A 144,179-nucleotide genomic window follows, 5' to 3' on the forward strand; every position below is an offset into this window, starting at 1 on the left:
CCAAAAATGGCAAAATAATTGGTCACCCAGCCTTTCCAGTCAACTGGGGAGTTCCAGATCTTATTTAGAAGGAGATGTCACCCAGCTTTCCAAGACTCCTTAGCTGTGCAACAGTGAATTGCTGGTTCCCTGTTCGAGCTGATATGGGTCACCCAGCTTTCCCAGGAGCAGACAGGCCAGTGCTACTATTTCTAAGCTTCCATGTTGGTGGTAGTGGTGATGATATCTGGCTCAATCGTTGATCACAGGACATGATAGGGATATCAGTGGGTTTCCGCTTGCTCTGCTGCAGTGGCTCGTATTACATGCTGGGGTGTATATATAGAGCCATGTCCACACAGGAGACCCCGATGCTTCACCGCGTCTCTGTAAATGATAGATGGTAGAGGATGATGTCAGACTGACAGCGCTAAATCCAGCACGGCGGCGCCAACATCCATCTCTCACTAACACAAAACACCTTACAAAACTCCTCCTGTCACCGTGATTGATGATCCCGATGATTGGCTGGGATTCATTTCTAGAAATAGACCTGATACACTGAAACAAACCCTCAGCTGTGGGAAATATCAATGAGCGTGCTCTGTGAGATAAACACAGCAGCAGCGCAAATCTCTCTCCTGTGTTGACAAATCGTTACAATCTATCAAATGCAGGTAACATATATCTGTCTAGAGTCAGAGGATTGTCTGGAGACTGGATACAATTGTAACAAACCTTCAGTCATGGGTAGGGCTATGTTAGGGTCACACCTGCATTCGGGTTTCTGTTCAGAGGGTTCACTTGAGGAGAACAAAGTGATGTAACATGGCTTTCTAGCCCCCAACACATCGCCCCCACATAGTATATGGCCCCTTTTCTTGCCAGCACACAGTATATCACACCCTCTTTGTCCCCTCACAGAATATGGCCCCTTTTTTATTTGGATCCCACACAGTATATGGCCCCATTTTTTTGCCAACACACAGTATACGACCCCCACATAGTCATATGTTAGGCTGTTACCCATTGGATTATTGCAATAGGTGGGCGCCAACACCTGCCCAGGCTTCCGCTGCCACCTTCCAGGGCGAGCTGTTCTTCAGCGCTGTGATGGAGGCATTGGAGGCCGGCCTGGTCAGCAGCGTGGATGGGTGAGTATATTATTGGCTGCTACCTATTGCAATCCAATTCAAAAAGAATGGCGGCCCAGTTCATGCTCTGAAGCTCCACCTCAGGCTTTCACCTCAGGTCACTTAATTGCAGATGCGGCCTTGAGCTGCGGGCCACAAAACACAAATCTTGTGTCTGACACCTGTGCTATACAGGGTGCAGCGGTAGCAGTCATCAGTGGGCCCTGTAACATAAGGGGGCCCCAGTGGTCCCTTTGCCACATTACATGTGATTGTTCTTAATAGCACAAGGTAGTTAGGGGTCCCATTACAGATTTTGCCCACGAGCTTTTGGTTCTGCTGATAGTGATGACTTCACTAAGGACGTCACTAATACATTGTAACAACCCTTCAGCTGTGAGAAGTTTTGGGTCAGGGCAGGTTTTCAGTCTTTATTCACTAACAGAGAGCAGAACTCCTGAACTGATGAGACTGGTGACCACTCTGACAACTTTCAGCCTTGTTTGCTCTCTGCTGTCAGCTGCAGGCTGTCACCTCGCTCCTCTGTGTCCTCAACTTATGGTAAACAGACATGTTAGATGCCATGGCCTTCGGGACTGTTTGTACGTATACACCCGTTTACACCATGTGACCACCTATTCAGTGACCAGAGACATTTGGTGAACCACGGCCACATATTCTGCTGCCCACTGTCTCATATTATTACTGCTTTTGTGCCATTATCTCCATGTATCACATGTTATACGGTTTCTTTACCACAGTCTGTGAGGAGGGGTTATGGTTCCAATTAAAGGAAACCTATTTTAGGCTGGGGCCCCACGGGCCGGAAACGCTGTGGAAAAAATTGCGGTGTTTTAGAGTAACTGCAAAATGGATGGAATTCTTGCAAATCCCATGCCCACTGTGTGGTAAAGAATGCAGCGCGGACATGCTGCAATTTCCAGTGGCTTCCCCATAGGTATAATTGTAACAGAAAGTCCGCGCAGGAAAACTCTGCAAACTTTCTGTTTAAAGCGCTGCGGGAAGAACTGCGATGTGTTCCTGCCATGGTTTTTCCTGCAGCGTTTTATAGCTCTGGGTCATCCCCTGGAGCCTTAGCCTTAGACTGGGGCCACACGGGGTTTAAATGCCATGGCAAAAAACGTTGCATTTTCCAGTCCCTGCAAAGTGGATAGGATATGTTACAAAAAAATGCCCACAGTGGAAATGTTGCGATTTCCAAAACTGTTGTGTTTTTGGTAATCGCAGCATGTCAATTATACCTATGGAAATGCTGGCGGATTCCCTATAAGTATAATGGAAGCAGAAAGGCTGCAGAGGACATTTCTGTGAAACGTGCTGCGGGAAAAACCACAATGCGTTTTCTTTGTGGCTTTCCCTAAGCCTGAGGTTCCACTTTGCGGAAAGCTGCTTAAAAACGCTGTAAAAACGCATCACTTTTTGTCCGCTGTGCTTTTCATTGCATTTTTGCTGTCTTTTCCTTCCCTTATTAAATCTATAGGGACCATGTGAGCGTTTCCAAAGCTGAAATTGCTATTCTGCGTTTTTAAAAAATAAAAAAATGCAACCTTTCAGCAGCATTTTTTAATCTCACAATGTGTGGACAGGAATCTCACTCACTTTGCTGCCTTAGGAGACTCTGTTGCAGAAACGGCTGAAAATTGGTGGAGAGAAAAGTCCTGCACGGAGAACGTTTCTCTCTGCCAGTGTCAGTTTTGAAATGTTAGACCCCCGACAGACATCCGCCGCTTTTCATTATAGTCCAAGAGGTCCAACAGTGTTCATGTGTAACCGCTGAAACAGTGGTGCGGTTCTCCGAATGACAGAGAGCACAACACTTATGTGAACCTAGCGTTAGAAGGGCTTTCTACATTATTAAGCAGGCTACAGGTTTCAAGCAATGTGGGAAGAAAAAAGCTCTCTGTTGCTAAAAAGCGTCAAATAGTGCCATGCCTGGGACATCTAATCATCGCACTGTGAAGAGATTTGTGGCTGATTCAGAACACAGATGGGTTTGTGCAGATAAAGGCAGAATGAAGAATGTTTCTGTCAAACAAATTCATTGGATTAAGAAAGCAGCTGATTAAATACCATTACAAAACTGCAAACAGGTATTAGAAGCTTTGGTGCCTCTGGAGTCCCACAACCTCAAGGTGGAGGATCCGGCAGAGACTTGCAGTGGTGCATAAACCTACTATTCAGCCACCACTAAGCATTTGCAGTCACCCCAGACATACATGAAGACTCATTGTGAAAAAGTCATTTACTGATGAGTGTCATAGAACCCTGGGCAGTCCAGATAGATACACTGTCCACCAATAAGTATTTGGACACCCATGCAGATGCAAATGAAGATATCTGCGGTCGTGATGTACATCACGTCTTCTGCTGTTAAATATCGTGTAACAGCATTGGCACTAGTCGCATGCAAGATGCCACGAAGTGCAGAGTTGTCCGATTATGAGAAAGGGGTAATTGTGGGGTACCACAGAAATGGTCGATCCTTAAGGGACATAGCAAGTGAACTGAATTACCCAAAACCGACGGTGGCCTATGTGATTATGAAGTGGAAGGTGAACGGTGATTGTCGGCAGATCCCCGAAACTGCAGCCATCCAAAAACGGTGAAAGAACTTACCTGTGTTCTCCAAGCCGAATGGAATAAAATACCACTAGCCGTCATACAAGGACTTGTGGAAAGCATGCCCCCGGAGGGTTGAGGCTGTAATTGCGGCTAGTAGAGGTTCTACCAACTATTGAATATGAATAAATGTTGTTTCTAGTCTACCACAGGTGTCCAAATACTTATTGGTAGACAATGTAGTGGATGCTTTGTGGATGGCCACCATGTTCCAACAAGGCTGCAACGGGTCGGACTGGTGGGAAGAGAGGTAGTAGGCCCCTTTAGTGTCCCTGAAAGAGAGATAATGGCCTCTGCAAAGCACAGTATATAGAGTTTCTGAATGACTATTTTCTTCCATGGTACAAAAAGGAAGAACCGTGACTTCTGTAGCAAAATCATCTTCATATGCAGGACAATGCACCATCTCATGCTGCAAAGAATACCCACAAGTTATTGGCTACTATGGGAATAAAAGGAGAGATACTCACTATGTGGCCACCATCCTCCACTGACCTCAATCCTATTCAGAACCTTCCAGAAATGGGGTAATGAAACGTCACCTTAAAATGTATCTGTGGTGGTCACATGACTGCCCCAGTGATATGAATAAATATACATTTTTGGTAAAGTAAGATAGAAGTGGGGAAGGGTGTTTAGCTTAGTTTAGTAACATGATTTTATCCCGGACAACAAAAGCAAAAGATCTGTGAGGGTGGGAGGCAGCTCACAGCAAAACCGCCACTCTGGGGGCTAATCTGACATCCTGCAAAGACATTCAAGCAGAAACTACCCCAAAACCCATAAGTGTAATGGATGCAAGAATTGTGAAGGTGATATCAAATAAGGCTCCTATGTTATCAGGTGACATCAAAGAAGGCTCCTATGTTATCAGGTGACATCAAAGAAGGCTCCTATGTTATCATATGACATCACAGAAGGATCTTATATTATTAGGTGACATCACAGAAGATTTCTAGATTATTATATGACATCACGGAAAGCTCCTATATTATCATGTGACATCACAGTAGGCTCCTATGTTATCAGGTGACATCACAGAAGGCTCCTATATTATCATATGACATCACAGAAGGCTCCTACAGTATATTATCTTATATCTTATCTATATTATCCTATGTAACTTGGCCTGTTAAGATGTTTTTGACTTAAATAGCTTTAGATTTCAGTAAATGCAGCAAATTCAACAAATGCCATGATCAGCTCTTTACAACCTATAAAATATTTAGAGACTCTGAATCTCTGTTGTGCAGAATAATTTGTATTATGTTATTATTGGGAGATTTGTACAATAACTTGTGATTTATATTTATAATGGTTGATAATTTAGAAATTAGATTGACTGTCATTTGCACAGACCATTTAGGAAAATTAGAGAAAAATATCACTTGCATAATAATGTGGAATATGCTTTATATTTGCCTTCCAGATATGTATTTGGCTTCATACCTTGGGATATGTTTATATTACGTGCATCAGGTTTTTTCATTTACTGCAACATGCCCATTAGATATACATTGAGTATGGCACTCACATATTATCCCTCTCGCACTGTATACCACTTGTATTTTATGCCACGTACACTGTATCCCACTCACACACTATTTCGTCTTCCATCAGACTGTAATCGTGTGACTGTGGCCATGTTTCCGTATATTATCAGCTGGTTCCCTTGTAAGCTTGTGATTAGGAGGACCCCACAGGACACAAGAGGGTACTGCACAAACTTATTACAACTGTGAGACTCTGTATAGTTTATCATTGTATAATATTATTCAGGGAGGGGTGAGACCTGTACACAGTGGCGTAACTACTGGGGTAGCATGGGTAGACGTTGCCACAGGGCCCGGGACACTAGGGGCCCGGCGACAGCTGCTACCGCTATTTTTTTTTTTTCTTAATAGACCGTTACCAGATGGAGTAACTCCCTATTTACTTACCAATTCTGGCAGGTCCAGGGGAGGTAAGGTAACATATAAAACTGTGTTACTTACCTCTCCGGGCAGGCTTTTGTGACTCTCCCTGATGTCACATGATTTTGGCCTGCGTCCCAGGTCATGTGACGTCCCGGACATCATTGAAGATGGCCGGCACCACAGAGGACTGCAGCGGAGCTGGAGATAGGTAAGTAACAGAGGTTTTTTAGGTTTGTATCCCCCCTTTGGTCTCTGATTATTTTACTCGGGGGTTTGAAAAGACCCCAGAGTATAATAATTGTTCATGGGTGTCCACAATGGGGCATAATACTGTGTGCAGGGGCCACTATGGGACATAATACTGTGTGCAGGAGCCACTATGGGTCATAATACTGTGTGCAGGGGCCACTATGGGGGATAATACTGTGTGCAGGGGCCACTATGGGGGATAATACTGTGTGCAGGGGCCACTCTGGGGGATAATACTGTGTGCAGGGGCCACTATGGGGCATAATACTGTGTGCAGGGGCCACTCTGGGGGATAATACTGTGTGCAGGAGCCACTATGGGGCATAATACTGTGTGCAGGGGCCACTCTGGGGGATAATACTGTGTGCAGGAGCCACTATGGGGCATAATACTGTGTGCAGGGGCCACTATGGGGCATAATACTGTGTGCAGGGGCCACTCTGGGGGATAATACTGTGTGCAGGAGCCACTATGGGGCATAATACTGTGTGCAGGGGCCACTATGGGGCATAATACTGTGTGCAGGGGCCACTCTGGGGGATAATACTGTGTGCAGGGGCCACTATGGGGCATAATACTGTGTGCAGGGGCCACTCTGGGGGATAATACTGTGTGCAGGGGCCACTATGGAATATAATACTGTGTGCAGGGGCCACTATGGGACATAATACTGTGTGCAGGAGCCACTATGGGGCATAATACTGTGTGCAGGAGCCACTATGGGTCATAATACTGTGTGCAGGGGCCACTATGGGGGATAATACTGTGTGCAGGAGCCACTATGGGACATAATACTGTGTGCAGGGGCCACTATGGCGCATAATACGACGGGCGTCAGTCGGGTGACCCCATGTTAAAAGTTCGCCACGGGGCCCTGGTAACTAGGAACACCACTGCCTGTTCCCAATGGGGGAATTTATTAACCCCTTTACAACACTTGTTCACAAATCTGTATTGCCCTCTATATACATTATAATGTGCCCCACACTGTATTTCTGAACTCTGTCCTAGGTATTTCATTCCCAATAATCCCTCTGCCCCCATTCTGTCCGCCCTGACACCTGCATGTACATATCTCATCCATAGCCTCTTCTCATCTCACCCTCTGCCTTCTTCCCTTTACCCAGCCTTCCACATGATGTCATACATGATGCATCAAATATCTTCTTTCATTGTCTCTTCTCATCCTCTGCCTTCCACACCATGTTATATATGATCCATCAGACCAGGAATCATCTTTCATTGTCTCATAGTCCAGTTCTGATGATGGTATGTGCAGGGCATGTAGTCTGTGTGTACCTTTCTAACAGCCAGCGCTATATTTCTGTTACTTATATAAATATCATATTCCACAGTGAAATTGTAAATCTAAATTATTCCCTATCAGTGAGTCTATGGAGTGTGGAAACTGACCCAAAACATACAAACTCCCTGACGTGTTGTCCTTGGCAGGAGTCGAACCCAGGACTGTAAGGTATCAGTGCTACCACCCCACAGGGTGATCTGTCCAGTCTGTGACTACAACAGCGACGTCCAACAAGCTGTATATTCTCCGCCAAAGGCCATGCTTCTGTATACTGCGCCGCCCTTTGCTTCTGAGGATACATTTTGGCTTGATCTCATTGCAGGACTCTGATAGCAGTCAGTCTGGCTGATAACAGAGAACAATACTTTCTATCACGTGATTCAAAGAATGGCATTAGACAAAACATTCTGGAGCAGAAAATGTTTATTTGTAGTTTCCTACAGGTGTTAATAAAGTTGAATGAAAGCAAACGTCCTTTCACTCTGCGTGCTGACGTCTTTGAGCTGCCCTCTGCATTCGCCTGTCCCTCATTCATTCTACATTGTCATCGGGGCCCTGACAGAATCGGCTGTCCCGGGCAGTGCCTGCTCCATTCTCCCCGCTAGTGTTTAGCAGCGGCTCGGTTTTTGTTTCTAAGTCACCATGTCTGAGGATACGGAGCGCTCGGATGGCCGCATCGTTAAGATGGAGGTGGACTACAGTGCCACGGTGGATCAGCGGCTGCCGGAATGCGAGAAGCTAGCTGCGGTTAGTGGGGAGCGGGGGGCTGAGTCACGCCAGCCCGGGGATGTGGAGGCCTGAGGTTGCCGGGTCTGGGTGCTTCATGTTTGGGGGTTGGATAGTGTCACTCGCCCGGGAACTTTATGATATAACGGTTATAAACACATATTAGGCTGTGGAGGAGGGGAAGGGGGCCAAAAATGAAGGAGGGGAAATTACTACATAAGTACAAGATGGGGACCAAAACTGGGAGAACAGGGACTACAGACGCTGAACACAGGGACATAAAAATAGACACGGACCACAGATGCAGTAAAAACATGGAGGACGGGACTACAGACAGAAACTGGGGAGACCTAAACATGGAGGACGGGACTACAGACAGAAACTGGGGAGACCTAAACATGGAGGACGGGACTACAGACAGAAACTGGGGAGACCTAAACATGGAGGACGGGACTACAGACAGAAACTGGGGAGACCTAAACATGGAGGACGGGACTACAGACAGAAACCGGGGACCTAAACATGGAGGACGGGACTACAGACAGAAACTGGGGAGACCTAAACGTGGAGGACGGGACCACAGACAGAAACCGGGGACCTAAACGTGGAGGACGGGACTACAGACAGAAACCGGGGACCTAAACATGGAGGACGGGACTACAGACAGAAACAGGGGACCTAAACATGGAGGACGGGACTACAGACAGAAACCGGGGACCTAAAAACAGCAGTTGAATTCACAGACAGAAACTGGGGACCTAAACGCAGAGGACGCAGGGCTTGGGGACCTAAATGTGGAGGACTGGAAAATAAACATGGAAAACTGAAGCCATGAGCACAGGGACATAAACGTGGAGGACGGGGCCATAATTGCAGAGAATGGGAACATATAGACCACTGCACACTGCTGTGAGGAGGGGAGGCCAAGACCCTGATTAGAATTTGGTTCCTTTTGCATCTTGTTTTATTCAATGGTTATCCAAACCTAGATGTTGGGGGACTGTCGTAAAAAATAGTTAAAATGGTTGTATCATTGGGGGGGTCCTGCTGCAGTGTCCCAACACCGTACCCTGTTCAGATATCAGCGATTCTGTAGGGATGTTGGACCCCGACTAATCTAATATTCATAAGGCCTTTGGATACAGTAGCTTATCAGTATCTAATCTAGGTCATCCTGCTAAATGGGGCCAGTGGAGTCTAGATCAGTCACCGTAGCCAACTACAATACCCCTGACAGATATCCCAGTGTAAGGCAAACAAGCCTTTAAACTGCAGCGTATTCCCCGAGCTATGTTGGATGGTTTCCTGCTGTCCGTGTAGATCTTCCTTGTTCCCGTCTTTGTCATGTCGGGTCTGAATTGTTTTTGTTTTTTTTCACTCTCTCCCCACAAAAATAGAATAAAAATGTAATACTCACACCAGAATACAATACCAATAAAAATGACAGCCCCTCCCACAAAAAACAAGCTCCCACTGCTCCTTAAAGGGAAAGAAACAAGCATTTCAGCAGTTATGGGGTTAATATCTCCTTGCAGTTTCATGTGATCCTTGATGTTATTTTATACAGTTTTAGTTATTTGATATTTTCCTAATTTTTGTTTCAGGAAGGAAAACTGCAGGAAGTGATCGAAATACTGCTGTCCCTGGAGAAACAGACCCGGACGGTGCGTGCAGGGGAGGAGTCGGATGCTATACATCTAATATAGAGGAGGGGTCCAGGATATAGTGGTATACATGTAATATAGGGGAGGGGTCCGGGACATAATGGTATACATGTAATATATAGGAGGGGTCCAGGATATAGTGGTATACATGTAATATAGGGGAGGGGTCTGGGACATAATGGTATACATGTAATATATAGGAGGGGTCCAGGATATAGTGGTATACGTGTAATATAGGGGAGGGGTCCGGGACATGATGGTATACATCTAATATAGTAGAGGAGTCCAGGGACATTGTGGTATACATGTAGTATAGGGGAGGAGTCTGGGATATAGTTTTATACCTGTTATATAGGGGAGGGGTCCAGGATATAGTGGTATACATGTAATATAGGGGAGGGGTCCGGGACATGATGGTATACATGTAGTATAGGGGAGGAGTCTGGGATATAGTTTTATACATGTAATATAGGGCAGGAGCCTGGGATATAGTTTTATACCTATAGGGGAGGGGTTCGGGATATAGTGACTTGCATCTATCATGGAGGGAGGGGTCTGGGAGACAGTGGTATACTTAAGCCTTAGGGGGTGGGTGATTTGGTGACCAGTTAACCCTATTTATAACCAGCCTTTGCTATGTCCTGCAGGCGTCTGACATGGTATCTACCTCTCGCATCCTGGTGGCTGTTGTGAAGATGTGCTACGAAGCCAAAGAGTGGGACCTGCTAAATGAGAACATCATGCTGCTGTCAAAGAGGCGGAGCCAGCTCAAACAGGTAGGGCCTTTAAGACAACGTTGTACACCTGGCACCCCCACTTATAAGCAGAATGGAGGTACTGGGGTGTAGTGATGACACAGGTGGAGTCCCTGCTTATTAGAGGGGTTCTATGGTATAAACCTGGGGTCACAGGTGAATTGCTGTGTCATGTGACCAGTATAATACATTTGGTGAGGATTCTGGGTATAACTGATGTCTTGTCTATTTCTTGTTCCAGGCCGTGGCTAAGATGGTGCAGCAATGCTGTAAATATGTGGAGGAGATCACAGACCTTTCCATCAAGTTGCGGCTAATTGACACACTGCGGACCGTGACAGAGGGAAAGGTGAGGACGCTTCCATCATGCTGTACACTGCAGCTCAGCTCCTTCAGAGCATGACTGTTATCACAGATGATCAGCTTGTAAGAGCCTCATGTCTAACACCTAATACATTGTAACAATCCCTGCAGCTGTGTACATGAGCTGTCAGCTTGCAACCCAGGAAAGGAGAGACGTTGAGCTGCTGCACATAGATCAGCCCTGCACTGATACATTGTAACATTTGATACATTTTCAGCTTTTAAATGTAAAAGTTTGTTCTTTCAGATTTATGTGGAGATAGAAAGAGCGCGTCTTACCAAGACACTAGCAGGCATCAAGGAGCAGAGCGGGGATGTGAAGGAGGCGGCATCCATCCTGCAGGAGCTTCAGGTGAGCTGGCCTGCTGTGCAGATCCTCCTCTTCTCTTATTATGGGGATGGTCTAGATCACGTGTATTCCAATTTATTGATCGACACTGTCCCCTTCTCCCCCCCCCCCCCATGAATATAAGGCCTGTTGTAAGGAGCATGCACCTGAGAATTCCTAGCATCCTCCATCCATAGGGAGAATGTATGAATATAATCAGGATGTGTTGGGGTTGCACAGTGGAACACTACAACATCTACTCTGTAACATCCTCTGTACTGTACTAGGTGGAGACCTATGGATCAATGGAGAAAAAAGAAAAGGTGGAGTTCATCCTGGAGCAGATGCGCCTGTGCCTGGCAGTGAAGGATTACATCCGCACCCAGATCATCAGCAAGAAGATCAACACCAAGTTCTTCCAGGATGAGAACTCAGAGGTAAAGATACTGAGACCCAGAGCTGCACTCACTATTCTGCTGGTACAGTCACTGTGTACATAGATTACATTACTTATCCTGTATTATACTCCAGAGCTGCGCTCATTATTCTGCTGGTACAGTCACTGTGTACATACATTACATTACTTATCCTGTACTGATCCTGAATTACATCCTGTATTATACTCCAGAGCTGCGCTCACTATTCTGCTGGTGCAGTCACTGTGTACATAGATTACATTACTTATCCTGTATTATACTCCAGAGCTGCGCTCATTATTCTGCTGGTACAGTCACTGTGTACATAGATTACATTACTTATCCTGTATTATACTCCAGAGCTGCGCTCATTATTCTGCTGGTACAGTCACTGTGTACATACATTACATTACTTATCCTGTACTGATCCTGAATTACATCCTGTATTATACTCCAGAGCTGCGCTCACTATTCTGCTGGTGCAGTCACTGTGTACATAGATTACATTACTTATCCTGTATTATACTCCAGAGCTGCGCTCATTATTCTGCTGGTACAGTCACTGTACATACATTACATTACTTATCCTGTATTATACTCCAGAGCTGCGCTCACTATTCTTCTGGTGCAGTCACTGTGTACATACATTACATTACTTATCCTGTACTGATCCTGAGTTACATCCTGTATTATACTCCAGAGCTGCGCTCACTATTCCGCTGGTGCAGTCACTGTGTACATACATTACATTACTTATCCTGTACTGATCCTGAGTTACATCCTGTATTATACTCCAGAGCTGCGCTCACTATTCTGCTGGTGCAGTCACTGCATACATACTGCTATTTCCAAAAACAACTATTAGTATGATGAGTGCAGCTCTAGAGTATAAGGCTGCTGTATAGGGTAAATGTCACATTTTATATTTCAGTCCATATCTTGTGGCTTTGTTTTTGAGGGTCAGCTGAACTCCTGCAGATAAGATATTGGGGTTCACCAGTACATGACTTGTTACTCTGTTGTTCAGTCCTCATGTTAATCCTGTTTCTTTGCTTTTTTTTTCTGCAGCAGCTGAAGCTGAAATACTACAATCTGATGATCCAGCTGGACCAGCACGAAGGCTCCTACCTCTCCATATGTAAGCACTATCGCGCCATTTATGACACGCCTTGCATCCAGGCTGAGAGTGAGAAGTGGCAGCAGGTGAGTACCGAGCTCTGCCCCCTGCAAGACCCGACCCTTCACTGTGTTCATCTGATAATACTGACCTCTCCCCGCAGGCCCTGAAGAGCGTTGTCTTGTATGTCATTCTGTCCCCGTATGACAACGAGCAGTCCGACCTGGTGCACAGGATAAGTGCTGACAAGAAGCTGGAAGACATCCCCAAGTACAAGTAAGAGATGTGCAGTCCTATGTAACACCACAGATAACACAGTGATAACTCTCCGAGTACAGATAATGTAGTATATGTCACCTGCAGTCCTATGTAACACCACAGATAACACAGTGATAACTCTCTGAGTACAGATAATGTAGTAGATGTCACCTGCAGTCCTATGTAACACCACAGATAACACAGTGATAACTCTCCGAGTACAGATAATGTAGTATATGTCACCTGCAGTCCTATGTAACACCACAGATAACACAGTGATAACTCTCTGAGTACAGATAATGTAGTATATGTCACCTGCAGTCCTATGTAACACCACAGATAACACAGTGATAACTCTCTGAGTACAGATAATGTAGTAGATGTCACCTGCAGTCCTATGTAACACCACAGATAACACAGTGATAACTCTCTGAGTACAGATAATGTAGTAGATGTCACCTGCAGTCCTATGTAACACCACAGATAACACAGTGATAACTCTCCAAGTACAGATAATGCACCAGCAGTCCTATGTAACATTTGGTTGATCCTGCAGGGATCTGCTGAAGCTCTTCACCACAATGGAGCTGATGCGATGGAGTGCATTGGTGGAGCAGTATGGGAAGGAGCTGCGAGAAGGTTCCTTGGACAGTGAGGCCACAGATGTCTTCAGTTACACAGAGCAGGGAGAGAAGCACTGGAAGGACCTGAAGAACAGAGTGGTGGAGCATGTAAGTGTAGAGAGCGCCTCCTACTGTGTATATAAGGCGCACGGCTGGGGGTCTTCATTCCTGCTTGCGGGCGGGGTGGAGATCATTATTTTACTTATATAGCGGCATATTCTGCAGCACTTTCTAGATGTTGTCCTTCTACATTCCCTACCAGTCACTCAGCGCAGCCTCTTACCGCATTTTTCATGTATTCACAGAATATAAGAATTATGGCGAAATATTACACGCGGATCACAATGAAAAGAATGGCGCAGCTGCTGGATCTCTCCATAGACGTAAGTGATCGCCATCAAATAAGTGATTCTCCCCCCTGCAACATTGTCCAGTGCAAGATCCTGATTGGCTGTCTCCGCAGTGTCTCTATACACACCCTGTAAATTCTGAGATTATGGCCCCACAGCCTGGGTGCCGTCTCTCTTGTTTTTGGTGCCGCTTCTCTTTATCTTCTCTTCTTTCTTCCCAGGAATCGGAGGAATTCCTCTCCACTTTAGTTGTTAATAAAACGATCTACGCCAAGGTCGACAGACTGGCCGGGATCATCAACTTCCAGAGGCCCAAAGACCCCAACGACCTCCTGAACGACTGGTCCCAGAAACTGAACTCCTTGATGGCGCTGGTCAACAAGACGACACACCTTATCGCCAAGGAGGAGATGATCCACAACCTGCAGTGAGGGGGCACAGCGGCAATCTACTGTATAATATTGTGTTTTTTTTATGTTCCCGGATTTTCTCTGTTTTCTTTAATCTTAATAATAAAATCCATGTGTACAATAGTGAGCTGTGCTGAACACACGTCTATTCATTGCCGCCGTGTGCGGCACATCACATGATCAGCTTTGGCCTCTTCCCTTCAATGTATAAGTTTATTTCCAAATAACTAGCCTCTGCCCGCAACTTTGTCTGCATATTGTTGGCATTGATGATCCGCCTATATTCAGCAAATTGCTGCCGTCGGTAATTCGCCTGCTGCGGGGTTTCGGCAGCTTTAAAGCTGTCTTGCTGCTGAACTTGTTCCTCACGCCATGCCTGTGATTGTTCCAGCGTCTCAGCAGCTCGCTGGGACGCCATATAATGAGCATGTTGTTGGTGTTGATGATCCGGCTGCTCTAAGAGCCGCTTGACTCCTAGCTTGCTCAATCTTCCTCAGCTCCGCTTGAGGAGAACTCTGTTGACTTCTGGCTACCTTCATAGCTCTCGTTTTTGAGAATTTTGCGACAAATTAGATTTTCTTTTTCCCTGCATGTTTAAAATTGCGAAACTGCTAATTTGAATTAAAAGGGGTTTTCCCATCTCAGTGTTTGAGCACTGGGATCAGATCGGATAATATGCAGATGCTTGTACACAATGGACTCAGTGTTATCTGTGTGTTTACGCAGAGAGATAACAGATAAGGCTTTATCAGAAAACGCCAATTAGCCGATTGTCCTGCAGGCAAGAGCAGTGTAATATAGTATGTGAACATAAATTCATAACAGTCGTGAAGCCATGTCATTTACTGGAATAAAAAGTAGCCGATGTGTTAATCCAGGTTACAAACTATGTGTCAAATTTCATCCAAATCATTCAGCCGTTTTTGCGTGATCGAGTAACAAACACACAAACTTTCACATTTATAATATTAGTAGGATACAATGTATCTTGTGACATCCTGAGTGCTCCTTATGGGGTTATCTGTATCTGGGAAAGGTGGAATCTGCAACTAGATGACATAGCACTTCACCAGTATTCTGAGCTACACCTTATCTTATTCCACACTATGTGTTACCTATTAATAATCTGTCTATTCATGACTTCTAGAAGCTTATGTTCAGTCATTCTTTCTTCCATCATGCTTTACATTGCATCTTTGCTCCCCTAGAACCCACTGATAGTAAATGACTCATGCTTAGCAGCTTCTTCTGTCTCATTATAGTCTCTGCTGCTTTGTCCCTCCACCATGCTTTATATTGCAGTTCAGATCCATTATTGTACAGTTGTGATCACTCCGTTCACTATAAGAAGATGGAAGCAAAGTCCCGGCCCTGGGGACATCTGCATTTGGGTCGATAAAGGCATTGGTGATTTAAATCTTATAGACTTCTTGTCTAAAAGCATGCAGGCATGCATGGGGTTTATAAGTCAACTAAATTCAGAAAATGTATCTACTGATGTTGTACAACAGAAAATATTTGGATGCCGCATTTAGCTCCAAAACATGGACGATACCACCCAGAATGCAAATCACTGGAGCAGACACTGAGCCAGCAGGGAATGCTGGGAGATTTCAGCTCAGAAGATGTAAAATAGTGAGTAAAAGGATCAGTGCTGGAAGGAAGAGAGGAATCTGGGGCAGTGACTGCAGAATAGTACTGGAAGGAACAGAAGCATCTGGAGGAGGACAAGTACATAGAGGAGAACAGTTGAGTCTGAGGGAGGACAAGGGTGTTTGGTGAGGACAGGAGTCTAGGAGAAGGCCAAGATGTCTGGAGGGAGAAATGGGTCTAGAAGGAAAAGTGAAATCTAGAAGGGGACAGAACTGTGTGGACTTGTAAAATCACTTCTGAGTATGGAGGGGACAGAGGATTCTGGGGAGGGAGTTAGATGTCGGGAATAGCCAAAGAAGTCTGGAGGGGGCAGAGAGGTCAAGAAGGTAAAGAGAGACTTACCAGTCTCTATCTACTTCAGTCTCTGTCTCCAGTGTTTGGGAGTATTTAAAATACTTGTCAGGTATTTGTATTTGTAATTAAAATACTTTTAGTAAGTATTTTACGTATTTTAATTACTGTCTAAATTGAAAACAAGTGTAATTTAAATAACCCGCCTCACTGCGAGTCACGTCATAACTCTCGTTTCTTGTATCTCGGGCACAAGTCGGCCTTGTGGTGAAGCGTGATTTAGTTTTTAACCATCCCAATCGCGTAATCCATTCCGTAAAATTACTTCAAAAATGGAGGAAACTCGTAATACCAGTGAAGGGGGCGCAACAGACAATGATTCAGATCTCGAAGGCCCGCATCTTCCTGCAATTGTGGACAGAACTTTTTATAAATCCGAAGCGGCAGGGGCAGGACAAACCGTGTCGCTTACTGCAAGACCCGTCCAAACAAGCTAATCACGGGTCAAATAAACTCCACATCCACTTAAGGGTAAGTTATTTAATTCCATCATGGTTTGGTTTTTATTTTACAATCCCCAACCCCAAAGCAAATTTTTAAAACCGGACGTACGTGTTAGGGGTGCGTGAGATGAAAGTAATAAAAGCCTTTTCCTTTTTATTTTTTGTCACACTATTATATTATCTGGTCCCATGCAGCTAAATCCTCCACCTGTTACGTTCCAGGAGACTCAGTACAAGCTACTTATGCACTGGTACCATACCCCAGCCTTGCTCCACTCCCTTAACCCTAACATCTCTTCCCAGTGTTGGCGTTGCCGGGCAGGAGTGGGTACCCTGTATCATATTTTTTGGGACTGTCCAGGGATCCGTCCTTTCTGGCTGGAGGTCAAGTCCCTTACGGACGCTCTATTTATCCAAGGTGTCCCTTTAGACTCCCTCATCTATCTCCTCAATCTCCCCCCTGCTCATCTGGCTAACCTCTAAATTGTTTCTATATCTCTGTACCGCAGTCAAAGCGCTCATTGCTCTCCGATGGAAGAGTGCCTCTCCTCCCTCTGCTTCTGATCTTCTAGCCCGAGTTAAGGATCGCTGTAGTATGGAGAACATGACGGCCACACTTAACCATACTGTTGAGGCGTTCCAGGCTGTATGGTCATCTTGGGACGCATACTGTATTTTGAATGGTCTCTGACTCCTTCCCTTCCTCCCCCACCCCCTCATTTCCACGCTCAGGTTTTTTGTGATGTGTATACATTCCCAGTCTACTTGACAGTATATGCATTGCTTCACGTTCATGTTTTTTATGTTTGCAACTCTTTTGTTATATTGTATTTTATAAAAATCCTTCAAATAAAAATTAGTTAAAAAAAATTAAAATAAAAAGCCGAGATTTCAAATAAAAAAATAAATATAATTATATAAAATAAAACATACTCAAGTATAAGCCGACCCGAGTATAAGCCGAGGCCCCTAATTTTACCACAAAAAAACTGGGAAAACTCATTGACTCGAGTATAAGCCGAGGGGGGGGGAATGCAGCAGCTACTGGAAAATTTCAAAAATTAAAATGGTCGGAGTTTTTGGGTACAGTAAGTGTTGGGAAAGGGGAGGGGGTGTTTTGGTTGTCTGTCTGCCCCTTCCCTGAGCTTGAGGACTGAGTTTTTTCTTCTCCCCACTTGGAACTCAGTCTGGCTGACTATAGGGGATCTGCAGTGCTCCTATTAACCCCTTCCTGACTGAACAGGAGCACTGCGGATCCCCTATATTCAGTAGACCGGGCACTGTCAGACACAGGGATACCTAATGTGTATGTTTTTCACAGTAATTTTCTACTTTTATATGTATTCTAGGGAAAGGAGGGATTTACAACTTTTATTTACTTTATTTTTGTATTATATTTTTTTAAAGCTTTTTTTTTCTCACTATTTTATAGGAGATTCTATACATTAGTATTGCAGCTGGTAATGTGCTGAAAAATTCGGCTTATATTTGAGTATATACGGTAATTAAAATCCTTTTTTTAAAACGTTAAAATACGTTCAAAGAATTTTCTCACGTGTCCCGAGATTCACAAAAATTGACGAGAATCTCGCCCAGACTGCGTTAACTACGTTTTTTAACATGTTATTTACTAGTTTGTTTGTTTTTTAAATTATCCAATCGGGAATATATTACTGTATGATTTGTCATGAAATTCAGTAAATTAGCTTCTTTTAGCCCATGTTCAATTGTTCCATTTTTTTTAAATTAAATTTTTTATTTAAATTTTTCAAGTATTTTTAAAATACTTTTGTAGTAGTATTTAGTATTTGTATTTAAAATACTTTCCCAAAGTATTTTCCCGAACACTGTCTGTCTCTTCCACCTTCTTTTCGCCTCCTCCTTTAGTTTCTGTCTTGCGCTGTCTCTTCTTCTCCCACAGTCTCTCTCTGTCTGTTCCTCCTGAAGTCTCTGTTTTTATCCCTCAGTCATTTTTCCATGCCAATCAGTCTCTTCCTCCCAAAGTCCCTTCCTCCCTTAGTCTGTCTCTTTCCCTCTCCATCATTCTCTTCCTTCTTCATTATCTGTCTCTTCATTTCTCTGTATCTTCCTTCCGGTGTCTCAGTCTCTTCCTTCTTCAGTTTCTTTCTCTTACTCTATTTCTCCTGTTGTCTCTTCCTCCCTTAGTCCCTGTCATTTCCTCCTTCTTGGTCTCTTCTCTTTCCCAGTCTCTGTTTATTCCTGGCTCATTTTCTGTCTTTCCTTCAGTCTCTGTCTCTTCCTCCATCAGTCTCTGTCTCTCCCTCAGTATCATCCTCCATTTTCTGTTTCTTCCTCTGTATCTCCCTCAATCCATCTCTTCCTCCTTGTTAGTCTCTTCCTTCCTCTGAGACTTCCTCCTGCGGTCTCGGTATCTTCTTCCTTCTCTCTTCTCCCTGTCAGTCTGTTTCTCCTGCTGCTTTTTCCTTTTTCTCTCTTTCAGTCTCTTCCTCTCCCTCAATCTCCAACTCAACCCTCAGTCTCTTGCTCGGTCAGTCCCTCAATCTCTTGTCTTTTTTTTCCCTCTGTCTCTCCCTGAGCCTCAGTTTCTGCCATCCTCAAGGTCTGTCTCTTATTCCCTCAGTCTTGGTTTCTTCCTTTCTCTCAGTCTCTCGGTCTTCCTTCATTGGTCTCTTCCTTAGTCTTTCTCTCTTCCTCCCTCAGTTTCTGTCTTTCTTTCAGTCTCTTCCTCTGTTTTTCCTTGTCTCTGTCTCTTCCTCTATCACTCCCTAAGTCTCTTCTTTCTTTAGTCTCAATCTGTCCTTTGCTCAGTTTTTGTCTTTCCTTCTGTCTCTATCTCTTCCTTAGTATGATGCCCTCTTCTCTGTTTCTTCCTCCCTCAGTCTCTTCTTCAGTTCCTCTCTTGCTTCCTGTTAATCTGTTCCTTCGTCTGGATCTTCCTCCTTGTCTTGATGTCTTCCCCACTGGCAGTCCCTGCCTCCTTTTATCTATCCCTCATTTTCTTCTTCACTCAGTCTCGGTCTCTTCCTCTCTCTATCTTTTCTTCTCTTTCTTGATCACTCCCTCAATGTCATTCTTTTCCTCCCTCAATCCGTGTCTTCCTCTTTCAGTCTCTCTCTTCCCTCCATCTGTTCCTCTTGTTGTCTCTGTCTCTCCCTGTCAGTCTCTTCCTCCTTTTACCTCAATCTCTTCCTCTCTGTTTCTTCCCCCTGTCTGTCCCTACAGTGTTGGCCAAAAGTATTGGCCCCCCTGCAATTCTGTCAGATAATACTCGTGTTCTTCCAGAAAATGATTGCAATCACAAACTCTTTGGTAATATCTTCATTTATTTTGCTTGCAATGAAAAAAAAGTCACATAAAACTCCAAAAATGGGCCGGACAGAAGTATTGGCCCCCTCAGCCTAATACTTGGTAGCACAACCTTTAGACACAATAACTGCGCACAACCGCTTCCGGTAACCAGCAATGAGTTTCTTACAAGGCTCTGCTGGAATTTTAGACCATTCTTCTTTGGCAAACTGCTCCAGGTCCCCCCTGAGATGTGAAGGGGGCCTTCTCCAAACTGCCATCAGGAGATCTCTCCCCCTCCCCCACAGGTGTTCTATGGGATTCAGGGCTGGACTCATTGCTGCCACTTTACAAGTCTCCAGGGCTTTCTCTCACCACCATTTTCTAGTGCTGACCTGAAGTGTGTTTTGGGTCATTGTCCTGCTGGAAGACCCCTGACCTCTGAGGGAGACCCGGCTTTCTCACACTGGGCCCTACATTATGCTGCACAATGTGTTGGTCGTCTTCAGACTTCATAATGCCATGCACACGGTCAAGCAGTCCAGTGCCAGAGGCAGCAAAGCAACCCCAAAACATCAGGGACCCTCCGCCATGTCTGACTGTAGGGGGCGTCTTCTTTTCTTTGAAGGCCTCTTTTTTTTTCCTGTAAACTCTATGTTGAGGCCTTTTCCTACTTTTGTCTCATCTGACCAGAGAACATTCTTCCAAAACGTTTTTGGCTTTCTCAGGTAAGTTGTGGCAAACTCCAGCCTGGCTTATGTCTCTGGGTAAGAAGTGGGGTCTTCCTGGGTCTCCTACCATACAGTCCCTTCTCATTCAGATGCCGATGGATAGTACGGGGTGACACTGTTGTACCCTCAGACTGCAGAGCAGCTTGGACTTGTTTGGATGTTAGTCGAGGGTCTTTATCCACCATCCGCACAATCTTGCATTGAAATCTCTCGTCCATTTTTCTTTTCCGTCCACATCTAGGGAGGTTAGCCACAGTGCCATGGGCTTTACACTTCTTGATGACACTGCGCACGGTAGACACAGGAACATTCAGGTCTTTGGAGATGGACTTGTAGCCTTGAGATTGCTCATGCTTCCTCACAGTTTTGCTTCTCAAGTCCTCAGACAGTTCTTTGAGCATGGAGAAAAGAAAGAAGACCAATGTGGTCACACAAGGACACAGGACAGAGGTTGTGTCAACGTTAATCCATTTCAACTGGCTGCAAGTGTGATTTAGTTGTTGCCACCACCTGTTAGGTGCCTCAGGTAAGTAACAGGTGCTGTTAATTACACAAATTAGAGAAGCATAACATGATTTTTCAAACAGTGCCAATACTTTTGCCCACCCCCTTTTTATGTTTGGTGTGGAATTATATCCAATTTGGCTTTTTGACAATTTTTTTTGTGGTTTTCCATTGAAGACAAATTAAATGAAGATAATGATATTGAAGAATTTGTGATTGCAATCATTTTCTGGAAGAACACGAGTATTATCTGACAGAATTGCAGGGGTGCCAATACTTTTGGCCAACACTGTATGTCTCTGTGGCTTGCTCCCTTAGTCCCTCTTTCCCTCCATGTCCTCCTCTTGCTGTCCCTGTCTCTCCCTGTCAGTCTCTTTCTCTTAGTCCCTTCCTTACTCAGTCTCTGTTTCTGTCTCCCTCGATCTCTGTCTCTCCCTTTTTCTCTTTCTGTCTCAGTCTTTTCCTCCCTCAATCTCTGTCTCTTCTTCCCTCAGTTTTGGTCTCTTCCTCTCTCGGTCTCAGTCTTCCCTCCGTCTCTTCCTCTTGCTATCTGTCTCTTTTCTATCTCTTTCTCTCCCCTGGTCTCTTCCTCCCTCACTCACTCTCGGTCACTTCCTCCCTCCTGCTGTCTCTTCCCCTCTCTCTCTGTCTCTTCCTGCTGTCTCTCTTCCTGCCTCTCTCTCAGGGAGTCTCTGGTACGTTTCCCGTCGTGCTTTGCGGCTCTTGACAAGTCGGATCCAAGATGGCGTAGAAAGTAATGACAGGTAAGTCCTGACCCCCCCGCCGTCCCCGGCACTCAGCCCCCCCGGCCCCGACACATCCCCCGGCCCCGCACCGACTCCCCCCGACAGCCGGAGCCTGCACTGGCCGCCCGGCGCCGCAAGAGGCAGCGGAGAGGCCTGCACTATGCGGCCCAGCCGTCTGTTTACATTCCCGGCCTGCAGGACTAGGAGAGCGCCCGGCGCCGGGGACAGAGCAGGCCTCAGAGCACAGGACGGGACCCCGGTAATACTGGAGAGTAGGAGGGACACCAAGGCACCCCCTGAGGGATGAGTGCAAGGCCTGAGGGTAGTATCACACTATAATATGGTATATGGAGGGGGGTGGCAATAATACTGCAATGTGTTTTGGGGGGAGGGGGTGATCGTAGCTGTATATTATATAAAGGGCGAAGAGGACTGTTATATAATGCAATGTACTGATGAGGATGTGTGATTGTTGTCATATATTGGGGTGCTGATCTGTGATCTGGTATATATACTATGGGCATGGTATAATATGATGATGTGTGATTGTTTGGTGTATTGGGGATGAAGTTGGTGATGTAGTATATTAGGGGTGATGAGTGATTGTTGTGGGATATTGGGGATGTTATACTATGGGCATGGTATAATATGATGATGTGTGACTGTTGTGGTGTATTGGGGGGTGAAGATGATGTGTGATTGGTGTATTGGGGCATGATGATGTGTGATTGTTGTGGCGTATTGGGGATGATGAGTGATTGTTATGCTATATTGGGGATGTTATACTATGGGCATGGTATAATATGATGATGTTTGATTGTTTGGTGTATTGGGGATGAAGTTGGTGATGTAGTATATTAGGGGTGATGATGTGTGATTGGTGTATTGGGGATGAAGTTGGTGATGTGGTATATTAGGGGTGATGATGAGTGATTGTTGTGGTATATTGGGGATGTTATACTATGGGCATGGTATAAAATGATGAGGTGTGATTGTTGTGGCATATTGGGGGATGAAGTTGGTGATGTGTGATTGTTGTGGTATATTAGGAGATGAGGATATGTGGTTATTGCCATCTATTGGAGGATAATGTTGATGTGAGATTGTGGTGCTATATTGGGGATTATGATCGTGTGTGATTGTTTTATTATATTTTGGGATGATGATGAAATGTGATTGTTGTGGTATATTAGGGATGATGATGGTGACGACAATGCGTAATTGTTATAATATATTGCGGGATGAAGTAGGTGATGTGTGATTGTTGTGGTGCATTAGGGATGATGATGTGTAATTACTGTGGTATAATAGGGCATGATGATATGAGGTTGTTGCCATCTATTGTAGAATAATGCTAATGTGTGATTGTTGTGGTATGTTTGGGGACGGTGATGATCTGTGATTGTTGTGGTATTTTAGGGATGATAATGATTATATTCTTCTCTTGGTCGTGTTTTGTTTATTAGCTGTTCTCCTGCCCCATTTACAGTGGATTCATCCTGACCTAATAGATGTCTGAGTTGAGGGGTTGTTAAAAGTTGTATCCAGTCTAGACAATCTTCAGTGAGTAAACACAGCACTAACATGTCTTCTGCCCTGAGGAGGAACCTGCAGATATTTAATGGGGAAATAAAGGAGCAGATATGGTGTGGGAATAATGTGGATGTAGTCTGCCTACATTCTGGTTACAGGGTGGATATATTGTGGGTCCGATCTGGTTACAGGGTGGATATGTTGTGGATACGATCTGGTTACAGGTTGGATATATTGTGAATATAAACCAAAAAAATATGAAAAACTGCTCCACCTAGTAATAATGAAAGGTTGCACGGACACTTACTCCAGACTTCAGTGGAGTTACTAAGGTGCAACAATGTGAAAAATGTATCCAGCAAACCAAAAATTAAATTAGTAACTCATGAGTAAGGGACAACAAAAGGAGTTCCAAAACGCGTAAGCTTTGGACTATGCTCTTGTATCCTGGACACACAATGTAAGAGTGTCTTTTTATTTTTTATAAATGAAGTAAAAGTTATATTTCAATTTTTGGTTTGCTGGATACATTTTTCACATTGTTGCATATTGTGGATACGATCTGGTTACAGGGTGGATATATTGTGGATATGGTCTGGTTACAGGTTGGATATATTTTGGATATGATTTGTCTGCAGTATATCCACCATATAACCAGGCTGCATAAAGACTGTATTCCCAATATACCCAGACTGTAGGCAGACTATATCCTTAATATACCCTCACAGTGTGGTGGCAGTGTGGATACATTGTGAATATAGTCTAAAAAGTAGACTATAGCCAGGATATATTTAAAGTGTGACCACAATATAACTAGACTATATCCATGATTTATCCAAACAGTAGCTACAATGTAAATGGATACATAGTGGATATAGTTTAGGTAACCTTTAGCTCTCCAGCTGTTGTAAAACTACAACTCCCAGCATGCATATTTGCTCTGCTGTTCTTGGAACTCCCATGGAAGTGAATGGAGCATGCTGGGAGTTGTAGTTTCACAGCATCTGGAGAGCCGAAGGTTGCTGATCCCTAATTTAGACTATATCCACTATGTATCCATTTACATTGTAGCTACTGTTTGGATACCTTATGGATATTGTCTAGTTACATTATTATTTATTATTATTATTATTATTATTATTATTATTATTGTTTTTGTAGCACCATTAATTCCATGGTGCTGTACATTATTATATTAATCCCATGGTGCTGTACATTATTATATTAATCCCATGGTGCGTTACATTTTGAGGGTTTATGGTACACAAAATATACAAAACAAATACAGGGTGTCCCACTTGGGAGTACAACTTTAAAAATGTGAATTACTTTGCAAGGTGCGCATGTGTCATCATGCAACAAGGTTCAAAATATTCCTTAATTAGTGAAGAATTGATTGTGTCATAAAGAAGCGGGCACTATAGCTGGCACCACTACGGTGCCCTGAAGTGACGAAAGCAAGCATGTAGTATACAGTACCACAGAGTGTTCATTGTGAAGACCTACTAGGTCACCGGGTCAGCAAAACAGTGTCAGAAGGAATATTTGAAGAAATTTTGAGGGAGAAACCTGCCACCCGCCTACCATATTTGACAAATTTGTGAAATAACTGGATGACTATGAACTTCAAGAAGGTTACTTCCAACAGGACGGGGCAACATCAGTATGGACGAGATCCAATTGTTTTTTGGAAGCAGGGTGATCTCGAAAAGTTTGTGGCCTCCTCGATCGCACAAATTAACTCCCCCAGATTTTTTCTATGGGATATTTAAAGGACAAGGTTTATGCAAGCAAACCCAGGACCATCGAACAACTGAAAGCAAACATCGAGCCCGAAATTACCGCCATTGACAGTGACATGTTGCAGAGGACATTCTCAAATATGGAGCGTCACGTTTCCTTGTGCGTGGACATTGGGGGGGAGGACAGTATCAGCACCTTTTGTAATGTGGACTTGTTTTCCACTAAATACAGATATGTGCAGTTCTTACAGCTCGCCTTTACGTTCACGCATTTGCGAGTAATTCCCATTTTTAAAGTTGTACCCCCAAGTGGCACACCCTGTATAATACTAGCAGTGACTGACTGGCACAGTGGGGTAGAGGGCCCTGCCCACAAGGGCTTACACTCTATGAGGGAAGAGGGATAGAAGGTGAGGGGGAGAAGCTGTACAGATGGTGGTGCGGTGATAGTGTTATTGGGAGTTGTAGGCCTTCCTGAATAGGGGAGTCTTCAGGGCCTTCTTGAAGCCTGTGATTGTGGGGGTCAGTCTTATGTGTGTGGTAAGGAGTTCCAGAGTATGGGGGATGCACGGGAGAAATCTTGGAGACGGTTGTGTGAGGAGCGGATGAGAGCAGAGCGGAGTAGGAGGTCATTGGCGGATCTGAGGTTACGTGTGGGCAGGTAGTGGGAGATTAGGTCAGAGATATATGGAGGGGACAGGTTGTGGATGGCTTTGTATGTCAGCGTTAGTAGCTTGAACTCAAGTCGCTGGGCTATAGGTAGCCAGTGGAGGGACTGGCAGAGGGGAGCAGCCGATGGTGAACTGGGGGAGAGGTGTATTAAGCGAGCAGCGCAGTTTAAGGTGGACTGGAGGGGGGCGAGAGTATGGGAGGCCATTGTGGCTGCAGTTTGGATACATTTTGGGTCTAGTATGGTTATGTTGCAGCTGCACTTTGGATACATTGTTGATATTGTCTAGTTATATTGGAGCTACAGTTTGGATATATTGTGGGTACAGTCTAGTTACATTGTAGTTATAGTGTGGATACATTTTGGTATAGGATGGATATATTCTATTTACATCATGGATACAGTTTGGATACATTATAGATAGTCTAGTTATATTGTGGCTACGGTTTGGATACATTTTGGATAATGTCTAATGATAGTGTATCTACAATGTAATGAGACTATACCAACTGCAACTACAATGTAACCATATTAGATCCACAATGTTTCCAAACTGTAGCCACAATATAACTAGATTATATCCAAACCATAGCCACGATGTAACTAGACTATATCTACAATGTATCCAAACTAGCTACAACGTAACTAGACCATATCCATAATGTACCTAAACTGGATATGTTGTGGATATAGTCTAGTTATATTGTCGCTGCAGTTGCTATCTGCTCCTCTAGAGTCATCCTATGTTGGGCTGGGCACCATGTTCCTTTCTACTGCCTTTATTTTAAAGGGGTTTTCCAGTTTCAGCAAATACATGTTATTGTTTGTATAATGAAAAGTTGTAAAATTTTCCAATATACTTTCTGTATCAATGTCTCTCAGTTTTCTAGATCCCTGCTTGCTGACATTCATTCTGCTTATTCCCAGTGGATAAAGATCAGTCCATGGTCATGTGATATACATACGGTCCATGGTCATGTGATACACATACGGTCCATGGTCATGTGATATACATACGGTCCATGGTCATGTGATATACACTATGTGATCAAAAGTATCTGGACACCTGGCTGAAAATGACTTACAAGTTGGTGGCGCCCTCCATGGGTAATGCTGGATACAATATGGTGTTGGCCCACCCTTAGCCTTGATGACAGCTTCCACTCTCGCAGGCATACGTTCAATCAGGTGCTGGAAGGTTTCTTGGGGAATGGCAGCCCATTCTTCACGGAGTGCTGCACTGAGGAGAGGTATCGATGTAGGTTGGTGAGGCCTGGCACCAAGTCGGCGTTCTAAAACATCCCAAAGGTGTTCTATAGGATTCAAGTCAGGACTCTGTGCAGGCCGGTCCATTACAGAGATGTTATTGTCGTGTAACCACTCCGCCACAGGCCGTGCAGTATGAACAGGTGCTCCATCGTGTTGGAAGATGCAATCGCCATCCCCGAATTGCTCTTCAACAGTGGGAAGCAAGAAGGTGTTTAAAACATCAATGTAGGCCTGTGCTGTGATAGTGCCACGCAAAACAACAAGGGGTGCAAGCCCCCTCCATTACAGATGGAGGGCGCCACGAACTTGTAAGTCATTTTCAACCAGGTGTCTGGATACTTTTGATCACCTAGTGTACATACGGTCCTTGGTCATGTGATATACATACGGTCCTTGGTCATGTGATATACATATTGTCCATGGCCATGTGATATACATATTGTCCATGGCCATGTGATGGACACACAGGTGCATGGCTTGTTACAGTCACAGCACAGTTTTCTTTGCGGTATATTGGAGAATTGTAGAACTTTTCATTATACAAGCAATAACATTTGTTTGCTGAAACTGAACATACCCTTTAAAGGAGTTGTCTGGGATAAAATCATATTTCTAAATTAAGCTAAACACCCTCCCCCTGCTTAACTACTAACTTACTTTACCAAAAATATATATTTACCCATATCGCTGGGGCGGCCATGTGAACGCCCCAGGCACATTTTTGGATACTCTAGTGACATTCTGTTTCCATGTTTCCAGAAAATGAACGTCATCAATAATAAACCCCCCACCCCAACTCCATCATACTTGCCTGTCTTCCTGTCCTCCTTTCCTGGGCATGGAACATCACTTCCTTCTGGGGTTCCTCCTCTTATTGACGTCTGCCGACCTCCCACCCCTGCACAGTAGAGCTGGAGTGCCAGCTACCGGCATTATTGCACGGGCGCCAGCAGACGGCAAAAGGAAGAGGAGCCAGCCCTGCAGAAGGGCGTGATCTCCCCCCCCCCCCCCCCTGCCCAGAAGATCTGGATAGAAAGATAGGTAAGTATGATGGGGTGGGGTTAGTTAGTTAGGACAGGCTAGTAGAGATGAGCCAACACTGTTCGGATCAGCCGATCCGAACAGCACGCTCCCATAGAAATGAATGGAAGCACCTGGCACTCAGACTTTGCCGGCGGCCGCCAGCGGCTTCCATTCATTTCTATGGGAGCGTGCTGTTCGGAACGGCTGTTCCGAACAGTGTTCGCTCATCTCTACAGGCTAGTAGTGGCAGGCTAGCTAGGGAAACAGCTCTGAGTGAAGAGCAATGCATCATGGTAGTTGTAGGATAAAAGAACAGGAAGCTACACCTTGTAAACAAATGCGGAGGATGCCAAGAGCTCCCAGAGACACCCAGAAATCACTCAAAACACTGCAGAAGTTATATGGGTGCACTTATTAACCTATTAATAGCACTAACAGATCTTTTCTTTAAAAAAAAATTTTGCCTGGAAAATCTCTTTAAGGATAGACAGCCCCTTCATCACATAATCATTGTGTCCTGTAATGTCTTATACTCCAATCACACCGAGAGCTGCATCTTTTGCTACTGTCAGACTTAGGGCTCGTCTGCACCCCGATACCCGTTTTGCAGGTTTCCATTTCCTGCCTGAAACTGGACAGGAGACGGAAACCTGCCGGCATTTTTCAAACACATTCATTTGAATCGGTTTGAAAAGTGTCTGGCCGTGAGCACCGGGGAGCGTTTTGTGCTCTCCGCAATGAAACCGTTTTTTTTTTTTTTTTAAAACTGGACACAAAGTCGGACATGCAGGACTTTGTATCCGGTTAAAAACAAACAAACACGGATTTGCCATGGAGAGCACAAAACGCTCACCGGTGCTCACGGCCGGACACGGTCTGACAGGTTTCCGTCTTCTGTCTGCAGAAGACGGAAACCTGAAAACGGAGACTGGGCGCTAGTGTGAACCCAGAGTCAGAGCTTCATTTTGTTTTGTACTTCCAGAGCTGCATCATACCCTGTGCTCCAGTTATATCCAGAGCTGCATCATACCCTGTGCTCCAGTTATACCCGGAGCTGCATCATACCCTGTGCTCCAGTTATATCCAGAGCTGCATCATACCCTGTGCTCCAGTTATACCCGGAGCTGCATCATACCCTGTGCTCCAGTTATATCCAGAGCTGCATCATACCCTGTGCTCCAGTTATACCCGGAGCTGCATCATACCCTGTGCTCCAGTTATACCCGGAGCTGCATCATACCCTGTGCTCCAGTTATACCCGGAGCTGCATCATACCCTGTGCTCCAGTTATATCCAGAGCTGCATCATACCCTGTGCTCCAGTTATACCCGGAGCTGCATCATACCCTGTGCTCCAGTGATATCCAGAGCTGCATCATACCCTGTGCTCCAGTTATACCCAGAGCTGCATCATACCCTGTGCTCCAGTTATATCCAGAGCTGCATCATACCCTGTGCTCCAGTTATATCCAGAGCTGCATCATACCCTGTGCTCCAGTTATATCCAGAGCTGCATCATACCCTGTGCTCCGGTTATACCCAGAGCTGCATCATACCCTGTGCTCCAGTTATACCCAGAGCTGCATCATACCCTGTGCTCCAGTTATATCCAGAGCTGCATCATACCCTGTGCTCCAGTTATATCCAGAGCTGCATCATACCCTGTGCTCCAGTTATATCCAGAGCTGCATCATACCCTGTGCTCCAGTTATATCCAGAGCTGCATCATACCCTGTGCTCCAGTTATATCCAGAGCTGCATCATACCCTGTGCTCCAGTTATACCCGGAGCTGCATCATACCCTGTGCTCCAGTTATATCCAGAGCTGCATCATACCCTGTGCTCCAGTTATATCCAGAGCTGCATCATACCCTGTGCTCCAGTTATATCCAGAGCTGCATCATACCCTGTGCTCCAGTTATATCCAGAGCTGCATCATACCCTGTGCTCCAGTTATATCCAGAGCTGCATCATACCCTGTGCTCCAGTTATACCCGGAGCTGCATCATACCCTGTGCTCCAGTTATATCCAGAGCTGCATCATACCCTGTGCTTCAGTTATATCCAGAGCTGCATCATACCCTGTGCTCTAGTTATACCCAGAGCTGCATTTTGGTTTATACCACTGTTGCATGCAAAGCTTTGTTGTGTCTGGTGTCCCAGTAACATCCACTGATGGATGATGTTGTCACATCCTAAGCTACATCATATGTTCTACTCCAGTAACATCCAGAGCTCCGGCATGCCATGTGCTCTTATCACACCTAAAGCTGCATCTTGTCTCTCTCCAGTCACTCCCCAGCCATCTTGTGACTAGGTTTGGTTGTGTTCATATTCCAGCAGTGACCTGTGAGTGTCCCCACGTATGGGACACTCGTCCTCCTGCCCCTGGTATCTGTATAAGGACATTATATATACTGGTAGCATTTCCTGACACGTCTGTGGAATATACAGCGCCTTAGCATCATGTGAACAGAGCCGGACCCGCTGTGCACATGTAGGAATTTGATGCTGTGTTTTTCTTTTATTAGGCAAATTCCAAATTCTGCAAATGGATTTTGCATTAAATTCTGCACCACAGTTAGATTGCAGGTGGATTTTGCCTAGTGTTTGGCATCAAATTCCAACTTGTGAACACGGCTTTGGGTTCAGTTATAAGTGGAGCCAGTGCAGCCTCAAGGATGGCTCTGATTTCACCTCCGGAGCTGTAATCACAGTTCTCTTGTGTTGTCATATGCTCCGGTTGTATCCAGAGCTGCAATCCTATTTCTGCTATGTTTTGTCTTACATTCCAGTCCCAGCCAGAGCTACAATTATAATGAGAAGGCAGCAGTACTGTGCGTGCAGCTCTGGATGTGACTGTAGTAAGGGCAGTGAGTGGATGGGATGTATTCTCTGCGGAGGAGGCAGCGAGTTGGATAACGGAAGCCGCTGTCTGATGTGCCTGAAAGGTGATGGTCAGCGACCATCAGCTCTGTGGTGTCTGCCTATAGCCCTGGCCTCAGGTGAACCCCACTCACATAACTGGGGTTGTCATAGCCCCGCCCCCTGTTACTGACATCACTGATATAATATAATGACTTGAGATCCGCACACCGTATACTACAGTACAGCTATTCATCTATTACTACTGACAATCAGCCTGTATGTCATGTGTGAGAGGTTGTCACAGCCCCTCCCCCCTGCCCTATTATGTGATGGTTACTACGTGTCTCTCGGCAGGAGTTCTGTCCTGAGTCATGGCAGACAGACGACCGGCTCATCCGTGTGAACAAGCATGTGACTCATTCCGGAGGTTGGACTACGAGGCGGCCGTGAAGCACTGCACAGAATGTCTGCTGTCCCTCGGTCACTACAAGAACACGCCGGCCTACTCTACCCAGATCAACCGCATCAAGATCGAGAGCCTGCTGTACCGCATCGCCTCATTCCTGCAGCTGGTGAGTGCGCACTCCATGGAGAGACGACACCCCTCATCATCTCCTCCAGAGGGAAGGCTTCACCTTAGTTGTTGCTGCCCGTGTCAAATCTCCCAGCACCCCCTGCTTGTTCAGTGTCTGCTCACAGCTTCCTCTTGTGAAATGCATGCTGGGAAATGTAGTCTTCACATCAGACTTTCTTTTAGTCATGTAATGTAGAGAAAACTATCCAGCCCCTGCATTATAGGAGCTCAGTGGGGGATCTGTCTACAGGTTTACTGACTGTTCCCATAGGGAGTGCAGCTCTGGAGTTACATACAGCTGCTATCCGTGTGTTGTCAGTGATTCTCATGTGTCCTCTCTTCTGTCTCTTATAGAAAAACTATGATCTGGCGGATGAAGATTGTAAGCTGGGTGAGTGGCCCTAACCAGGGGCTTGTGGTCAGCTGACTGTATACATGGGGGGGGGGGGGGCTATGTACATTACTGGTCTGTCTCTCCTGGCCTGGACCTGAGGTCATGACTGCTGACTCTGTTCTCCTCTGTTCCTCCAGTCCTGGGGCCGGGCCGCTCGCAGTTGGACGCCTCTGTTCACACTGTACTCTGCTGCTTACATCTGGAGGGGAAACTGCAGATCGTGTCCAGTGTATTATCCAAGACTCTCATCGGAGAACCACTGGTGAGAAGACTCCCCCGTCCTAAGAAATGGATGAGTCTAGCTGTAATGAGCAAAGGGAGGGGGTGCAGGATTTCACGGTGAAAGTGTGTGTGGAGGGGAGGGGGATCAGGCAGACGTTATGATGTAGTGACATTAGGTTGATGTCCATGTCTTACTTTTCCTGCAGCTTCATGCTCTTCTATTCATGGATAGGATGGTTTGTTACAATGTATCAGTGCAGGCAGTTCACAGTGAGGTGACACATCAGTAACATAAATCCTTTTACTGTCCTGATTGTTACAATGTATCAAAACAGACACTGCATAGAGAGATCACATATCCGCAGCACAGATTCCTCTGCTGTCCTGATGGTTTGTCACAGTGTATCAGTACAGTACTCAGTGAGGTAGTAACATCTGCAGCATAAATCCTTCTTTCTTGATAATTTGTTATAGTGGGTTAGCGCATGTAACATTGTGAGAGCAGGACCAGCGCAGGATGGAAACATGAAATGGGTTTAAAAAGCCTAAGACACGTGCCACCTATTGAGTGCGACCCCCACCTATCTCCAGATCATGGGCCTCAATTTCCCCTGTCACAGTCAAACTTGCACCTACTGCACCATTTAGTGTTTATAGCGCAGAGAGTAACAGCTGCATGCAATTATTGGACCCAGGTCACAGACCCCATTCAGTTGGGTCCTTACTGATCGCACACCCTCAGCAGTTGGGTCCTTACTGATTGCACACCCTCAGCAGTTGGATCCTCACTGATCGCACACCCTCAGCAGTTGGATCCTCACTGATCGCACACCCTCAATATTTGGTTCCTCACTTATCGCACACCCTCAGCAGTTGGGTCCTTACTGATCACACACCCTCAGTAGTTGGATCTTCACTGATCACATACCCTCACTATTTGGTTCCTCACTGATCGCACACCCTCAGCAGTTGGGTCTTTACTGATCGCACACCCTCAGCATTTGGGTCCTTACTGATCGCACACCCTCAGCAGTTGGGTCCTTACTGATCGCACACCCTCAGCAGTTGGGTCCTTACTGATCGCACACCCTCAGCAGTTGGGTCTTTACTGATCGCACACCCTCAGCAGTTGGGTCTTTACTGATCACACACCCTCAGCAGTTGGGTCCTTACTGATTGCACACCCTCAATATTTGGTTCCTCACTGATCACACACCCTCAGCAGTTGGGTCCTTACTGATCACACACCCTCAGCAGTTGGATCCTCACTGATCGCACACCCTCAATATTTGGTTCCTCACTGATCGCACACCCTCAGCAGTTGGGTCCTTACTGATCACACACCCTCAGTAGTTGGATCTTCACTGATCACATACCCTCACTATTTGGTTCCTCACTGATCGCACACCCTCAACAGTTGGTCCTTACTGATCGCACACCCTCAGCAGTTGGGTCTTTACTGATCGCACACCCTCAGCATTTGGGTCCTTACTGATCGCACACCCTCAGCATTTGGGTCCTTACTGATCGCACACCCTGAGCATTTGGTTCCTCACTGATCGCACACCCTCAGCAGTTGGGTCCTTACTGATCACACACCCTCAGCAGTTGGGTCCTTACTGATCGCATACCCTCAATATTTGGTTCCTTACTGATCGCAAACCCTCAGCAGTTGGGTCCTTACTGATCACTCACCCTCAGTAGTTGGATCTTCATTTATCACATACCCTCAGTATTTGCTTCCTCACTGATCGCACACCCTCAGCAGTTGGGTCCTTACTGATCACACACCCTCAGCAGTTGGTCCTCACTGATCGCACACCCTCAGCAGTTGGGTCCTTACTGATCACACACCCTCAGCAGTTGGGTCCTTACTGATCGCACACCCTCAATATTTGGTTCCTTACTGATCGCAAACCCTCAGCAGTTGGGTCCTTACTGATCACTCACCCTCAGTAGTTGGATCTTCATTGATCACATACCCTCAGTATTTGGTTCCTCACTGATCGCACACCCTCAGCAGTTGGGTCCTTACTGATCACACACCCTCTGCACTTGGGTCCTTACTGATCACTCACCCTCAGTAGTTGGATCTTCACTGATCACATACCCTCACTATTTGGTTCCTCACTGATCACACACCCTCAGCATTTGGGTCCTTACTGATTGCACACCCTCAATATTTGGTTCCTCACTGATCGCACACCCTCAGCGTTGGTCCTTACTGATTGCACACCCTCAATATTTTGTTCCTCACTGATTGCACACCCTCAATATTTGGTTCCTCACTGATCGCACACCCTCAGCAGTTGGGTCTTTACTGATCGCACACCCTCAGCAGTTGGGTCTTTACTGATCACACACCCTCAGCAGTTGGGTCCTTACTGATCGCACACCCTCAGCAGTTGGGTCTTTACTGATCGCACACCCTCAGCAGTTGGGTCTTTACTGATCGCACACCCTCAGCAGTTGATCCTTACTGATCGCACACCCTCAATATTTGGTTCCTCACTGATCGCAAACCCTCAGCAGTTGGGTCCTTACTGATCACACACCCTCTGCACTTGGGTACTTACTGATCACTCACCCTCAGCAGTTGGATCTTCACTGATCACATACCCTCACTATTTGGTTCCTCACTGATCGCACACCCTCAGCAGTTGGTCCTTACTGATCGCACACCCTCAATATTTTGTTTCTCACTGATTGCACACCCTCAATATTTGGTTCCTCACTGATCGCACACCCTCAGCAGTTGGGTCCTTACTAATCACTCACCCTCAGTAGTTGGATCTTCACTGATCGCACACCCTCAATATTTGGTTCCTCACTGATCGCACACCCTCAGAAGTTGGGTCCTCACTGATCGCACACCCTCAGCAGTTGGGTCCTCACTGATCGCACACCCTCAGCAGTTGGTCCTCACTGATCGCACACCCTCAGCAGTTGGTCCTCACTGATTGCACACCCTCAGAAGTTGGGTCCTCACTGATCGCACACCCTCAGCAGTTGGGTCCTCACTGATCACACACCCTCAGCAGTTGGGTCCCCACTGATCACACACCCTCAGTAGTTGGGTCCTTACTGATCTCACACCCTCAGCAGTTGGTCCTCACTGATCACACACCCTCAGTAGTTGGGTCCCCACTGATCACACACTCTCAGCAGTTGGTCCTCACTGATCGCACACCCTTAGAAGTTTGCTGTACAGTTTGTGGGTCTGGTTTGGTGGAGTACATTTCAGGATCTCATGTTCTGTCTTTTTCCTTTGTAGAATGGGATGGTGACCAAGGACCTTTCACGGTTAAAGACGCTGCTGGCTGAGATCGAGGTAAGGAAGTATGACACCCTATACAGTGGGCAGTTAGGTGATATGCCTATACATTAGTGGCTGACTTCTTGGTCAGTGGTTCCCAATACTCCAAATCTTAACCTAGTATGGGGCAAGGCCAGCCATGGACGTTCTGATGACATCATTGTCTCCTCTTTGCAGAATGTCGCCAATTCTGTTCGTTCTGGTTTTCACGTGGAGGATTTGGAAGATGGTAAGACATCCAGTACTAGATCCTTCTACAAGTTCATTCAACTGGAATGTAACTGGTTTGGAAGAGATGAGGGTGGAGTAGTGAGGATATGAGATAGGAGTGTTATAAACACCTATGTATATGATGCATTGTACAGGTCCACGGCCAGATCGGCCATCTAGAGGTGGAAGTTAGAGGAGCCTCATACCTCTGCTGTAATGAAAGCCCATTTGGCTTACAAAGGAATTCTCCAACTATTATTATCAGCATGTCATGATATAATATAGGTAGGCAGCCCGGTGGCTCAGTGGTTAGCACTGCAACTTTGCAGCGCTGGAGTCCTTTGTTTGAATCCTGCCAAGGACATCTGCAAGGAGTTTGTATGTTCTCCCCATGTTTGCTTGGTTTTCCTCCCACATTCCATAGAAATACTGATAGGGGGAAAAAAATAATAATGATATAACATAGGTGAGGATTCCCCAGCCTGCTTGGCATTAGAGCAGAAGGTAAATAACTTATAATCTTTTGGATGATAGGTGAATCTTGAAATAATAAATAATAAATTAATCTCTCTGTAACTATACCCCTTGTGACATGTATCACTGCCCTCAGGTACACAGGATGGATGGCAGTTCCGGCCCCCGCCCCGGGGTGTTACCAGCAGTGAGGAGTATACACTATGTAAAAGGTAGGTGTGTACAATGTAAACATGACACTGCCCAAAATGCAAAACTTCAGAGCAGGTTTTACTGGGAGATTTCAGCTCTGAAGCTGCAGAATAGTGAGTGCAGCTCTGGAGTATAATACAGGATGTAACTCAAGATCAGTACAGGATAAGTAATGTATGTACACAGTGACTGCACCAGCAGAATAGTGAGCGCAGCTCTGGAGTATAATACGGGATGTAATTCAGGATCAGTACAGGATAAGTAATGTAATGTATGTACACAGTGACTGTACCAGCAGAATAGTGAGCGCAGCTCTGGAGTATAATACAGGATGTAACTCAAGATCAGTACAGGATAAGTAATGTATATACACAGTGACTGCACCAGCAGTCCCAGGGTGGCACTTCTGTAGTGGAGGGCGTAGCTGATACGTCCTCCTTACTAATGCCTATATCTCAGGACTAGATGCGGCTATCTTGATGGTTTAAGATTCATTTTAAAGATGAGAATCTCATCTTTATATGTTACCAATGTCTTCATGATAACATTTATAGTTATGGAGCAATTCACTGTTGAAAACTCTATTTGGCATTGAGATGCAATTGCAGATCTAAATTCCCAACAGCGTTTTCAATAGTGAATCGCTTTGAAACTGTAAGGGTTATCATGAAGACCTTGGTATCATTTTAAAGATGAGATTCTCATCTTTAAAATTAATCTTAACCCATCAAGATAGCTGCATCCAGTCCTGAGATATAGGGCTCTAAAGTATCCTCCCCTCCTGTCTAAAGAAGCATCTTACGAACTGTAGTAGGAAGGGGAGGGAGGAAGAGGAGCCCTGCAGCCTGCACAGTGATGATGAATGATCATCATTATCTGTGCATCACCTGGATGTGACCCCAGGAGGAAGGTAGCAGGGACTTCAGTCCTTGTTACCCCCTCTCCTATCAGAGAACATTCTATACTTTTGCTCTCTGATTGTAACATACAGGTATAATGTAATTTTCCCTGAGCTTTACTAGTGGGGTATTCTTATGTAATACCCTCTGAGAATAACCAGGAAGTTTATTGGCGCTGTGTCCCAGACTTTTACAATTGTCCAGGTCGCAGAGCCAAAAAAAACGTCGCACCAAACACTTACACAACATATACACAAAGTCGCAAATAAAGTTTACATTTCACCCAATCCCTGTCCTGTCTATACCTGAGCTTCCTACAGTAAAATACGTCTGTAGTGATATCCGTTACATGCTAAAATAATAGTAATAACGATTATCACTAGAGATGAACGGATAGATTGCTAAAATTATTATAGGGGGATGGAAAATAATATTTTTATGTAAAGTCCTGTTTAATTTGCATGCACAAAATGGGATGGGGCATTTCTGCGGTTTTGGTGTTTCTTTAACACCATCCCCTGTAAATATATACATGTGTGGTATGTATGAACTCAGTTTGCAGTTTTATGGACAGTACATTATGTTTGCAGAAAGGGATTGCCTGAGCCGCACTTCAGTGGCAAATTTGAATTTTTGTGCAATTTTTGCTTGTAATCTCAGTTTACTGCAAAGTTACATGAAGGTGGTTGTATATATGAAATATTAAATTAAATTGTGTTTTTATATACGGTATGCTGTGTACTCTGAAAAAAGTTAGATTTTGGTGTCACAGTGTTTGGTAGGTGCAGTATAGATTTTTAACATATTAGTGAATAACAGCAAAATCCTGCTTGTCTTCTGTATTCGTGTTTTTGGGAGTCCGAGCTCTTGTTGTAGTTGATGTTTGCGGTACATATAGTGTGTATATATATATATATATATATATATATATATATATATATATATATATATATATATATATAAATTGTATACACCTTAACTTATTATTTTTAATGTATTTTGTATATGAATGAGATTGAACATAAGTTTTAGGTGCAAATATGTATTTTAGTGCATTTTTTTCAAAAAATGATTTGTGTTGGTCACAAAGTTGCATGAAGGTGGATGTGGCTATCGATGACCCATTGAGACATTTGTAATCTTCAGGCTTTCTCATTTCAAAAAATATATAGGGTTTAGGGGTTCACTTACTTTTCATGGTGTGTAATCCCTACATTTTATAGGATGATACTTTTTTAACATTTCCAGCTTCAAAGCAGATTTTAGTTCCTTCCAGTTCTGGTGATTTTCTGAAGACGCATGCGGGTGTAGGCCATAGTGATATGTATGAACTCTGCACATGTTGATCTCTTATTTTTTGAAGGTTTGGTGCATATAATTTATTGTTTGGTTTCTGCTTTTAGCAACTAATATACATTTATTTGCATTTTTTCATAAAACATTCACTTTAAATCAAAATTGCATGAAGGTGCCTGTTCGTATACAGTACCAAGTGGCATTCTGACAATGCTGCAGGTGTCTACTTTAAGAAAGTATATAGGTATGGGGGGGTTGGATGCTTTTATAAGGTTGCAATTTCGGTTTGATTTGTCCATCTCAAAACTGTGAAAATTGCTCTGGCTACTGGAGGTGCAAAATTTCCAGAGACCCTTGGCAGTGAACAGGTTAATACAGGATGTAACCTGCGATTAGTATCTGAATACCTACGGGCCTTGACCACTCTCTGTGTTGTCACCTATTAGTCCATAGACACGTGATGAGTATTCTGGCTATTTCTTTCAGGTTCTTGGAGCAGGGGATCTGCCGGTACGGAGCGCAGTGCACATCAGCGCACTCCCAAGAGGAGCTGGAAGAGTGGCAGAAACGGTATGCCTCGCGCCTCATCCGACTCAAGCAGCAGAAGGAGAACACGCAATGTTCAGGCAGCTACATGGAGTCTCTGATAGAGAAGTGGATGAATTCCCTGTCGCCAGAGAGAGTGGTAAGTGTCAGGGTGAGGCGCGTGCGAATCTCTTCAGAAAGTGATATAGTGGAAGGAGCAGGGTCCCCAGCAGCACAGAGTATTTCAGGAGAGGAGTGTGCTGATCATGTGAAAGGTGACAGACTAATACATGGTTGAAGAAGCAGGGTCCCCAGCAGCACAGAGTATTTCAGGACCTGGTGGAGATGTGTTCTAATACAGTGCATCTTGTGCTTTGCCTGCAGCTCAGTGAGTGTGTGGAGGGCGTACACGTGGAGTATAGTCCTGATCTATCTGTTACTGTTACCACCAAAAAATCTCAGCAGACGTGGACATTTCTCCTGACGTGTAAGGTAAGAATCGCCTGGACAGGTCACATGACTTCAGTGCGGCCACAATTACTGAATAATTCTGTGGATCTATCTACTCCGCCTCATTTATATCCAGCCACTATCTTTCTTTTCTTTCCAGCCTGCGAGGACGCTTCAGCGGGTGGCGCTGCTGTATGACGCTCACAGACCTCATTTTAGTATAGTGGCAATATCTGCTGGCGATGGTAACAGCCAGGTGCCCCAGGAGGTGCCCGAGAGCTGCCAGGAGTGGGTCGGGGAGAAGATGTCACAGAACGGCATTGACCATTGTCTGTACAAAGTCATCATCACGTTTACCACCGAGATATTCGGAACCTTCCGCCAGACCGTGGTCTTTGACTTTGGTGTAGAGCCGGTCCTGATGCAGAGGATTATGGTGGACGCTGCTTCCACTGAAGGTAATGGGGGGACTCTCTGTCTATCTTATGCTTCATTTACATCCAGAGCAGCATTCACAATTCTTCTAACGCCTACAGGACTCCCATACTGATTTTCTAGACCTATAGTACAGTGTCCAGGTTTGGTTTTGTGCAGTAGTACAATAGTTCAATATTTCACATAGAGTAATGCAGAGGAGAGCAATGCATTGTGGGAATCTTATATGACTGTCCTGGAGATAGCTGTCTGAACATCACCTTCACTGCATCTTCCCTAATAAACCCAATTTATTAGGGAAGGAAACTAAACTGCTGCACAGAGCTGATGTGTTTCAAGAAGCCATCAGCAGAATGCTTCTTGCAGCTCTGGTGGTGACTGGAGTATACATCTCCAGGGCACTACAGGAAAGTGTGCTCTGTCAAGTTTTGCCATTGATGGCAAATTGTATGGGCAGCTCTGGATGTACCAGTAGTATTCTGAGTGATATCGATAGAAGAAATGTTATCCAGGAGTGCAGCTCTAGATGTGGTTAGAGTAGCAAAGCTTTAAGTGTACAGATTTTTTCCCCATAGAATATGTGTCATGTCTGTGGTAATATTCCAATGGCCCCTAGTAGTTGTGAAGCAAAAAAAATCACAGCATGCCCCAGCAAGATTCCTGTCTCCGCTGATCTCATTGTCTCCTTCTCTCCTCAGATCTTGAATACTTGATGCACGCACGTCAGCAGCTGCTTACGACCGCCAAGCGCTGGGACTCCATGTCTAAGACCATTGTGGAGTTTGAGCCCAACGAAACTACTGAACTAGAGCGGAGTCTCCTCAGCCGATACCAAATCCCCCTCTCCGCCGACCAGCTGTTTACACAGTCTGTGCTGGACAAGTCGCTGACCAGGGCTAACTACCAATCCCGGCTGCATGACCTGCTGTACATTGAAGAAATTGCACAGTACAAGGAAGTCAGCAAGTAAGTGTCGCCCCCTGGTACTGATCATCTTCTGCGCAGGGTGGGGCGATGGATGGTCCCACCAAACTCTTAGTGAAAGGGTAGAACGTTCACTTACCATTCATTTCTTATATGTGAGACAGTTCATCCACAAGGGGGCACCAGTGCTGCATGATAAATCACCAGCTGCTTGTGAAAGAGTCATGTGATCTGCGCTTACCTCGGTGGCGTATTAATAGCGGTCTGTTTAATGCCGGGCTATAGATCGGTGTGATGTAGGCCATGACTGGCCAGTTATGAAGATTATTAAGTTCCCAGCTGAGTGTCAGGATAGATCTGTGCCTGGGAAAGCTGGGTAATTGCATTTATGGCCTCTACTAGAAGTTTCACTGGATTTGTCACCCAGCTTTCCCAGGACTCCAGCCACATGCACCTACAGGATGGACCATGTCGGAAACACATATTATATTGGAGTCCATATTACCACACAGCGCGCCGCCTGGTGCAGCCTATGGTATCATATGGAGTCAGCCATTAACTCTTCCCTTATTTGCAGGTTTAACATCAAGGTTCAGCTGCAGCTGGTGGCAAGCTTCATGCTCACGGGCGTTTCTGGAGGAGCCAAATACGCCCAGAATGGGCAGCTTTTCGGTCGCTTTAAACTCACTGAGACACTTTCTGAGGACACTCTGGCCGGCAGGCTGGTCATGACCAAAGTCAATGCCGTGTATTTGCTGCCGGTCTCGAAGGAAAAGTCTGCACAGAGCCAAGGAAGCAAAGAAAAGGTATTTGAGGCGGTGATTGAAGAGAAGACCAAGGACTACATCTTCCTGAGGATATGTAAGGATTGTTGTGAGGAGCTGCGGCTGCGGGCTGACCGGGAGATGCAGGTGAGGATCTGGGTGATTTGTCCAGTCAGTAGCTCCCCCTACTTGTACTTCACCTTTCACTTACTGATTTGTACCCTCTTAGGCCGGGTTCACACAGGGGTTTTTGGTCTGGAATTTGATGCGGAATCCGCGTCAAAATCCGGCTCAAAAAACTGCCTCCCATTGAATTCAATGGGTTCCTTTTTCCACAAGCAGTTTGTTGCCACTCGCGATAAAAAGAAGCGACATGCTTTTTCTTGACGTGGATCAGCCGCGGAATCTGCGGCGCGACACTCACTCCTGACTAAGCCCATTCATTTGGGCCTAATCCGGAGTGGAATGCTGCGACTAGATGCCGGTGCACTGTATCCAGTCGTGGCTAGCCGTTTTTTGGACCGGATTCTGAGGCGGCCTCCGTGTCAAAATCCGGTCCGAAAATCCTCGTGTGAACCCGCCTCATACTCCAGTCATATTCAAGGCTGTATCAGTCAGAATCCATAGTACCTCATGTTTGCCTGCCATAGAAGGACATCACACTTCTTGTAGCTTTGAAGTTATAGGGGTTTTTTTTATTAAAGAGGACCTTTCATGTCCTTGGGAGATGGGTGGTATTACATACAGCTAGAAAGCTGACGGCGCGCTCCTGGCTTTCATAGGAAGAGCAACAGAAAAGGTCCTGGTGGTGCGGGTGGGGAGCACATCACATTGCAATGCCTGCCATCAGAGTGGACTCTGATCGCGGGCATTAGCTTCATGCCTCCGCTGTACATTATAGTGGAGACCCAGTAGCTATAGTGGCCGCTCTGTTGCAGATATTATCTTTAAAGACATGGCATCTGCCCTAATAGTAAGGCAGGTGATGGGAAGGGGTTAAGCAACATCAGTAGAAATGTGACATTTCAGCCCCATAACCTTCTTCTGACACTGGTGCAGTGAATAAGTGCGCCACATGGAGTGGCACAACCACAGTGACATAGTATATAGCCGCTCCACACTGCGTCTGACAGAGACAAACACTATAACTTCACAACTGTAAGGTTTGTCTGTGCTTTAGGAACCTACCTTGGCACCCATAATTTTAGTAGTAGCTCTGTCAGCCCGTTCTCTCATGCCTCCATTCTTCACTCCCATTATGTACTGCAGACTGCTGCTTAGCATTATGGGAGATGTTGTATTTTCGACATTGGACCGCCACATGGTGACTACGTTAATCTTTACATCACCCACCATGTATATGGCGCTCTCTAGCAGAAACCTCATATCCCCTTGCTAAATGCAAAGGAGTTGTGAATGCTGCTCTGGTTATAACTCTGAATTGGTATAATCAGCCTAAAACCAAGTGAATTCAGCTCTGGATGTGTCTAGAGTAAAGAGCATTGCACATATGTGGTGCTCTGATGCCGTGTTCTTCCTCATCCCCAGGTTGAGCTCCAGTTCCAGCTAAACCGGCTGCCCCTGTGTGAGATGCACTATGCCTTGGACAGAATAAGGGATAATGGGATTCTCTTTCCGGATCTGAGCGCTACACCCCCAATACCCTGGAGCCCCAACAGGTACGTCCACCTCCAGTCCCACCCCAGGGTCTCTGTTGTCCTAGTATACTGGTGTTATCATTGTGTAAGCTTTGCCACTTTCTTATACACATTGGGGCTGATTTGTTAGGCCTTGCACGCCAGTTTTGTGTTGTACAAGTTACAATTTTTGTGCAAAGTGTGGTTTTGCCACGTTGCTGAAAGATGGACATAGCAAAGGGGTGCAGGGGGTGCTGCCATTGGCCCTGCCTAACTTCTCATTTTTGCCAGCTTGTGTACATTTTCATCCAGGTTCGGGGGAGGGTGCGCCTCATTTATGATCTCCTCACGGATGAGGCGCATACTCCTCCGGTTTTGGGACTATGAAGCATTTGTAAGGTCAGTTTTCATACATGTGCCCCTTTATGTCTTAAAATCTCTGCTTGCTGTCAATGAATGGAGACCTCATATATATATATATATATATATATATATATATATATATATATATATGACCCCATAGGCTTAAACTGCTGAAGATTTGCTACATTTGTATCCTGTCTGCCAATATTCTGTGGTCTCACACTGGTACATTGTAAAAAAATCCTGTTCACTGACACCAAGCAGAGATCCCTTTAATGGTGAGTAGTTGGATCACAGTTACAGTGAGTTTAGCTTTATTTTCAGGAGACTTCACTAGCCCTTTAAATCCTTTCGGACCACCGCGCAGCACCCGTATAATACCACCTTGTTTTATGTTCACACTGGCACTGGTTTGGCACATGCCACTCTAGGCAATTACATAATTGGCTCCAGATTAGCTGAAAGCGGTCGCTGGACTTCCGAGCGGTTATAGAAAATCACTTCAGATCAGAAATAGTCCTGGCTGGGAAATTTTGTTGGCATCGCTGGCTGAGCTGGCACTGAAGATATTGATCAACTCTTTATTTCTGGTGTAAACGTCTTTGGCACAAGAATCCCCTCAAGATAACAATGGTCGCTGATAGAGCGCAGAGCACACAACCCCCATCATCCGCTCCACCACCAGGATAATGGAGCTGCTAACCTGCTATTCTGGCTCTAATTACATAGATGATAAAAATACTCCGAGCCAAGGTTGGCGGAAGGGACGGGAGCCATGGTGGAGACAGAGGGGATGCAGGAGGGAGAATCGCTAACTCGGGAGAGGAATCCATCTAGATGTATGGACTAAGAACAGTGTCACGGGCAGCAATGGCACAAGGCGTTCTAGTGGGGGCATAAATAGCACAGGAAACAGTATCAGGTGCGGGAATGGTCCCCTGTTTCTCCAAAAATAAGCCCTACACTGAAAATAAGCCCTAACTTGATTTTACAGGGTTTTTAAAGTAAGCTTAAAAGATGAGGCCTACTCCAAAAATAAGCCCTAGTTACAGTCAGCGCCCACAGCGTCAGGCTATGTCACATGATGTCATGGAGGCAGAGAATGGGCATACCATAGCGTCCAATTTTCCTGGACAAGTGCCCCGCTACCTTCTGCCACAACAGGTCAAAATCCGTAAACCTGTTACAAAGTCCCGCTCTAGAGTCTCCTGGGTCCTGCCTCCCGGCCGCTACTACGCTGTGGGCTTGGCTACCTACATGACCAGACATCAGGTGCCACCACTGCTCGCTCCCACAGATGCCGCCATTCCACTACAGCGTAAAGGAGAGGAGATAGAGAAGGCACGGGGCCCCTGCCACACAAAGTGTTTAGAGAGAGACCCTCTGACCCTGCACCATCAATTGTGAATGCAGGTTAGGGTTACTAAAGATTCTGACTCGCTCTGGTGCCTGAACAATAAGACCTAACCCAAAAATAATCTCTAGCACTTTTTCTGGAGGAAAAAAATTAATATAAGACCCCGTCTTATTTTCAGAGAAATACGGTACCAGGGGCAGAGATGGCACAAGAGATAGGACTTCTGCCACCTCAAGTCTGCTCAGGGGCTGAGGAGGGGGCTGTATCTGCTGTACCCCTTCACCCTTACTATTATCTGCTGCTACCCATATCTATCCCCGTACTTGGAGACTTATATGGGTGACATCTCCTTAGGACAGATCATCAGATGGGTGAGGGTCTTCGAACTGGCACCCCTATCGATCAGCTGATTGACCGGGCTCTGGCATCATCCTCAATTACATATCAGACACAGCGCCCCACGCTGTATAGTCACTGTCTTGCTAATTATTTTTTTTTCCCTTCTACCCCTCAACCCCTATTCACCTTACTGATAACACCTCGTTGTGGTAACATTCTCCTCTTCTCTTGCAGACAGTGGGATGAGCTCTTAGATCCCCGGCTGAATGCCAAGCAGAAGGAAGCCATCCTGGCAATCACTACCCCCCTCTCTGTTCAGCTGCCCCCAATATTAATCATTGGCCCTTATGGAACTGGCAAGACCTTCACCCTGGCCCAGGCTGTGAAGCACATCCTGAAACAGCAGGACACCAGGTAAATCCTCCATGTATCCTCCCCTCCCCCTGCAAAGTGTGCAGTGTGAAAGTAGTGCTTGCTGGGAGTTGTGGTGCGTGAGAGCTGTGCATGCTGGGAGATGTAATGTCTGAGAACAGTGCATATCGGGATAAGTGTTGTCTTAGAGCTGGGCATACTGGGATGTGTAGTGTCTGAGAGCTGTGCATGCTGGGATGTGGTATGACTGTGGTGTGGAGTGACAATGTGGGTGTCCAGGACAGGAGGTACTGAGTGCACTGGTGTTTGTGAAGGATGTCATGTGATGATGTAACGTTTCCATGTGCAGTACGTAGTATACGCTAGTCACATATTGCTGACGCCATCCTCTTTCTCCCCAGGGTCCTGATTTGCACCCATTCTAACAGCGCTGCCGACCTCTACATCAAGGATTATTTACATCCATATGTCGAAACAGGGAATCCCCAGGCCAGGCCGCTCAGGTATCTGACTGTCCTTGGGTGGCCTGACATTAATAGGGTTTATATTGTGTCTTCATGTGCCTGCAGTGTAAAGCATGAAGGTTTTCATTCTAGTTGTCATAACCAAGTCCAATGGAAAACTCCATTCTTTACACAGGCTGCAGCCAGAAAAATGGTAAATCTTGCAAAGATGAAAGCAGCAGACCCCAGTGACATCTAGTATCAGGGGCCCACATCTGTCTAGACAATCACAAATCTTTTCCTGGTGCTGGGGTTGTGTCACAGTGTGTCAGTGCAGGTACAATGTATCAGTCTGGATACATAGGGGATTGTCTAGACTTAGGTCATTGTATACTGGACATTGCCTTATAGGGGATATGGAGAGAACATTCTCACTATTGTCCTCACTGAATAGAAGGTGCCAGGTCTTACTCTGCTCTTTTACTGCTTGCCAGGGTATACTTCAGAAACCGCTGGGTGAAGACGGTGCACCCAGTCGTCCACCAGTACTGCCTGATCTCCGCTACACATTCCACCTTCCAGATGCCCCAGAAGGAAGACATAGTGCGGCACCGGGTGGTGGTGGTGACGCTTAGCACATCGCAGTATCTCTGCCAGCTGGATCTGGAGCCCGGTGAGTGTAAATCTACATAATAATCCACATGTTATGCATATGACAATCATGTCCTACTCCAGTCACATCCAAAGCTGTGCCAAGTCTTATCCTCTACTTTCAGTCAGAGCTGTGCCATGACTTATTCTCCAGCCACATCCAGAGCTGCTTTGTGACATATGAGTGTGGGAGAGGGGCACTGCCAAGCTCCGCTTCTGTACTGATCCAGCTTTTATCTGATCTTTTGCATTTCAGGCTTTTTTACCCACATCCTATTAGATGAAGCAGCACAAGCCATGGAATGTGAAACCATCATGCCTCTGGCCCTGGCCAATAAGAGCACGCGCATTGTCTTGGCCGGAGACCACATGCAGGTGACGTTGTGTTCTGCACTCTTATTATTCAGTCATGTATCTGTATTTAAGGAAGCTGGATGATTGTCCGGGCGGCTTCTATTACAGTTTTCCAATGGCTTCCATTAGCAAATATGAGTATTAATGCAGCAGGGAGGGGAATATATCACAATACCAAGGCAACTAGTCCTGCTCACGTAGCGCATGGGTTTGTCACTTTGTGGAAGTATAGGTAAGAGCTATCAACTTAGTCTAGAGCAGTGTGAAAGATTTTCCTTCTCTGATACTTGAAAATAGGGAATGTAAAGTAAAAGCCTATTAGAAATCTGCAGCCCTTCATGAGGCTGGGACTAGCCCTTTAAATTCTGACCAATAACCCCCACCGTCATCCATTGTGACAGCTGTCTGTACAGACACTGCAGTAACCCGTCTGTCTCATTGACCCTCTGTTTTCTCCATTACAGCTCAGTCCGTTCGTCTACAGCGAGTTTGCCAGAGAGCGCAACCTCCATGTGTCACTTTTAGACCGCCTGTATGAACATTACCCAGCCGACTTCCCGTGTAGAATCCTGCTGTGTGAGAACTACCGATCCCATGAGGCCATCATCAAGTAAGTGACCCTTTAAGATGAGGAGCCTCACTATAGGTCTAGAGCCTGCAGAGCTGACAATCTACTAAAGCTCCAGGGGAATCCTGTCATTTAGTGCAGTCAGTTTGTGTTTCTTCCATTATGTCTTGTACTCCAGTTACATCCATAGATGCGCTCTCCACCTTCATACAGCCAAAAACCGCAGTCGTGCTACTTATACTTCAGTAAAGTTTTTCACACTTCTTATACTCCAGTCACATCCAGAACTTTTGGAAAAAAAAATAAAAAAAAATGTAGGCATTAGATTTGCATAGGTGGTATTCTTGAGGAACCTGCTGCCTATAGGGGGTGCTGATGTTCTGGTGAATATATACTAGACCCATGACCCTGCTGCCTATAGGGGACGCTGATGTGTGCAGTCCTGCCATTTGTATACTAGACCCATGACCCTGCTGCCTATAGGGGACGCTGATGTGTGCAGTCCTGCCATTTGTATACTAGACCCATGGCCCTGCTGCCTATAGGGGACGCTGATGTGTGCAGTCCTGCCATTTGTACACTAGACCCATGGCCCTGCTGCCTATAGGGGACGCTGATGTGTGCAGTCCTGCCATTTGTACACTAGACCCATGGCCCTGCTGCCTATAGGGGACGCTGGTGTGTGCAGTCCTGCCATTTGTATACTAGATCCATGACCCTGCTGCCTACAGGGGACGCTGTTGTGTGCAGTCCTGCCATTTGTACACTAGACCCATGGCCCTGCTGCCTATAGGGGACGCTGATGTGTGCAGTCCTGCCATTTGTATACTAGACCCATGGCCCTGCTGCCTATAGGGGACGCTGATGTGTGCAGTCCTGCCATTTGTACACTAGACCCATGGCCCTGCTGCCTATAGGGGACGCTGATGTGTGCAGTCCTGCCATTTGTACACTAGACCCATGGCCCTGCTGCCTATAGGGGACGCTGGTGTGTGCAGTCCTGCCATTTGTATACTAGACCCCTGACCCTGCTGCCTACAGGGGACGCTGATGTGTGCAGTCCTGCCATTTGTATACTAGACCCATGGCCCTGCTGCCTATAGGGGACGCTGATGTGTGCAGTCCTGCCATTTGTATACTAGATCTATGACCCTGCTGCCTATAGGGGATGCTGATGTGTGCAGTCCTGCCATTTGTATACTAGATCTATGACCCTGCTGCCTATAGGGGACACTGATTTTGTGTAGTCCTGCCATTTGTACACTAGATCCATGACCCTGCTGCCTATAGGGGACGCTGATGTGTGCAGTCCTGCCATTTGTATACTAGACCCATGAATCTGGTTTGTTCCTTCGTTCATTCCCGTTGTCTCCCCTTCACTTTGATGCCCCCATCCTGATAGGTGCCTGTGCTGCCTCCCAATTACATAACAATGAGCTATCTGTCAGTGAATCTCTTCCTCGGAGCACAGTCTGTGCTCGCAGATACGTACGCGCTAATGTACAAGGTGTCGCTGTATCTGTGAATTATTGGCACGGAGGAATTCACAGTGATATAATTCACAGCTGAGGCCGGCGTATCGGCGTTCATTTACATTATACATCGCCTGGAAATGCTTCACCCCCCCCCCCCCCCCTCCTCGTTGGTGGCGCACTCGATTACGCGCCCCTTCTCTAGCAAATCTAGGTCACAAATCATTGGCAAGATCAGGCAAACGTGACAGCACACCACCAACCCCATCATGTACACTCGGATCTGTCACTTTAATCCTCTCTTTCGGACAAATGTTTTAAAGATCTGAGAGGCGAAAAGCGACATCACGTGGAGTGCAGAAGGGGAGGGTCCACTGTCAGCAGCGATGCACGCCATATACGTAGGGATTTACTGAGGCACAGGATAAAGTTACTGCCTCCAAATATCAGATATTAAAGATAGAGTTGTTTTATTCTTCTGAGCTGCACTCACTATTCTGCTGGTTGTTAGTGGAGACAGTCAGTAAGCTTGAGTGCACACAGCCCCTGAAATCTCAGATGACTGTACAGCCCCTGGTATAAAGACTCTGCTATGTTACGTGTAAATAATCAGAGTGGGTTGTCAGACTCCTGATGGAGGATTTCAGCTCTGAAGCTGCACAGTTGTGAATGTAGCTCTGGATTTCCCCTGTATGGCAGATCTTGGGTATTTGCCAGTGGTTGTATATTCAGTACACAGGACATGTGCGGGGGTGGGAGCGTCTCTGTGCTAGCACTTGTGTGTGTTATATAGACCGCCTTGTCTTCTCTACATAAATCCCGTCACTTAAGGAAACCCTGGGCTTTCTCTAAATCAGCTAAGAGTCAATAATGGTGGTAAAACACTCAAGTGTGAGAGGACGGGCGCAGGGTAGTGTTAACCCTTGTCCAGCAGCAGGATGATGTAGAGATGTGTAACAATCACCATCACTCTTCGCACCAATGCATTATAATCCTCACTATGCCCCCGCCAGTTACAATCTCTGGTCCACTAGCAGGGCTGCCATGGAGGGATGTGGAATGTAATGCATGGTAGACATGGTAGAATAATATGATTGTTTTTGCTTTTGGAGCTGACTTGTTCATCTCTGTTGCATCCAGTTACACATCTGAGCTATTCTACGAGGGGAAGTTAATGGCCAGCGGTAAACAACCGGCACACAAGGATTTCTACCCTCTGACCTTCTTCACCGCACGAGGAGAGGATGTCCAGGAGAAGAACAGCACTGCCTTCTACAACAACGCCGAGGTACGCTGGGCCACAGATGGTGGGAACATGGTTACTGGATATCAAAGGGGACTACATAAGGAAGCAAATATTAGAGATGGAAATAACGTAGTGTACTGATAAAGATAGTGGGCTGTACATTCATCAGTCCTCCGCCCCCTATACACTGCATTCATCAGTCCTCTGCCCCTATACACTGCATTCATCAGTCCTCTGCCCCTATACACTGCATTCATCAGTCCTCCGCCCCCTATACACTGCATTCCTTAGTCCTCTGCCCCTATACACTGCATTCATCAGTCCTCCGCCCCTATACACGGCATTCATCAGTCCTCTGCCCCTATACACTGCATTCATCAGTCCTCCGCCCCTATACACTGCATTCATCAGTCCTCTGCCCCCTATACACTGCATTCATCAGTCCTCCGCCCCTATACACTGCATTCATCAGTCCTCTGCCCCCTATACACTGCATTCATCAGTCCTCCGCCCCTATACACTGCATTCATCAGTCCTCCGCCCCTATACACTGCATTCATCAGTCCTCTGCCCCTATACACTGCATTCATCAGTCCTCCGCCCCTATACACTGCATTCATCAGTCCTCTGCCCCTATACACTGCATTCATCAGTCCTCCGCCCCTATACACTGCATTCATCAGTCCTCTGCCCCCTATACACTGCATTCATCAGTCCTCTGCCCCTGTACACTGCATTCATCAGTCCTCTGCCCCTGTACACTGCATTCATCAGTCCTCTGCCCCTGTACACTGCATTCATCAGTCCTCTGCCCCCTATACACTGCATTCATCAGTTCTCTGCTCTCCGTGTACTACATTCATCAGTCCTCTGCCCCCTATACACTGCATTGATCAGTCCTCTGCCCCTGTACACTGCATTCATCAGTCCTCTGCCCCTATACACTACATTCATCAGTCCTCTGCCCCTGTACACTGCATTCATCAGTCCTCTGCCCCTTCATCAGTCCTCTGCCCCTATACACTGCATTCATCAGTCCTCCGCCCCTATACACTGCATTCTTCAGTCCTCCGCCTCTATACACTGCATTCATCAGTCCTCCGCCCCTATACACTGCATTCATCAGTCCTCCGCCCCCTATACACTGCATTCATCAGTCCTCCGCCCCCTACACACTGCATTCATCAGTCCTCCGCCCCCTATACACTGCATTCATCAGTCCTCCGCCCCCTATACACTGCATTCATCAGTCCTCCGCCCCCTACACACTGCATTCATCAGTCCTCCGCCCCCTATACACTGCATTCATCAGTCCTCCGCCCCCTATACACTACATTCATCAGTCCTCCGCCCCCTACACACTGCATTCATCAGTCCTCCGCCCCCTATACACTGCATTCATCAGTCCTCCGCCCCCTATACACTGCATTCATCAGTCCTCCGCCCCCTATACACTGCATTCATCAGTCCTCTGCCCCTATACACTGCATTCATCAGTCCTCTGCCCCTATACACTGCATTCATCAGTCCTCCGCCCCTATACACGGCATTCATCAGTCCTCCGCCCCTATACACGGCATTCATCAGTCCTCTGCCCCTATACACTGCATTCATCAGTCCTCCGCCCCTATACACTGCATTCATCAGTCCTCTGCCCCCTATACACTGCATTCATCAGTCCTCCGCCCCTATACACTGCATTCATCAGTCCTCTGCCCCCTATACACTGCATTCATCAGTCCTCCGCCCCTATACACTGCATTCATCAGTCCTCCGCCCCTATACACTGCATTCATCAGTCCTCTGCCCCTATACACTGCATTCATCAGTCCTCCGCCCCTATACACTGCATTCATCAGTCCTCTGCCCCTATACACTGCATTCATCAGTCCTCCGCCCCTATACACTGCATTCATCAGTCCTCTGCCCCCTATACACTGCATTCATCAGTCCTCTGCCCCTGTACACTGCATTCATCAGTCCTCTGCCCCTGTACACTGCATTCATCAGTCCTCTGCCCCTGTACACTGCATTCATCAGTCCTCTGCCCCCTATACACTGCATTCATCAGTTCTCTGCTCTCCGTGTACTACATTCATCAGTCCTCTGCCCCCTATACACTGCATTGATCAGTCCTCTGCCCCTGTACACTGCATTCATCAGTCCTCTGCCCCTGTACACTGCATTCATCAGTCCTCTGCCCCCTATACACTGCATTCATCAGTTCTCTGCTCTCCGTGTACTACATTCATCAGTCCTCTGCCCCCTATACACTGCATTGATCAGTCCTCTGCCCCTGTACACTGCATTCATCAGTCCTCTGCCCCTATACACTGCATTCATCAGTCCTCTGCCCCTGTACACTGCATTCATCAGTCCTCTGCCCCTTCATCAGTCCTCTGCCCCTATACACTGCATTCATCAGTCCTCCGCCCCTATACACTGCATTCTTCAGTCCTCTGCCTCTATACACTGCATTCATCAGTCCTCCGCCCCTATACACTGCATTCATCAGTCCTCCGCCCCCTATACACTGCATTCATCAGTCCTCCGCCCCCTACACACTGCATTCATCAGTCCTCCGCCCCCTATACACTGCATTCATCAGTCCTCCGCCCCCTATACACTGCATTCATCAGTCCTCTGCCCCCTATACACTGCATTCATCAGTCCTCCGCCCCTATACACTGCATTCATCAGTCCTCTGCCCCCTATACACTGCATTCATCAGTCCTCCGCCCCTATACACTGCATTCATCAGTCCTCCGCCCCTATACACTGCATTCATCAGTCCTCTGCCCCTATACACTGCATTCATCAGTCCTCCGCCCCTATACACTGCATTCATCAGTCCTCTGCCCCTATACACTGCATTCATCAGTCCTCCGCCCCTATACACTGCATTCATCAGTCCTCTGCCCCCTATACACTGCATTCATCAGTCCTCTGCCCCTGTACACTGCATTCATCAGTCCTCTGCCCCTGTACACTGCATTCATCAGTCCTCTGCCCCTGTACACTGCATTCATCAGTCCTCTGCCCCCTATACACTGCATTCATCAGTTCTCTGCTCTCCGTGTACTACATTCATCAGTCCTCTGCCCCCTATACACTGCATTGATCAGTCCTCTGCCCCTGTACACTGCATTCATCAGTCCTCTGCCCCTGTACACTGCATTCATCAGTCCTCTGCCCCCTATACACTGCATTCATCAGTTCTCTGCTCTCCGTGTACTACATTCATCAGTCCTCTGCCCCCTATACACTGCATTGATCAGTCCTCTGCCCCTGTACACTGCATTCATCAGTCCTCTGCCCCTATACACTGCATTCATCAGTCCTCTGCCCCTGTACACTGCATTCATCAGTCCTCTGCCCCTTCATCAGTCCTCTGCCCCTATACACTGCATTCATCAGTCCTCCGCCCCTATACACTGCATTCTTCAGTCCTCTGCCTCTATACACTGCATTCATCAGTCCTCCGCCCCTATACACTGCATTCATCAGTCCTCCGCCCCCTATACACTGCATTCATCAGTCCTCCGCCCCCTACACACTGCATTCATCAGTCCTCCGCCCCCTATACACTGCATTCATCAGTCCTCCGCCCCCTATACACTGCATTCATCAGTCCTCCGCCCCCTACACACTGCATTCATCAGTCCTCCGCCCCCTATACACTGCATTCATCAGTCCTCCGCCCCCTATACACTACATTCATCAGTCCTCCGCCCCCTACACACTGCATTCATCAGTCCTCCGCCCCCTATACACTGCATTCATCAGTCCTCCGCCCCTATACACTGCATTCATCAGTCCTCCGCCCCCTATACACTGCATTCATCAGTCCTCTGCCCCTATACACTGCATTCATCAGTCCTCTGCCCCTATACACTGCATTCATCAGTCCTCCGCCCCCTATACACTGCATTCATCAGTCCTCCGCCCCCTATACACTGCATTCATCAGTCCTCCGCCCCCTATACACTGCATTCATCAGTCCTCCGCCCCCTATACACTGCATTCATCAGTCCTCCGCCCCCTATACACTGCATTCATCAGTTCTCTGCTCTCCGTATACTACATTCATCAGTCCTCTGCCCCCTATACACTGCATTGATCAGTCCTCCACCCCTATATACTGTGTTCATCAGTTCTCTGCCCCTGTATACCACATTCATTAGTCCTCTGCCCCCTGTATTTATCAGTCTTCTGCCCTCTGTATATTGTGTTCATCAGCCACCTTCAGCCCCTTTCTGTGTTGTAGGTGTTTGAGGTAGTAGAACGTGTGGAAGAGCTGAGGAGGAAATGGCCGGTGGCATGGGGCAAGCTAGACGATGGCAGCATCGGAGTGGTGACGCCCTACGCTGATCAAGTGTTCCGGATCCGGGCAGAGCTGCGAAAGAAGCGACTGTCAGAAGTCAGTGTGGAGAGAGTGCTCAATGTGCAGGGTGAGTCTGACATCTGCAGATGTCCATATCAGTCATGTAAGAGGGTCATGTGCGCAGCCCAGTAGACTTGGAGACAACCTACATATGGGTGGTGGATAGAAGAAATGGAGCAGTGTGCAGAATCCTAAAGTTGGCCGAGTTGTAAATGATTCCTGCAGAGCAGAGAGAGGGTGGTGTCCTGGGTACTGGGGGATGATGGAGGTTATGATACTCATCCAGTGGTCTCATCCTCAGGTAAGCAGTTCCGAGTCTTGTTCCTGAGCACGGTCCGCACCCGGCACACCTGCAAACACAAGCAGACCCCCATCAAACGCAAGGAGCAGCTTCTGGAAGATTCCACTGAAGATCTCGACTATGGTTTCCTGTCCAATTACAAGCTCCTGAACACGGCTATTACTCGGGCCCAGTCCCTGGTGGCCGTGGTGGGAGACCCCATCGCTTTGTGCTCTATCGGGAGGTGCAGGTAGGTGGATATAAATGTGATCTCACAATGATGTGGCTGACTAGGGGTCCCCATTGGGAGGGATAGTAATGATATCATAAGATTCACAGATTGTGGCTCCTGCCCCTTCTTCCAGCTCGATCTGAGCTGCGGTTGTGGAGGGGTTTATGCTGGATGTATTTTGAAGATCGGTGACCTAATCCCACACTGTGCAGAATTTTCTTAACCTGGTATCAGACGCCTGTTTCCTAATTGGTTGCAGCAGAGCGTCTGGTGGGATATGGAGAACCAAATCATCTGCCGATAAAGGATATAGGCTGTGACGTATAATCCCCCATTTGATGCCACTCGCCCAGCCATCCCTAAAAACTTGAAATCAGCCAATTTGACATTGCGGGGGAGGGGTGCCTAAAACTGGCCTCCATCTGTGTTAGGAACCTGAAGGTATTGTTCACATTGTACTATAACTGCACCAGGATAATAAAGAGTGGCCCTATGATAGGTACGTCTGTGACGGTGACACCTTGGCCGCCTGTTGCTCCTTTGGATTTTGAAGGTCAGCAGGCCAGGGGGGCAGATTGTTGGTTAACCCTATCATCTATTGCACCCTGTAGTAAACTTATTACCCCCTTGAAGTATCGTCCCCGTTGCTTTAGGGCGTTTCCTCTTTGTACCCTTAGACTCTTGATCCTGGAAGCTTGAGCAGGATTGGAGAGGGTGCAGTTTGTGTTACATAATACCGACAGTGACAAATGACACATTAGTGGGGGGAGGGAGCGGTGAAGCTATGTGGAGCACAGCAGGTTACCTCACATGACCTCCACCCCCTCCCCCATCGCCATTGTTGTATCTACATAAGCAGTGCACACCCAGGGGACTATGGTTGCTCAATACAAATGTTAAGATCTCAGCTTGCTGTCGTTGAAACAATCATCTGCAGACTAACTGAGCTAACGGAGCAAGCAGAGATCCTGAAAATGTTGAATGATTCCATTACATAACACCAGGGAATTCATTTAACCTTTTATAGTGTTCTACTGTGATGGGTGGTCGGTTATATTTAGGGGGCACGAACAGTAGGAGTTGTTACCCCTGTGATATTCGGGGGTGGGGGTGCTCTGTTACGTGGAGGGAGGACCCTCAGTAATACTTAGGAGACAGGTCTGATATTGGCAGAGGTGGGTCCTTGGGATGCCGAGGGGAGTGCCGTCTGTTATTTCCGAGGTGCCTCTGTGATGGGAGGAGGGGGGTCTGTGTGATGTATTGATCCTCTAAAACTCTTCTTGTCTCACCACAGGAAGTTCTGGGAGCAGTTCATCACCATTTGTCACGAGAATCGGAGTCTTCATGGCATCACTTTCGAGCAGATCAAATCCCAACTAGAGGCCTTAGAGCTGAAGAAGACCTATGTCCTGAACCCGCTGGCCCCTGAGTTCATCCCGCGGGCTCTCAGGCAGCAGCAGACGGCTAATGCTGCTAAACAGCAGCAGTCCCCGCCAAAGGTACGTATACACATCTAGTGTGTCCAGTCCTCTTTGCTCTGTCTGTTTTGACCCGTCCTCTGCTTCCAGTCAGTGACTAGAAACTGAAGTAGCAGGTCTGCCCCTTCCTGGTCCTGCACACCCGGGCCACTGGGTTTCTTACTTTGTGTCAGTTTAGTGAAGAGCTGGCTCCTTGGAGTCGATGACAGGAGGGAGTGAGTTCTGCTGTCTTCTGTGAACTCTTGCACTGATACATTGTAACAAACTTCAGCTGTGTGTTTATCAGCCCATCAATTAACATTGTTTTCTTTCACTGACTGCAAGCAGAACTTGGAAACTTTGTGAAATGGAACGTACAATAATGAAACTTCATGTACGGAGGACTGCGCCCACCCTAAAGAGCAATGGCATGTTTATAAAAACACGACTTTGGGGCCCAAAATTTCTCGCCAGTTAACCTGCTCATCCTTGTGTTTCCAGGGCAAAGGTCATCACAATCAAAGCGAGCACTTTCAAGGAGATGGAATGGGTAAGTCAGTAAAGATTGAGCTGCACTGTAAATCATGGTGGAGGGCAGCTTGAGCCTTTAGTGAGATAAGGGGTAGAGTTTAGACTACCTGGGACTCCAATAGACAATGCAGCCTAGCTGTGGTCTGATAATGATGGCTGCAGTATAAAGCATGGGGAAGGTCATGTGCTATGGTCTCAGGACAGGAGGCGGAGCTAAGCGGACCTGAGATCACCTGACATTTCTGTTGTCTATTCTTTTCTTTTTTTTAGTTCAGCCCAATCCATCTGTACTCATAGGCAATCCCATCCGAGCATACACCCCTCCCATGGGTCCACACACCAACATGGGCAAATCTCCCAGTCCTGTGCAGAGAATAGACCCCCACACCGGCACTAGTATCCTCTACGTCCCGGCCGTCTACGGGGGCAACATGGTCATGTCCGTGCCTTTACCTGTGAGTATTACGCTAACTAGTCATTGGGAGAGCATTGGTTGGTTTTGGGCATTGGTTCTTCTGTGGAGGAGATTCTTCCCCCATCGTCACCATTACTGCCCCCACTGACGTCTCTGCACATCCAGATGGACTTGTTCTCTTTACATCTACCAAAACCCAGGTCCCTCCATCAGACTGCTGATGTGCAGATGACTCCGGGCTTTATCCCTGTCCAGTATACACCTGGCATTGAGCAGATTTGTGTATGTGTATACATAGATGCATGGTCTGCTCAATACACAGGTTATTACATTCATAGCGTCCCCTCCCTCTATAAGACTCTGCTGCGCAGCCCCTGAATCTCTTCATGCACGCTGCCTTACTACACTGATGAAATATGATGTGCGCTCCCACTGACTCACCACGACTACACCGCTCGAAGCAAGCACGCAGCACGTTTCCATGGAACAGAGCAAAGGGGCCAATCTTAAAGGCCCGGTGTCCTCCCAGGTTCTGCTCAGTATCTTTTACTGCATCACATCAGAACTATATCATACCTTACTGTTGTCACTGTTAGAGCAGCATTTATACAGTATGTTTTACTGCAGTTACATCCAGAGCTGTTTCATATTTATACTGCAGTCACTACCAAAGCTGCATCTCTTTTCATTCCCTATCTCAGTCACGCTCAGAATTAACATAAGGCCACTCCACTAGTTCGCGTTTTGAGGGCTGTAGTTTCCATGCTCCGTAATGGCATGTCCGTAAATGGTTGGGGGGATTTTAATATCATGATGTAGCCGTAAACGTGCACATGCAGCTCTGGATATGTTTGGAGTATAACACGTGATGTAAAAGCAGAATTGTTGGTGCAGCTCTAAATGTCACTGGAGTAATAAGATCTAATGTGAAAGCAGAACTGACCCCGCAGCTTTATACTTTAGATCTGTTTGGAGTAGTAGTCATGTAATGACAGGATTTTGACTGCAGATTTGGGTGTGAGTGTAGGATAAGGGTGAGTTCACACGGAGTAAAGTGCCATGGGATGTGGCACGTAGACGCCGCGTGAGCTTTTGCGGGCTGTATACGCTCCCATTGATTTCAATGGGAGCCGGGATTGTATACGCGGCGCTATTTTGCGGCCGCAAAATAGCGCTGCCTATACGATCCCGGCTCCCATTGAAATCAATCAGAACAAGGTGAGTAGTTTACAGATGGTAGATGCCCTGGGCAGGAATATTTTCTGATGAAGCCATCTTTGGCGAAATGTGCGTCAGGCGTTTAACCCTTAGTCTGACTGGTGGTGCGCAGAGGATCCCCCCTGGTGGCTATCAATATTATACCTGTGGGTATGTACCAATACCGGGTTATAAATGTGTTTTCATGCTTTGACTACTTGCCCATATTTATTACTTTTTGGTACTTCCCACCTTATACTGTGGATGGGGGGGGGGGGTTCCCTGCTCACTCATAAGTTCGTAGGGAGCCGTTCTTTGTTTGTCTCCCTATATTTTGTGTGTTTTTATTCTTTGGTATTCAATAAATATATTTTTGTATTTTTATAGTATTTTTGGTTTGCCTCTGATTATTTTGGTCATTTTGATTATTTTATCCTGCAGATTAGGTGGGGAGTTGTGAATATTGCATGGCTGCCATCAGACACCACCAGATCCTGCACGCAGCATGTTCTAGTATTGTGACGGTCACATTTAAATGCCTTGTGTAGAAGTGCGACCCCTCCCAGAATGGCTGACATGCCAATTCAGTAGTGCCCCCCTGTATACAACCTCTTCCATCATGGCAGAGACATGGCGTCATCTGTGCTATATCTATGAGGAACAGTCCACCATACACTGAGCCAACTAAACCATGCCTCCTGGTTTTTTAGGTTCCATGGCCACCCAACTACCAGGGTCGGTTTTCTGTTGACCCCCGGCTCATGACACACCCAGCGATGGCCTATAACATGAACCTTCTCCAGGGCCACGGTCGCGGATCTCCCATTCCATTCGGGCTCGGCCACCACTCGCCAGTCAACGTTGGCCAGCAGATCCAGCACACAGACAAAGATCAACATGAGCTCAACCGCAATGGTTAGTAACTACAATGATCACCTGTCCTCAATTACATAGTAACTGCTGAGGCTTTGTTACAGTGTATCAGTATAGTCAGACCTGTAAATAGCGGTAAAGCTCAGCCACTGCCTTCCTTTCCTGTTTGATACATGATAGCAGACATGCGACCTTGCTCACATTCCAGGGGAAGTCAGAACTGCTGCAGAATGTCTTTATGAGGAAAGATCTGGAGCTTTATGTCACTCGTGTGGTTTGAGGAACATATAATGCTTCTCCTAAAAGAGGTTCTGCAGTAGCCAAGATGTGTACTACAGTGCCAGATACAGTATGTGGCATTCAAAGTGAGACCCTGTGTACAGTACCAGTCACTGTAAAGCCCCATATGCTAGCTACAGTGTGGTCCTCTTCATGGTGCCTTCAGTACATCACCAGTCATAGTGAGGCCCCTTATACTGCGCCATTCACAATGAGTCCATGTATACAGTGATATCCTGCGTACAGTGTCAGTCGCAGTAAAGCCCTGTATCCAGGTTGAGGCCCGATGTCTAGTGCCAGTCAGTATATATATATATATATATATATATATATATATATATATATAATATATATATATATATATATATTTAAATTTAATGATTTGTGTATTTACATGAGGTATTTGTGTGTGTATATAAAGAATATATATATATATATATATATATATATGTGTGTGTGTGTAAGTTTTACAACTCCTTTCTCTGATCAGGTAAAAGCGAGAACAATCCATCAGCCGATATGAATAAGCTGCGCACCCCTGAGAAGAAACCTATCGACTGCAAACCGGTAAGGTGTCTGACCTGACCCATGACCTGTGTCTGTATCACTAATACTAGCCAGGGACGGGGCTTTATCGTCACATGCTCAGTAGAGCGCACTCTGGGCCTTCTTCCTTCCATTCGCTCAGCCGCTGATCTATATTTTATTTTCCAGGTTGACTTGGACCCAAATGCACAAACGCGAAGTCCGGAGTCTCGAGCCAACCTTGCCTTTCCCAACCCTAAATATCACCGTAAAGATAATCCAAACCAGCGGCCGATGAACATCCACCTGACTCCCCCACACCCACAGTACCCCATGCCCAACCGCCATTTCCCACACGTCTCCCCATTACAGCGGCCACAATTCACCCTTCAGCAGCAGCAGCAGAACCTTTTGTCCCAGCAGCAGAACCATCTGTCAGACCTGCAGAACCAGATCCCTCCTCCTCCTCCACAGGGACCTGTTGTCCCCCAGCATAACCATTTAATCCAGCAGCCTCCTCCACAGGCCTCCCAGCTGTCTCCTGCTTTCCAGCCCAACCCCAATCAGTCCTTCTTTAATAACCCCATACCTCATCGGCCCCCATCACCTGGAGTGGACGGTATGATCCCAGAACAGCCGCCACCACCACCCACCATCCTGCAGGACGTCAATAACCCACTCCGTAATGTTGCCCATAATAATCCGTTAATGTCATCGCACCTCAACAGCTACATGGAGGACGGCCCTCAAGCCATGAGCGCTGGGGAGGCTCTAGGTGAGTGGCCGAGAGTACCATGGGGGGGTGCCATGTGCACATGTAGCATGTTGTACGTGGTCGGGTACCACATCTCTCTGTAATTGCAGATCGCCTACATGGTAACGTGGCATTGGAGACGCTGAGGCAGCAGCAGACCAGGATACAGCAGTGGAATGAGCATAACGCCTTTCTGAGCCAAGCTAACCTAACCTACCCGCACCACCCCCATCTCCAGGCAATGGGTCTGGCCCAGCAGCAGATCATCAGGCCAAACTGGAAAATCCCAAACAGTGGAGAGGAGGAGCCTGAGATCACGTATTCCAGGTAGTGTCCCGTTACTGGATACATATGGATGATAGGAATGGATGATAGGGAGCGTCCACTGTCTATTGCAGTGCTCCCTAACTAACCCCTACATAAAACACCAGTTTTGATGTGTTTTTTTTTGCTAAGTTTTAGAATTTACAACCAAAACATGCTAAGTAAATCATAAAACCTCACCAAAAACTGCATCAAAACGACATGCGTTTTTTCTGAAGTAGTTTTGATGCTGTTTTTCTGCTCCACAGCTGCACCATGCGAATGCACCCTCAAAGTTAACCCATCCTATACTTGTTATTCAACCACCTCTTTTACCATCAAATTCTCCCCAATGGCTCAAAACATTGTGTATGGCTCCCTAGTGCCCCAAAATACAGTATATTTCTCCACAGTGGCATAACACTGTATAATGGTGGTCTGGTCTATCATACGTCGTATTGATCCCCAATGGCTCTCATACAGTATATAATGCTCCTATAAACCTTATATTGCTTACACTGTGTTATGTATGTGGATGATGGCGGTGTGCTTACACTGTGTTATGTATGTGGATGATGGTGGTGTGCTTACATAGTGTTATGTATGTGGATGATGGCGGTGTGCTTATACAGTGTTATGTATGTGGATGATGGCGGTGTGCTTATACAGTGTTATGTATGTGGATGATGGCGGTGTGCTTATACAGTGTTATGTATGTGGATGATGGCGGTGTGCTTATACAGTGTTATGTATGTGGATGATGGCGGTGTGCTTACATAGTGTTATGTATGTGGATGATGGCGGTGTGCTTATACAGTGTTATGTATGTGGATGATGGCGGTGTGCTTATACAGTGTTATGTATGTGGATGATGGCGGTGTGCTTATACAGTGTTATGTATGTGGATGATGGCGGTGTGCTTACATAGTGTTATGTATGTGGATGATGGCGGTGTGCTTATACAGTGTTATGTATGTGGATGATGGCGGTGTGCTTATACAGTGTTATGTATGTGGATGATGGCGGTGTGCTTATACAGTGTTATGTATGTGGATGATGGCGGTGTGCTTATACAGTGTTATGTATGTGGATGATGGCGGTGTGCTTATACAGTGTTATGTATGTGGATGATGGCGGTGTGCTTACATAGTGTTATGTATGTGGATGATGGCGGTGTGCTTATACAGTGTTATGTATGTGGATGATGGCGGTGTGCTTATACAGTGTTATGTATGTGGATGATGGCGGTGTGCTTATACAGTGTTATGTATGTGGATGATGGCGGTGTGCTTATACAGTGTTATGTATGTGGATGATAGCGGTTTGTTTCTACCGCGTTACTTGAATAATTTCGGTGTATCTGGTGTTTTCTGCCTCCAGGTTCCAGGAGTTTCTACGGGAACTTTCTCAGCAAGAGCAGAGCGGTGATAATCGAGAACTCACAGAAATGCCTCCTCCACAGTCCAGACTGTTACAGTACAGACAGGTCCAGCCCCGGAGCCCACCAGCACTCGCTTCCCCCTCCTCCAACCATAGTGGACACTTCCCCAACTTCAGTGAAAACAACCGAGACATGGACATGAGTAATAACCCCGCGTTCCCACAGCACATGGCTAATGTGTATAACAGTCCCTACTCCATGCCATCAGAACACATGACTCCCCCTCCACCAATGAAATACCTGCAACACGACGGGTCCTGGGCCTACGCCAACCTACAGCAGAATCCTTTAATGGGGCAGGGATTTCATTACAGTATGCCCCCTCTACAGCACAGGCCACCACAAAACCCCTTCATCCACGTGCAGAACCACCAGCCCCCCGCTGGTCAGGAAACATTTCACCCAGCCGCATCCCGTGCAGTCTCTGCCTCTTCACTCCACAATCTAGAAGAGGTAAGAACCAGTTATAAATGGTCTTGTGGGGGGCAACTAATAGTGACAAGAATTATATAGCAGACCCAATAGTGTGTAACGTGCTGAGTCCTTGGTGACCTAACAGTGTTCAGTTCCTGTTGATTCAGTGGTGTGTACACTGTTCAGATTTTGGTGACTCAATGGTGTCTGCAGTACTCAGTTCCTGTTGACCCAGTGCTAATGCATTGCTCAGTCCTTAGTGACCTAATGGTGTATTCTGTGCCTGGTGACCCAGTGCTGTATATTGTACCAACTCCCTGATGACCCAGTGCTGTATACTGTCCCCGGATCCAGATGACCTTGTGGTGTACACTGTACCTGCTACATGGTGACCCAGTGGTGTATGCTGTGCCTGTTCCCTGGTGACCTGTTGCTGTCATATCTTGTTCCTGTATATTTTGGTGTCATTACGGTGAATATTGATATGGCCCCAGTGATGAGACGCCATAGAAAGTCACAGTCATCAGTATCACTTTGTACCTGGCAAAACTGACCCAATCACAACTAATCTTCTTCCACGTTAGACTGGAGTTTTCTGCCTCGTATAAGACTGAACACCTCCAGCTTTTCTTTCCTGCGGGGTGATTCGCTAGGTGCCCACACTGCCCTGCATCTCTTCAGTAGTGGAGTCTACCCTCCCGGATTATGCAGATTCACTGCGTATTGGCCCATGCATCCGCCATGATGTGTGTGGGGGAGGTGGAGCAGAGTCTGCACTAATCTGCCTTTGAAAGTTGAGATCAAAGTGTGACTTAGTGTCATGAAGACGCAAATGCAGGCTGTAGAATTTGGGTCTGCTCGCTGGAGGTCTGAATCTAGCCCCTCACCAGTGCATATATGTCACATCACACAAGTTCAGCGCCATTACTCACAATCCCCCCTCCCCTTCATCCCCACTGAGATATGTAGTGTGCGTCTTGGCACCCAAATTATTGACCATGTGGTAATGTTGCCCACAATCCGTGCTCAGTAAATGACGCCACTGGGGGAGTCGTGGATTTGTCACGAGTAAGCGTTCTGACCTGACCGCTGGTCTGCACACAGCTTTATGACGCTCTAAAGGTCCAGTCTGTAGATCAGTGATGGGCCGGGATATACATCCATTATATGGACATGAGCGCTCCATCCACCTTCTCCCCCGATACCCCAGGGGCACATGTTTACATAATCTATGTAACATCTGACATGAAGCAGCTGGGATGTGCGGAAAGGAGATGTCATTGCCAAGGGGAGACGCTTCACCCCGACAAGACGTCTTATCTGCAGAGCAAAGAGTCTCCTCAGCATTAGACGTCTCCTTCATGTGCGCTGCGATAAATCCTCCTAATCCGCCGTGTCCTGCATTCTTCATAGACGCCGATTGATTATCTCTGTGCGCTAATAGAGTCCTCACCACCGTGGGAACATCAAAGCTGACACTTACTGCTTGCTTTATGTGGTTTTTACATTTTCTAATGTGTTTTTCTAATTTTTCTATTTAGTATGAACCCCGTGGACCCGGCAGGCCGCTGTACCAAAGAAGAATTTCAGCTAGCTCGGCACACACAGGTTCAGAAGAATTAGCCGCATGTCCAGAACCCCTCGGTCAATGTAAAGAAATTCAAGACCCCAGCAAAACCTCTTATAACTATTCATCTCCTGAGCTCTGGGTTAACGCTGCATCATCAGTCCCATACCAGAACATTCCGTGCAACGGCGCCAACCCATCAGGAACGCCCAGGGACATGTTAGGTACGATATACCAATGTGAGATACAGGAAATTACTCCAGTGAATTGAAGGTTTATACGGTTCATTCCTCTGTGACTGGTCCCGGCTGACCTAGTAGTATATAGGGTGTCTAGTCTCTGGTGACCCAGGAGTTCATAGTATACCAAGTCCCTTCTGACCCAGTGGTATATAGGTCATCTAGTACCTGCTGACCTAGGGTATATAATATTCCAGGAGTATATGGTGTGCCCATTACTAGTGATCTAGTATATAGTGTGTCCAGTTCCTAGTAATCCGGAAGTATATGGTGTGCCTAGTACCTACTGACCCAAGGTTATATAGTGTGTCTAGTACCTATTGGTCTAGAGGTATATAATGTGCCAAGTACCTATTGAACCAGTGGTACATAGTGTGATTCAGAGGTATATTGGGTCCAGTCGCTGCTGACCCTAGGATATATAATGTCCCTCGTGACTTGGGAGTATACCGTATAGTATGCCTAGTCCTTTCTGGCCCCATGGTTATATATATATATATATATATATATATATATATATATATATATTTATTATAATATGCCCAGTCCCCAGGGGTATACAGTGTGCCCAGCTCCTAGCGATATATAGGGCGCTGAATCTCTTGGGTTAAATAGTGTTTCCAGTCCTTGGTATCCCAGTGGTATATAGTACGCCCTGTCCCAGATAACCTAGTGGCATATAGTTTGCCCTGTATCTCATGACTCAGGGTAAATGGTGCTCAGTCCCTGGTGACCTAGTGGTAGATTCTGTGTTCCTGGTCACCTAGTGCTATATAACAAACCCAGTACCCGGTGATTGTTATATATTATTTGCAGTCCCTATCTCTCAATGTATACAGTACTCAGGCTCAGGGGACTCACTGGTGTATTCTGGCACCAACCCATCAGGAATGCTCAGGGGCACAGTAGGCGCCTGTCACAGCCACAGTCCATATAAGATTGCCTTATAATTTGTGTGCGCTTTTTTGTTTTGTTTTTGTATGTTCTTCTCAGAAGGTCTGGTTATATGGCAAATAACTGGATTAGAAAAACATGGCTGCTCTCGTTCCAAATCAGCACCGCACCAATCCATAGGTTTGCAGCTCTATCACAGAGAACAGGGTTGCGCTGCAATACTACAAACAACCTATTGACAGGGTTGGCGCTGTGTTTGGAAGACGGCTGCCATGTTTTTGGCCACTAGTATTTTTTTGTTGTTTTATCTCTTGCTGTGATGTTATTAACTCTTTGTAACCTTGTTCAGTTGCTCCACAGAAAATGGTGAAGCCTCCAGACGAGCATCTCAAAGCAGAGAACATGCAAATGTCCAACTCCTTCAACTACAACGTTCTGCAGCATCTGGGCCAGTTCCCACCTCTCATGTCCAACAAACAGATTGTAGAACCCAACGGAACCGGAGCTGCCCAACAGAATGCAGGCTCCAACAAGCCCACCATGTCTTACGCTAGCGCCCTGCGGGCCCCTCCTAAACCCAAACTCCCGCCCGAGCAGGCAAAAAAGAATAGTGACCCCTTGTCTTTATTTCAGGAACTTAGTTTAGGGAGTTCATCAGGTAACAATGGCTTCTATTCCTATTTTAAGTAGACCCCTCCCCCCTCACTTTTTTTGCCTTTTGTGTTTTTCTTTTTATACAACTTTTTTTTTTTGTCATTTTGTAGAAAGACCCAGTTTTAGCTTTTGGTTATTGAGTGAACTATAGCCTCACTGTAATTTTAAGCTATTTTGCCTTTTTTTTTGTTTTTAATTTTTTCTTTTTCTCGTATGTGCGTGCATAAAAAAAAAAAAAAATTAAGAAAAAACACGTTTTGCGTCCTTGTCTATGTGTCCGCAGCTATTATGCACATGTATATTTTACCGTTCACGGATAACTTGAATCTCTGCTACGTTATCAAATATTACTTTTCTCAATTTTATTAGATTTTTTTTTTATTATTATTATTAAATAATCTGACAAATCAATTTTTATAAAAATGAGTTAAAGTGGCAGTTGTCAGCCAGTCAGAAAGAGCGACAGATTACAGTTCAGTGGCTGTCATATTTCTTATCCGTGGGCCTCTTTTTCTTTTTTTTTCGTGGACACATAGATCGTCACGCAAACGCATATTAAAAAAAATAAAAAATTAAAAAAAATAAAAAATTAAAAAATTTAATGTGTGAATGTATATTTACGGTACATGAATATACATCCACCGGTAACAGTTTGTAGCTTTACTGCGAAATCTGCAACCTTGTTACAAAGAAGAAAATCCCAAAAAAAAAATAAAAAAAATTAACTTTTTTTTTTTTTCCAAAATTTTACCGTGGGGCAGGCTTATGACCGTTTTATGTATAACAATTTTTTTACGTGTCATAAATGTTGCATTACAGTTTAGCGGCTTCGGCTATATATCTTTAAGAAAAAAAAATGACAAAGTAAAAAAAAAAAAAAAAAATTTAAAAAAAATTTAAAAAAATTAAGAGAAAAAAATATTAAAATTTTGTCAAAGTTGTATTTAAAGAGAAAAAAAAAATGTAAGTAGTCTTTACATTTATTCAATTGACATTGGCATCCAATACTGGGTTTCTGTAGCAGAAATAGCCAGTTACTGTAAAAAATGTATCTTAGTACTGCATTCAATTTTTTTTCTCAAGCTTTTTTTTTTTTTTTCCAGTAATTTTTTTCCATTACTATGAGAATCCTTCATTTTCTAGTTTAATTTTATCCTTTTTTTTTTTTTTTTTTTTTTTTTTTACGCGAGGAGATGCTGCCGTCAGTGATGTTTTCTTATGAACAATTGTCAGGTGTTAAGTTCTTATTTTTAGGTTTTTGTTTTTTTTCTAAACTTTGGGGACCCTGATAAGCAATTGATTTTACAAGGATTTCAGTGTAACCATGCCGAATACATTTTTAGAAAAAAAAAAAACAGGTTATAACACCAAGTGGAATTTACGTGGCCTACTTAACCCTATCTTTATTGATCATAAAATATTTCCTATTTTTTGAGGCCGTCAGCGCACTGGGCGGAGCTTCGCATAATAATAAGATGTATTAAGTCTTTGTGCGCTTATAATGGAATTTGCGTGTTTTTGGAAGCGTTTTATTTTTTTAGATGGTACCAAGCTTTATCGAAAGCTGCATTGAAATTTTTGTACGGCTGATTGTTTCAATCGGGGGACAATAAATTTTAGGAGGGGAGGCCAATAAACTACACCATTTTTTTAAGCAGTAGCATGTACTTTGCCTGTACACAAAATTTGGATGCAAAGTATAAAAAAAAAAAATTCAGATTAAAAAAAAAAAAAATTGAAGATTTTTTTTTTTTTTGTACTGTTTGTGATTTTCTTTTTAATTTTTTTTTTTCTATACTCTTAGTTTGGGTTTGTTACACTCTACAGATACCTCTGCGAGGCAATACATAGGCAAACAGCACTGCTTTCAATATGGAATAATGTGTCCACATTTTAAATGTGCGAAAACAGGAAAAAAAAAAAAGAAGAAAAAATCTCTATAAAAAAGAAAAAAAATTAAAATAAATGATATACTTTAAAATAACAAAGCAAAATCCGTTCTGCAGTTTATTTTCTGGCCAGCAATGTCAGACTTGTAGCTTGTTGGTTGCAATTATTTGATAGAATTGTTTGGTTTTCTTTTCCTTTTGTTTTTTTTGTAACCGGATCATGAAAGACGAGAATCCAATTTTTAGGTCTGTTGGTGCTCAGTAGATTTAATAACTATTTTACAAAGAAACAACTGTGTGGATTTGGTAAAAAAAATTCTTGTTTCTTTTCACTATGCATGCATAAATGTTTGTAATCTGGCTTTAACCTCTCCTCCCCCTCCTCTTCCTCCCCCTCCCCTTCCGTGATATTGGGAAAAAAAAAAAAAAAGAAATTAAAAAAAGACAAAGAAAAAAAACACCAAAAAAAAATTTCAAAAATTTTATTGTTCCGCTTCCAACTTTTTTCTTTTTTTTTTTTTTCCCCGTACACATTTTGGTACATTATTTGATGTTTACATTAAAATGTGACATTATTCAAGAACCGACAACTACTGTGCTGTTTTATTTGAACAGCCGCATGTTCAGATTTACCTTCTATGTGGTGTTCAGAAGTTGTGGTTGTCTGATGGTCCCTCTGGGGTGTGGTCAGCTTCACAGAGGGAGGGTAAGTTCACACAGGGTTTTTTGGTCAGGCCATATCCTCCTTAAAACCCTGACCAAAAAGACAGCTCCCATTGAAATCAATGGGAGCTGCTCAGGTCTTTTTTCCAGGAGCCGTTTCTTCCAGCTCCCGGAAAAGAGAAGTGAGATGTTCATTCTTCAGGCCGAGTCGCCTCGCGATTCGGCCTAAAGACACTCCCTCCTCTGGACTAGGCCCATTCATTGGGCCTAATCCCGAGCAGAGTGCGCAGCTTTCAGTCACGGCTACCCAGTTTTTGGATCGGAACCTGAGGCGGCCTCCGCCTCAGGTTCCGATTAGAGATGAGCGAGTACTGTTCGGTTCAGCCGATCCGAACAGCACGCTCGCATAGAAATGAATGGACGTAGCCAGCACGCGGGGGGTTAAGCGGCCGGCCGCCGTCAAAGTGGAAGTACCAGGTGCATCCATTCATTTCTATGGAGCGTGCTGTTCGGATCGGCTGATCTGAACAGTACGCTCTCATCTCTAGTTCCGATCCAAAAGACCCTGTGTGAACGTATCCTAAGACCCCTGTGGATTATAGGTATACAGTATACCATATATACTCGAGTATAAGCCGACCCTAATATAAGCCGAGGCCCCTAATTTTACCACAAAAAACTGGGAAAACTTATTGACTCGAGTATAAGCCGAGGGAGGGGGGATATCCTCCATTGCAGATAAAAAGTCTGCTTATGTGCATTACAGCTTAGTAACTCCATGTGCCTCATAGTAATAGCAGTTAACCCATCATGTCCCTCACATTAACCCCTGTGTGCTTCACCGAAGAGTTACTGATATGTGGGATATATGGAGGTAATAATTAGGTATCTTCATAATTAAGGTCCTTTATTAGTACCCCAATGTGTCACATATTAGTAACCCTTATATGAGGCACACAGGAGTTAATAGGAGGGACATGATAGGGTTAACAGTTATTAATGTGATTAATGCACATGGAGTTACTAAAACTAAATGAATAACCCCAAATGCCTGACATTACTAGGAATAGTAACCCCGGCAGGTACCTGTGTTTTACTGTCACTTTACTGTAGCTTCCTCTCCTCCATACGACAGACATCTATAAGACACAATGAATCCTGCACATAATGGCCACTGACTTATCTGCAGATGTTACATTCTAGTGGCTACAGGACCTTTGGTGACATCACAGTCACGTGACCTACATGACAAGCCAATCACAGAGCAGTAGCACTAAAGGACCTCCCCTTTTGTTTAATTTATGCAGGTCCTTCAGTTTTCTGTGCTCCTTGGACCTTGACCTGAGTATAAGCCGAGGGGGGCTTTTTCAGCATAAAAACTGTACTGTAAAAGTTGGCTTATACTCGAGTATTTGTTTAGAGGCTGTATTGACACGACAGATTTGTTGCAGAATTTTTTGCAGATGTAAATCCGTTGCGTTTATGTAAATTGTACAACATGCGCATGGTTTTCGCAACAAATATACAAATTTGTGCAACAAATATTTCACATGTGAATTCACCCTAGTTTTCAGTCATTAGATCGTTGTTGGCTGGCACAGCACCTCACATACAGTAGTGGCTGTTTGTAGTACCTCAGCTTTTACTACAAATTTACTTGAGTGGAGCTGAGTGTGGTATGACCAGGTTGGTATAGGGTGCACAATATGTAGGCCATAGTATGGTGGGTCAAGATATGGTTAGTCAGATCATCGGTTCCATAAGCTTCATCCCCTGCTAGTCAGGGGGATACAGAAAGATTAACTGGTGGTGAGGCAGAGTCCATGTTAGGATGGTATAACAAGAGGCTGGTGCGCCATCATACCGATGACCCAATCTCCAGGTCTATACATTTTTAGGGTTGCTGGTGTGTACCAAAGGGCTAATGTGGGAGACACCAGGTCAATTCAGTTTTAGCCTGGTGGTCAGTGGTATACCAAGAGATAGGCATGTACTGCAATGATCAGATTAGTAGAGGGATAGGCCAGGGATATTCATGACATTAAACTCTTCATCCTCTTTTCAGCCCAGTGATGTCATATACTTTGTGCTGTCTTTGTCTCATTCAAATAACTGGTGCTGAGCTTGTAATACCAAGCACAACCACTATACCAAGTACAGCTCTGTGCCTGGACAGCAGTAAATACAGTAGTTTTGGAATATCCTAGTTTCGGGTATCCTTGCCTGTTGTATCCTCTGCGCAGCTGCTCCCATCTCTGCGGTTTGTTTTCTTGCCTGCAGTGATGTTGCACCATATACTTCATGTCACTACTATAAGATTTGGTTCATTGTCCAGTCTGTATGCAGTGGGTACGAAAATCCTAAATAACATTGAGGTTCATAAGCAGAAATACATAGACATCTCTTGGTTTCACTGGCTGATCACAGTCCTCCAGATCAAGAGTCATTCTTTGTGGAGTAAAGAGCGGTCCAAAGAGGGGGAGGGGTGTGCTACTTCTCAGATCGTAATCTCAGCGGAGACAACCTTATAAAATTTATGAAGCTGTGGGTTTGGCCTTATATAAAGCAATTGATATCAAACTGAATGAAAAAACACAATTCACAAATGCGCCTCACCGTCTAGACAAGTCGTCACTGATCTGTCATCTGTTAATGGCCTTTCGTAGGGAACAGAGGATCACACAGGAGATGGTCCGAATGTAGCAGCAGACGAAGAGATTCGCCTTCCATTTGTTCTTGTAGTTGCATTAATTGGATTCCTCAGCCGCTTTACCAACCCCACCACGTTCTCACCTGGTAATCTATAATGTTCTTTCTTTCCGATGTGTCAAAACAAGTCAGTGTATGGTATGGAGAGGCAGTACACTGTACAACAGTTAATACAGGTCTGGGTAGTATGAAGAGGCAGTGTGCTGTATACATGTATGTGTATATGGAGAAGCAGTGTACTTTACACCACATAATACAGGCCTGTGCAGTATGGTGAGGCAATGTGTACTGTACAGTAGATAATACAGGTCTGCGTAGGGAGGAGAGGCATTGTACTGTCCAGTAGATAATACAGATCTGCATTGGGCGGAGAGGCAGTGTACTGTCCAGTAGATAATACAGGTCTGTGTAGGGAGGAGAGGCAGTGTACTGTACAGTAGATAATACAGGTCTGCGTAGGGAGGAGAGGCATTGTACTGTCCAGTAGATAATACAGGTCTGCATTGGGCGGAGAGGCAGTGTACTGTCCAGTAGATAATACAGGTCTGTGTAGGGTGGAGAGGCAGTGTACTGTACAGTAGATAATACAGGTCTTTATAGGGTGGAGAGACAGTGTACTGTACAGCAGATAATACAGGTCTGCGTAGGATGAAGAGGCAGTGTACTGTACAGCAGATAATACAGGTCTGCATAGGACGGAGAGGCAATGTACTGTCCAGTAGATAATACAGGTCTGCATAGGGCGGAGAGGCAGTGTACTGTCCTGTACATAATACAGGCCTGCGTACGGTGGAGAGGCAGTGTACTGTACAGTATATAATACAAGTCTGCGGAGGATGGAGAGGCAGTGTACTGTACAGCAGATAATACAGGTCTGCATAGGACGGAGAGGCAATGTACTGTCCAGTAGATAATACAGGTCTGCGTAGGGTGGAGAGGCAGTGTACTGTACAGTAGTTAATACAGGTCTGCATAGGGCAGAGAGGCAGTGTACTGTCCAGTAGATAATACAGGTCTGCGTAGGGTGGAGAGGCAGCGTAGTGTGCAGTATATAATACAGGTCTGTGTAGGGTGGAGAGGCAGTATATAATACAGGTCTGCATAGGGTGGAGAGGCGCTGTACTGTACAGTAGATAATAGGTCTGTGTAGGGTGGAGAGGCAGTGTACTGTACAGTATATAATACAGGTCTGCGTAGGATGGAGAGGCAGTGTACTGTACAGCAGATAATACAGGTCTGCATAGGGCAGAGAGGCAGTGTACTGTCCAGTAGATAATACAGGTCTGTGTATGGTGGAGAGGCAGTGTACTGTACAGTATATAATACAGGTCTGCATAGGGTCGAGAGGCAGTGTACTGAACAGTATATAATACAGGTCTGTGTATGGTGGAGAGGCAGTGTACTGTGCAGTACATAATACACGTCTGCATAGGGTGGAGAGGCAGTGTACTGTACAGTATATAATACAGGTCTGCGTAGGGCGGAGAGGCAGTGTACTGTGCAGTAGATAATTCAGGTTTTTGTAGGGTGGAGAGGCAGTATACTGTACAGTATATAATACAGGTCTGCGTAGGATGGAGAGGCAGTGTACTGTACAGCAGATAATACAGGTCTGCGTAGGGTGGAGAGGCGCTGTACTGTACAGTATATAATACAGGTCTGCGTAGGATGGAGAGGCAGTGTACTGTCCAGTAGATAATACAGGTCTGCGTAGGGCGGAGAGGCAGTGTACTATCCAGTAGATAATACAGGTCTCTGTTGGGGCGGAGAGGCAGTGTACTGTGCAGTATATAATACAGGTCTGCGTAGGGTGGAGAGGCAGTGTACTGTCCAGTAGATAATACAGGTCTGCGTAGGGAGGAGAGGCAGTGTACTGTCCAGTAGATAATACAGGTCTGCAGTGGGTGGAGAGGCAGTGTACTGTACAGTAGATAATACAGGTCTGCGTAGGATGGAGAGGCAGTGTACTGTACAGCAGATAATACAGGTCTGCATACGGCAGAGAGGCAGTGTACTGTCCTGTATATAATACAGGTCTGCGTAGGGTGGAGAGGCAGTGTACTGTACAGCAGATAATACAGGTCTGCATACGGCAGAGAGGCAGTGTACTGTCCTGTATATAATACAGGTCTGCGTAGGGTGGAGAGGCGCTGTACTGTACAGTATATAATACAGGTCTGCGTAGGATGGAGAGGCAGTGTACTGTCCAGTAGATAAGACAGGTCTGCATACGGCAGAGAGGCAGTGTACTGTCCAGTAGATAATACAGGTCTGCATACGGCAGAGAGGCAGTGTACTGTCCAGTAGATAATACAGGTCTGCGTAGGGAGGAGAGGCAGTATATAATACAGGTCTGCATAGGGTGGAGAGGCAGTGTACTGTCCAGTAGATAATACAGGTCTGTGTATGGTGGAGAGGCAGTGTACTGTACAGTATATAATACAGGTCTGCGTAGAGTGGAGAGGAAGTGTACTGTCCAGTAGATAATTCAGGTCTGTGTAGAGTGGAGAGGCAGTGTACTGTACAGCAGATAATACAGGTCTGCGTAGGGTGGAGAGGCAGTGTACTGTACAGTACATAATATAGGTCTGTGTATGGTGGAGAGGCAGTGTACTGTGCAGTAGATAATACAGGTCTGCGTAGAGTGGAGAGGCAGTGTACTGTACAGCAGATAATACAGGTCTGCATAGGGAGGAGAGGCAGTGTACTGTCCAGTAGATAATACAGGTCTGCGTAGGGCGGAGAGGCAGTGTACTGTGCAGTATATAATACAGGTCTGCGTAGAGTGGAGAGGCAGTGTACTGTACAGTAGATAATACAGGTCTGCGTAGGGTGGAAAGGCAGTGTACTGTACAGTATATAATACAGGTCTGCGTAGGGTGGAGAGGCAGTGTACTGTACAGTAGATAATACAGGTCTGCGTAGGGTGGAAAGGCAGTGTACTGTGCAGTATATAATACAGGTCTGCGTAGGATGGAGAGGCAGTGTACTGTACAGCAGATAATACAGTTCTGCATACGGCAGAGAGGCAGTGTACTGTCCTGTATATAATACAGGTCTGCGTAGGGCGGAGAGGCAGTGTACTGTCCAGTAGATAGTACAGGTCTGCGTAGGGAGGAGAGGCAGTGTACTGTCCAGTAGATAATACAGGTCTCTGTTGGGGCGGAGAGGCAGTGTACTGTGCAGTATATAATACAGGTCTGCATAGGGTGGAGAGGCAGTGTACTGTGCAGTAGATAATACAGGTCTGCGGTGGGTGGAGAGGCAGTGTACTGTACAGTATATAATACAGGTCTGCGTAGGATGGAGAGGCAGTGTACTGTACAGCAGATAATACAGGTCTGCATACGGCAGAGAGGCAGTGTACTGTCCTGTATATAATACAGGTCTGCGTAGGGTGGAGAGGCGCTGTACTGTACAGTATATAATACAGGTCTGCGTAGGTTGGAGAGGCAGTGTACTGTCCAGTAGATAAGACAGGTCTGCATACGGCAGAGAGGCAGTGTACTGTCCAGTAGATAATACAGGTCTGCGTAGGGTGGAGAGGCAGTGTACTGTCCAGTAGATAATACAGGTCTGCGTAGGGTGGAGAGGCAGTATATAATACAGGTCTGCATAGGGTGGAGAGGCAGTGTACTGTCCAGTAGATAATACAGGTCTGTGTATGGTGGAGAGGCAGTGTACTGTACAGTATATAATACAGGTCTGCGTAGAGTGGAGAGGCAGTGTACTGTCCAGTAGATAATTCAGGTCTGCGTAGAGTGGAGAGGCAGTGTACTGTACAGCAGATAATACAGGTCTGCGTAGGGTGGAGAGGCAGTGTACTGTACAGTACATAATATAGGTCTGTGTATGGTGGAGAGGCAGTGTACTGTGCAGTAGATAATACAGGTCTGCGTAGAGTGGAGAGGCAGTGTACTGTACAGCAGATAATACAGGTCTGCGTAGGGAGGAGAGGCAGTGTACTGTACAGCAGATAATACAGGTCTGCGTAGAGTGGAGAGGCAGTGTACTGTACAGTAGATAATACAGGTCTGCGTAGGGTGGAAAGGCAGTGTACTGTACAGTATATAATACAGGTCTGCGTAGGGTGGAGAGGCAGTGTACTGTACAGTAGATAATACAGGTCTGCATAGGGTGGAGAGGCAGTGTACTGTACTTACAACCTACACAATTACTACACAACAATCATTTCCTTTATTTTGGTATTTTCTGTGTTAATGACAAATCCTCCTTCCACCAAATATTAAAAGTAATACAGGACCATCACCCCCATCATCTCCAGTCACCAGAGCAGGTGAAATGTTAAATTCCAAACACATCAAATGGTTACAATCACTACCGACCCTTGACCCTGAGGGGGCCTCAAAGTTTCCTCTGCCACATAAAATATATTACTATTCTAAATGGCAAAAAAATCGGTAGGGGCTCCATTACAGAATTCGTATTGGGGTCAAGGAGTTGAGTTAAGCATTTGGGAGGAGTCTATTAATCATTTGTCCAGCAGGGGGCACTGACAGTCCCGGCCTGTTACATAGCAGTACCTGCTTAATATGGCGTTTATTCCTTGTAAGACTTCTCATTGGTACACTGAATGTTTCTGCTTGGCCTGTTCAGATATCTGCTGTAGGTGGCAGGGGATGGTAGAGGTGGGTGTGACGTGGTTATTATATAGGGAGGAGTCTCTTTGCAAGTATTTTAGGTGCTGGATACGGGCCACGATATACCCCCTCAGTATGGCCCTAGTGCTGTCCAGGGTGCTTTGAGAACTTGGACTTTAGGCCTGAGCTATTACATATTCCTGGAAGAATCTATCAGCAGTGTCCGGGGGTGAAGTCATCATCTAATTATGGATTCCACTGAGGGGATGATGGGGGTTATCTCTGGGGTCCCAGATTGTTGTGATACTGAGGGTGATAAGACACGTCCATCATGGTCGACCTTTATATACAGTATAAAATCATCTATAATAAACGCGTATATAAGCGAGTGTTGGGGAGGGGTTCAGTCCTCAGAGGGTCAGGGTGTGCAGAATGTCTCTTGCCCCCAGACTTATCAGCGTCCCCCTTTAATCTCCTGTCATCCTGGGGCAGGGGGCATCTCACATTTCAGGCTCTGCGTCCATACAAGTTTCCCAAGGGTTCCTGGGCATACGGGGCAGGGAGATGAGGACGAGGGCGATGCCGCAGATGAAGAGCAGCACGAAGGCCGAGCAGGCGCAAGCAAAAGACCAGGAGTAGTAGTACTCAATCCACACCGTCTCCTTACTGTCAATCATCCGATGCACTGACTGACGAATGACCTCAGCCGAGATGATCATACACAAGCCTGAAAGGCACAGAGCACAGTGTGAGCCAGAGAAATGTCCTATAGAGACGTCAGGGGTGGAATAATCTGCAGGATATATCACTATGTATCTGTCAGGAGGCAGAGGACAGAGCAATGTTCTGCAGATGTCTAGCGATATCAGAGATCTAATAATCTGCAGGATTTATCTCCTTTATGTATACCAGATTAGACTGTATACCTGTCAGTAGTGCATATCTCTAGAGAGGTCAGAGGTCTAATAATCTGTAGGATATATCATTATGTATCTGTCAGGAGGCAGAGGACAGAGCAATGTTCTGCAGATCTCTAGAGAGGTCAGTGGTGTAATAATCTGCAGGATTTATCTCCTTTATGTATACCAGATTAGACTGTATACCTGTCAGTAGTGCATAGCTCTATAGAGGTCAGAGGTCTAATAATCTGCAGGATATATCACTATGTATCTGTCAGGAGGCAGAGGACAGAGCAATGTTCTGCAGATCTCTAGAGAGGTCAGTGGTGTAATAATCTGCAGGATATATCACTATGTATCTGTCAGGAGTTAGAGAACAGAGCAATGTTCTGCAGATCTCTAGAGAGGTCAGTGGTGTAATAATCTGCAGGATTTATCTCCTTTATGTATACTAGATTAGACTGTATACCTGTCAGTAGTGCCTATCTCTAGAGGGGTCAGAGGTCTAATAACCTGCAGGATATATCACTATGTATCTGTCCGCTCAGTATACAGCTCCCACCCTTCTGACTACTTGCTGCGACTGTCTTGTAGTCAGAGGACCCATGAACTTACCTGAGAAGACATAGAAGAGTCCAGCGGGCTTCAGTAGGTAGTCCAGCTTCTCATTGAAGGAGAGCAGTGTGCACACGGTGCCCATGGCCATGAAGCCAACCCCAATGATGGCGATGGCAGCTGCCGAGATGCTGTACTCTGCCAAAACAAACAATACGCGGCCTTCATCAGGTTCTGGCCGGGGGTGACCCCTCACCAGTACAATATGGCTGACAGTCACAGAATTCTGAAAGTCCCCAGAGATGGCTAGGAATGAAATCTTTCTTAATGGCCAACTAAAGATGATGACAGATTGCAAGCTTTCAGGATATCTCAGATATTTTCCTCGGGCAGAAGGAAGGGGTCTGAGATGTCCCGAAAGCTTGCAATCTGCCATCATTATTAGTCGGCCATTAAAAAAGGTCTCAACTACTGAAGAATCTCAATTTTATTTATATTTCATATCCACTGGCTAACACGGTACAAAGATATTTCTTCCTTATAGGAATGAAATCATACTGCTTACACAGTTGAGGGTTTGTTACAATGTATCAGTATACATATTAAACATTTGTACTGCTGTGTTGTTTGCACTGAAACATTGTAGCAACCCTTCAGCAGTGTGAGCAGGAGTCGGTCAAGGCACATTTTTAGCTGTTCCCATTCACTGACAGCAAGTAGAGATCTTGATCGTAGAGAAGTCTAAGTATACAGCGCCTCGCAGGAGATCATTAGGGTTATGTGGGCATCCTCTGGGGATCGGAGGTGTAAATCCGCAACCAACAGCTGGGAATTATTTGCTGTCCTCAGCTATCAGCACAGATAATGGACTCTTTCAGGACTATGGCCCCATTTAGAAATTCTTTTCCACCAGCCTCAAGCCATTAGAATAACCACATTATATGGTGCCATGTTGTGGCTCCTCCGCCGTATTTCCTACACAACCTACTGCCCTTTTTATGTACCCTACACCCTCATGTCACTTTGCTCTGCCTCCATTTCATCATATATATCCCTGTCATGTCCCCTGCACCCTCCACCTGTAGGTCACTCCACTGTGCACCATCCTATCATTCACTTTTACCCATGCTCCATTTTTACCCCTTTACTGGCTCCTGCCTAATGCCTGGCACCCTCAGGCCACTTTGTCCTGTCTCTGCCCCTTTATCACACATCTCCCTGTTACGTCCCCTGCACCTTACATCTTAGGTTACTCCACTGTGCACCATCCTATCATTTACCCATGCTCCATTCTCACCCCTTTCCTGGCTCCTGCCTAATGCCTGGCACCCTCAGGCCACTTTGTCCTGCGCTGCTCCTTTATCATACACTATTTTATCACCTATTCTTCTCCACCTGCCCTGTTGTCATATTTAGTTACTCCTGCCTCTCTATACATCTAGGAGCTTGAATTTATACCTCTGCGCCATCTTTACATCACCATGCACCATCCTAACATCTCCCCTTCCCCAGCTTCTTCATCACGCTCCATACATACCCCTTCCTGACATCTTACACTCTCTGGTCACTTTGTCCTGTCTCTGTCCCTTATTCATTTTTCATCCCATCACCTACACTTCTCCATCTGCCCCGCTGCCATCTTTACTTTCTTCTGCCTCTCACTAAGCCCTTTGACTTAGCTATGAAAGTTGCAGTAGTTGTGGTTGCAGTCAGGTGGGGGAGGGGGACTTTGTTGCAAAGTTTGTATTGGGGTTCAAGACCTTGAACTAACACCTATGTATGCCCCATCTACACAAAGACACTTTGTCTGGTCTTTGCCATCACACATTACCTGACCAACTCCTGCCATTATGCACCAGATTACCCAGAAGTCCCATGATACTTGGGCACGTTGTCACCCCTCCAACATGTCCCATTCTTTCACTGGCCTGGCCCCCTCCCCACTTCTTTTACACTCTTCTCAGCCTTTATGTCACCTTCAAATCCCCTTACACCAATTTTTCTCTGAGCACTTTGTCCTGCTTGACCTCCTTGATGCACCAAAATCCCAGGTACCCAAGAAACCTACACTAACCCCTCAAATCCCAAACACAAACTTACCCCATGTACCCCAGACTCTATTTACCTTTCTGTGTGGTAACTTGTAGGATCTCTGCGTTTTCTCCGGAGGTGAAGTGCTTGAAGTAAGAGCAGTTAACATCTGGAAGAGAGAGCAGAGGTCAGAATCACACCGAACACAAACATTTAGTCACTGACTAATTTGGTGCCCTCTCTGCCCCTGGAGCAGACATTGGTCAGTACAGATGTCTCTGGAGCTGAATGTTGTTGCTGTGAAGTTACATTACTGTGATACTATCCAGGGCATTATATACACTGATAGGCATTTTTCATGATTTTTTTGTCTCTTGCTGTCACTCTCACTATTCTTGGCACTCTCACCTTTCTCTCTCTACTCTTGCCACTATCGCCAGTCTCACCACTTTCGCCACTCTCACTTTTCCGTGCACTTGCCACTGTCATCACTTTTACCATTTTCGGCCCTTTCGCAAACTGCCACCACTCGCTTCTCTCCTGCCACACTCACCTCTCACTTCTCTCTTTCACTACTCTTACCTCTCTTGTCACTCCACTCTCTCACCACTGACCACTCGAGCTCTCTTGCACTCTCGCCTCCTTTGCCATTCACCACTCTCGCTCTCTTGCACTCTCGCCTCCATTGCCACTGACAACTTTTGCCTCTCTTGCACTCTCACCTCCTTTGCCACTCACCACTCTCGCTCTCTTGCACTCTCGCCTCCTTTGCCATTCACCACTTTCGCCTCTCTTGCACTCTCGCCTCCTTTGCCATTCACCACTCTCACTCTCTTGCACTCTCGCCTCCTTTGCCACTGACCACTTTTGCCTCTCTTGCACTCTCACTTCCTTTGCCACTGACCACTTTCACCTCTCTTGCACTCTCGCCTCCTTTGCCACTGACCACTCTCGCTCTCTTGCACTCTCGCCTCCTTTGCCACTGACCACTTTCGCCTCTCTTGCACTCTCGCCTCCATTGCCACTGACCACTTTCGCCTCTCTTGCACTCTCGCTTCCTTTGCCATTCACCACTCTCACTCTCTTGCACTCTCGCCTCCTTTGCCACTGACCACTCTCGCTCTCTTGCACTCTCACCTCCTTTGCCACTGACCACTCTTGCTCTCTTGCACTCTCGCCTCCTTTGCCATTCACCACTCTCACTCTCTTGCACTCTCGCCTCCTTTGCCATTCACCACTCTCACTCTCTTGCACTCTCGCCTCCTTTGCCATTCATCACTCTCGCTCTCTTGCACTCTCGCCTCCTTTGCCACTGACCACTTTCACCTCTCTTGCACTCTCGCCTCCTTTGCCATTCACCACTCTCACTCTCTTGCACTCTCGCCTCCTTTGCCATTCACCACTCTCACTCTCTTGCACTCTCGCCTCCTTTGCCATTCACCACTCTCGCTCTCTTGCACTCTCGCCTCCTTTGCCACTGACCACTTTCACCTCTCTTGCACTCTCGCCTCCATTGCCACTGACCACTTTCGCCTCTCTTGCACTCTCGCTTCCTTTGCCATTCACCACTCTCACTCTCTTGCACTCTCGCCTCCTTTGCCACTGACCACTCTCGCTCTCTTGCACTCTCGCCTCCTTTGCCACTGACCACTCTTGCTCTCTTGCACTCTCGCCTCCTTTGCCATTCACCACTCTCACTCTCTTGCACTCTCGCCTCCTTTGCCATTCACCACTCTCACTCTCTTGCACTCTCGCCTCCTTTGCCATTCACCACTCTCACTCTCTTGCACTCTCGCCTCCTTTGCCATTCACCACTCTCGCTCTCTTGCACTCTCGCCTCCTTAGCCATTCACCACTCTCGCTCTCTTGCACTCTCGCCTCCATTGCCACTGACAACTTTTGCCTCTCTTGCACTCTCACCTCCTTTGCCACTCACCACTCTCGCTCTCTTGCACTCTCGCCTCCTTTGCCATTCACCACTTTCGCCTCTCTTGCACTCTCGCCTCCTTTGCCATTCACCACTCTCACTCTCTTGCACTTTCGCCTCCTTTGCCACTGACCACTTTCGCCTCTCTTGCACTCTCACTTCCTTTGCCACTGACCACTTTCACCTCTCTTGCACTCTCGCCTCCTTTGCCACTGACCACTCTCGCTCTCTTGCACTCTCGCCTCCTTTGCCACTTACCACTTTCGCCTCTCTTGCACTCTCACTTCCTTTCCCACTGACCACTTTCACCTCTCTTACACTCTCGCCTCCTTTGCCACTGACCACTTTCGCCTCTCTTGCACTCTCACTTCCTTTGCCACTCACCACTCTCGCTCTCTTGCACTCTCGCCTCCTTTGCCACTGACCACTTTCGCCTCTCTTGCACTCTCGCCTCCTTTGCCATTCACCACTCTCGCTCTCTTACACTCTCGCCTCCTTTGCCACTGACCACTTTCGCCTCTCTTGCACTCTCGCCTCCATTGCCACTGACCACTTTCGCCTCTCTTGCACTCTCGCTTCCTTTGCCATTCACCACTCTCACTCTCTTGTACTCTCGCCTCCTTTGCCACTGACCACTCTCGCTCTCTTGCACTCTCGCCTCCTTTGCCACTGACCACTCTTGCTCTCTTGCACTCTCGCCTCCTTTGCCATTCACCACTCTCACTCTCTTGCACTCTCGCCTCCTTTGCCATTCACCACTCTCACTCTCTTGCACTCTCGCCTCCTTTGCCATTCACCACTCTCGCTCTCTTGCACTCTCGCCTCCTTTGCCACTGACCACTTTCACCTCTCTTGCACTCTCGCCTCCTTTGCCATTCACCACTCTCACTCTCTTGCACTCTCGCCTCCTTTGCCATTCACCACTCTCACTCTCTTGCACTCTCGCCTCCTTTGCCATTCACCACTCTCGCTCTCTTGCACTCACGCCTCCTTTGCCACTGACCACTTTCACCTCTCTTGCACTCTCGCCTCCATTGCCACTGACCACTTTCGCCTCTCTTGCACTCTCGCTTCCTTTGCCATTCACCACTCTCACTCTCTTGCACTCTCGCCTCCTTTGCCATTCACCACTCTCACTCTCTTGCACTCTCGCCTCCTTTGCCACTGACCACTCTCGCTCTCTTGCACTCTCGCCTCCTTTGCCACTGACCACTCTTGCTCTCTTGCACTCTCGCCTCCTTTGCCATTCACCACTCTCACTCTCTTGCACTCTCGCCTCCTTTGCCATTCACCACTCTCACTCTCTTGCACTCTCGCCTCCTTTGCCATTCACCACTCTCACTCTCTTGCACTCTCGCCTCCTTTGCCATTCACCACTCTCACTCTCTTGCACTCTCGCCTCCTTTGCCATTCACCACTCTCACTCTCTTGCACTCTCGCCTCCTTTGCCAATCACCACTCTCACCATTCTCAATACTTTTGTCTCTCTCGCCACTCTCGCCTCTCTCGCTGCTCCCAGCAGCTGTCTGATTCCAACACATTTCCTGCAGGTTTTCTGGTTCATTACTGCGATTCCCGGACTGCGGTCCGCAGAAACACGAGCTGTCGCATCGCATCACGTCACCCCTCCCCTGACTGCTCTCCTTCCTTGCAATATTTTTAGCTTTTTCAAAGAGCAGATGAAAACAAGACTCAGATTTAAGAAGGTGAAAAACAAGCGGGGAACACTTCTTAATCCACACGAATGACCTATGGCCACCAGATCACCGCCATCTTGGTTGGAAACCATATAAAGGGGCAGGGCTTAGCGTGTTTGGCTACCTATTATAGACAGAACAGTGGGGGAAGGTTTCTGTTTCAGCAAGCTGCCTCCCATCCACAGACTCTGAAACAAGATGGCTGCCTCCATGGACATGTTTCTATTTGTTAAGGGGACACCTTTGATTCCCCAAGCCAGCGCCATTTTCCTATCACTTTCAATATCATATCAGATAAGTCCCAGTAACATTATACGTGTGCAGTTCTCCCTGTTGCATTGCCTGCTGACTGTTCACATTCTGACGCCTCCAGGTTTCCCCTAATACCATTATATTATCAGGACAAGTCCATGTTCATTAGCACAGTATCATCTTGCACTTGCCGGCTGGTGGGATCAGCAGCTGCTAGGTGAGGATGATGGCTGATCACTTTCTGTCCATACACTCCCTGCTTGTGCTCGTATTAACATTGCTGCATCCACTTATCACTGCAGATTCTGAATCGTGGCTTCTTGAGTCAGCAGGCAATGGAACAGTGCCCCTGGTGGCTGATCTTCTCCATTACAATCACAGTTCCTTTAGGAGTCTCTCACAGATTCCATTATCAATCATAGACACAAAAGTGCAGATTGCTCATTGCGCCAAATTTATTCATGCACTTTGCGCCATTTTTGCATGCAAATATTCTCTCTTGAAATAAACGTGGCTTATAAAACCCCATATTTACGACACCGCCATGAACATGCATGGGCAGTTTTAGGAGGAGAAGGCCGCCATTGTCGTAGGATGTGTCATATGTTACACCTACAATATGTGATATTATGTCACGAATACATTGCTATCAGTCATCTTGCTGTATATTATAGGAGCGCATACGCAGTGTATTTATAACCCTCCATCTATATCTGGTGTGATGAGTGGTGGGGTCCCCCTGTGCTGTCCCCCAGTAGCGGCCTGTCTGCTGCTGTCAGTCACTCTGCGGCGGTGATATGCGGACAGCTGGCTGTTTATGAGCACAGTGGCGTGCTGCAGGCCGCTCCTCCTGTTTTATGTGAAATGCTGGAGATTATTATTAGATCAGATACCATTTGCTGCAATAAATTCTGCTCCGCAGGGACATCGGGCAGGTGCAGCAATAGTCATCAGGGTATAGGTCTTCATTGTGACTGATCAAGGGCACCGAGAAGCTAAGGGCCAATCATTGACCAGGGGCCCAATAGGAGTCTCCACCCAGGGGCGTAACTACCGCGGTAGTGGCTGCCACAGGGCCCGGACACTAGGAGGTCTGGCAGAAGCCACCACTGCTGCGGATTTTTAATTAATTAATTTTTTTAAAAGTCTGTTACCTGCTTGAGTAACTCTAACATGTAACAGGCCCTATTTACTTACCGATCCTGGTTCCTGCTTACGGCCGCCGTCCCCTTTACTTCAGCGGAGGCCACTGTGAGCGGGAGCTGGGATCAGTAAGTTAGGCTGCGGGCCTTACAAAAACTATTATTATACTCGGGGGTCTTTTCAGACACCAAGTATAATGATCAGAGGACCAGGGGAGGTGTGGGAACATAAAAAACCGTGTTATTTACCTCTCCAGGCTCTGGAAGGCTTTTGTGCTTACTTGGTGATGCCACAGATGTCATGTGGCGCCGGGGCTTGCATGCTTATACATTGTGACGCAAGCCCCGGCTCAAGTGACGTCCCGTACATCATTGAAGATGGCCGACATTACTATGGGGCATAGTGGCCCCTGCACACAGCATTATCCCCCTTAGTGGCCCCTGCACACAGTATTATTCCCCATAGTGGCCCCTGCACACAGTATTATCCCCCATAGTGGCCCCTGCACACAGTATTATCCCCCATAGTGGCCCCTGCACACAGTATTATGTCCCATAGTGGCCCCTGCACACAGTATTATGTCCCATAGTGGCCCCTGCACACAGTATTATCCCCCATAGTGGCCCCTGCACACAGTATTATCCCCCATAGTGGCCCCTGCACACAGTATTATGCCCCATAGTGGCCCCTGCACACAGTATTATCCCCCATAGTGGCCCCTGCACACAGTATTATCCCCCATAGTGGCCCCTGCATGCAGTATTATCCCCCGTAGTGGCACCTGCACATAGTATTATCCCCCATAGTGGCCCCTGCACACAGTATTATCCCCATAGTGGCCCCTGCACACAGTATTATCCCCCATAGTGGCCCCTGCACACAGTATTATCCCCCATAGTGGCCCCTGCATACAGTATTATCCCCCATAGTGTCCCCTGCACACAGTATTATCCCCCATAGTGGCCCCTGCACACAGTATTATCCCCCATAGTGGCCCCTGCACACAGTATTATCCCCCATAGTGTCCCCTGCACACAGTATTATCCCCCATAGTGGCCCCTGCACACAGTATTATCCCCCATAGTGGCCCCTGCACACAGTATTATCCCCCATAATGGCCCCTGCACACAGTATTATCCCCCATAGTGGCCCCTGCATGCAGTATTATCCCCCGTAGTGGCCCCTGCACATAGTATTATCTCACATAGTGGCCCCTGCACACAGTATTATCCCCCATAGTGGCCCCTGCACACAGTATTATCCCCCATAGTGGCCCCTGCACACAGTATTATCCCCCATAGTGGCCCCTGCACACAGTATTATCCCCCATAGTGGCCCCTGCATACAGTATTATCCCCCATAGTGGCCCCTGCACATAGTATTATCCCCCATAGTGGCTCTGCACACAGTATTATCCCCCATAGTGGCCCCTGTGCACAGTATTATACCCCATAGTGACAGTATTATACCCCATAGTGACATAGGGCCATGTCATAAGTTTGCCGCGGGGCCCCGCCATTCCATTTACTCCACTGCCTCCACCAGTTAATGTCTCAGATAACAGTTATTATATTAGGGTCACCTCTTTGCTACATTTCTCCAGGCAACTCCTTGTATATTTGGACAGAACATGCCACAGGGTCGGAGAGGCACAAGGTATGAGGACAAGTGACCCCAACCAGCCCCGTGTCAACCATGGGGGGGCGGGGCAGTGTAAATGATCCAATACAGACGGCCAGGTGCCACCCAAAGTCCCGGGGAGTGGAAGGCGTGGGCACCATGTGAGGGGCTGAGACATCTTATATTACAGGGTTAATGAGCGCCGCATTCTAGAAACTGAGAAGCAATGACTGGAATTTTCATGGCTGAACATAATGTATATCCCAATCACTCCATATGGCCTGAACCTCGTACAATACATCACTCCAATCCTGAAGTACTCTGCGCTGCTGGAGAAGCTGCTCTTTACACTATGTAACCTTCAATCATATAGAGTGGCTGATCAGCACAGAGGCCCAATACATCTGCACAGTATACGTGTAGTCAGCCTCCCTCTCCTATAGTGCTTAGCAATAGAAGTGGTACTGTGCAGCGCCTCTATACAAAGCAAGAGAAGTGGTACTGCGCATTGTTTATATACAGAATAAGAGAAGTGGTACTGTGCAGTGTCTATATACAAAGCAAGAGAAGTAGTACTGTGCTGCGCCTATATACAAAGCAAGAGAAGTGGTACTGTGCAGTGTTTATATATAGAGCAAGAGAAGTGGTACTGTGCAGCACCTATATACAAAGCAAGAGAAGTGGTACTGTGCAGCGCCTATATACAAAGCAAGAGAAGTGGTACTGTGCAGTGTTTATATATAGAGCAAGAGAAGTGGTACTGTGCAGCGCCTATATACAAAGCAAGAGAAGTGGTACTGTGCAGCGCCTATATACAGAATAAGAGAAGTGGTACTGTGCAGTGTCTATATACAAAGCAAGAGAAGTAGTACTGTGCAGCGCCTATATACAGAATAAGAGAAGTGGTACTGTGCAGTGTCTATATACAAAGCAAGAGAAGTAGTACTGTGCTGCGCCTATATACAAAGCAAGAGAAGTGGTACTGTGCAGTGTTTATATATAGAGCAAGAGAAGTGGTACTGTGCAGCGCCTATATACAGAATAAGATAAGTGGTACTGTGCATTGTTTATATACAGAATAAGAGAAGTGGTACTGTGTAGAGATGAGCGAGAGTATTCCTTCGAATACCTGACCTGCATAGTTATTGGTGTAAAAAAAAAGCGCCAGGGAAGGTGTGTGTGTGTGTGTGTGTGTGTGGGGGGGGAATCAAACCGAGTACACCAATAACTATGCAGGGGAGGTATTGGATCGAATATTACTCGCTCATCTCTACTGTGCAGTGTTTATATACAGAGTAAGAGAAGTGGTACTGTGCAGTATTTATATGTTCTCTCCGTGTTTCAGTAGGTACTTCAGTTTCTTCCAACACTCCAAAGACACACTGATAGGGAATGTAGATTGTGTGCACTATATGGGACAGTGACTGACAATGTCTGTAAATTGCTGCAGAATATGATGGCGCTATATAAGTAAGCATAATAAATAAATATAAAAATATATAGAGCAAGCGAAGTGGTACTGTGCAGTGTTTATATATAGAGCAAGCGAAGTGGTACTGTGCAGTGTTTATATATAGAGCAAGCGAAGTGGTACTATATAGTGTCTACATACAGTACAAGAAGTGTACTGAGATGTCTCTATCTACAGAGCAAAAGAAGTGTTACTGTGCAGTGTATACAGTACACAGGACAGGAGACACAGTACTATGCAGTTTCTATATACAAAGCAATAGAAATGGTACTGTGCAGCGTCTATGTACAGAACAAGAGAAGTGGTACTGTGCAGTGTTTACATATAGAGAATGAGAAGTGATACTGTGCAGAATTTATATCAGGATTCTCTATTGGCTGCTGAACCTGTAATACCAAACTGAGAAGCTTTTGCAGCTTGAGAGGCTTCTCGGCTTGGTCCAGTTAGCAGCTGAGCAGCTTTATAAGACCCCGCCCTCCTGACACAGGCGCCGACTAATTAGTTTGGTTCCTAGTTTGGCTCTCCATTTTATCTGTGTACCTGTTTGCTTATTGGCCTTTGGTTTGCTCCCTGGATACTCTATTTGCCTCCTGATTCTGCTTTGACATGTCTAGTGAGATTTTTGACACTTGGCTTGGTTCCTGAATTCTGCTCTCGTCTCCTGATTTTGTATATTACATTCCCCTTACATCCGACAGAAGCACAACACATGGGGGTATTCCTGCCTCTGTGTGCTGTTAGGACAGGTGGAACTTTTAATTAATCAACCTTCCCCTTTAAGAGGTCAGGGAAACCTCCCCCCTGTGGTTTTTTTCTGTCCTGTGTGTGGGACAGGTGGAGGAGGCCCTATGGCGGCCCTATGGCGGCCCTGTGGTTGTTACTGACATTTTTTCAGCTGGGTTGCAGCTCATGCTAAGGGATCCATCCCTAAGGGGTTTCCTGCTACATCCCCATGTGTTGTGCTGCTGTTGGACGTAAGGGGAATGGATTATGTAGATAATCTGCTTTCCCTTAGTTCACACAGCAGCACAAGCTGTCCTCCCGTTATGTTGCTTTCTTAGTTGGTATTTTTCTGATTTTTTAAGTACTTCTAATAAGGTTTCCCTGACCCCTTAAAGAGGAAGTTTGATTAATTAAAAGTACCGCCTGTCCTAACAGCACACAGGGGCAGGAATAAGGGATTAAGGGAAAACAGATTATCTACATAATCCTCCATTCTCTCCTGGTTTTGACCCTGCTTGTATGACTTCTCTTGTCTCCACACAATTGTGTAAATTTTAGTGGACTTTTTTTGGATTCTGCAGCAGTGCATTTATTATTGGTACATCCGTCTGTTTGGTGGCAATTCATATTCCCAGATTCAGCGCAAGTCCAACTCTCCTCATGGTGAGCTCTGATGAAAACGTCTGGGGGTCGGTCTTGGCTCACAGAAGTGCTTGAGCCATTTATCAGCCAGTAACCTTATTGTGGCCATGTATCTACATTCATAACAGTTTATATACAGAACAATACAAGTGGTACAGTGCAGTGTCTATATACCTAGCAAGAGAAGTGGTACTGTGCACTGTCTATATACCTAGCAAGAGAAGTGGTACTGTGCACTGTCTATATACAGAGGAAGAGAAGTGGTACTGTGCACTGTCTACATACAGAGGAAGAGAAGTGGTACTGTGCGCTGTCTATATACAGAGGAAGAGAAGTGGTACTGTGCACTGTCTATATACAGAGGAAGAGAAGTGGTACTGTGCGCTGTCTATATACAGAGCAAGAGAAGTGGTACTGTGCGCTGTCTATATACAGAACAATACAAGTGGTACTGTGCACTGTCTATATACAGAGGAAGAGAAGTGGTACTGTGCACTGTCTATATACTGAGGAAGATAAGTGGTATTGTGCAGTGTCTATATACAGAGCAAGAGAAGTGGTACTGTGCACTGTCTATATACAGAGCAAGAGAAGTGGTACTGTGCACTGTCTATATACTGAGGAAGAGAAGTGGTATTGTGCAGTGTCTATATACAGAGGAAGAGAAGTGGTACTGTGCACTGTCTATATACTGAGGAAGAGAAGTGGTACTGTGCACTGTCTATATACAGAGCCAGAGAAGTGGTACTGTGCACTGTCTATACAGAACAAGACAAGTGATACCGTGCAGTATTTATATACACAACAAAAGTAGTGGTACTGTGCAGCATTTATACACTGCACAAGGGAAGTGGTACTGTGAAATAACTGTATATAGAAAAATTGTACAGCGCAGTTTCTATATACAAAGCAAAAGAAGTGGCACTGTGCAGTGTCTAGATACAGGTCAAGAGAAGTTCTACTGGTGCTGTCTATATAGGACAAGAGAAGTAGTACTGTGCAGTGTTTATAGTCATGACAGGAGAAGTAGTACTGTGCAGTGTTTATAGTCATGACAGGAGAATTGGTACTGTGCAGTGTTTATATCCAGAACAAGCCAAGTGGTACTGTGCAATGTCTATACACAGAGCAAGAGCAGTGTAACTGTGCACTGCCTATACAGGACAAGGGAAGTGGTACCATATAGTATCTATGTGCAGAGGAAGAAGAATGTGCAGTGTCTATATACAGAGCACGAAAGGTAGTACTGTGCAGTGTCTATGCAGGACAAGAGAAGTGGTACTGTGCACTATTTATATACACAGCAAGAGTATTAGTGCTGTGCAGTGTTTATATGTAGGACAGGACAAGCAGTACTGTACCCTTTCTATATACAGAGCAAGAGGCATAGTAATATGTAGTCTCTATATATAGAACAAGAAACATAGTATTATACATAATGGAAGAGAAGTGGTACTGTGCAGTGTCCATATACATAATAGAAGAGAAGTGGTACTGTGCAGTGTCCATATACATAATAGAAGAGAAGTGGTACTGTGCAGTGTCCATATACATAATGGAAGAGAAGTGGTACTGTGCAGTGTCCATATACATAATAGAAGAGAAGTGGTACTGTGCAGTGTCCATATACATAATAGAAGAGAAGTGGTACTGTACAGTGTCCATATACATAATGGAAGAGAAGTGGTACTGTGCAGTGTCCATATACATAATAGAAGAGAAGTGGTACTGTGCAGTGTCTGTATACACAGGACAAATAATGCAGCACTATGCAGTGTCCATCTACAGGATAAGAGAAGTTGTACTGTGCAGCCATATAATCCCCCATGGTTTTGCTAGTTGCCCCCTTGTACCCTCTCCACTTGTCAGTGTGGGGGTCTTCCAGCTGGGGGCAGTAGTGTACATTGCAGTCACCACTGGGGTCTCAGGCACTTGGACCTCTGGCTAGTGGGGGATGTGATTGACATGGCGTGTGACATGAGACGTCTCAGCAGCTGGTATGGTGCCACATTCCAGGAGACGTTCTGGGATCCTGATGAAGTTTAGGAAGTTACATGGAGGCTTCGGCTGTGCAATTCTTGTCCTGACAGTCACATGTTGCGATATGCGGACGTTACTAGCTGTGTGACACTGATCAATATGTCAATGAACGGTGGGGTACGCAATGTACAGTCACACGTCTCCTAATCCTGAATGAGCACACAATGGTATCATCCTATAGGTAGAAGAAACATTTCTATATCTTATATCTTCCTTATAAACATTAGGCTTCACTTCTTCACCAATGTCAGGATCTCTGCTTGCTGTCAGTGAATGCGGAGCTTCTTACACCTACACCTAGTTCTGTGACAAAGCTGATGGTCTGTTACAGTGTACCCAGTCAGGGCAATCCTTTGTGGGCTCCAGACGAGTCATATGGGGAGGAAAGTAGATTATGAAGAAAACATGGACTCCATTATAGTCTAGGAGGTCCGTGTGCTTTCATCAGCTCACCGATTGTCAATGCGTTCGGTATTCTGTTTGGGGGGTCCCCAAGCGAACTCCCCGAATGGAATACTGAACGCAGATGTGAACCAGGCCTTACATGTTACATGCATTTATACATTGTATTTATTCACTGCTTCTGTGGTTTCCTTGGGATTGCTGACACTGGATCTGATTGTAACAAACCCTCAGCTGTGATTGGGTCTGTACTAGATTGTTTCCATCCAGTGATAGCAGCAAGCAGAGATCCTGAAAATAGTGAGGATGTAACACAAAGTCTATGCAGACACTTGTGCCGCTTATCTCCTGCCCCGGCCTGGTGTCCCCAATAAAAATTCAAACTCATTGCTTATAAGAGTATTATTCCTATTGTTTCCCTCTGGATTAGACTTCTGGCCCACCTAACCCCCATATCTAAGTGACATCAGTACCAACCAATCAGATTCCAGATCTCTGTATACGTCATTTATAGTCAGTGAAACAATGTATCTGGTGTTACCATTGAAACCAGTTTGATACTATGTTACTCACGGCTGCCATCACTTATCAACGGACCATTTGGTGAGAATTGTGCCACTTTGGTGAATGTTTTCAGAGATTCTCTGACCATTGCAGTCAGTGTCTGGCCCTCAGGTAGTCAATTAACCATACGTTAAGCCCCTCGTTTGCCCCATTAATGGTCCTGTCTCTTACCTCCAGGAAGGCTGAGGGGGCCGCACGGTTTGCTGATCACATCATTCCCCTCCACGAATATCTTCTTGGTGCACAACCGCCATAAGCCGAAGTGCGCCATCTCACACGGTTCATCATAATTGTCCACTTTAGGGCTCATGACGGCCCAGTGGTCGCTCATCACAGCCGCCAACATTAGGGACACCCCAATGAGGATGATGAAGAAAGTGACCCGGATCTTCAAGGCTTTTAATTCCTTCATGATGGCAGCTCTTGACCAGGGGTCTCACCAGTGGGTATTTTCCAGGCGTCTTGTGCTTGTTGTGAGTTTGTCTTGTCACCTCCTGGGCTTTGGTGTCTCTGAGGCTGCGGCTGAGATTGGAGAAGGGGCTGGGCCGGACCCGCAGCTGTTGGGATCTGTCAGTGTAGCTTACACGCAGCGCGGAGGATGCCGGGACCTTCTATTAATGCAGGATCTGTTGCTTTTCTCTTTGGCCGCAGTGAAGTTGTTGCTGTAAATAATTACATTGTCTCTTCCTGACCTCGGCCCTTGATTGTTTGTGGAAGAAATAGAAGGAAAACTTCCAAAAACTTTTCTAGTCTCATTATTGTTCCATTCTTTATGGTAAAAAGTCGCCACATGTGGAACAGGGACAGCAGTAAATCCATCATCCGGGGACATCGCCTGGCGGCATGGAGGATTTATGTCTCTTAATCTTTATAGAAACGTAATGGAAATTGAAATCCATTTTTTCAATTTTCTTAATGTGGACGATATATTGGGTTACAGGAGTATATGATGGGTGGCGGGCTTTTATATTGTGTTATTTGGGTGTATGATGAGGGGTGGGCTCCTACTTTGGGTTATGGGGGTGTATGATGAGTGACAGGCTTCTACAGCACAGTGCAAAAGTTTTAGGCAGGATTGGAAAAATGCTTTCAGATATTGAAGGGTTAATAGTTTACTTTTGTCAATTAACCAAATACGCAGTGATGGAAGAAAAGAGAAACCTAAATCCCATCAATATTTGGCGTGACCCCCCTTTGGCTTCCATCAATTCTAGTTCCATTTGCCCAGGATTTTAAAGGATTATAGACAGGAGTTTGACCTTTCAATTCTACAGGTTATAAGATCATTATTATATGAAGGTGGGAACACGATCTGAAGCAGAAGCAGCTGTGTACGAGGCCGCAGAACAGCCAAACTCTGTTCCAAAGAGGAGGTTGTGTAGGACAGAGTCCTCTCACCATGGCAAGACTGAGCGCAGCAACAAGGGAGTTCCTCTGCATCAGTAAGACCTCTCCTAGATAGACATTACACTGCAGAATGGGGGCTCACTATGTGCCGTTCAAGATGTTTTAAAGCAGCAGCAAGAAACGGGCAACGTTGAGGACCATAGACACAGTGGTCGGCCAAGACGTGAAAGACGTATCATGCTTACTTCCCTTAGAAATTGGAAGATGTCCAGAGGTGCCATCAGCTCAGAACTGGCAGGAACCAGAGGAACCGAGTTACACCATCTACTGTACGGAGAAGTCTGGCCAGAAGTGATCTACAAGAATCACAGCCAAAAAGCCAAACCTCCAATGTGGAACCAAGGTCAATGACTCAACTATGTATGAAATCATAGGAACTGGGTGCAGAACAGCAGCAGGTGCTCCGGAGTCAAAATGGGAAATATTTGGCTGTAACAGAAGGCAAATAGTTCTCTGAATGTCTTCAGGTAACAGTGAGGCTTGGTGGAGGGGCCTGGCAAGTTTGGGGCTGCAATTCATCAAATGAAGTTTGGGATTTGGTCAGGGTTTTCTGGGCTAAAATATCGATGACCTATCCTAAAGACAGGCTGTCAATGTTAAATTGATGAGGATCGATTTCTGGAACCCCCATCTATCTGCTGTTCTCAGCAACTGATATATAGAAAATAGAGCAGGAAGCAGACAGCTCCGTTATCTGTATAGTGGCCAGGCCACTGAAGGCAGAAGGCACGTGTCATCAGTCATCTGGGTGCACGCATCATTGTGGAAGGCACGATAGATCAGCACAAATATGCATCTATCCTTGCGGACCATGTTCACCCCTACATGCAAATTGTTTTTCCTACCAGCAGGACAATGCGACGTGTCATAAAGCTCGCAGTGTACGTGTGTGGTTCGGGGAGCACCAGGATGAGTTTACCGTACTCCCTTGGCCAGCAAATTCCCCGGACTTGAATCCAATAGAGAATCTGTGGGACCACCTCGATCTGGTGTTTCGCGCCATGGATGCTCAACCGCGTAACCTAGCGCAGCTGGCCACGGCACTGGAGTCGGCATGGCTCAACATCCCAGTGATCATCATCACAACATCCCCTCTCTTCCTGCACGTCTCGCAGCCGTCCGCTCTGCCAAAGGTGGTTATTCTGGATTGTGACAGGTGGTCACATTAACCGGACTGTGTACTTGTCCATGAGGGAGGCGTCCGGATGGCTCCAAATTTATTCTGCAGCAGGACAATGACCCCAAACATACAGCCAATGTTATTCAGAATAAGGTGTCCTAGAAGTGATGATATGACCCCGACAGAGTCCTGATGTCAACATCAACCATTCAGTCTGAGTGATGAAGAGACAGAAGGATCTAAGAAAGCCTACATCTACAGAAGATCTCCAGGTGAGGTAAGATGAAGGTGCACCAAGACTACTCTTGAAAGTGAGAAAGTCTTTTTAGAAAAAAAGAAAAAAAAAAGAAAAGGGAGTTTGTTTTTTTTTGTTTTTTTTTGTGGTTCAGTCTGTAGGGAAACAGACTTTTATGTTGAGTGCACCGGGTCTAGAGTTCAATACTGTTTGTACTCTACCAGAGGGCTGGCTTTTGAGCACCTGGGCTATTTGCCTGCTGCCATTTGCGGCGTCTGCCTGTAGGCTGCCTGCCTCTTGCCTGCTGACTCCTATTGTGTCTGTCTGACTACCTGTGCCCATCTGACTGTCAGCTACTTGGGTAGCCATCTGCGGCATTTCCCTGACTCATCTACTGGCCTCCTGGGGTGGCTACCTGCCTTGACTACCTGTTACCTCTGCTCCTGAGGGGAGCATCATGAGCAGAAGCATCTTGCAGGCGCAGATTATGGACCCCCCACAAGAGAAGTAGTGGTTTGGGTAAAGGAGTTTATGGTAAGTACGGATCCAGAATAAAAGTGGAAGTATCTTCCTGACTTCTGGTAAGCATCCTCTCTCTCTTGTCTAGGAGGATTATTTAGAGGATATCCGTAACCCCATTGCTCAGCTCACAGAAAAACAGCGCACTGAGAGGCGCTCCTTATTTTACCCTCCATGGAAGGATTACATGTTGAGGAGGAGTCCTGTCCATCAGACGATGAACAGTCCACTATTTCCAGCAGACTTATTTCCACTGCTGAAGTCCATCCGGTCAAGAGGGGACCAGGTGCTGCTCCTGTCCACCAAGGAGACCTTAGTACGGTCCTGTCGGCACTTTGCATTCCACCGTTTGAGCCTCTGTAAGACACAGAATTAAAATTCCTAACCTTTAAGATGGTATTCCTCCTGGCTATTACATCTGCTAAGCGGATAGGAGAACTACAGGCATTCTCCTCTGAAGAACCAGACATCACACTAGAGTCCAACTCAGGTTTCTTCCCAGGTTCAGGCCCAAAGTGCCTTCCCTCTCCAACATTGGACAGTTGATATCTTTGCCTGTGATCTACCCTTCTCCTTCTTTGCCTGAAGAAGTCAGGTTCCACATTCTGGACCTTGCTAGATGCCTAAAGATCTATCTAGATTGTACTCGCTCCTTCCAGAGATCAGAAAATCTCCTCATCAATTTCATTGGGAAACAAAACGGCCTTAAAGCCTCAAAGCCCACCATATCTAGATGGGTAAAGGAGGCTATCAAATTTGCTTTTCAACTCAGGGGTTGTCTCCCCTTCCTTCCTAAAAGCACACTGTACGAGGTCAGTCTCGACCTCCTGGGCAAAGAAGAAGGTTTTGCTCCTTGGCCAGATCTGTGCTGCTGCCTCCTGGTCCTCGGAGTCAATATTTATAAAGCACTACAGATTATGTATGCGTGCTACAGAGGCCACTGCTTTTGGGCGAACAATGTTAAGCTCAGTAGAGCAAGAAAACCCTCCCTAGGGCATTACTTGCTATCTCCCCGTATTGTGCTGCTGTGGGATTACAGGGAATCGTTGATTATGTAGATAATCTGTTTTCCCTTAGACCCAACAGCAGCACAAGGCTTCCCTCCCTATTCCATTCCATTACTCTTGTATTTACACGCGGGGGGAAGGTCCCTGTGCCCTCTTATAGGGTCATAGCCATGTGTATGTAAATTTGGCTGATTAAAAATTCTGCCTGTCCTACCAGCGCACAGGGGCAGAAAACACCCCCGTATTGTGCTGCTGTTAGGACGAAGGGAAGATTATCTACATAATCAACGATTATCTACCTTTTACTGACCCCAGCCTGTTCCTGACTACTGTACATCTGCTGCTAGCCCTGACCGCAGTCTGTACCTGACCCTCCTCTCCCTAATCCATGGTACTTGGAACTGATGTCTCTTAACCATTGACCAACTATCACCAGCATTTGGAGCACTTCAAGAGGTAGTAGCCCTATGGTCTTCCCGCAGTAACCCTATGGTCTTCCCGCAGTAACCCTATGGTCTTCCTGCAGTAACCCTATGGTCTTCCCGCAGTAACCCTATGGTCTTCCCGCAGTAAAATTCCGTATCCCATTAGAAGTGGCTCAATGTCAAATTGGTTAGGTAACACAGTGCGTGTTACAGGGAGAATGATGAGTGATAGGCTCCTATATCGAGTTATGGGAGTATATAGTGAGTGTCAGGCTCCTATATTGGGTTTTGGGACTGTATAATAAGTGGTGGGCTCCTATGTTGGGTTATGGGGGTGGTGGGGACTGGCTATATCCTCTGCGTTCTGTGTCTTCCTCAAAAATCCCCATCCTTATATATAACAATTTTTTGACCAGCTATTTACAGTTCTCACTTCTGTTGTTATTGAGATTGCCCTCCATAAACCTGAAGATCCCTAGGTTTTGGTGGTTCTCCTGAGATACTGGAGCCCCCAGTCCTAAGTGGTCTAATCTGGTCAAAGCTCTGTGATGTCCTGGACCATGAGTGGAATACTATGTGCCTCCTTGGTGCTTCTTGTAGATTTGGAGCTTTCTGGATCTATGAGTCATCTCCGCCCTGGTTGATGTTCTGCTTGTGACTCTTCTCTGTGGGCAGATGTGTTGGGTCACTGGGATAAGATGACACCGCACCCACATTGCTGGGAAACGATACCTCTGCCAGCTCAGCTGTCCCTTACTGTCCCCGTGCCTCCTGGAGACGCCCTGTCCAAAGGTCTGCAAGATGTTCTGGAATCATCAGAATGATACAATATACAGGAAACATTAAGCAGGACGTTATATTAGCATACATCGAACACTGTGTCAGCTGATGCTGAACCTCTTTAAGAAGGGTGGAGAAGTTTTACTTAAGTGAGTAGTATGAGGTTCTGCAACAGCTGCTGAGTGTATTACATTATTCTGTAGCAACTGAGGTGCGGTGTGTATTATGAGGTTCTGCAACAGCTGAGGAGTGCATTATGCAGTTCTGCAGCAGCTGAGGGGTGTATTATGAGGTTCTGCAGCAGCTGAGGGGTGTATTATGAGGTTCTGCAGCAGCTGAGGGGTGTATTATGAGGTTCTGCAGCAGCTGAATGTGTTTATGATGTTTTGCAGCAACTAATTTAATGATTTTCTGCAGAAGCTGAGGTGAGTATGATGATTTTCTGCCTCAGCTAAAATGTATATTATGAGGTTCTGCAGCAGCTGAGATGTGTATTATAAAGTTTTGCAGCATCCCAGGTGTGTATTATGCAGTTCTGCAGCAGCTGAAGAGTGTATTATAAGATTCTACAACAGCTACAGCGCTAAACCCATCCTAGATGATCTCCTCAGTCTGTGTCCTGCTCTCCTCTAGTAATGTGATATCATCTCCCAGGAGGCCAAATGTCTGAGTCACAGCTGCCCCTCCCCTGCCCTGGGTCTAAATCCGCCTCATCCCAGATACATGGAGAAAACAGCAGTTAGGTTCCTGCAGTCTGGACCCAGAAGTGACACAAACCGCAGTCATCAGGGAGGACCAGAGATGGCATCATAGCAAGTGACGTCACCCAGACCACTCATGTCATCTACACCAATAATGGCACACAATGCAGCTGTCACTTAACCATCACATAACCCACCTGACCATCAGTGACATCATCTAACACTGCGGTCACCTGGCCATCAGTGATGTCACATTGTACAGCTGTCACCTAACCATCAGTGATGTCACATGGCACTACTGTCACCATCAGTGATGCACTGATCAATGTGATGTCTGACTCTATGGCATTGACAATCCAGCACACATGACATGTAATATTCACATTTATGGGAATGAAGGGTGTCACGCCCCAATATATAGAAATGTAAAAATCCACAATTGTCCAGTTAGGCGGGAGCTTTACAGGACACAGTGGGGAGGGTCTGCATGTGCGGCCGGAGGACTCAAGGCCCTGAGCCTTGTATGAGGTGGCGAATAAGCAGCTAGTGAGAATTGCCACGTAATTGTTTGTCCAACCAGCTATGTCCTATCCACAGAGAATGGATCCATCTCACATCTATAAATCCAAATCTACAACTATCTTATCCAGGCTGGCTAAGGATGGACCCTGCAATGCCTGACAGTGCTCCATGGGGTCACAGGGGTTAATACTGCTGAAACACTCTGCACTGCGGGCAATTATATGAGAACTGATGAGCAAAACAAGAGAGGGAAGGAGTGAAGAATTTGCATTATATAGAATCAGCAGACAGTATCACACATGAGAGGATTAGATACACTGCTCAGCAGACAGTATCACACATGAGAGGATTAGATACACAGCTCAGCAGACAGTATCACACATGAGAGGATTAGATACACAGCTCAGCAGACAGTATCACACATGAGAGGATTAGATACACAGCTCAGCAGACAGTATCACACATGAGAGGATTAGATACACAGCTCAGCAGATAGTATCACACATGAGAGGATTAGATACACCGCTCAGCAGACAGTATCACACATGATAGGATTAGATACACAGCTCAGCAGACAGTATCACACATGGTAGGATTAGATACACAGCTCAGCAGACAGTATCACACATGAGAAGATTAGATACACAGATCAGCAGACAGTATCACACATGAGAGGATTAGATACACAGCTCAGCAGACAGTATCACACATGATAGGATTAGATACACAGCTCAGCAGACAGTATCACACATGATATGATTAGATACACAGCTCAGCAGACAGTATCGGATTAGATACACCGCTCAGCAGACAGTATCACACAGGATAGGATTAGATACACAGCTCAACAGACAGTATCACACATGATAGGATTAGATACACAGCTCAGCAGACAGTATCACACAGGATAGGATTAGATACACAGCTCAGCAGACAGTATCACACAGGATAGGATTAGATACACGGCACAGCAGACAGTATCACACAGGATAGGATTAGATACACAGCTCAGCAGTCAGTATCACACATAATAGGATTAGATACACAGCTCAGCAGTCAGTATCACACATAATAGGATTAGATACACTGCTCAGCAGACAGTATCACACAGGATAGGATTAGATACACAGCTCAGCAGTCAGTATCACACATAATAGGATTAGATACACAGCTCAGCAGACAGTATCACACATGATAGGATTAGATACACTGCTCAGCAGACAGTATCACACATGTTAGGATTAGATACACAGCTCAGCAGACAGTATCACACATGATAGGATTAGATACACAGCTCAGCAGTCAGTATCACACATGATAGGATTAGATACACAGCTCAGCAGACAGTATCACACATGATAGGATTAGATACACAGCTCAGCAGACAGTATCACACATGATAGGATTAGATACACTGCTCAGCAGACAGTATCACACATGTTAGGAATAGATACACAGCTCAGCAGGCAGTATCACACATGAGGGAATTAGATACACAGCTCAGCAGACAGTATCACACATGATAGGATGAGATACACTGCTCAGAAGTCAGTATCACACATGGCAGGATTATTGTGTAAATTTGGGTATATACAGGTGCCTGCATAGTAAAGAGAATAACCTCTTTGCACTGGCCATGAGGGTGCAGGAGTTTGGGGGGGGGGGTTACCTCTTGAAGAAGACAGTGTGACATCTAGAGGTGAGCTGGGGTCTCTGCACTCACTGAGTATGTTTGTGTCCTCTTATCACCACCCTGTCCGCCCAAAGCCAATCCATGTAGTAAATAACCACTCGCTGAAACGCACAGAGTTGGGAAATATTCTTTTAAAAACACAAGATTTTAGGAAAGATATTTTCAGGAACACAAGCACGGTCTATGTGAAAACATATTGCTGTGTTAACACTTTGCTGCCTTCCTCCAAATGACCTTACGTCTCAGGGCACAGGGGGTTGGGGATGTTTTGGGCCCGTGTAACTGTAGGGCATTATTAGGAAGCCCCTCTTCTCTGGAGGCATCATGGATCCATTGCCTGGCCCTCTACCCCAATCCTCCTCGGCATGGTATGGAGACAACGTGGCACCAAATATTAGACCTAAAATATCAGGGATATTACACTTGTCTTCAACACTCGACCATTTACATTTCAGTCCTTAATTAAGAGGATCAAGAAAGTCTCAATTTTTTTTGCTATTTTTGCATCTCCATAGTGCAAGTCTAGGTCAATGGTTCCATTTATAATAGTGTCACCTTATGTGATGTCTGACATGTCCTGTCTGAAGTCAGTGGTTGTGCAATTGCTTCTTAAGTACTTGGGTGTCCTGTGTGTCTACAGGACATCATGATGGATACTAGAATGGTTTCACTTCACTTGTGGTTTCCATCTTGAAATCTTTATGAAGTTTCCAGAAGTTCACAGTGTAGGGCATATCTAACGTAGTTAAGGAGACAATAGAGGTGGAAGGTGAAGGGGGTTTCCTGAGTTTTATAAGCAAACGTCCCATTAGGCTCAGGGTGGACAAAACCCGTCATCTTAGAAAGTTGGTCACCATCAATAGTGGAGGAGACCCTTGTGTTGGGTGGTTAGTGAGACTCTTTGATATTTACTGAAGACTCTTGATACTGGAATGTGACAATGTTGAAACATCTTCAAATCTTGGTGCATTGGATGAGAAAGGCTTTTGTTGGCGAAACCCACGGTCACCATGACAGAAGAGCCCTTCATGATGAAGTTTGGAGTAGGAGGTATTGGGTTTTACAATACCAAAACTAATGGTAAGGCATTCTCTTCAAGATGAGGGTCTGTCCTCCAAAAAACTTCACTTGGATTGGATACAGAACCCCTAGATCTCCCGATAGTTATTCAAGTTTTAGTCAATGATATGTTTAGTTCCTTCTAGATATACACTGAGACTAATCTTGAAGGACCATAGCCAACATGTCCACCAAGTCCATGATAAACCTTACAAGGGGCTATTTGTGAGGTGATAATTAAACTCAGGGTGATTTTGATATGTATTTTGGCTAAATGACCAAGTCTTATTATCTGGGATTCATGTGAGTTTTACCATAAGTCACTGATCCTGACTACCAGGGCCAGAAGGTCACAAGTAAAGCACCGTGGACTCTTACATGGTTCATAATGTTGGTTAAAAACAATAGAGGGGTTATCCAAAATTTAGTACAAACTCATTGGCCTGTGTGGGTATAAAACAGAAAAAAAGATATGGTCACCTTTCCTTGGTTCTCTGCTGTCATGTCTCAGTCAGCTTTCTCTCCCATAATGAGACTCAACGCGGACTTAGCGGAGAGGCCCACATGACCGCTGAACCAAATCAGTGGCCCCCACAGTTGTTGTTGGTGGACTGGTGATGTCACTCACATATGTCACAGCCTCCTTAAAGGGATTCCACCATTAAAGCTTTTTTTTTTGTGGATAAGACATCAGAATAGCATTTAGAAAGAATATTCGTCTCTTACCTGTAGACATAGTCTCCGCCGCACCGTTCCTCAGAAATACCATTTTTTACCGGTATGCATATGAGTTCTCCCACAGCGATGGGGGCGGGCTCCAGCGCTCAAACAGCAATGAGGGCGTCCCCACCGCTGCCAGAGAAGTGTCTCCAAGCGCCGCCTCCTTCTTCGTCCGCCGTGTCATGTTCAATGTCTTCTTCCGGCGCAGGCTCGTAACCTAGCAGAGCAGAGCAGACTGCGCAGGCGCACAGGCCACAGGAAAATGGCCACTAACAATACTGTGCATTTTCCCGTGACCTGTGCGCCTGCGCAGTCTACTCTGCTCTGCTAGAAGTTACGAGCCTTAGACGGAAGACATTGAAGATGACGCGGCGGACGAAGAAGGAGACTTGGAGACACTTCTCTGGCAGCGGTGGGGATGCCCCCATCGCTGCGGGAGAACTCATTTGCATAGCGCTAAAAACCGGTATTTCTAAGGAACGGCGCGGTGGAGACCACGTCTACAGGTAAGAGATGAATAGCCTTTCTAAAGGCTACTCCGACGTCTTATCCACAAAAAAAAAAATGTTTTAATGGTAGAATCCCTTTAATACTGACCACTGAGGCCACTGAATAGGTGAGAGGAAAAGGGAATGGGACGGAAGAACAGAGCGCCAGTGAATATGACTTTTTTTGTTTGCTCTAAATCCAGGACAATCCCTTTAATTTTAAGGGTATTCACACTTTTGCAACAGATTTTCCTCTAAAATACCAGAGTAGCCTCTTGTGTGTATGCAGCTCCTATGCAAAGCAATGTGTCCTTCATGGCTACTGACTACATTCAGATCTCATGTTACTTCTTTATAGCTGCAGGATCTGACTACACAGGCTTTGTTTGTAGTCTGTAGCTACAGAGACACCTAGCTCTACTACAGAGCTGTATACACAACAATTCTAAATAGATACATTGTATCGATAAAATCATGGTTTCAAAAGTATTCTCACCCTTTATGGCGGACATCCCCCCTCCCCCCCCCCCAACATTTTTGCCATTGATTAACAGTCACATTATTTAAAACAGTCAAATCACATAGAAAATGAACAGTATGGCCGTGAGTGGATCTACTGAATGGCGGGGCTATGTGTGTGATTGGTAATAAAATCTCCTGCGCCTCACCAGGCCCTCAGCAAATAGTAATAGAAAACCTTCAAAACACAAACAAGTTCCTCGTTTGACCTGAATATTTTGTGAGTAATTTTGGGGTTCTCGCTACAAATGGCTTATTTGGAAGAACAGTTAGGAGGATTCTGCTGTCTTTTTTGGCAGTATTATAATTTTCTGCAGGTTCTCGCTCATCCTAGACTCTCCTTGCTTATATCTGACCTGAAGACCCCAATTCATTACTTTATAGTTAGAGGGAGGAGTAAAACATTACACAGTCTGTCACAGAATAAGTGTGGGGTTATCGCGTGTCCCATGGCAGTGCCACTTTTATCACATGTCCCATGGCAGTGCCACTTTTATCGCGTGTCCCATGGCAGTGCCACTTTTATCGCGTGTCCCATGGCAGTGCCACTTTTATCACGTGTCCCATGGCAGTGCCACTTTTATCACGTGTCCCATGGCAGTGCCACTTTTATCACGTGTCCCATGGCAGTGCCACTTTTTCTCTGCTATGTACAGCAAACACATGGATGACTGCGCTCCTGCCTAAACCTTCAGAAGACGTCATCCAGACAGAACACTGATTTGATTCATGGTCCACCCACCATGGCCGACTCCTTGCCCCCCAGGTTTTATATCCAACCCAGCTCTAGGCCTTGGTCAAACTGGGGTGGTCCTTCGGTTGACCACGCTGATTTGAAGACCTTCTTTCAGTTCTTTTTGAAAGCAGTTATGGACTTGCATGAAGCTGACATCTTGATCTGGATTAAAACTAGCAGCTGTGGTGATTTTTAGGGGTTCCCTGGACAGAGTGTACATGGAAATATCCCCCATGGGGATGGTACTGGCATATTTGATGGCAGCCGGAGATACTTCCCGGGAGGGAGAGGCTTCTGTTGACCTAGAGCTTGATCTTGAGCGCCTCCTTCGATACCTGTAGCTCGGCATTCTGGCGTACGGGGAGGTCGAGGTCTTGATGAAGTCCCTCTTCGACTTGAACCTGATCTCTTTGTTCCGTTCTATGTAGATATTTACAGCCAGGACCCCGATAGTCTCTGCCACAATAAAGGAAAGTGCCCCAAAATAGAAGGACCATCCATAGTTGTACTGGTTCTTCTTATCCTCATCCTTCTTATCACTGGGGTCGCCGGCATTGCTGGATATATACACAATGATCCCAATGATGTTGCTGAGACCTATGAGCAGAAACACACAAAAAAGCAGTGCTGCAGTTTAAAGCATTTAGAAGAGACAGAGCTACAGCCTAAGCTTTAGATGAGACTAAAGGAAGAGTTTAGACTACCTTAGACTCTAATGGCCTGTGAATATGAGCTAGTGTCGATGGTTATAACTGTGCCCCAATGGAACAAAGCTGCAGATGGAGTTCAGGCCACATCACACTCCAATAGACAAAGAAGAGGAGTCAAAGTCAGCAATTTATAGCTATATCACATTGAAGCATAGATGCTGTGTAAAGCATGAGGGACGACAGGGCAGTTACTTGAGGTTCTGAAACTGGGGGTGGAGCTTAGACTACCACAGACATTGAGAAGCAATATAGATGAACTAGTCACTGAATATAGCAAAACTCTATGTGAGCCCTGAAAAACTGGAGCAAATATGTAGTATAAAGAACATGGGAAGGGTCAAACAAAACTGGACATAGAGTAATGGCTACTCGAGACTTCACTAGAACATGTAGATGAGCTAAATTCACATATCATAGTGACCCTACTGGAGCAGAGATGCAGTATAAAGCACAATGGAAGGGTAGAACAAAAGCCAGAGGTTCTGCTGAGACTAAAGATGGTCGTTAGACTACTTGAGATGCCAACAGAACCTGTAGATGAGCTGGAGTCACATACCAAGGTTTTAGCCTACTGGAGCAGAGATGCAGTGTAAAGCACAACTGAGACAAAACAACGGCCTGAGCATCTCCTAAGACTAGAAGTGATGTACTCACCAGCTGCCACGAAGAGTATGCCGGCGCTCAGGATGATGTTATTGCGTCTGTTATAGATGCGTCCTGCCCCGACACACAGTCCTCCTAGTAAGAGTAAGATGGTGCTGAGGATGGGGAAGACACTAGAAGCACGGACAATACCTGCAGGGATAGAATGGGGACAATATTTAAGGACTTCACATTTGAGTATCACCCCATTCCTTCAAAGACACTATCCAGAACAATAACTCCCATCATCACTTTACATCAGGGAGACATCCTTTGTTTAGACAATAGTAGAACATTCCGGCTTTGTGGACCCACACGGGGTAATTGCTCATCATCTCCTGACAGATAAGTGACAGGGGCCTGGCAGCATCTGCGTTCAGTGATTCGAGGGTTACAGCTCTGGGGCGATCACGCAGCATCAGCTTCAATCTGTAACCAAGTCTGATCACAGGGGCGGAAAAACCACCCGACAAGTATTAACGACACTGCCCGAGTCGCAGCAGTATGGGGGTAGGGTGCCAACTCCTACAGATATACTTATTATGTATGGGTTGTTGGGCTGCAGACCCCTTCGATCCATTTCCCTGCCCACGGTACTCCACGCAATGGAGTAATTGGATACAAGGCACAGGGGCTGCTGAAGGGATAGACAGTGGGGTATGGGGTCCGGAGTGATGGGGTTGCTGAAGGTTTCTTTAGTGGGGTAAGAGGGTCCAGGATGATGCGGATGCTGAAGGTATCTATCATGGGGTAAGAGGGTCCAGGGTGATGGGGCTGCTGAAGGTATCTATAGTCGGGTAAGAGGGTCCAGGGTGATAGGGCTGCTGAAGGTATCTATAGTCGGGTAAGAGGGTCCAGGGTGATAGGGCTGCTGAAGGTATCTATAGTCGGGTAAGAGGGTCCAGGATGATGGGGCTGCTGAAGGTATCTATAGTCGGGTAAGAGGGTCCAGGGTGATGGGGCTGCTGAAGGTATCTATAGTCGGGTAAGAGGGTCCAGGGTGATGGGGCTGCTGAAGGTATCTATCATGGGGTAAGAGGGTCCAGGGTGATGGGGCTGCTGAAGGTATCTATAGTCAGGTAAGAGGATCCAAAATAATGGGGCTGCTGAAGGTATCTATCGTGGGGTAAGAGGATCCAGAATGATGGGGCTGCTGAAGGTATCTATTGTGGGGTATGGGGTCCGGAGTGATGGGGCTGCTGAAGGTATCTACCGTAGGGTAAGAGGGTCCAGGATGATGGGGCTGCTGAAGGTATCTACCGTAGGGTAAGAGGGTCCAGGATGATGGGGCTGCTGAAGGTATCTACCGTAGGGTAAGAGGGTCCAGGGTGTTGGGGCTGCTGAAGGTATCTATAGTCGAGTAAGAGCGTCCAGGGTGATGGAGCTGCTAAGGCAATAGAGAGTGGAGAAGGGGATTCAGGAGGTCATAGGGTGCTGAAGGAATCTATAAAGGGCCAAGAGGGTTGAGGCAGTGCTAAAGGAATGGATAGAGAGGTAAGAGGGTCTGGGGTAATGGGGCTACTGAAGGAACACACAGTAGGGTGAAAGGGTTCTAGGGTGATGGGTCTACGTCAAATAAGATTGTTGAAGGAATGGAAAATAGGGTAAGATGATTTAGGAGAAGATGAGGGCATTGATGTTTATAGGATATTAGGAAGCAGATGGTGGGGTGAGGCGTTCAGAGGCAGATAGTAGTGATGGCGTGGATGTGGCAAAAGGAGGCTAGAGAGTCAATGGGATTGTTCTCAGCGTTCAGCCCCAGAAGAGGGAGATAATAGGGTAAGAGGTTTATATATGATAAGAGAAAATAAATGAAGGGGCAAATGTGGCTGTTGCTGTGGAGGTGAATGGTTGGGATCCTTTGTGGGGTATTGTTGGCATTTAGACTGCTTAGGGTACAAGGGTGGTTAGGGGGTGAATGGGGCTATTGTAAATTGATCTGCTGGCACTGTTTTCCTATTCTTTGCTTTTCTTGCCCTCACTTGCTTGAACAATGTAAATTACTTCAATGGCTAAAAAACTTTTTTGAAGAATTTCAGATAAATCTCATAGTTTTCTGGCTGCACCGCTACAGTTCACAATCTCTAGTAGCTGTTACATTGCGAGACCTGTGTTTGTATAATGTGTGTGTGTAGGGGGGTCTTACGCTTCACTGCATCCCCTCCCCATCCACCCCAGGCTCAGACTATTTTAGGAAACATCTTTCCTTTCTTTCCCATTTCAAGTAGACATGTGAACTGGAAACATCAAAAAGCATCAACCTGCTCCAGGTATCCAGGTCCTGGACACAGATTTGGGTGTCTTGAGTGATACTTAGGGGTCAGAACTTGTACAGAAGGGTGATAGAAATAAAGGTTATTGAATAAAGTGTTCACATATTTCAGAGAGGGTGCAATGGGCCCTTTAATGTGCAGTAATTACCATAATCTGAGGCCAAGTTTGACCTATTTCCATGTATACTGATCCTTGAAGAGTGAAATATAACAAAATCACGAAAAACAGAGTACCGTATATACTTGAATATAAGCCGAATTTTTCAGCACAGTTTTTGTGCTGAAAAAGCCCCCCTCGGCTTATACTCGAGTCGGCTTATATTCGGGTCGGCTTATACTCGAGTATATACGGTAACTGTATGTTTACTTTTTCCATTAAAACTGAAAGTAATGTAATTGCTAATACAATAATAATTTCTCTCCTGCCAGTGTTGTGTCCCCTTTAAATGTAAAATACATCATGAGGGACGCAGCGAGACCGGTGATAGCTGCTGCTGGCGCCTTAAATGAAGAGTAATTTAAGGAACGCGCGCAGTAATGACCGCAGTCTACGGAAACATCAAAGTGAACGTCACTCTGAACTAATCCATGGAATACGAGATCACAAAGAAACAGCAAATCACACTGTACAAAGCTTCTCTGTGATGCGTCATTATGACATCTGCGCAATAAGAAGCAGAACTGGAGCATAATAACCATAATATTATATCTGTAGACAGCAAACGTACTGTTACTGACTGGTAGGAAAATCAGGAGGGAAATCTCACAACCAGCCTGTATATCATGTGTGAGAGGTTGTCACAGCCCCGCCCCCTGTTACTGACATCACTGATATAATATAATGACATGTGTGAGAGGTTGTCACAGCCCCGCCCCCTGGTACTGACATCACTGATATAATATAATGACATGTGTGAGAGGTTGTCACGGCCCCGCCCCCTGGTACTGACATCACTGATATAATGACATGTGAGAGGTTGTCACAGCCCCGCCCCTGATACTGACATCACTGATATAATATAATGACATGTGTGAGAGGTTATCACGGCCCCGCCCCCTGATACTGACATCACTGATATACTATAATGACATGTGTGAGAGGTTGTCACGGCCCCGCCCCCTGGTACTGACATCACTGATATAATGACATGTGAGAGGTTGTCACAGCCCCGCCCCTGATACTGACATCACTGATATAATATAATGACATGTGTGAGAGGTTGTCACGGCCCCGCCCCCTGGTACTGACATCACTGATATAATATAATGACATGTGATCAGACATGAGATCCGCACACTGTATACTACAGTATAGCTATTCATCTATTACTACTGACAACCAGCCTGTATATTATGTCTGAGAGGTTGTCACAGCCCCGCCCCCTGTTACTGACATTATTGATATATTATAACAATAAGACCACCCCTGCAGATATAATAGGAGCTTTACTCACGCAGCAGATACTCAGAGCTGTCGTGGTCGTAGTCGTTGTCTTCTGGAAAGTGATTAATCCTGAAACAGTTTCCTTTGTATAGACCTGAAGAACGAGAATAAAACATGGTGGATGTTATTAATAATAAATAATAAATTTTATTTATATAGTGCCAACGTATGTAGCGCAGCGCTGTACAATTTGTAGGGTTCAAGTACAGACAGACAGATACATTACAAAGAAAGTCATTTCACACACTGGGACTGAGGGCCCTGCTCGCAAGAGCTTACAATCTATGAGGTAGAGGGGGTGACACAAGAGGTAGCAGGGGCGGCATTGCTTATACAGAGGTCAGACACTTTTGTAATAGAGGTGACTGTCATTACACAAACATACAACTTTATGAGCCGTCACTAGTGGTGTCCTGTAACATGTGGATGGAGCTTGGACCTATAAAGTTAGCCTGAAAAGACATCATATCATGTGGGGAAATGTGGGCGCGGGGACAGAGGAGGGTTACATTTTGGGGATTCTAATTATAGTATGGAAGGGTTTACGTTAGAAATTGGGATAGGCCTGTCTGAAGAGATGTGTCTTTAGTTTGCGTTTGAAACTGTAGAAATTGGGAGTTAATCTGATTGTCCGGGGTAGAGCATTCCAGAGAAGTGGTGCAGCTCGGGAGAAGTCTTGTATACGAGCGTGGGAGGTTCTGATAATAGAGGATGTAAGTGTTAGGTCATTGAGTGAACGGAGAACACGGGTTGGGCGGTAGACAGAGATGAGGGAGGAAATGTAGGGAGGTGCGGCATTATGGAGAGCCTTGTGGATGAGAGTGATAACTTTATATTTTATTCTATAATGAATAGGCAGCCAATGTAGTGACTGGCACAGACCAGAGGCCTCGCTGTAGCGTCTAGACTGATAGATGAGCCTGGCTGCTGTTATTCTGATGGAATTATCATCAACCAAAGTAATTGTAGTGAAGGTAATCTTCTTCATGGTGAATGTATTTGTAAAGATACCCAATCTTTTTTTCAGTCCACAACTGTGCAAAGTGACCTTCAATAAACTCTCCTACTGACTAGTGACTCTCCTAAAGTAACGTAGTCACTCTTATAAGACTATCATTGAGGCTTTCATATAGAAATAAATGGAGAAGCTGTGTCAGTTGGAGAGCCTTATTGCCGGTCACCTGACACTGCTGTGGACCAGAAAGAGAGAATAATATACAGCCACCATTAAGAACATTACCTTCACTACAATTTACATCTTCTGCCTTTCTAATGGTTTAAAGAATAATACTGTCATAGGAAAAGGCTCACCTATACTGGTTCAAAATTAAACAACTATGACAACGTGCTTTCATCCCAGTAGAAAGGCGAGTTGTCTTAGCAGACGTCCCAACTACCCTGGTAGAAGATCCAATCCTCAGGGTAGAAGACCCAACTATGATAGAAGATCCATTCATCCTAGTACAACATCCAACTACCATGGTAGACAATCCAGTCATCAGAGCAGAAGATACCATGGTGGAGATCCAGTGATTCTAGTAGAAGTCCCAATAACCTTGGTAGAAGATTCAGTCATCACAAAAGGAGTCGCAAATACCATGGTAGAAGATCCAGTCATCAGTGTAGAAGACCTAACTGTCATACTAGAAGATCGAGCCTTTCTAGTCTAAGACCTAACTAGCATGGTAGGAGATACGGCCATCATAGAGGAAGACCCAACTTCCATAGTAGAAGTCCCAGTCATCAGAGTAGAATATCCAACCACCATGGTAGAAGATCCAACTGCCATGGTAGCAGATCCAATCATCCTCATACTGTAACTAGCATGGTAGGAGATTCGGCCATCATAGAGGAAGACCCAACTTCCATGGTAGAAGTCCCAGTCATCAGAATAGAATATCCAACCACCATTGTAGAAGATCCTGTCATCAGGCCAGAAGATCCAACTGCCATGGTAGCAGATCCAATCATCCTCATAGAAGTCCCAGCTACTTTGGTAGAAGATCAAGTCACCCCTGTAGAATTATCAACTATCTTGGCAAAAGATCCAGTAATCAAAGTAGAAGACCAAACTGCCATGGTAAAAGATCCAGACTCTAGTTTAACAGAATAAAATGCCTCTTAATTGCCATAGAAAAAAACTTACCCATTCTGGTTCAAGATTCAACTATCATGGTAGAGGAGCCAGTTATCCTAGCAGAAGTCCCAATTATTTTAGCAGATGATTCAGGTACCAGAATAGAAGACTCAGCTACCATGGTAGAAGATTCAGTCATCAGAGTATAAGACCCAAGTGTCATAGTGGAAAATCCAGTCATACCAGTAGAAGTCCCACCTACCTTGGTAGACAATCAAGTCATCAAAGTAGAAGACCCAACTACTATGGTAGAAAATCCAGTCATCAGAGTAGATGACCCATCTATTCTAGTAGAAAGACCAATCCTTTTGATAGTTTTCTGAAGTACCATAGGATAAGACTTACCTATCCTGGTTCAAGATACAACTACCATGGTAGAAAATCCAGTCATCAGAGTAGAATACCCAAATGCCTTGGTAGAAGAACCAGTTATCCTAGCAGAAGTCCCAATTACTTTGGTAGATGATCCAGTCACCAGAATCGAAGACTCAACTACCATGGTAGAATATCCAGTCATCCAAGTAGATGACTCGTCTATCATAATAGAAACTCTTTTGCTAGATGACTGAACTGTCATAGGAGAAGACTCAGCTACCATAGCAGAAGATCCAGACATTAGAGGAGAAGACCTAATCATTATAATGGAAGTGCTAACCATCTGAGGAGTAAACCCAACCATCGCAGTAGGGCTGTATGTAACTGTGCATGTGTCTTTCTGATCGCATGTCTTCTCTTAACATATGCAAGCAGGATGGATGGCATTTCTAGGACAAATGCTTGAGAGCCCAACAAAAGAGTAACATGAAGCTCCTGGGCCCCAAAGCAAAATATGCAATGGGGTCCCCGCTTACCATGTACTATCTGATGTTTATGTAGGTTATAGAGAGGACTACTTCCCATGTCCCAGCATCTTTATGTGTTGTATAGAGGACTTTGGGTTACCTGTTGCTTCAGGGCCCAACAATGATTGCTACCTCTGCATCATCTATAACTATACCCATGGGGCCCAGACTAACCTGCATATAAGACTAACCATGTTGTCAATGCTCCACCACCCCCAGATTCCACCTCATCTTTTGCCCCAGGGTTGTCACCTCCTTTTCTTATCTCTAGTGACACTTTTCTGTTCGGTCTGCGTTGCGCACAGCCAGTGGCCAAGTTTTAGAGGTGAGATGTAAATGCATTTTTTAAACCATCTAAAATGTTCACAGCTTGCGCTGTCGTGTAAAACTAGGACACGTTTTCACCAGGAAAAAAAAGTGTGAACAGCGTCAAGGAATCGCAGTGCAGGGTGGGAGCCATTCTGGATTGACAAAAATAAGGTTTTATAGAAGTAAATAACATGGCGTGGTGTCAGGCAACGGTGCTCAGGGCGGACATGTGTCTCCAGTGCCGGGGCTCAGATGTGACTCAGTGCACAGCTTCCGGAGACGGGATAACAAGACTTCCTAATAACGTGACGGGGGCAGAGCTGGGGGCATCTCCTGCTGGCGGATGCCTGTCCCCCATTACTCGCCAAATGCCACATCTCACATACAAGTGCATGGCGGCGTGTTTACGGCTGTCGGCTCCGATAATCATTCATCCTTACACATGAACCGGTGGATTAAAGGAGCAGAAAACGTTGCTTCATGTTTATTACCTCTGAATGTTAATGACATAGATGCCGTCATTCGATTGCTTAACTCAACCCCGCGGTTATTAAAGGGTTAAGTTCTGTAGAACAAGCAAGACCGATACTGTAAGACAGAGATGTCATAGAAAGTGTATGCAGAATAAGAACAGATACTGAGAATTACACCCAACATACAGGACATGAGAAGTAGTACTGTGCACTGTCCATATATACAGAATAAGAGCAGATGCAGCATGTAGAACATGCATGACCGATACTGTAAGACAGAGATTTCATAGAAAGTGCTCAACCTGGCAAAATAAAGTACCAGGAAAGGTCCCTTATAAGAAGTCAGGTTACTTTAAATATTATACAGCACCACTTTTTTGTTCTGGATTTTTGAACACTGCACAGTACCACTTCTCCTGCCCTGTGCATATGGACAGCGCACAGTACCATTTTCCTTTCTCCTATATGCTTAGTGTAATCCTCAGTATCTGCTCTTATTCTGTATATATGGACAGTGCACAGTACTACTTCTCATGTCCTGTATGCTGGGTGTAATTCTCAGTATCTGCTCTTATTCTGTATATATGGACACTGCACAGTACCACTTCTCATGTCCAGTATACTGGTGTAATTCTCAGTATCTGCTCTTATTCTGTATATATGGACAGTGCACAGTACCATTTCTCCTATATGCTTAGTGTAATCCTCATTATCTTCTCTTATTCTGTATATATGGACAGTGCACAGTACTACTTCTCTTGTCCTGTATGTTGGGTATAATTCTCAGTATCTGTTCTTATTCTGTATATATGGACAGTGCACAGTACCACTTCTTTTGTCTTGTATACTGGGTGTAATTCTCAGTATCTGCTCCTATTCTGTATATATGGACAGTGCACAGTACCACTTCTTTTGTCTTGTATACTGGTGTAATTCTCAGTATCTGCTCTTATTCTGCATATATGGACACTGCACAGTACCTCTTCTCCTGTCCTGTGCATATGGACAGTGCACAGTACCATTTCTCCTATATGCTTAGTGTAATCCTCATTATCTGCTCTTATTCTGTATATATGAACAGTGCACAGTACCACTTCTCATGTCCTGTATGCTGGGTATAATTCTCAGTATCTGCTCTTATTCTTTATATATGTACAGTGCACAGTACCACTTCTCATGTCCTGTATGCTGGGTATAATCCTCAGCATCTGCTCTTATTCTGTATATATGGACACTGCACAGTACTACTTCTCATGTCCTGTATGTTGCGTGTAATTCTCAGTATCTGCTCTTATTCTGTATATATGGACACTGCACAGTACCACTTCTCATGTCCTGTATGCTGGGTATAATCCTCAGTATCTGCTCTTATTCTGTATATATGTACAGTGCACAGTACCACTTCTCATGTCCTGTATGCTGGGTGTAATTCTCAGTATCTGCTCCTATTCTGTATATATGGACACTCCATAGTAACACTCCCATACTGCACAGTACTACTTCTCATACCTCAACCAGGTATCTACTCTTATGAAAGAGTCAGTGGCATAACTACCACCATAGCAGCGGTAGCAGCTGCCACAGGGCATATGGGGGTAATAATAATGAAGATACTTTATTATTACCTCCATGTCTCTCACATATCAGTAACTCTTATGGTGAGGCACACAGGGGTTAATGTGAGGGAGATGATGGGGTTAACTGCTATTAATATGAGGCACATGGAGTTACTAAATTGTAATGCACATGACCAGATTTTTTATCCACAATTTGTCCTGGTATAGCGGTCAGCGGGTGACGTGACAGTATTTAGTCCTGTAGGGGCCACTATGGGGCATAATACTGTGTGCAGTGGCCACTATTGGGTATAATACTGTGTGCAGTGGCCACTATTGGGTATAATACTGTGTGCAGTGGCCACTATTGGGTATAATACTGTGTGCAGGGGCCACTATTGGGTATAATACTGTGTGCAGGGGCCACTATTGGGTATAATACTGTGTGCAGGGGCCACTATGGGGCATAATACTGTGTGCAGGGGCCACTAAGGGACATAATACTGTGTGCAGTGGCCACTATTGGGTATAATACTGTGTGCAGTGGCCACTATTGGGTATAATACTGTGTGCAGGGGCCACTATTGGGTATAATACTGTGTGCAGGGGCCACTATGGGGGATAATACTGTGTGCAGGGGCCACTATGGGGGATAATACTGTGTGCAGGAGCCACTATGGGACATAATACTGTGTGCAGGAGCCACTATGGGGCATAATACCGTGTGCAGGGGCCACTATGGAACATAATAGAGCGCGCAGGAATGCGTAGGAGGGACTCGGTCGAGATCTTCGGTGTCGGGGGGGCCCCATGTCAAAAGTTCGCCACGGGGCCCCGCCATTCCTAGTTACGCCACTGGAAAGAGTAATGATAACTTGGTACATTTGCACTGCTGGAAAATAGAAACCTGCTGCTTCTGTGGTTGTGAACTGTGATCTTTGAGCAGGAGGAGATTATAACCTTATTATGACTTAGAAGATCCATCCTTGTCTCAGAAAGGGTTAATAGTGCGGTGATCAGACACAGCGTATCCCTGTGTAGTCAGTGGTTGATGACTGAGGGTGACTTGAGTGTCTGCAGACAGGTGGAGGCAGCTGCGAGTACCGGGGGCTGCAGTGACATCATCATCATCTATCTGACATTAATATGTTAATATTGGCGGTGACTCCACAATTTACATTTTGCTCCCTCCAGGCACCTGCAGCCGTCGCGTCGTTGCCGTTACATTTACCATTGTCGCCCGCAGCTCGCACTGATGACGCCACTGAATTAGATCAGTTCTAGAAAGTTCACTGCAGCTGATGACAACAACTGGGAGCTGTGGACTATAGGGGAATCCATTATTAAAGACCCCCTCCCAAAATCCTGGGCAATCAACACCGCCGTGCCACAGGGGTTACATTATACTATGGATGTCAGCGTTGGACATGAATAACTGAGGCTCCCCTGGTGGTCTATGGGAGTGATGTGGTTAATAATAACAGCCCTGGTGGTCTGGGGAAGTGAAGGAGTTAATGATAATGCCCCTGGTGCCTGCAGATACAGGTAATGAAGAAGAATATTAACCTTATATTATCCTGCTGTGCTACTGACATATACAGGTTTGTGAGCAGGTAACAGTGTCCTCCCACAATGCACTGCTCTGCCTAACTATACTACCCTACCTGCATATATATGATTATATACAGGAGATACCCAGGTTATACCAGCACAATCCATATCACTATATACAAGAAGGTGTATAATGTATATATACTGTATATACCAGCTGTACAAATATAATATATATATATATATAGTTGTGTGTCCTCTCTTCTTATTGGCTTTCCATAGTAACCAATCTGAGCGTAGCTTTCATTCTTTCACAGCAGCTTATGTAATAAAAACTGTGTTGTGATTGGTTGCTATGGGAAACAAAGTATATTTGTCTATTAAAGTGTTTCCTTCGTATTCTCTGTTGCGTCCATGTTACACTTCGCCTCAGACTGTGAGCCCGGCCTCTACCTCATCCAACCTCATACCATGAGCCCGGCCTCTACCTCATCTAACCTCATACCATGAGCCCGGCCTCTACCTCATCCAACCTCATACCATGAGCCCGGCCTCTACCTCATCCAACCTCATACCATGAGCCCGACTTCTACCTCATCTAACCTCATACCATGAGCCCGACTTCTACCTCATCTAACCTCATACCATGAGCCCGGCCTCTACCTCATCTAACCTCATACCATGAGCCCGGCCTCTACCTCATCCAACCTCATACCATGAGCCCGGCCTCTACCTCATCTAACCTCATACCATGAGCCCGACTTCTACCTCATCTAACCTCATACCATGAGCCCGACTTCTACCTCATCCAACCTCATACCATGAGCCCGGCCTCTACCTCATCTAACCTCATACCATGAGCCCGACTTCTACCTCATCTAACCTCATACCATGAGCCCGGCCTCTACCTCATCCAACCTCATACCATGAGCCCGGCCTCTACCTCATCTAACCTCAGCCTGTGAGCCCGGCCTCTACGTAATATAACCTTAGACCTCCCAACCATCCCGCCATTCTGGTCGTTGTTAGATTAATCATGGCACTCCAGAAGATGGATATGGTACTGGTGTTCTGAAAAGGTTTCACCCCAAATGCAGATCAATAATCAATTCAGACATTCCATAACATCGCTTTAGCATGGCTCTCACTTGTGTGAGAATAAAGTATTCACCTAACGAAGGATTATGAAGATAATCTTGTTTCCCTTAGTCCTAACAGCAGCACAATATGGTCTTTTGCTGCTAGTAGGACGATAGGGAAAGCTACGTTATCGAGTGCCTGAATTGATTATTGATCCGCTGTCCCAGTCAGTGGAAGATATGTCCCAACTTCAATTCATGTGCATCCTCTCCGGACACAGAGGAGTTGAATACAGCGGTGAAGCTGGAGCCGTCATTGGACAGCCCCTGCCTCACCGCTTTGCCCCCTTTGTGCTCCAGCCATGGGAGCTGCAGGCGTGATGTGATGATGTGAATCACATTATGCCTGCAACACCCTGGGGACTCCAGGAGAAGAGACCTCAGACAGAGCAGCAGGGGCGCGAGGAGAGGTGAGTATCAGTGTTTTTTATGTTTGTCTGTTACCAGCAGAAAGACCTTAAATTGTGGAGGAAGATGAAAGGGGACATTAAACTGGGGCAGATGGAGGGGGACAGCAAATTGTGGGAGCACCAGGAGGATGACATTATAGTGTGGGGGAGACTGTAAGGGCATTATACTATGTGAGGGGTACAAGAAAAACGGATGGAAAGAGTCAAAGTAGAAGTGGGTGGGGCGAAATTTACAGCAGCGCGCAGTGCGCACCGCACAGTCTGTCCCTCTTTCTCTTCTTTGGATGTTGGGTGGTATGCTTAGACTGTGAGCCCGGACTCTCCCTTATCTAACCTCAGACTGTGAGCCCGGCCTCTACCTTATCTAACCTCAGACTGTGAGCCCAGCCTCTACCTCATCTAACCTCAGACCGTGACCCCGGCCTCTACCTCATCTAACCTCAGACCGTGAGCCCAGCCTCTACCTCATCTAACCTCAGACTGTGAGCCCGGCCTCTACCTTATCTAACCTCAGACTGTGAGCCCAGCCTCTACCTCATCTAACCTCAGACTGTGAGCCCGGCCTCTACCTTATCTAACCTCAGACTGTGAGCCCGGCCTCTACCTCATCTAACCTCAGACTGTGAGCCCGGCCTCTACCTTATCTAACCTCAGACTGTGAGCCCGGCCTCTACCTCATCTAACCTCAGACTGTGAGCCCGGCCTCTACATCATCTAACCTCGGACTGTGAGCCCGGCCTCTACCTCATCTCACCTTACACTGTGAGCCCGGCCTCTACCTCATCTAACCTCAGACTGTGAGCCCGGCCTCTACCTTATCTAACCTCAGACTGTGAGCCCGGCCTCTACTTCATCTAACCTCAGACTGTGAGCCCGGCCTCTACCTCATCTAACCTGACACTGTGAGCCCGGCCTCTACTTCATCTAACCTCAGACCATGAGCCCGGCCTCTACTCCATCTAACCTCAGACTGTGAGCCCAGCCTCTACCTCATCTAACCTCAGACTGTGAGCCCGGCCTCTACTTCATCTAACCTCAGACTGTGAGCCCGGCCTCTACCTCATCTAACCTCAGACTGTGAGCTCGGCCTCTACCTCACCTAACCTCAGACTATGAGCCCGGCCTCTACCTCACCTAACCTCAGACTGTGAGCCCGGCCTCTACCTCATCTAACCTTACACTGTGAGCCCGGCCTCTACCTCATCTAACCTCAACCTGTGACCCCGGCCTCTACCTCATCTAACCTCAGACTGTGAGCCCGGCCTCTACCTCATCTAACCTCAGACTGTGAGCCCGGCCTCTACTTCATCTAACCTCAGACTGTGAGCCCGGCCTCTACCTCATCTAACCTCAGACTGTGAGCCCGGCCTCTACTTCATCTAACCTCAGACTGTGAGCCCGGCCTCTACCTCATCTAACCTCAGACTGTGAGCCTGGCCTCTACTTCATCTAACCTCAGACTGTGAGCCCGGCCTCTACCTCATCTAACCTTACACTGTGAGCCCGGCCTCTACTGCATCTAACCTCAGACTGTGAGCCCGACCCCTACTTCATCTAACCTCAGACCGTGAGCCCGGCCTCTACCTCATCCATCCTTACACTGTGAGCCCGGCCTCTACCTCATCTAAACTCAGACTGTGAGTCCGGCCTCTACCCCATCTAACCTCAGACCATGAGCCCGGCCTCTACCTCATCTAACCTCAGACTGTGAGCCCGGCCTCTACCTCATCTAACCTCAGACTGTGAGCCCGGCCTCTACCTCATCTAACCTCAGACTGTGAGCCCGGCCTCTACCTCATCTAACCTTACACTGTGAGCCCGGCCTCTACGTCATCTAACCTCAGACTGTGAGCCCGGCCTCTACCTCATCTAACCTTACACTGTGAGCCCGGCCTCTACGTCATCTAACCTCAGACTGTGAGCCCGGCCTCTACCTCATCTAACCTTACACTGTGAGCCCGGCCTCTACCTCATCTAGCCTCATACTGTAAGCCTGGCCTCTACCTCATCTAACCTCAGACTGTGAGCCCGGCCTCTACCTCATCTAACCTTACACTGTGAGCCCGGCCTCCACGTCATCTAGCCTCATACTGTGAGCCCAGCCACTACCTTCTCAGACTTTGTGCCGGCCATTGTAGATAACCCCTGTCTAGTCAGTGGTCAGTACTGGTCACTAGTGGTTAGTCATGGTCAGTAACAGGACCTCTCATTGTGGGGCTTTCATGTATGATATTTACGGTTCGCTGACATCACAATGTCCTAGAAAAAAGAGATGACTCCCATGATCCTCAGTCATTACAATAGTCATCTGGTAAGATCGGAGGATGATGGTCAGTGATATAATATCCCCCCTCCTCACAGCACTAGAGGAACATTATATTGTACAGTGTAATAACTGTAATGACTCAGTGCTCCTGATTTATTAACTTTCCAGGAGGATGTGCAGAGTAACAACTCCCCATCATCCACAGCCAATTAACACCACGGCCCAGAACAGTATATACCAATGTACAATCTAGATCAGGCATGTCAAACTCAGGGTATCCTGAGGGCCACATGAGTAACAAGAGGTTGTTGCGAGGGCCGCACACAGCAGCTAATGGCTAGGGCCTAGGGGACTGATCACTAATACCATGCATCGCAAAAATCCGGCATTTCTATTGCAGGCTACATAGAGTAGCCTACATAGAAAGTATAAAATGACAGGATGGAGCCTCACAAGGCTCCCGGCTGCCATAAAAATGCACGCAGGCCCTGAATCTTGCTCCAGGTGCCTGCGATTGCCGGTAAAATGGCACCTCAGTTAAAGCTGGCAGACACCATTATTGTGTTGGAGTGCTGGGGAAGGGTTGGAGTGCTGGGGAAGGGGGGGGGGGCTGGGGGTTCTTCTGGATGTCTGGCCCTTCCTTGGGCCTGAGGACTGTTTTTTCCCACCCACTTGCAATTCTTGCACTTGGGGGTTAATAGGAGCACTACAGACTGTAATGCTCCAATTAACCCCCAAGTGAAAGAATTACATGGTGAGTGGGAAAAAAAACAGTCCTCAGGCCCAAGGAAGGGCCAGACATCCAGAAGAACCCCCAGCCCCCCCTTCCCCAAGGAAGGGTCAGACAGACATCAAAAAGCCCTCCTGATCACGTAAGCAGGTCATATGCAGGGATATTGGCCAATGAATGAAGAGCCGGAAGTGCTGATCGTGAGTTTTGAACATCTGTGGCCTGCACAAAAGTCTCAAACTTTGTCTCTAAAGTTTAGAGACAAAGTTTGAAACTTTTGTGAGGGCCGCAGATATGCCTGTAAAGGGCCGCATGTGGCCCTCGGGACGCATGTTTGACATGCCTGATCTAGATCAAAACGTGGGGGCAGAATGTGCAGTGTATGATCTATGTATGACACGTGTACTGTATGATTTGTGTATGACATATATACTGTATAATCTGTGTATGACATATGCACTGTATGATCTACGTATGAGATGTATACTGTATGATCTGTGTATGACATATGTACTGTATGATCTGTGTATGACATATATACTGTATGATCTACGTATGACATGTGTACTGTATGATCTATGTATGACATGTGTACTGTATGATCTGTGTATGACATATGTACTGTATGATCTACGTATGAGATGTATACTGTATGATCTGTGGATGACATATGTACTGTATGATCTACGTATGAGATGTATACTGTATGATCTGTGTATGACATGTGTACTGTATGATCTGTGTATGACACATGCACTGTATGATCTTTGTATGACATATATACTGTTTGATCTGCGTATGACGTGTACTGTACGATCTGTTTGATATATCATTGTTACTTGTCCACTTTGTGATTTTTCTATTGCATGTGAATTGTATAATCCATTTATCATACATGTGCACTATATGATCTTTGTATCACATGTGCATTGACATATGCACTATATAATTTGGGTTTACTAAAGGTGTACTGTCTGGTCTGTGTATTACACGTGCTCTATATGATCTCTGTTATACATTGTGCACTATTCACTTTGTGTATTTGAGATGCACTGTATGATCTGACATTATTACATGTGCTTTGTATGTTCTGAGTTATACATGTGCATTATATGATCTTCTCATTATGATATGTGAACATTATGATTTGTGTGCATTACATGTGCACTGTATGATCTGTGTATTGTATGTGCACATGTGTGTATGTTATATGTGCGATGTGTGATCTCTGTGTATTACTTGTGCACTATGTAATGTCCGTTTAAATGTTCAATGTATGATCTGTTTGTTTTGCATGTCTACTGTATGAGTATGTATTACATGAGCACTGTATGATCTGTGTATTACTTGTTCACTGTATGATTTGGGAATATTACATGTGCACTGTATGATCTTGGTATATTACAAAATCACTTTATCATCTGTGTATTACATGAGCACTGTATAATTTGTGTTTATTTAATGTGCACTATATGACGTGTGTTTTGCACTTGCAAGTCATGGTTTATGTAGTACTCGTTTACGGTATGATTTGGGTATATTACATGTGCACTGTATGATCTTGGTATAATACATATTAATTTTATGATCTTTACTCTATGTTCTGTGTATTACATGTGCAGTGTGTAATCTGTGTATTATATGTGCAATATATAGGTGTATATTACATGTGAATTATATGATGTGTGTTATACATATACACTGTATGATTTGTGTATGAAACGTGCACTGTGTGATCTTTGTGTATTGCATATGTACTCTATGATATGTGTTTTATGTGCTATGCATATTCTGTGTTTTATACATACACTGTATAATCTGTGTATTACATGTGCCCTGTATGATCTATGTATTGCTTGTAAAAGTATGTAACTTGTGTTTTAGATTTTTACTGTATGATCTGGCTATATTAGATGTGTAATATATGATCTTGGTGTATTAAATGTGCATTTTATGATCTGTGTTTTGATTGTGCACTTTATGCACTTGCATGAGTATATGTACATTATATGTTCTGTGTATTACACGTCCACTGTTGTGAATTACATGTGCACTGTATGGATTGTCTTACATGTGAATCATTTGGTCTCTGTATCACATGTACACTGTTTGAAATTTGTATTACATGTTTATGTGTATGATATGTGTTACACATGGGCACTGTATTATCTGTATATTATTTATACAGTGTATAATCTGTGTATTACATGTGTAATGGATGATCTTTGTTTATTACATGTGCACTGTATGATATGTGTATTATATGTGTACTATATAATCCTTGTTTATTACATGTGCTCTGTGTAATCTGTGTATTACATGTGCATTGTATGATCTGTTTATTACCTGTGTAACGTATGATCTGTGCAATACTGGTGCAATGTATAATTCTTGTTCATTACACATCCTCTGCATTACCTGTGTAATACATCTGCCATGTATGATCTGTGTATTACACATGCATTGTATGATCTGTGTATTAAATGTGTACTGTATGATCCTTGTTTGTTAAACGTGCTCTCTATGGTCTATGTACTACTTGTGTACTATATGATTTGTGTTCTACATGTGCAGTGTATACTCTGTGTGTAAACATGTTATACTGTGCACATTAGAATAGTGTATGATCTGTGTATTACATGTGCACTATATGGTGTATGTACTACTTTGTGTACTGTATGATTTGTGTATACCATGTGCACTGCATGAGCTATGTACTACTCGTGTACTGTATGATTTTTGTATTACATGTGCACTGTATGGTCTATGTACTACTTGTGTACTGTATGATTTTTGTATTACATGTGCGCTATATGATCTGTGTATTACATGTGCTCTGTATGGTCTATGTACTACTTGTATACTGTCTGATCTGTGTATTACATGTGCACTATATGATCTGTGTATTACATGTGCACTGTATGGTCTATGTACTGCTTGTGTACTGTATAATTTTTGTATTACATGTGCGCTATATGATCTGTGTATTACATGTGCACTGTATGGTCTATGTACTACTTGTATACTGTATGATTTTTGTATTACATGTGCGCTATATGATCTGTGTATTACATGTGCACTGTATGGTCTATGTACTACTTGTATACTGTCTGATCTGTGTATTACATGTGCACTATATGATATGTGTATTCCATGTGCACTATATGATCTGTGTATTACATGTGCACTATATGATCTGTGTATTACATGTGCACTATATGATATGTGTATTCCATGTGCACTATATGATCTGTGTATTATATGTGCACTATATGATCTGTGTATTCCATGTGCACTATATGATCTGTGTATTACATGTGCACTATATGATATGTGTATTACATGTGCACAATATGATATGTGTATTACATGTGCACTATATGATCTGTGTATTACATGTGCACTGTATGGTCTATGTACTGCTTGTGTACTGTCTGATCTGTGTATTACATGTGCACTATATGATATGTGTATTACATGTGCACTATATGATATGTGTATTACATGTGCACTATATGATATGTGTATTACATGTGCACTATATGATCTGTGTATTACATGTGCACTATATGATATGTGTATTACATGTGCACTATATGATATGTGTATTACATGTGCATTATATGATATGTGTATTACATGTGCACTATATGAGCTGTGTATTACATGTGCACTATATGATCTGTGTATTATATGTGCACTATATGTTCTGTGTATTACATGTGCACTATATGATCTGTGTATTACATGTGTATTATATGATCTGTGTATTACATGTGCACTATATGATATGTGTATTACATGTGCACTATATGATATGTGTATTACATGTGCACTATATGATATGTGTATTACATGTGCACTATATGATATGTGTATTACATGTGCACTATATGATATGTGTATTACATGTGCACTATATGATATGTGTATTACATGTGCACTGTATGGTCTATGTACTGCTTGTGCACTATATGATATGTATATTACATGTGCACGTATGGTCTATGTACTGCTTGTATACTGTCTGATCTGTGTATTACATGTGCACTATATGATATGTGTATTACATGTGCACTATATGATATGTGTACTATATGAGCTGTGTATTACATGTGCACTATATGATATGTGTACTATATGATATGTGTACTATATGAGCTGTGTATTACATGTGCACTATATGATCTGTGTATTACATGTGCACTATATGATCTGTGTATTACATGTGCACTATATGATCTGTGCATTACATGTGCACTATATGATATGTGTACTATATGATCTGTGTATTACATGTGCACTATATGATGTGTGTATTACATGTGCACTATATGAGCTGTGTATTACATGTGCACTGTATGAGCTGTGTATTACATGTGCACTGTGTGTTCTTGTGGCACTACACATCGGGCTCCTGTAGTCGGCTTCAGCACCGCCGCCCCCGGACAGCAGCCTCCATTCCCCGGTCTTCCTTGCAGGTTCCCCGGGCCTCTCGCCTCCTCCAGCTCCTGAATTAACATCTTTGCACTTTTACTACTTTACCTTAAGCTCCGTTGCAAAAGTTTTCACAACCCGGCCAGCCGAGACACATGAATGGAGCGTCCCCTAGCGGAGCCTTCAGTGTTAGGACCCGGCAGCGTCTCCTGTATCACATCCTCCAGATGCCGGTAACCAAGCAACTACACGGCCAACACAAAGCACCGGAGCTGCACCTGGACAGGCAGACTGATGCATTAACTCTGTCATGTCTGCAGCACTTACCCTCAATGCAACAGATCCTCCAGAGCCCGGAGTGGGTGAGGTCCCCCTTGGTCTTCTTGGGTTGGCTTTGGGGGTCTTCCGTGGTTAAGTTTGTCCCATTGCAAATATGAGCCCGAGAATAGAGCCAGTAGTCAGTCCCGATGGCGATGGTCATGAGGCTGAAGGCTGCAAAAGCCCCCACTGTGGTCAGCAACATCTGCACCCCACGATCACACCAGACCATGGTGCTTCATGCTCCTCCACAAGCGCAGTCGGGAGGGGGAGAGGGGCTGAGCAACAGGAACCAACTGCTGTGTCTCCAGGGAGGCTGACAGAGGCACCATCCACAGACAAAGGACTCCAGGCAGGGGGCATGAGGACCACAGTGCCTCCTCCTGGCCTCCCCTCTCTGGAGGGGCTCAGGTGCTGCTGGGGGAGGGGAGCTCTGCACTTTTGGAAGGTGCACTGACATCAAAGAAAAGTGTTGTCATAGGAGCCTCCTGTAATGTAGAAGTCATCAAGATGCTGAGGCTACTAACCTTCCATCCAGGACCCTCCTCCTGCAACCTCCACCAATCAGCAAGGACCATGGAAACTGGCATGTGGGGCTCTGGCTGGCTGAGACCCCCAGGGACCTAGAGAGAGGAAAACAAGCCGCCCCCCTCCAAGAGCTTGATGAAGCATTGATGGGCTCACAGCATACCAGCTCCATGCATGGTCAGGAGATGCTGGAGAAGACACTGGCTACCCCCTGGCTCAGATCATTTTGGGGAGGGGGGTTGTTAAATATTAATGATAGTGGGAGGGGAAAGTTAGGATACTGAGATGAGCCTGGCAGATGAGGGGTTAAGCCCATGCTCACTCCCTCCTTAACCCATTCTTTGCTCAACAAGAAGCTGATAACCTACTACCGAGTTAAGCCCAGGTCTTTGTTCGCTGTTCTCCATGGAAGAAGAAGTTCTGGGGGCTACAGTGGTGCACATTGCATGGGGAGTAGGCAGTGTCTGAGGGGCTATACTGGTGCACAATGTATGGGGAGTAGGTAGTGTCTGAGGGGCTATACTGGTGCACATTGTATGGGGTGTAGGCAGTGTCTGAGGGGCTATACTGGTGCACATTGTATGGGGAGTAGGCAGTGTCTGAGGGGCTATACTGGTGCACAATGTATGGGGAGTAGGTAGTGTCTGAGGGGCTATACTGGTGCACATTGTATGGGGAGTAGGCAGTGTCTGAGGAGCTATACTGGTGCACATTGTATGGGGAGTAGGCAGTGTCTGAGGGGCTATACTGGTGCACATTGTATGGGGAGTAGGCAGTCTGAGGGGGGGGGCTATACTGGTGCACATTGTATGGGGAGTAGGTAGTGTCTGAGGGGCTATACTGGTGCACATTGTATGGGGAGTAGGCAGTGTCTGAGGGGCTATACTGGTGCACATTGTATGGGGAGTAGGCAGTGTCTGAGGGGCTATACTGGTGCACATTGTATGGGGAGTAGGCAGTGTCTAAGGGGCTATACTGGTGCACATTGTATGGGGAGTAGGCAGTGTCTGAGGGGCTATACTGGTGCACATTGTATGGGGAGTAGGCAGTCTGAGGGGGGGCTATACTGGTGCACAATGTATGGGGAGTAGGTAGTGTCTGAGGGGCTATACTGGTGCACATTATATGGGGAGTAGGCAGTGTCTCAGGGGCTATACTGGTGCACATTGTATGGGGAGTAGGCAGTGTCTGAGGGGCTATACTGGTGCACATTGTATGGGGAGTAGGCAGTGTCTGAGGGGCTATACTGGTGCACAATGTATGGGGAGTAGGCAGTGTCTGAGGGGCTATACTGGTGCACATTGTATGGGGAGTAGGTAGTGTCTGAGGGGCTATACTGGTGCACAATGTATGGGGAGTAGGCAGTGTATGAGGGGCTATACTGGTGCACATGGTATGGGGAGTAGGCAGTGTCTGAGGGGCTATACTGGTGCACATTGCATGGGGAGTAGGCAGTGTCTGAGGGGCTATACTGGTGCACATTGTATGGGGAGTAGGTAGTGTCTGAGGGGCTATACTGGTGCACAATGTATGGGGATTAGGCAGTGTCTGAGGGGCTATACTGCTGCACATGGTATGGGGAGTAGGCAGCGTCTGAGGGGCTATACTGGTGCACATGGTATGGGGAGTAGGCAGCGTCTGAGGGGCTATACTGGTGCACATTGTATGGGGAGTAGGCAGCGTCTGAGGGGCTATACTGGTGCACAATGTATGGGGAGTAGGCAGTGTCTGAGGGGCTATACTGGTGCACATTGTATGGGGAGTAGGTAGTGTCTGAGGGGCTATACTGGTGCACAGTGTATGGGGAGTAGGCAGTATCTGAGGGGCTATACTGGTGCACAGTGTATGGGGTGTAGGCAGTGTCTGAGGGGCTATACTGGTGCACATTGTATGGGGAGTAGGCAGTGTCTGAGGGGCTATACTGGTGCACAATGTATGGGGAGTAGGCAGTGTATGAGGGGCTATACTGGTGCACATGGTATGGGGAGTAGGCAGTGTCTGAGGGGCTATACTGGTGCACATTGCATGGGGAGTAGGCAGTGTCTGAGGGGCTATACTGGTGCACATTGTATGGGGAGTAGGTAGTGTCTGAGGGGCTATACTGGTGCACAATGTATGGGGAGTAGGCAGTGTCTGAGGGGCTATACTGGTGCACAATGTATGGGGATTAGGCAGTGTCTGAGGGGCTATACTAGTGCACATTGTATGGGGAGTAGGCAGTCTGAGGGGGGGCTATACTGGTGCACAATGTATGGGGAGTAGGCAGTGTCTGAGGGGCTATACTGGTGCACATTGTATTGGGAGTAGGCAGTGTCTGAGGGGCTATACTGGTGCACATTGTATGGGGAGTAGGCAGTGTCTGAGGGGCTATACTGGTGCACAGTGTATGGGGAGTAGGTAGTGTCTGAGGGGCTATACTGGTGCACAATGTATGGGGAGTAGGTAGTGTCTGAGGGGCTATACTGGTGCACAATGTATGGGGAGTAGGTAGTGTCTGAGGGGCTATACTGGTGCACATTGTATGGGGAGTAGGCAGTGTCTGAGGGGCTATACTGGTGCACATTGTATGGGGAGTAGGCAGTGTCTGAGGGGCTATACTGGTGCACATTGTATGGGGAGTAGGTAGTGTCTGAGGGGCTATACTGGTGCACATTGTATGGGGAGTAGGTAGTGTCTGAGGGGCTATACTGGTGCACATTGCATGGGGAGTAGGCAGTATCTGAGGGGCTATACTGGTGCACAGTGTATGGGGAGTAGGCAGTGTCTGAGGGGCTATACTGGTGCACATTGTATGGGGAGTAGGCAGTGTCTGAGGGGCTATACTGGTGCACATTGTATGGGGAGTAGGCAGTGTCTGAGGGGCTATACTGGTGCACATTGTATGGGGAGTAGGTAGTGTCTGAGGGGCTATACTGGTGCACATTGTATGGGGAGTAGGTAGTGTCTGAGGGGCTATACTGGTGCACATTGCATGGGGAGTAGGCAGTATCTGAGGGGCTATACTGGTGCACAGTGTATGGGGTGTAGGCAGTGTCTGAGGGGCTATACTGGTGCACATTGTATGGGGAGTAGGCAGTGTCTGAGGGGCTATACTGGTGCACATTGTATGGGGAGTAGGCAGTGTCTGAGGGGCTATACTGGTGCACATTGTATTGGGAGTAGGCAGTGTCTGAGGGGCTATACTGGTGCACATTGTATTGGGAGTAGGCAGTGTCTGAGGGGCTATACTGGTGCACATTGTATTGGGAGTAGGCAGTATCTGAGGGGCTATACTGGTGCACAGTGTATGGGGTGTAGGCAGTGTCTGAGGGGCTATACTGGTGCACATTGTATGGGGAGTAGGCAGTGTCTGAGGGGCTATACTGGTGCACATTGTATGGGGAGTAGGCAGTGTCTGAGGGGCTATACTGGTGCACATTGTATTGGGAGTAGGCAGTGTCTGAGGGGCTATACTGGTGCACATTGTATGGGGTGTAGGCAGAGTCTGAGGGGCTATACTGGTGCACAATATATGGGGAGTAGGCAGTTTCTGAGGGGCTATACTGGTGCACATTGTATGGGGAGTAGGCAGTGTCTGAGGGGCTATACTGGTGCACATTGTATGGGAAGTAGGCAGTGTCTGAGGGGCTATACTGGTGCACATTGTATGGGGAGTAGGCAGTATCTGAGGGGCTATACTGGTGCACATTGTATGGGGAGTAGGCAGTATCTGAGGGGCTATACTGGTGCACATTGTATGGGGAGTAGGCAGTGTCTGAGGGGCTATACTGGTGCACATTGTATGGGGAGTAGGTAGTGTCTGAGGGGCTATACTGGTGCACAATGTATGGGGAGTAGGCAGTGTCTGAGGGGCTATACTGGTGCACATTGCATGGGGAGTAGGCAGTGTCTGAGGGGCTATACTGGTGCACAATGTATGGGGAGTAGGCAGTGTCTGAAGGGCTATACTGGTGCACATTGTATGGGGAGTAGGCAGTCTGAGGGGGGGCTATACTGGTGCACAATGTATGGGGAGTAGGCAGTGTCTGAGGGGCTATACTGGTGCACATTGTATGGGGAGTAGGCAGTGTCTGAGGGGCTATACTGGTGCACAGTGTATGGGGAGTAGGTAGTGTTTGAGGGGCTATACTGGTGCACAATGTATGGGGTGTAGGCAGTGTCTGAGGGGCTATACTGGTGCACATTGTATGGGGAGTAGGCAGTGTCTGAGGGGCTATACTGGTGCACATTGTATGGGGAGTAGGCAGTGTCTGAGGGGCTACACTGGTGCACAGTGTATGGGGAGTAGGTAGTGTCTGAGGGGCTATACTGGTGCACAATGTATGGGGTGTAGGCAGTGTCTGAGGGGCTATACTGGTGCACATTGTATGGGGAGTAGGCAGTGTCTGAGGGGCTATACTGGTGCACATTGTATGGGAAGCAGGCAGTATCTGAGGTTCTATACTGGTGCACATTGTATGGGGTGTAGGCAGTGTCTGAGGGGCTATACTGGTGCACAGTGTATGGGGTGTAGGCAGTGTCTGAGGGGCTATACTGGTGCACATTGTATGGGGAGTAGGCAGTGTCTGAGGGTCTATACTGGTGCACATTGTATGGGGAGTAGGCAGTATCTGAGGGGCTATACTGGTGCACAGTGTATGGGGAGTAGGCAGTGTCTGAGGAGCTATACTGGTGCACATTGTATGGGGAGTAGGCAGTATCTGAGGGGCTATACTGGTGCACAGTGTATGGGGTGTAGGCAGTGTCTGAGGGGCTATACTGGTGCACATTGTATGGGGAGTAGGTAGTGTCTGAGTGTCTATACTGGTGCACATTGTATGGGGAGTAGGCAGTATCTGAGGGGCTATACTGGTGCACAGTGTATGGGGAGTAGGCAGTGTATGAGGGGCTATACTGGTGCACAGTGTATGGGGAGTAGGCAGTGTATGAGGGGCTATACTGGTGCACAGTGTATGGGGAGCAGGCAGTATCTGAGGGGCTATACTGGTGCACATTGTATGGGGAGTAGGCAGTATCTGAGGGGCTATACTGGTGCACATTGTATGGGGAGTAGGCAGTGTCTGAGGGGCTATACTGGTGCACATTGTATGGGGAGTAGGTAGTGTCTGAGGGGCTATACTGGTGCACAATGTATGGGGAGTAGGCAGTGTCTGAGGGGCTATACTGGTGCACAATGTATGGGGAGTAGGCAGTGTATGAGGGGCTATACTGGTGCACATGGTATGGGGAGTAGGCAGTGTCTGAGGGGCTATACTGGTGCACATTGTATGGGGAGTAGGTAGTGTCTGAGGGGCTATACTGGTGCACAATGTATGGGGAGTAGGCAGTGTATGAGGGGCTATACTGGTGCACATTGCATGGGGAGTAGGCAGTGTCTGAGGGGCTATACTGGTGCACATTGTATGGGGAGTAGGTAGTGTCTGAGGGGCTATACTGGTGCACAATGTATGGGGAGTAGGCAGTGTCTGAGGGGCTATACTGGTGCACAATGTATGGGGAGTAGGCAGTGTATGAGGGGCTATACTGGTGCACATGGTATGGGGAGTAGGCAGTGTCTGAGGGGCTATACTGGTGCACATTGCATGGGGAGTAGGCAGTGTCTGAGGGGCTATACTGGTGCACATTGTATGGGGAGTAGGTAGTGTCTGAGGGGCTATACTGGTGCACAATGTATGGGGAGTAGGCAGTGTCTGAGGGGCAATACTGGTGCACATTGCATGGGGAGTAGGCAGTGTCTGAGGGGCTATACTGGTGCACAATGTATGGGGAGTAGGCAGTGTCTGAGGGGCTATACTGGTGCACAATGTATGGGGATTAGGCAGTGTCTGAGGGGCTATACTGGTGCACATTGTATGGGGAGTAGGCAGTCTGAGGGGGGGCTATACTGGTGCACAATGTATGGGGAGTAGGCAGTGTCTGAGGGGCTATACTGGTGCACATTGTATGGGGAGTAGGCAGTGTCTGAGGGGCTATACTGGTGCACATTGTATTGGGAGTAGGCAGTGTCTGAGGGGCTATACTGGTGCACATTGTATGGGGAGTAGGCAGTGTCTGAGGGGCTATACTGGTGCACAGTGTATGGGGAGTAGGTAGTGTCTGAGGGGCTATACTGGTGCACAATGTATGGGGAGTAGGTAGTGTCTGAGGGGCTATACTGGTGCACATTGTATGGGGAGTAGGCAGTGTCTGAGGGGCTATACTGGTGCACAGTGTATGGGGAGTGGGTAGTGTCTGAGGGGCTATACTGGTGCACAATGTATGGGGAGTAGGTAGTGTCTGAGGGGCTATACTGGTGCACATTGTATGGGGAGTAGGCAGTGTCTGAGGGGCTATACTGGTGCACATTGTATGGGGAGTAGGTAGTGTCTGAGGGGCTATACTGGTGCACAATGTATGGGGAGTAGGCAGTGTCTGAGGGGCTATACTGGTGCACAATGTATGGGGATTAGGCAGTGTCTGAGGGGCTATACTGCTGCACATGGTATGGGGAGTAGGCAGCGTCTGAGGGGCTATACTGGTGCACATGGTATGGGGAGTAGGCAGCGTCTGAGGGGCTATACTGGTGCACATTGTATGGGGAGTAGGCAGTGTCTGAGGGGCTATACTGGTGCACAATGTATGGGGAGTAGGCAGTGTCTGAGGGGCTATACTGGTGCACATTGTATGGGGAGTAGGTAGTGTCTGAGGGGCTATACTGGTGCACAGTGTATGGGGAGTAGGCAGTATCTGAGGGGCTATACTGGTGCACAGTGTATGGGGTGTAGGCAGTGTCTGAGGGGCTATACTGGTGCACATTGTATGGGGAGTAGGCAGTGTCTGAGGGGCTATACTGGTGCACAATGTATGGGGAGTAGGCAGTGTATGAGGGGCTATACTGGTGCACATGGTATGGGGAGTAGGCAGTGTCTGAGGGGCTATACTGGTGCACATTGCATGGGGAGTAGGCAGTGTCTGAGGGGCTATACTGGTGCACATTGTATGGGGAGTAGGTAGTGTCTGAGGGGCTATACTGGTGCACAATGTATGGGGAGTAGGCAGTGTCTGAGGGGCTATACTGGTGCACAATGTATGGGGATTAGGCAGTGTCTGAGGGGCTATACTAGTGCACATTGTATGGGGAGTAGGCAGTCTGAGGGGGGGCTATACTGGTGCACAATGTATGGGGAGTAGGCAGTGTCTGAGGGGCTATACTGGTGCACATTGTATTGGGAGTAGGCAGTGTCTGAGGGGCTATACTGGTGCACATTGTATGGGGAGTAGGCAGTGTCTGAGGGGCTATACTGGTGCACAGTGTATGGGGAGTAGGTAGTGTCTGAGGGGCTATACTGGTGCACAATGTATGGGGAGTAGGTAGTGTCTGGGGGCTATACTGGTGCACAATGTATGGGGAGTAGGTAGTGTCTGAGGGGCTATACTGGTGCACATTGTATGGGGAGTAGGCAGTGTCTGAGGGGCTATACTGGTGCACATTGTATGGGGAGTAGGCAGTGTCTGAGGGGCTATACTGGTGCACATTGTATGGGGAGTAGGTAGTGTCTGAGGGGCTATACTGGTGCACATTGTATGGGGAGTAGGTAGTGTCTGAGGGGCTATACTGGTGCATATTGCATGGGGAGTAGGCAGTATCTGAGGGGCTATACTGGTGCACAGTGTATGGGGAGTAGGCAGTGTCTGAGGGGCTATACTGGTGCACATTGTATGGGGAGTAGGCAGTGTCTGAGGGGCTATACTGGTGCACATTGTATGGGGAGTAGGCAGTGTCTGAGGGGCTATACTGGTGCACATTGTATGGGGAGTAGGTAGTGTCTGAGGGGCTATACTGGTGCACATTGTATGGGGAGTAGGTAGTGTCTGAGGGGCTATACTGGTGCACATTGCATGGGGAGTAGGCAGTATCTGAGGGGCTATACTGGTGCACAGTGTATGGGGTGTAGGCAGTGTCTGAGGGGCTATACTGGTGCACATTGTATGGGGAGTAGGCAGTGTCTGAGGGGCTATACTGGTGCACATTGTATGGGGAGTAGGCAGTGTCTGAGGGGCTATACTGGTGCACATTGTATTGGGAGTAGGCAGTGTCTGAGGGGCTATACTGGTGCACATTGTATTGGGAGTAGGCAGTGTCTGAGGGGCTATACTGGTGCACATTGTATTGGGAGTAGGCAGTATCTGAGGGGCTATACTGGTGCACAGTGTATGGGGTGTAGGCAGTGTCTGAGGGGCTATACTGGTGCACATTGTATGGGGAGTAGGCAGTGTCTGAGGGGCTATACTGGTGCACATTGTATGGGGAGTAGGCAGTGTCTGAGGGGCTATACTGGTGCACATTGTATTGGGAGTAGGCAGTGTCTGAGGGGCTATACTGGTGCACATTGTATGGGGTGTAGGCAGAGTCTGAGGGGCTATACTGGTGCACAATATATGGGGAGTAGGCAGTTTCTGAGGGGCTATACTGGTGCACATTGTATGGGGAGTAGGCAGTGTCTGAGGGGCTATACTGGTGCACATTGTATGGGAAGTAGGCAGTGTCTGAGGGGCTATACTGGTGCACATTGTATGGGGAGTAGGCAGTATCTGAGGGGCTATACTGGTGCACATTGTATGGGGAGTAGGCAGTATCTGAGGGGCTATACTGGTGCACATTGTATGGGGAGTAGGCAGTGTCTGAGGGGCTATACTGGTGCACATTGTATGGGGAGTAGGTAGTGTCTGAGGGGCTATACTGGTGCACAATGTATGGGGAGTAGGCAGTGTCTGAGGGGCTATACTGGTGCACATTGCATGGGGAGTAGGCAGTGTCTGAGGGGCTATACTGGTGCACAATGTATGGGGAGTAGGCAGTGTCTGAAGGGCTATACTGGTGCACATTGTATGGGGAGTAGGCAGTCTGAGGGGGGGCTATACTGGTGCACAATGTATGGGGAGTAGGCAGTGTCTGAGGGGCTATACTGGTGCACATTGTATGGGGAGTAGGCAGTGTCTGAGGGGCTATACTGGTGCACAGTGTATGGGGAGTAGGTAGTGTTTGAGGGGCTATACTGGTGCACAATGTATGGGGTGTAGGCAGTGTCTGAGGGGCTATACTGGTGCACATTGTATGGGGAGTAGGCAGTGTCTGAGGGGCTATACTGGTGCACATTGTATGGGGAGTAGGCAGTGTCTGAGGGGCTATACTGGTGCACAGTGTATGGGGAGTAGGTAGTGTCTGAGGGGCTATACTGGTGCACAATGTATGGGGTGTAGGCAGTGTCTGAGGGGCTATACTGGTGCACATTGTATGGGGAGTAGGCAGTGTCTGAGGGGCTATACTGGTGCACATTGTATGGGAAGCAGGCAGTATCTGAGGTTCTATACTGGTGCACATTGTATGGGGTGTAGGCAGTGTCTGAGGGGCTATACTGGTGCACAGTGTATGGGGTGTAGGCAGTGTCTGAGGGGCTATACTGGTGCACATTGTATGGGGAGTAGGCAGTGTCTGAGGGTCTATACTGGTGCACATTGTATGGGGAGTAGGCAGTATCTGAGGGGCTATACTGGTGCACAGTGTATGGGGAGTAGGCAGTGTCTGAGGAGCTATACTGGTGCACAGTGTATGGGGAGTAGGCAGTGTATGAGGGGCTATACTGGTGCACAGTGTATGGGGAGCAGGCAGTATCTGAGGGGCTATACTGGTGCACATTGTATGGGGAGTAGGCAGTATCTGAGGGGCTATACTGGTGCACATTGTATGGGGAGTAGGCAGTGTCTGAGGGGCTATACTGGTGCACATTGTATGGGGAGTAGGTAGTGTCTGAGGGGCTATACTGGTGCACAATGTATGGGGAGTAGGCAGTGTCTGAGGGGCTATACTGGTGCACAATGTATGGGGAGTAGGCAGTGTATGAGGGGCTATACTGGTGCACATGGTATGGGGAGTAGGCAGTGTCTGAGGGGCTATACTGGTGCACATTGTATGGGGAGTAGGTAGTGTCTGAGGGGCTATACTGGTGCACAATGTATGGGGAGTAGGCAGTGTATGAGGGGCTATACTGGTGCACATTGCATGGGGAGTAGGCAGTGTCTGAGGGGCTATACTGGTGCACATTGTATGGGGAGTAGGTAGTGTCTGAGGGGCTATACTGGTGCACAATGTATGGGGAGTAGGCAGTGTCTGAGGGGCTATACTGGTGCACAATGTATGGGGAGTAGGCAGTGTATGAGGGGCTATACTGGTGCACATGGTATGGGGAGTAGGCAGTGTCTGAGGGGCTATACTGGTGCACATTGCATGGGGAGTAGGCAGTGTCTGAGGGGCTATACTGGTGCACATTGTATGGGGAGTAGGTAGTGTCTGAGGGGCTATACTGGTGCACAATGTATGGGGAGTAGGCAGTGTCTGAGGGGCAATACTGGTGCACATTGCATGGGGAGTAGGCAGTGTCTGAGGGGCTATACTGGTGCACAATGTATGGGGAGTAGGCAGTGTCTGAGGGGCTATACTGGTGCACAATGTATGGGGATTAGGCAGTGTCTGAGGGGCTATACTGGTGCACATTGTATGGGGAGTAGGCAGTCTGAGGGGGGGCTATACTGGTGCACAATGTATGGGGAGTAGGCAGTGTCTGAGGGGCTATACTGGTGCACATTGTATGGGGAGTAGGCAGTGTCTGAGGGGCTATACTGGTGCACATTGTATTGGGAGTAGGCAGTGTCTGAGGGGCTATACTGGTGCACATTGTATGGGGAGTAGGCAGTGTCTGAGGGGCTATACTGGTGCACAGTGTATGGGGAGTAGGTAGTGTCTGAGGGGCTATACTGGTGCACAATGTATGGGGAGTAGGTAGTGTCTGAGGGGCTATACTGGTGCACATTGTATGGGGAGTAGGCAGTGTCTGAGGGGCTATACTGGTGCACAGTGTATGGGGAGTGGGTAGTGTCTGAGGGGCTATACTGGTGCACAATGTATGGGGAGTAGGTAGTGTCTGAGGGGCTATACTGGTGCACATTGTATGGGGAGTAGGCAGTGTCTGAGGGGCTATACTGGTGCACAGTGTATGGGGAGTAGGTAGTGTCTGAGGGGCTATACTGGTGCACATTGTATGGGGAGTAGGTAGTGTCTGAGGGGCTATACTGGTGCACATTGCATGGGGAGTAGGCAGTATCTGAGGGGCTATACTGGTGCACAGTGTATGGGGTGTGGGCAGTGTCTGAGGGGCTATACTGGTGCACATTGTATGGGGAATAGGCAGTGTCTGAGGGGCTATACTGGTGCACATTGTATGGGGAGTAGGCAGTGTCTGAGGGGCTATACTGGTGCACATTGTATGGGGAGTAGGCAGTGTCTGAGGGGCTACACTGGTGCACAGTGTATGGGGAGTAGGTAGTGTCTGAGGGGCTATACTGGTGCACAATGTATGGGGTGTAGGCAGTGTCTGAGGGGCTATACTGGTGCACATTGTATGGGGAGTAGGCAGTGTCTGAGGGGCTATACTGGTGCACATTGTATGGGAAGCAGGCAGTATCTGAGGTTCTATACTGGTGCACATTGTATGGGGTGTAGGCAGTGTCTGAGGGGCTATACTGGTGCACAGTGTATGGGGTGTAGGCAGTGTCTGAGGGGCTATACTGGTGCACATTGTATGGGGAGTAGGCAGTGTCTGAGGGTCTATACTGGTGCACATTGTATGGGGAGTAGGCAGTATCTGAGGGGCTATACTGGTGCACAGTGTATGGGGAGTAGGCAGTGTCTGAGGAGCTATACTGGTGCACATTGTATGGGGAGTAGGCAGTATCTGAGGGGCTATACTGGTGCACAGTGTATGGGGTGTAGGCAGTGTCTGAGGGGCTATACTGGTGCACATTGTATGGGGAGTAGGTAGTGTCTGAGTGTCTATACTGGTGCACATTGTATGGGGAGTAGGCAGTATCTGAGGGGCTATACTGGTGCACAGTGTATGGGGAGTAGGCAGTGTATGAGGGGCTATACTGGTGCACAGTGTATGGGGAGTAGGCAGTGTATGAGGGGCTATACTGGTGCACAGTGTATGGGGAGCAGGCAGTATCTGAGGGGCTATACTGGTGCACATTGTATGGGGAGTAGGCAGTATCTGAGGGGCTATACTGGTGCACATTGTATGGGGAGTAGGCAGTGTCTGAGGGGCTATACTGGTGCACATTGTATGGGGAGTAGGTAGTGTCTGAGGGGCTATACTGGTGCACAATGTATGGGGAGTAGGCAGTGTCTGAGGGGCTATACTGGTGCACAATGTATGGGGAGTAGGCAGTGTATGAGGGGCTATACTGGTGCACATGGTATGGGGAGTAGGCAGTGTCTGAGGGGCTATACTGGTGCACATTGTATGGGGAGTAGGTAGTGTCTGAGGGGCTATACTGGTGCACAATGTATGGGGAGTAGGCAGTGTATGAGGGGCTATACTGGTGCACATTGCATGGGGAGTAGGCAGTGTCTGAGGGGCTATACTGGTGCACATTGTATGGGGAGTAGGTAGTGTCTGAGGGGCTATACTGGTGCACAATGTATGGGGAGTAGGCAGTGTCTGAGGGGCTATACTGGTGCACAATGTATGGGGAGTAGGCAGTGTATGAGGGGCTATACTGGTGCACATGGTATGGGGAGTAGGCAGTGTCTGAGGGGCTATACTGGTGCACATTGCATGGGGAGTAGGCAGTGTCTGAGGGGCTATACTGGTGCACATTGTATGGGGAGTAGGTAGTGTCTGAGGGGCTATACTGGTGCACAATGTATGGGGAGTAGGCAGTGTCTGAGGGGCAATACTGGTGCACATTGCATGGGGAGTAGGCAGTGTCTGAGGGGCTATACTGGTGCACAATGTATGGGGAGTAGGCAGTGTCTGAGGGGCTATACTGGTGCACAATGTATGGGGATTAGGCAGTGTCTGAGGGGCTATACTGGTGCACATTGTATGGGGAGTAGGCAGTCTGAGGGGGGGCTATACTGGTGCACAATGTATGGGGAGTAGGCAGTGTCTGAGGGGCTATACTGGTGCACATTGTATGGGGAGTAGGCAGTGTCTGAGGGGCTATACTGGTGCACATTGTATTGGGAGTAGGCAGTGTCTGAGGGGCTATACTGGTGCACATTGTATGGGGAGTAGGCAGTGTCTGAGGGGCTATACTGGTGCACAGTGTATGGGGAGTAGGTAGTGTCTGAGGGGCTATACTGGTGCACAATGTATGGGGAGTAGGTAGTGTCTGAGGGGCTATACTGGTGCACATTGTATGGGGAGTAGGCAGTGTCTGAGGGGCTATACTGGTGCACAGTGTATGGGGAGTGGGTAGTGTCTGAGGGGCTATACTGGTGCACAATGTATGGGGAGTAGGTAGTGTCTGAGGGGCTATACTGGTGCACATTGTATGGGGAGTAGGCAGTGTCTGAGGGGCTATACTGGTGCACATTGTATGGGGAGTAGGTAGTGTCTGAGGGGCTATACTGGTGCACAATGTATGGGGAGTAGGCAGTGTCTGAGGGGCTATACTGGTGCACAATGTATGGGGATTAGGCAGTGTCTGAGGGGCTATACTGCTGCACATGGTATGGGGAGTAGGCAGCGTCTGAGGGGCTATACTGGTGCACATGGTATGGGGAGTAGGCAGCGTCTGAGGGGCTATACTGGTGCACATTGTATGGGGAGTAGGCAGTGTCTGAGGGGCTATACTGGTGCACAATGTATGGGGAGTAGGCAGTGTCTGAGGGGCTATACTGGTGCACATTGTATGGGGAGTAGGTAGTGTCTGAGGGGCTATACTGGTGCACAGTGTATGGGGAGTAGGCAGTATCTGAGGGGCTATACTGGTGCACAGTGTATGGGGTGTAGGCAGTGTCTGAGGGGCTATACTGGTGCACATTGTATGGGGAGTAGGCAGTGTCTGAGGGGCTATACTGGTGCACAATGTATGGGGAGTAGGCAGTGTATGAGGGGCTATACTGGTGCACATGGTATGGGGAGTAGGCAGTGTCTGAGGGGCTATACTGGTGCACATTGCATGGGGAGTAGGCAGTGTCTGAGGGGCTATACTGGTGCACATTGTATGGGGAGTAGGTAGTGTCTGAGGGGCTATACTGGTGCACAATGTATGGGGAGTAGGCAGTGTCTGAGGGGCTATACTGGTGCACAATGTATGGGGATTAGGCAGTGTCTGAGGGGCTATACTAGTGCACATTGTATGGGGAGTAGGCAGTCTGAGGGGGGGCTATACTGGTGCACAATGTATGGGGAGTAGGCAGTGTCTGAGGGGCTATACTGGTGCACATTGTATTGGGAGTAGGCAGTGTCTGAGGGGCTATACTGGTGCACATTGTATGGGGAGTAGGCAGTGTCTGAGGGGCTATACTGGTGCACAGTGTATGGGGAGTAGGTAGTGTCTGAGGGGCTATACTGGTGCACAATGTATGGGGAGTAGGTAGTGTCTGGGGGCTATACTGGTGCACAATGTATGGGGAGTAGGTAGTGTCTGAGGGGCTATACTGGTGCACATTGTATGGGGAGTAGGCAGTGTCTGAGGGGCTATACTGGTGCACATTGTATGGGGAGTAGGCAGTGTCTGAGGGGCTATACTGGTGCACATTGTATGGGGAGTAGGTAGTGTCTGAGGGGCTATACTGGTGCACATTGTATGGGGAGTAGGTAGTGTCTGAGGGGCTATACTGGTGCATATTGCATGGGGAGTAGGCAGTATCTGAGGGGCTATACTGGTGCACAGTGTATGGGGAGTAGGCAGTGTCTGAGGGGCTATACTGGTGCACATTGTATGGGGAGTAGGCAGTGTCTGAGGGGCTATACTGGTGCACATTGTATGGGGAGTAGGCAGTGTCTGAGGGGCTATACTGGTGCACATTGTATGGGGAGTAGGTAGTGTCTGAGGGGCTATACTGGTGCACATTGTATGGGGAGTAGGTAGTGTCTGAGGGGCTATACTGGTGCACATTGCATGGGGAGTAGGCAGTATCTGAGGGGCTATACTGGTGCACAGTGTATGGGGTGTAGGCAGTGTCTGAGGGGCTATACTGGTGCACATTGTATGGGGAGTAGGCAGTGTCTGAGGGGCTATACTGGTGCACATTGTATGGGGAGTAGGCAGTGTCTGAGGGGCTATACTGGTGCACATTGTATTGGGAGTAGGCAGTGTCTGAGGGGCTATACTGGTGCACATTGTATTGGGAGTAGGCAGTGTCTGAGGGGCTATACTGGTGCACATTGTATTGGGAGTAGGCAGTATCTGAGGGGCTATACTGGTGCACAGTGTATGGGGTGTAGGCAGTGTCTGAGGGGCTATACTGGTGCACATTGTATGGGGAGTAGGCAGTGTCTGAGGGGCTATACTGGTGCACATTGTATGGGGAGTAGGCAGTGTCTGAGGGGCTATACTGGTGCACATTGTATTGGGAGTAGGCAGTGTCTGAGGGGCTATACTGGTGCACATTGTATGGGGTGTAGGCAGAGTCTGAGGGGCTATACTGGTGCACAATATATGGGGAGTAGGCAGTTTCTGAGGGGCTATACTGGTGCACATTGTATGGGGAGTAGGCAGTGTCTGAGGGGCTATACTGGTGCACATTGTATGGGAAGTAGGCAGTGTCTGAGGGGCTATACTGGTGCACATTGTATGGGGAGTAGGCAGTATCTGAGGGGCTATACTGGTGCACATTGTATGGGGAGTAGGCAGTATCTGAGGGGCTATACTGGTGCACATTGTATGGGGAGTAGGCAGTGTCTGAGGGGCTATACTGGTGCACATTGTATGGGGAGTAGGTAGTGTCTGAGGGGCTATACTGGTGCACAATGTATGGGGAGTAGGCAGTGTCTGAGGGGCTATACTGGTGCACATTGCATGGGGAGTAGGCAGTGTCTGAGGGGCTATACTGGTGCACAATGTATGGGGAGTAGGCAGTGTCTGAAGGGCTATACTGGTGCACATTGTATGGGGAGTAGGCAGTCTGAGGGGGGGCTATACTGGTGCACAATGTATGGGGAGTAGGCAGTGTCTGAGGGGCTATACTGGTGCACATTGTATGGGGAGTAGGCAGTGTCTGAGGGGCTATACTGGTGCACAGTGTATGGGGAGTAGGTAGTGTTTGAGGGGCTATACTGGTGCACAATGTATGGGGTGTAGGCAGTGTCTGAGGGGCTATACTGGTGCACATTGTATGGGGAGTAGGCAGTGTCTGAGGGGCTATACTGGTGCACATTGTATGGGGAGTAGGCAGTGTCTGAGGGGCTATACTGGTGCACAGTGTATGGGGAGTAGGTAGTGTCTGAGGGGCTATACTGGTGCACAATGTATGGGGTGTAGGCAGTGTCTGAGGGGCTATACTGGTGCACATTGTATGGGGAGTAGGCAGTGTCTGAGGGGCTATACTGGTGCACATTGTATGGGAAGCAGGCAGTATCTGAGGTTCTATACTGGTGCACATTGTATGGGGTGTAGGCAGTGTCTGAGGGGCTATACTGGTGCACAGTGTATGGGGTGTAGGCAGTGTCTGAGGGGCTATACTGGTGCACATTGTATGGGGAGTAGGCAGTGTCTGAGGGTCTATACTGGTGCACATTGTATGGGGAGTAGGCAGTATCTGAGGGGCTATACTGGTGCACAGTGTATGGGGAGTAGGCAGTGTCTGAGGAGCTATACTGGTGCACAGTGTATGGGGAGTAGGCAGTGTATGAGGGGCTATACTGGTGCACAGTGTATGGGGAGCAGGCAGTATCTGAGGGGCTATACTGGTGCACATTGTATGGGGAGTAGGCAGTATCTGAGGGGCTATACTGGTGCACATTGTATGGGGAGTAGGCAGTGTCTGAGGGGCTATACTGGTGCACATTGTATGGGGAGTAGGTAGTGTCTGAGGGGCTATACTGGTGCACAATGTATGGGGAGTAGGCAGTGTCTGAGGGGCTATACTGGTGCACAATGTATGGGGAGTAGGCAGTGTATGAGGGGCTATACTGGTGCACATGGTATGGGGAGTAGGCAGTGTCTGAGGGGCTATACTGGTGCACATTGTATGGGGAGTAGGTAGTGTCTGAGGGGCTATACTGGTGCACAATGTATGGGGAGTAGGCAGTGTATGAGGGGCTATACTGGTGCACATTGCATGGGGAGTAGGCAGTGTCTGAGGGGCTATACTGGTGCACATTGTATGGGGAGTAGGTAGTGTCTGAGGGGCTATACTGGTGCACAATGTATGGGGAGTAGGCAGTGTCTGAGGGGCTATACTGGTGCACAATGTATGGGGAGTAGGCAGTGTATGAGGGGCTATACTGGTGCACATGGTATGGGGAGTAGGCAGTGTCTGAGGGGCTATACTGGTGCACATTGCATGGGGAGTAGGCAGTGTCTGAGGGGCTATACTGGTGCACATTGTATGGGGAGTAGGTAGTGTCTGAGGGGCTATACTGGTGCACAATGTATGGGGAGTAGGCAGTGTCTGAGGGGCAATACTGGTGCACATTGCATGGGGAGTAGGCAGTGTCTGAGGGGCTATACTGGTGCACAATGTATGGGGAGTAGGCAGTGTCTGAGGGGCTATACTGGTGCACAATGTATGGGGATTAGGCAGTGTCTGAGGGGCTATACTGGTGCACATTGTATGGGGAGTAGGCAGTCTGAGGGGGGGCTATACTGGTGCACAATGTATGGGGAGTAGGCAGTGTCTGAGGGGCTATACTGGTGCACATTGTATGGGGAGTAGGCA

General features: G+C 46.6%; 4 protein-coding genes across 4 annotated transcripts; 2 read left to right on the top strand and 2 right to left on the bottom strand.

Annotated features, from left to right (window-relative positions):
* Positions 1-7,770: 7,770 nt before the first annotated feature.
* On the top strand, positions 7,771-14,356 carry PSMD12 (proteasome 26S subunit, non-ATPase 12). Its single transcript, XM_075279534.1, has 11 exons — positions 7,771-7,970; positions 9,554-9,613; positions 10,261-10,389; positions 10,610-10,717; positions 10,979-11,083; positions 11,347-11,496; positions 12,544-12,678; positions 12,756-12,868; positions 13,407-13,581; positions 13,779-13,856; positions 14,045-14,356. Exons 1-11 carry the CDS (start codon positions 7,866-7,868, stop codon positions 14,252-14,254), a joined length of 1,368 nt encoding a protein of 455 aa, XP_075135635.1. The 5' UTR covers positions 7,771-7,865; the 3' UTR covers positions 14,255-14,356.
* Positions 14,357-21,864: 7,508 nt separating this feature from the next.
* HELZ (helicase with zinc finger) lies at positions 21,865-69,365 on the top strand. Its single transcript, XM_075279535.1, has 31 exons — positions 21,865-21,946; positions 31,387-31,604; positions 31,961-31,997; positions 32,138-32,262; positions 35,497-35,553; positions 35,716-35,767; positions 36,359-36,434; positions 39,096-39,294; positions 39,519-39,626; positions 39,745-40,042; positions 40,718-40,985; positions 41,521-41,854; positions 43,256-43,386; positions 45,638-45,817; positions 46,177-46,278; positions 46,713-46,891; positions 47,126-47,244; positions 47,688-47,833; positions 50,404-50,551; positions 54,777-54,960; positions 55,195-55,423; positions 56,700-56,904; positions 57,364-57,412; positions 57,664-57,848; positions 59,716-59,920; positions 60,648-60,724; positions 60,872-61,457; positions 61,547-61,763; positions 63,120-63,633; positions 65,136-65,385; positions 66,644-69,365. Exons 2-31 carry the CDS (start codon positions 31,404-31,406, stop codon positions 66,982-66,984), a joined length of 5,802 nt encoding a protein of 1,933 aa, XP_075135636.1. The 5' UTR covers positions 21,865-21,946; positions 31,387-31,403; the 3' UTR covers positions 66,985-69,365.
* A 7,018-nt stretch (positions 69,366-76,383) lies between these two features.
* On the bottom strand, positions 76,384-93,304 carry CACNG1 (calcium voltage-gated channel auxiliary subunit gamma 1). Its single transcript, XM_075279536.1, has 4 exons — positions 92,948-93,304; positions 80,390-80,464; positions 78,325-78,462; positions 76,384-77,537 (listed from the first exon to the last, which is right to left on the bottom strand). Exons 1-4 carry the CDS (start codon positions 93,186-93,188, stop codon positions 77,311-77,313), a joined length of 681 nt encoding a protein of 226 aa, XP_075135637.1. The 5' UTR covers positions 93,189-93,304; the 3' UTR covers positions 76,384-77,310.
* An 11,264-nt stretch (positions 93,305-104,568) lies between these two features.
* Positions 104,569-126,462, bottom strand: CACNG4 (calcium voltage-gated channel auxiliary subunit gamma 4). Its single transcript, XM_075279584.1, has 4 exons — positions 125,954-126,462; positions 109,787-109,870; positions 106,072-106,212; positions 104,569-105,304 (listed from the first exon to the last, which is right to left on the bottom strand). The coding sequence occupies exons 1-4, from the start codon at positions 126,174-126,176 to the stop codon at positions 104,769-104,771; spliced, it is 984 nt and encodes a 327-aa protein (XP_075135685.1). The 5' UTR covers positions 126,177-126,462; the 3' UTR covers positions 104,569-104,768.
* Positions 126,463-144,179: the final 17,717 nt, after the last annotated feature.

Source organism: Leptodactylus fuscus, chromosome 6 (assembly GCF_031893055.1).
Source record: "Leptodactylus fuscus isolate aLepFus1 chromosome 6, aLepFus1.hap2, whole genome shotgun sequence".
Lineage (NCBI taxonomy): Eukaryota > Metazoa > Chordata > Amphibia > Anura > Leptodactylidae > Leptodactylus > Leptodactylus fuscus.

Bases quoted from the DNA above. Each gene is read 5' to 3' on its own strand.
- PSMD12 (XM_075279534.1), top strand. From the start codon at position 7,866: ATGTCTGAGGATACGGAGCGCTCGGATGGCCGCATCGTTAAGATGGAG. The intron at 11,084-11,346 runs GTGAGCTGGCCT...GTACTGTACTAG, and splicing joins CCATCCTGCAGGAGCTTCAG to GTGGAGACCTATGGATCAAT. The intron at 11,497-12,543 runs GTAAAGATACTG...TTTTTTCTGCAG, and splicing joins TCCAGGATGAGAACTCAGAG to CAGCTGAAGCTGAAATACTA.
- HELZ (XM_075279535.1), top strand. From the start codon at position 31,404: ATGGCAGACAGACGACCGGCTCATCCGTGTGAACAAGCATGTGACTCA. The intron at 31,605-31,960 runs GTGAGTGCGCAC...TGTCTCTTATAG, and splicing joins TCGCCTCATTCCTGCAGCTG to AAAAACTATGATCTGGCGGA. The intron at 35,554-35,715 runs GTAAGGAAGTAT...TCCTCTTTGCAG, and splicing joins CGCTGCTGGCTGAGATCGAG to AATGTCGCCAATTCTGTTCG.
- CACNG1 (XM_075279536.1), bottom strand. From the start codon at position 93,188: ATGAAGGAATTAAAAGCCTTGAAGATCCGGGTCACTTTCTTCATCATC. The intron at 80,465-92,947 runs GTAAGAGACAGG...TCTCTCTTCCAG, and splicing joins CCCCCTCAGCCTTCCTGGAG to ATGTTAACTGCTCTTACTTC. The intron at 77,538-78,324 runs GTAAGTTCATGG...TGTGCCTTTCAG, and splicing joins ACTCTTCTATGTCTTCTCAG to GCTTGTGTATGATCATCTCG.
- CACNG4 (XM_075279584.1), bottom strand. From the start codon at position 126,176: ATGGTCTGGTGTGATCGTGGGGTGCAGATGTTGCTGACCACAGTGGGG. The intron at 106,213-109,786 runs GTGAGTAAAGCT...CTATCCCTGCAG, and splicing joins CAGCTCTGAGTATCTGCTGC to GTATTGTCCGTGCTTCTAGT. The intron at 105,305-106,071 runs GTGAGTACATCA...TTCTGCTCATAG, and splicing joins CATACTCTTCGTGGCAGCTG to GTCTCAGCAACATCATTGGG.